Consider the following 127178-nt stretch of genomic DNA (forward strand, 5'->3'; position numbering starts at 1 on the left):
TCTGACACTATAGAAACGGGAACCCCATGCAGTCTGACAATCTCGTTTACATACACCTGCGCTAACTTGTCCACAGAATAGCCACTCCTGACAGGGATGAAGTGAGCAGATTTGGTGAGTCTGTCCACAATCACCCATATGGAGTCCAATCTGTTGGACGCTGCCGGTAACCCCACTACGAAGTCCATAGCTATATTTTCCCATTTCCATTCTGGAATAGGTAGCGGGTTAAGCATTCCAGCCGGCTTCTGATGTTCCAGCTTCACCCTCTGACATACTTCGCAGGCGGACACAAACTGTGCCACTTCTTTCTTCATCGCTGGCCACCAATAAACCTTCTTTAAATCTTGATACATCTTGGTGGCTCTGGGGTGAACGTTGTATCTTGCATTATGAGCTTCTCTCATAATGTCTCCCTTAAGCCCTATGTCATCTGGTACACATAATCTGCTCCCATAGCGGAGGATCCCCTTACTGTCAAATCTGAACTCACTGTCCTTACCTGACTGAACAGTCCTGGCAATCTTCACTAACTCTGGGTCCTCATGCTGTTTCTGAGCCACCTGCTCCAGAAACACGGGTGTCACTTTCATCTGAGCGACCAAGGCACCTGTACCAGACAACTCCAACTGTAGACCTTCCTCAATGAGCTTGTAAAACTCCTTCACCACCGGTCTCCTCTCTGCCGTGATGTGGGATAGACTGCCTAGTGACTTCCGGCTTAGGGCGTCTGCCACGACATTCGCCTTACCCGGATGGTACTGAATCTTGCAATCATAGTCACTCAGCAACTCTACCCATCTCCTCTGTCTCAAATTCAAATCTCTTTGACTCAGGATGTACTGCAGGCTCTTATGATCTGTAAAGATCTCACATTTTACCCTATAGAGGTAGTGCCTCCACATCTTGAGTGCAAAGATTACTGCTGCCATCTCCAGGTCGTGTGTGGGGTAATTCAACTCATGCTTCTTCAGCTGCCTAGAAGCATAAGCAATCACCCTCTCATTTTGCATCAGTACACAACCCAGTCCCACACGGGACGCATCACAAAAGACTGTAAAGTCCTCATCACTAGATGGCAGAGCTAAAACTGGTGCTGAAGTCAACCTCTTCTTAAGTTCTTCAAAACTCTCTTCGCACTGGTTGGTCCACAGAAACTTCTGATTCTTCCTGGTTAGTCTGGTCAGAGGAGCTGCTATCTTCGAGAAGTCCTGAACGAACCTCCTATAGTAACCTGCCAAACCCAAGAAACTCCTGATCTCCGTCACTGAAGTGGGTCTAGGCCAGTTAGCTACGGTTTCTGTCTTCTTGGGGTCTACCTCTATTCCATTCTCTGACACTACATGCCCCAAGAACGAAATGCTCCTCAGCCAGAACTCACATTTAGAGAACTTGGCATACAAGCCATGTTCCCTCAAAGTCTGCAAGACCAACCGCAGATGATGGGCATGCTCCTCTGCATTCCTGGAATACACTAAGATATCATCTATGAAGACAATAACAAAGTGATCCAGGTACTGGCTAAACACTCTGTTCATGAGATCCATGAATGCTGCAGGGGTGTTGGTTAACCCGAACGGCATTACAAGGAACTCAAAATGCCCATATCTGGTCCTGAAGGCTGTCTTCGGTACATCCTCATCCCTTATCCTTAGCTGATGGTACCCCGATCTTAGATCTATTTTGGAGAAACAACCCGCTCCGGCTAGCTGGTCGAATAGATCATCGATCCTTGGCAGAGGGTACCTATTCTTAGTAGTGACTTTGTTCAACTGTCTGTAGTCGATACAAAGTCTAAGGGATCCATCCTTCTTTCTTACAAACAGCACTGGAGCACCCCAGGGTGAGGTACTCGGTCGGATGAAGCCCTTGTCTACCAATTCTTGCAACTGTTCTTTCAATTCTTTCAACTCAGCTGGTGCCATCCTGTAGGGAGGGATAGAGATCGGTCTCGTTCCAGGCATTAACTCTATCTCGAACTCTATCTCCCTAGCAGGTGGTAAATCTGGAAGCTCGTCTAGGAACACATCTAAAAACTCATTAACCACTGGCACTGCGGCGGGCTCTCTAATCTGACTATCTAGCTCTCTCACATGAGCCAAATACCCCTGACATCCCCTCCTAAGCAACCTACGAGCCTGAAGAGATGAGATCAAACCTCTAGGTGTACCCCTCCTGTCTCCTCTGAAGACTACCTCTGATCCATCCTGACCTCTGAACCTGACTACCTTGTCCCTGCAGTCCAAGGTAGCACCATGGGTAGATAACCAATCCATCCCTAGAATGACGTCAAAATCTGTCAACTCTAGAACCACAAGGTCGGCGGACATGCATCTCCCCTCAACAAACACTGGACTACATTGGCAGACTGACTCTGCCACTGATGGATCACACTTGGGTCCACTGACCCAGAGAGGACACTCTAACCCAGAAGTCATCAATCCCAACCTCTCTACGGCCCTCGGAGCAACAAAAGAATGAGATGCACCAGGGTCCATCAATGCATACACATCAGAACAACCAATGATGAGATTACCTGCCACCACGGTGTTGGATGTGTTAGCCTCTTGCTGTGTCATTGTGAAGATCCTTGCTGGAGCTGACGGACCTTCACCTCTGAAACCCGCTGAAGAAGAGGCTGCTCCTCTCCCTCTACCTCTGCCACTGGCTTGAGTTGGTGCTGGGGCTACTGGCTGAGCTACACTGCCTGAACCTGTCTGCTGGGACTGTGCCATAACAGCTGCTCTAGGACAATCCCGAGCCATATGTCCCTCTTGCCCACATTTGAAGCAGGCTCTGGACCCATAGAGGCACACTCCCCTGTGTGGCTTACCACACTTCACACATGCTACATTGTCTGCTCCTGAGCTCGAGCCACTTCCTAATCCCAGACCTGACTTGATCTTGCTCCAGAACTTGTTCTTCTTCTGCTTCTTGGTGGTACTGCTCCACCTCTTACTACCTGAACTTAAAGAAGAAGGATCCACTTTTCCCCTACCTGGGGTTTTGGAATCGGAAGGCTGTGCTGCTGACTGTTTGACATTTCCCTCGATGATAGCACTAGCCTCCATCCTCCTAGCCATATCCACTATGGCATGAAAGCTCTCTCTATCTGCTGACTGTACCAAGGAGGAATACCTGGGATGGAGCTTCATGATATACCTCCTTGACTTCTTCTGATCTGTATCAAGGTTCTGCCCAGCAAATGGCAGCAACTCCATAAACCTGTCAGTATATTCATCTACATTCATGTCATCAGTTTGCCTCAACTGCTCGAATTCTATCATCTTCAATTCCCTTGAACTATCAGGGAAAGCCCATCCTGCAAACTCATTTGCGAAATCCTCCCATGGAAGACTGTCCACCCTCGGTTTGATGTAGTTCTTGAACCACTCACGGGCCTTCTTGCATTTTAGGGTGAACCCAGCCATCTGAATGGCTCTACTGTCATCCGCCCCTATCTCGTCTGTTATCATTTTGACCCTTTCCAGATACACAAATGGGTCATCACCACTATCATATTGGGGAGCACCCAGCTTCATGTAGTCGGTCATCTTGACCTTGCTCCCTCTGGATGAGCTAGGGTTAGGAGGTTGAGTAACTGGGGCTGCTGGTTCTGTAGGTGGTGGGGGTGGTGCAACATTTTCTGAGGTAGGGTTTGCTGGATTTGGATAGTAGGGTGGAGGTGGATACATTGGGTACTGAGAGTATGGTGGGTAGTATGGTGGGTATGGCATCTATGTGGGATAAGGGGTGAAACTAGGGTAATCCGATGTACCTCCCATCGAATACCCGGGATTCTGTGAGAAAGGAGGGTAATGAGGTGGCTGAACAAATCCCGAGGCCTGAGTGCCCCCTTGGGACTCTCCCACTCCTTCTTCTGACATACTGACTCCCAAACTGCCATCCCTCCTCTGTTCTACGTCCATATCATCCCCCATATCCTCTGACGCTCCTCCCTGAACTGTCCCTCGGACTGATCTGCTCCTACCCAGATCCAGAGACCTTCTAGGGTCTCTCATTGCTCGGTCCCTGTTGGACCTGCTAGACATTGCCCTAGGCAATGCTGGAGGACGGGCGCTCATGCCCTCATCCTCTGGTGGCACTCCAGTCAATCTTGCAGATCGACGAGTTCCTCTCATCCTGTTTTCTGAAAACAGTACATAACACATAGAATCATTAGCATCATATGGTTCATGTGGGCACACATGAACCCTCATCACATACATAGCATACATAACATATCATTTATGCACATGCATATAATCATGGCATATCACATCATCATGTAAGACAGGACTCCACATCCTATCCTAGTGGACATGACCTTTCCTATTGTGCTTGACCTTCTAGAACATCTATGAGCCCGACACTCTAGGTCCGATCATGTAAACCTAGGGCTCTGATACCATTTTGTAACAGCCCGGAAATCCGGACCGCTACCGGCGCTAGGATCCAGATCGGCGTAAGGCCGCCGGGACCCGTAGCAAGCCTGACATATATCCTGTAAACCTGTAAATCCCATACATGATCAACAAAACTCATAAACCTGTAAACATTCTCAAATAACAACCAAGCTCAACCTGTACATAAACATAAACATAACATAAACCTCCACTGGAGCCCTCATCACACATGCTCCAATGGGGTATCTCATCATACATAAGCTTGGCTGAAACATAACCTCATATTTCATATCATAAAGACCATGTACATACAAGTGGGATTAACAATCTGTATTGGTCAAGCACAACTCTATCCTCAATATTCAAAATTTCATAACATAACTTAAAACACTTTTACATTACATCATAATACAATCGTCATGTCCACAATCTAACTATTACATAACATCACTTCGTGCTCTGGCTAACCTCCTGGTCTACCCTGTACCTGCACATCTGGGGTTAGGGGAGAGGGGTGAGCTATAAAGCCCAGTGAGCAGAATAGAGAAAACATATATTAAAATATTTCATGCTTCCATGAAATGCAACACATCACAGACATATCACGTAAGGATGGTATTGTCACCTATAGTCCTCAACATAGTCCAATCGTGCCAGGGGCGTAGAATGGGCCTCACTGGTCTTTCTCTTACATACATAACATAACATAACATTCCAATATGCCAGGGGCGTAGAATGGGCCTCACTGGTCTTTCTCTTAACATAGTCCAGGGGCGTAGAATGGGCCTCACTGGTAATCCGTACCGTATCATCATCATCATCATATCATACCATAGGAGGACTAGAGGATCATTCAATAACCAATCCACATCCACATCAAATTATGCAATGCAACATCTTCGTGATTACTAATGCAAACACCCTATAATATCACATGGCATATATGATGCATGAACATGCTCAAAAAGTTATATTTCATTTATTTAAAACTTAAGGTTTATTCCACTCACCTCTTAGCTGAAGCTCAACAGACTCTAAAGCAGCTATCTCACTGCTGGGGTCCTCGGTTCCTCGGGTCTGAACCTACACAGGTGGACTCCAATGAGGGACCAATCATACATAAACATGACTCTAAAATACTCCCCAAAAACCCCCTAGAACATCATGAAAACATCACATAGAAATATGCATGAAATGGCTGAACAGTGCACTTTCGGCGGCACCTTCGGCGGCCGAAAGTCCTGGACAGATCCGAAAGTCAGGCACTTTCGGCGGCACCTTCGGCGGCCGAAAGTCCCAGACAGAGACGAAAGTCTCTTTTCGGGGGCAACTTCGGCAGCCGAATGCTGCCTCCACAAAAGAGGGTTCGGCGGCCGAAAGTCACTTCGGCGGCCGAACCTGAGCTTCTCCCGAAGGGCAGAAACTCAGCTCCTCTATGCACATTTTGCCTCCCAAGCTCAAATCATGTAAAAACTAGTTCTAAAACATGCATACCTCACATACATTACACCTAGGGGTCTCAAACTATCATATACCCCATCTACAACACTTCCAACAACACATAAACAAGCTACATTGTTCATCAAAGCATCAAAACCCATAAACTCAACATATACCCTAACATGCATTTCTACCCATAGATCATGCATAAAACTTAGTTAAAACACATAAGGAGCTTAAGATCGGCTCTTACCTCTTGGAGATCGAGAGGGAGACGACCTAAACTTGGAGATCCACGAAAATGAGCTCCTGAGTTCCCAAAGCTCCAAAACTTGTTTCAAAAGCTTAGATCTTCAAAACCAAGGGAAAACAAGTGAAAATCTTGAAAGATTTAGAGGAAGAACATCAAAAATGGGTGAGGGGCGGCGGAAAGCTCACCTTGGCCGAAAATGGGGAAAAGCTCGCCCGTTTTCGGCTAAGGGACCCTTTTATAGTGGCTGGCCAGACCACGTTCGGGGGCCGAATGTGCCTCCGCATGCATGCCATGTTCGGCGACCGAACATGAGGTTCGGCGGCCGAACCTGGACTTCCCTCACTCATGCTTTCGGGGGCCTAACGTGCCTCCAAAATGCATGCATGTTCGGCGGCCGAACTTGCCTTTCGGCGGCCGAACCTGAGTTTTCCTCCAATGCTATTTTCATGTAAAAACTCATTTTCTTTTATACTTAAAACATTAAAATACATGAAAACATTTTATAAAACGTGTTCTTACCCTTCTAGAGATTTCCGACGTTCGAGATCCCACCGGACGGTAGGGATTTCGATACCGGAGTCTAGCCGGGTATTACATCCGCCGTCCCTCACCCATCTTTGACGTCTTTCCTCTAGATCTTTCAAGATTTTCATTTGTTTTAACTTTGTTTTGAAGATTTGAAGCTTTTGAGCAAAGTTTTGGAGCTTGGAGGTTCAAGAACCCAATCTCTCCCAACTTTAAGTTTAGGTCGTCTCTCTCTCTCGATCTTCAAGAGGTAAGAGCCGATCTTAAGCTCATTGCATGTTTTAAGTAAGTTTTAAGTAGATCTATGGGTTAGAATGCATGTTTAGGGTATGGTTATGTTTTTAGAGTTTATGGGTAAATGTGTGTTCTTGAACAATGTGTGTTGATGTGAGTTGCTTGATGTGTTGTAGATGGGGTTTATGATTGTTTGAGACCCCTAGGAACATGTATGCTTGTGTTTGTGTGTTGTAGAATAGGTTTGATGCATGTTTGATAAGTTTGGGGGCGAAATGTGTATTGGGAGCCAAGTTTCTGCCCTTTGACAGAAACCAGGTTCGGCAGCCGAAGGACTTTCGGCTGCCGAAGGACTTTCGGCCGCCGAAGGACTTTCGGCCGCCGAACATGGCTGGGAAGGCAGCCTTTCGGCTGCCGAAGCTTGCCCCCGAAAGGGAGACTTTCGTCTCTGTCGGGCAGTTTCGGTTGCCGAAAGTGCCGCCGAACATGCATGAGTTTCATCTCTGTCTGGGAGTTTCGGCCGCCGAAGGTGCCGCCGAACCTGCCTGACTTTCGGCTCTGGAGGGACTTTCGGCCGCCGAACCTGCCGCCGAAAGTGCCCTGTTCAGCCATTTCTTGCTTGTTTTTATGTGATGTTTTCATGATGTTTTAGGGGGTTTTTGGGGAGTAGTTTAGAGTTATGTTCTAGCATGTTTGGTCCCTCATTTGAGTCCACCTGTGTAGGTTCGGACCCGAGGAACCGAGGACCCCAGCAGTGAGTTCAGCTGCTTCGGTGTTGTCAGAGTCAGCCAGAGGTGAGTGGAACTAAACTTAATCTTTTAAATTAAATGTTTTATCATGTTTCATGCATCATGATTATGCAATAGGGTGATTGCATTAGTTTCACGAATATGCCGCATTGCATCATGTGTTGTTGATGTGGGTGAATGTTGGATGACCCAATTAGTCCATGACAGGAAGACCAGGACCCCATTCTACGGCCTGACACGGAAATGAAAGACCAGGACCCCATTCTACGGCCTGGCACGATTGTGGACTCGAAGACCAGGAGCCCAGAGGAGGCCCTGGAATAATGGTAAGTAATGTATGTATGACAGGAAGACCAGGACCCCATGCTACGGCCTGGCACTATGTTAGCTTGGACTAATTGGTGACAAGTTCACCCAACCCTTATGTGAATTGTCTGTGTTATGATGCATTTCATTAAAGCATAGTGTTAATATGTTTTATAGTTCAGCTCACTGGGCTTTTAGCTCACCCCTCTCCCTTTACCCCCAGGCTTGCAGGTACAGTATAGTGCGGGAGTCCGGATAGAGTAAAGAAGTCATGCTTATGTAATAGCTAGCAATGGACATGATCAAATTGTAATGTAAAAGTACAGTATAGTCATGTAATGAAGTTTATGGATGTTAGTGTGTGCTTGACCATAGATTGTGCTATCCCTTTAATACATGATCTTAGAGATTTTGATGATGTTTATGTAAACCAACTCAACAGATGTATGTCACCCATTGAGGGCACAGATGAGATCCCACAGAGGGATCAAAGTTATGTTTATGTTTATGCACAGGTTGAGTTTGGTTGATGTATATGGAAAGAAAAGTTTTAATTTTTATGTATGTTGTTGATCATGTATGGGATTATACAGGTTTACAGGTTATATGTCAGGCTTGCTACGGGTCCCGGCGGCCTTAAGCCGATCTGGATCCTAGCGCCGGTAGCGGTCCGACTTCCGGGTCGTTACAGGAGGCATATTGTGCATGGAGGAGGCTGAGTTCTGCCCTTTGGAAGAACTCAGGTTCGACAGCCGAAGGGACTTTCGGCCGCCGAACCTGCCTATGGAGGCAAGCCTTTGGCTGCCGAACCCTGCCCCCAAAAGTGGATTTTCGGCTCTGGAGGGGAATTTCAGCCGCCAAAGGTGCCGCCGAACATGTATGAGTTTCGTCTCTGGAGAGAACCTTCGGCCGCCGAAGGTGCCGCCGAAGGTGCATGACTTTCGGCTCTGGAGGGACTTTCGGCCGCTGAAAGTGCCCTGTTCAGCCTTCCTTTGCATGATTTTTATGATTGTTTTAAGGTGTTTTAGGGGGTTTTTTGGGGAGTATTTTAGAGTCATGTTCATGTATGATTGGTCCCTCATTTGAGTCCACCTGTGTAGGTTCGGACCCGAGGAACCGAGGACCCTAGCAGTGAGTCAGCTGTTTCAGTGTCTTGTCAGAGCTAGCCTAAGGTGAGTAGAATGACTCTTTATGTTTCAAAGCAAATAATGAAAGTTTTAGCATGATTCACGCATCATGAATGCCATGAGATATATTAGGGTGCTTGCATTAGAAATTCACGAATATGTTGCATTGCATATTATGTTGTTGATGTGGATGAATGTTGAATGATCCATTAGCCCTCATATATTATGATATGACGATATGATATGGAAGTCCAGGCGTGCCTGCTCTACGCCCCTGACACTATGTAAGAGAAAGTCCAGGCGTGCCTGCACTACGCCCCCGGCACAATTGGATATGTATGTTATGATATGGAAGTCCAGGCGTGCCTGCACTACGCCCCTGGCATGATTAGACTGTATGGAGGGCTAAATGGTGACAAGTTATCCTTGATGTGATTTGTCTGTGATGTGATGCATTCCATAAAAGCATGAACTTTAAATATAATGTTTTATTATTATGCTCACTGGGCTCTAGTAGCTCACCCCATTTTCCTAATCCCCCAGGTATGCAGGTACGGGATAGGCTAGGAGGTCAAGAAGAGTAAAGTCATGTTTATGTAATAGTTAGATGTGGACATGATGAATTGTAAAGTATTGATTAGTCATGTAATAATGATATTGAGGATTAAAATTGTGCTTGACCCTATGTGTATGGTTATCCCCTTTGATACATGATCTATATAATGTTTTTATGATGTTTATGGAAACCAAACTTTTATCTTGTTGTGTCACCCCATTGGAGCATGAGGACTCCAATGGGGGGATTAATGGTTATGCCTATGAGTTGTGCATGCGCAGGTTGAGTTTGGTAAATGAATGAGAAAAGTTCAAAATTTTTATGTATATGTTGATCATGTATGAGATTAAACCGGTATACAGGTTGTTGTGAGGCTTGCAACGGGTCCCGGCGGTCTTATGCCGATCTGGATCCTAGCGCCGGTAGCGGTCTGGATTCCGGGTCGTTACAAGGCAGAATCCGATTCTACCCTAAACATGCAGCCCCAAAAATGGTTTCCAAGCATACATGTAGAAGCTTAAAACAACCATACACACTTAACACGCGATAGGAACACCTAAAATTGACCTAAACTCAACATGCATCAATCAAGAACCCAAGAGAAAACATCTATTATCAACCCTAAGCTCAAACCTTTCAACTTAAAATAACTAATTTGTATGCATCAACAATCCCCTTAAATACCTTTAAAGCTTGCTAAAACTTTCAAAAAAGCAAGGATCAAATTTATCTCTTGAAGAACACAAAGGTGATAGCAAGCAAGGGAAGGGTTTAGGAGATGGAGAGATGAGCTCCGAGGGTCCCAAGAGCTAGAACTTTGAAACACTACTCAATCTTCAAAACAAAAGTAGAAATTCGTGAATTCTTTGAGGAATTTGAAGAAATTTCAGCAAAAACGTCAATGAGGGTGCTGGACTCACCTTTGCCCAAAAATGGAGAAAGAATTTTCACATTTTCGGACTAAAGGCCTTTTATAGGTGGCTGGAGAATCCACCTTCGCGGCCGAACCTTAAGATTCCTCTAAAACCCTTTTTTTTTAACACGATTCTAAAAACTTCAAATTCATTTTATGAAAATCCTATTTTACCCTTCTAAAGATTCCAGTTTCGAGATTCCGGATTCCGATGGAGATTCTGTTGGAAGTTGGAATTTCGACGCTGGAGTTTAGCTGGGTATTACATTTGGGTTGTCGCATGTGGTTTTCATGGAGTTTTGGTAGCTATGATTTAAGGCAGAATCGAGTTCTGTCTTGCTGGAGAACCTAGATTTGGTCATTGATAGAGCATAATTTAGTCCATTTTATATTAATATTATTGATGAATATTTACATGATTTCTGCTTAATTTATTGCTTTTAATATTATTTTACAGAAAATGGTGTAAAAGGACAATTTGGAGAAAATTCCCCTAAAACCGCCTTATTTAGAGCAAAAGAGAGAAAATCTGCCAAATTGGATTCAAAACAAGCTGAGTAAGAAAAATATTATGGAATTTAAATATTCAAGCGACTTGGCACTTGGGCCCGCACATGGCAGCCCATGGATGCACGCATGACCAAGCCCACGCACAATCACAAGCCATATAGACCCGCCAAGCACTTCATGCGGATCAATTCCCGCACATGCACAGTGGACACGCTCCCACATGGATTCCAGCACGAGGGATTGGCACTTGACACATGGGCCCGTTGAACTTCAACGTCCACTCCACCAAGCTCCCGCACATGGGCTGATGGGCACCTTTCACGGACATGGCCCAATCCGCACAAGCCACTCACGCACATGGGCCATGCATTGCAAAGCTTCCGCACCCGTGCATTCCTTCACCTTGGGCCAAGCGCGACATGGACCCACCACACGCAGCCCACTCACGCAGCCCCAGCGCACTCCTTCACCTTGGGCCAAGCACGCGCATGGACCAGTACGCCCCAATTCCCACACATGGGCAGAGACCAAGCACTCCACCAATTCACAGAACATGGCCCGCGCTTCATCACTCTCTTCACGTGGACCAAGGCGTTCCAGCAGCTCTCTTCACGACGGCCCATTCCCAGCACACGGACGGCAAATCACGCGCACGCGGGACCACAATTTCCCAATTAGGGCGTCTCCTCTGCAGCTCTATATAAAGAGCCTTAAGACAATTCAGAATCGAGCGATCAATTCAGCAATTCCGCAAGGCAGAAGTTCTTCGGTTGTTTCCTTCCTTTCCCTTTTTATTTTTATTTTTCTATTTTTAATTCAGCCAATGGCTGAATTTCTTTAATCTAGTTGAATATTAGTTGAAACTTTAGTTGATTAATGGGTTGTGAGACTTGATCAAATATTGTTTAATTTTTGGGAATTCAATATTCATGCAATTTCATATTTAATTTTCATATTATTTTGTTATTGAGATCTATGTTGATTTTTTATTGCAAAATAATTATTTGTTAGTTTGAATAATTTAAGTCCGTAATTGCTTAGATTATTCTTACATGAGAACACTTGAGATAAAACCAAAGGAAATTGTATGATCTAGCGTTATCTCCATACGTTTGGGTAGCTAGGATTGGATCTCTCTATTTCTTAATGCAATTGACAATTGTTTTGATGCCTAAGGTCCAAGGACGTTCCTTGACAATTTGTTAATTAGTAATTAATTAGAGGACGTTTCATAATTAATTTAATCATAAGGAGAGATAATGGTGGTGAGAAGCGTCTTCCATCTCCATAACTAATCTATTGAATCAACCCAAAAGAACAAAGTGTCTGTGATCAATCCCAACAACTAAAGTGGATCCAATACTTCAACTAGAACTTTCTCATTATTGATTACTTTTTATTTAATTATTTGCTTTCCATTATTTTTCTCATTATTAGTTTACTACAATCAATCTCAAACCCCCCTATTATTTTGTTGACAGTTTTGATCCCAATTTTCAGTTTATCTCATTTGATCCCACTTTCAGTCTTTTATTTCATTTTTAATTTATTATCGTTCCAGTTTATTTTATTGGTCATAAAAAGAGAAATAGGTAAGTTCTCAATTCTCTGTGGATTCGATCCTTTCACCACTATCTGCAGTTGTAAATTGTTGATAACCAGAAAGTTATTTTTGACCGGCTTCGACAACCGCGAGTCAGCCACTGAACCTACTTGTGGAAGCAACCATTTGGCCGCCTAACCTGCCTTCGAAGGTTTTGACCTTCGGATATGTAAGGGACTTTAGGCCGCCGAACCTACAGCCGAAAGTCTCATGTTTAGCCTTTTTCTGCATGTTTCCTACGAGTGTTTTTGTTTGTTCTTAAAGGTTTCTTGGGGGGTTGTTTTAAGTGTTGTAAAAGTTATGTTTGGTCCCTCATTTAAGTCCATATGTATAGGATTGGACTTGGGAGACCGTAGAGGCTTGCAGTGAGGTAACTGATTTAGTATTAGGCGTGCATCAGCCAGAGGTGAGTAAAACTAAACTGAATCATTATTTAAAAAAATCAAACTTTTTAAGCATACTCATGCATCACGAATGTTATGTATATATAATTAGGTTGTTTTGCATTAAAGTATATGAATATGATGCATTGCATAATTTATTGTTATTGTGGATGGATGTTGGATGATCCATTAGCCCTCGAGTATGTTATGATACGTTATGATAGATACGGAAGTTCAGGTCGAGGCCTATTCTATGCCCCTGGTAGTAAGTAAGAGAAAGTCCAGGTCGAGACCCATTTTACGCCTTTAACACTATGGATATATTATGTTATGTTATGTTTAAGAAAAATCCAGGTCGAGGCCTATTCTATGCTTTTAGCACTATAGATATGTCATGTTTAAGAGGAAGTCCTGAGGAGCACCCGTTGTCGGCCGGACACTATTGGAATCTGTAAAGGGTTACTGGTGGCAAGTCCATCTTGATGTGAATTGTTTATGTTGTGATGCATTCATACGATTATATGTTTTATTGAACTATTTTTTTTTTTATATTCTGCTCACTAGGCTCTTATAGTTTATCTCCTTTCCCATAATCTCAGGTTTGTAGGATCAAAGTTAGCTTGGAAAGTCGGCTGAGTTACTGGTATAGCCTGTTGTAATAATATAGCTGTGGATATGTATTAATTTGTAGATTAGAATTGTGCTTTGCCCGGGTTCTTCCTTGTAATCCCTGCTTCATGATCCTTTTATATAAAAGTTTTTAAGTATCAGTTATGTTGAACCGAGCTTGAGGCATGTAATGTTGACCATACTGGAGCATTTGATGAGGGCTCTAGTATGAGTTTTATGTTTTCATTTATGGTGCATACATGTCGAGTCTTAGTTCATGTAATGGTTATGTTTTGCTGTTAATGTGATCATGTATGGGATTATATCAAGTGTAACAGGATGTATAATAGCCATGCTACGGGCTCCAGCGATCTTAAGTCAATCTAAATCCTAGCGCCGGTAGCGGTCTGGTTTCCGGATCATTACAACCTTAGATTGGAACCATCAGCTAATGAAGCTCTTCTTTCCTCATCATCAGGCAACAACTATACTCTCTGTCCTAACGGCTTCTCTTGGTACACCATATTCTTTTGTATGGCATTATGTGCGTAATGGCCAATATAGTGTACGTTCTGATCATAGGTTTTTAATGCGTTGTTCAACTAATCAGCTTATTGGGCTTCAACCTTCTTTTTCTACTACTATCAATGTGGACATTTGGAAGGGTATATGGTCTCTCCAAATCTCTCCTAAATTAAAAATTTTCTTATGGCAACTTCTTTATAATGCTTTGCCAGTATCTGTCAATTCGGTAAGACGTGGTGTCTAGCATAATCCTTTATGCCCCATTTATCAATCTCAGCCTGAAACCTTAGAACATGTTTTCTTTTGGTGTCCACATGCTCGAGCAGTTTGGTTTGTTAGTTTTCCTAATTTTATGTTATGGTGGGCAACTATGTGGGAGAGTTTTCGATTGGAGATGGATGGTCTTTTGCTTTTGAACCTGATCACACTCACCTTATGGCATATATGGGGGGATAGAAATAAAGGTCTCTTCGATTCTATACAACCGAATCCTATTGCTACATCACAACGTGTCTTTGTTGATTTTAGACAGCTATAGCAAAGTAGTGTTTTTGCTGGTTCTTCTCACTTTCAACATTATAGATCCTCTTATGTTGTTTTGAGTCCTCCCTTCAAGGACGTATCAGGCTCAACTGCGATATTATATAGGAAGATCAGTTTTCATCTGCTATTGTCGCTGTGGTTGCTTTTAATAGTGCAAGGATCATTATGCATGGTATTATTATGAGAGTTCGCTGTTCATCTGCTATAGCAGAAGAGGCTCAAGTTGTGTTGGCAGCGATCAAATTGTCATCTGAAGTTGACTTTACGTCAATTGAGTGTACAACAGATTCTACAGTTGTATATGATGTTTTGTATTGTACAAAACCTGATTTATCATGGAATATTAAGGCCATAATAGTAGTGGTTGTAGAAATATCCTCTCGCCTCTATCAGATCTCTTTTTATCATATTCCACGTCAGTTTAATATCTTTGCGGATATATTTATTAAATTTTATCTTCGAGACTTCCTTCCTTCATATTGACAGTTATATTAATTACAAGATTCAATAGTTTTATTGTAGTTATGTTTTGCTGTCAGTAGCAGTCATATAATACAATCTTATTTTATAGATAAAAAAAATTAATAATAATATGCAAAACGATTAAGATATTTTTATTTCTAATTAGCCTTATGTAATACCCGGCTAGACTCCAGTATCGGAATCCCTACCGTCCGGTGGGATCTCGAACGTCGGAAATCTCTAGAAGGGTAAGAACACGTTTTATAAAATGTTTTCATGTATTTTAATGTTTTAAGTATAAAAGAAAATGAGTTTTTACATGAAAATAGCATTGGAGGAAAATCCAGGTTCGGCCGCCGAAAGGCAAGTTCGGCCGCCGAACATGCATGTGTTTTGGAGGCACGTTAGGCCCCCGAAAGCATGAGTGAGGGAAGTCCAGGTTCGGCCGCCGAACCTCATGTTCGGCCGCCGAACATGGCATGCATGCGGAGGCACATTCGGCCCCCGAACGTGGTCTGGCCAGCCACTATAAAAGGGTCCCTTAGCCGAAAACGGGCGAGCTTTTCCCCATTTTCGGCCAAGGTGAGCTTTCCGCCGCCCCTCACCCATTTTTGATGTTCTTCCTCTAAATCTTTCAAGATTTTCACTTGTTTTCTCTTGGTTTTGAAGATTCAAGCTTTTGAAACAAGTTTAGGAGCTTTGGGAACTCAGGAGCTCACTTTCGTGGATCTCCAAGTTTAGGTCGTCTCTCTCTCTATCTTCAAGAGGTAAGAGCCGATCTTAAGCTCCTTATGTGTTTTAACTAAGTTTTATTCAAGATCTATGGGTAGAAATGCATGTTAGGGTATATGTTGAGTTTATGGGTTTTGATGCTTTGATGAACAATGTAGCTTGTTTATGTGTTGTTGGAAGTGTTGTAGATGGGGTATATGATAGCTTGAGACCCCTAGGTGTAATGTATATGAGGTATGCATGTTTTCGAACTAGTTTTTACATGATTTGAGCTTGGGAGGCAAAATGTGCATAGAGGAGCTGAGTTTCTGCCCTTCGGGAGAAGCTCAGGTTCGGCCGCCGAAGTGACTTTCGGCCGCCGAACCCTCTTTTGTGGAGGCAGCATTCGGCTGCCGAAGTTGCCCCCGAAAAGAGACTTTCGTCTCTGTCTGGGACTTTCGGCCACCGAAGGTGCCGCCGAAAGTGCCTGACTTTCGGATCTGTCCAGGACTTTCGGCCGCCGAAGGTGCCGCCGAAAGTGCACTGTTCAGCCATTTCATGCATATTTCTATGTGATGTTTTCATGATGTTCTAGGGGGTTTTTGGGGAGTATTTATGAGTCATGTTTATGTATGTTCGGTCCCTCATTTGAGTCCACCTGTGTAGGTTCGGACCCGAGAAATCAGGGACCCCAGCAGTGAGATAGCTGCTTCAGAGTCTGTTGAGCTTCAGCTAAGAGGTGAGTGGAATGAACCTTAAGTTTTTAAATAAATGAGATATAACTTTTTGAGCATGTTCATGCATCATATATGCCATGTGATATTATAGGGTGTTTGCATTAGTAATCACGAAGATGTTGCATTGCATAATTTGATGTGGATGTGGATTGGTTATTGAATGATCCTCTAGTCCTCCTATGGTATGATATGATGATGATACGGTATGGATTGCCAGTGAGGCCCATTCTACGCCCCTGGACTATGTTAAGAGAAAGACCAGTGAGGCCCATTCTACGCCCCTGGCATATTGGAATGTTATGTTATGTTATGTATGTAAGAGAAAGACCAGTGAGGCCCATTCTACGCCCCTGGCACGATTGGACTATGTTGAGGACTATAGGTGACAATACCATCCTTATGTGATATGTTTGTGATGTGTTGCATTTCATGGAAGCATGAAATATTTTAATATATGTTTTCTCTATTCTGCTCACTGGGCTTTATAGCTCACCCCTCTCCCCTAACCCCAGATGTGCAGGTACAGGGTAGACCAGGAGGTTAGCCAGAGTATGAAGTGATGTCATGTAATAGATAGATTGTGGACATGAAAATTGTATTATGATGTAATGTAAAAGAGTTTTAATGTTATGTTATGTATTTTGAATATTGAGGATAGAGTTGTGCTTGACCAATACAGATTGTTAATCCCACTTGTATGTACATGGTCCTTATGATATGAGATATGAGTTTATGTTTCAACCAAGCTTATGTATGATGAGTTACCCCATTGGAGCATTTGATGAGGGCTCCAGTGGAGGTTTATGATATGTTTATGTTTATGTACAGGTTGAGCTTGGTTGTTATATGAGAATGTTTACAGGTTTATGAGTTTTGTTGATCATGTATGGGATTTACAGGTTTACAGGTTTTATGTTAGGCTTGCTACGGGTCCCGGCGGCCTTACGCCGATCTGGATCCTAGCGCCGGTAGCGGTCCGGATTTTCGGGGCGTTACAGAATGGTATCAGAGCCCTAGGTTCATATGATCAGACCTAGAGTGTCGGGCTCATAGATGTTATAGAAGGTCAAGCACAATAGGAAAGATCATGTCCACTAGGATAGGATGTGGAGTCCTGTCTTGCATGATGATGTGAAATGCCATGATAATATGCATGTGCATTAATGATATGCTATGATATGTGATGTATGTGATGCGGGTTCATGTGTGCCCACATGAACCATATGATGCTGATGTTTGTGCTATGTGTGGTTTTTCAGAAGACAGGATGAGAGGAACTCGTCGATCCGCGAGATTGACTGGAGTGCCACCTGAGGATGAGGGCATGAGCGCCCGTCCTCCAGCATTGCCTAGGGCAATGTCTAGCAGGTCCAACAGGGACCGAGCAATGAGAGACCCTAGAAGGTCTCTGGATCTGGGTAGGAGCAGATCAGTCCGAGGGACAGTTCAGGGAGGAGCGTCAGAGGATATGGGAGATGATATGGACGTAGAACAGAGGAGGGATGGCAGTTTGGGAGTCATTATGCCGGAAGAAGGAATGGGAGAGTCCCAAGGAGGCACTCAGGCCTCGGGTTTTGCTCAGCCACCTCATTACCCACCTTTCTCACAGAATCCCGGGTATTCGATGGGAGGTACATCGGATTACCCTAGTTTCACCCCTTATCCCACACAGATGCCATACCCACCATACTACCCACCATACTCTCAGTACCCAATGTATCCACCTCCACCCTACTATCCAAATCCAGAAAACCCTACCACAGAAAATGTTGCACCACCTCCACCACCTACAGAACCAGCAGCCCCAGTTACTCAACCTCCTAACCCTAGCTCATCCAGAGGGAGCAAGGTCAAGATGACCGACTACATGAAGCTGGGTGCTCCCCAATATGATAGTGGTGATGACCCATTTGTGTATCTGGAAAGGGTCAAAATGATAACAGACGAGATAGGGGCGGATGACAGTAGAGCCATTCAGATGGCTGGGTTCACCCTAAAATGCAAGAAGGCCCGTGAGTGGTTCAAGAACTACATCAAACCGAGGGTGGACAGTCTTCCATGGGAGGATTTCGCAAATGAGTTTGCAGGGTGGGCTTTCCCTGATAGTTCAAGGGAATTGAAGATAATAGAATTCGAGCAGTTGAGGCAGACTGATGACATGAGTGTAGACGAATATACTGACAGGTTTATGGAGTTGCTGCCATTTGCTGGGCAGGACCTTAGCACAGACCAGAAGAAGTCGAGGAGGTATATCATGAAGCTCCATCCCAGGTATTCCTCCTTGGTACAGTCAGCAGATAGAGAGAGTTTTCACACCATAGTCGATATGGCTAGGAGAATGGAGGCTAGTGCTATCATCGAGGGAAAAGTCAGGCAGTCAGTGGCACAGCCTTCCGGTTCCAAAACCCCAGGAAGGGGAAAAGTGGATCCTTCTTCCCTAAGCTCAGGTAGTAAGAGGTGGAGCAGTACCACCAAGAAGCAGAAGAAGAACAAGTTCTGGAGCAAGATCAAGTCAGGTCTGGGATTAGGAAGTGGCTCGAGCTCAGGAGCAGACAATGTAGCATGTGTGAAGTGTGGTAAGCCACACAGGGGAGTGTGCCTCTATGGGTCCAGAGCCTGCTTCAGATGTGGGCAAGAGGGACATATGGCTCGGGATTGTCCTAGAGCAGCTGTTATGGCACAGTCCCAGCAGACAGGTTCAGGCAGTGTAGCTCAGCCAGTAGCTCCAGCACCAACTCAAGCCAGTGGCAGAGGTAGAGGGAGAGGAGCAGCCTCCTCTTCAGCGGGTTTCAGAGGTGAAGGTCCGTCAGCTCCAGCGAGGATCTTCACAATGACACAGCAAGAGGCGAACACATCCAACACCGTGGTGGCAGGTAATTTAGTCATTGGGTGTTCTGATGTGTATGCATTGATGGACCCTGGTGCATCTCATTCTTTTGTTGCTCCGAGGGCCGTAGAGAGGTTGGGATTGATGACTTCGGGGTTAGAGTGTCCTCTCTGGGTCAGTGGACCCAAGTGTGATCCATCAGTGGCAGAGTCAGTCTGCCAATGTAGTCCAGTGTTTGTTGAGGGGAGATGCATGTCCGCCGACCTTGTGGTTCTAGAGTTGACAGATTTTGACGTCATTCTAGGGATGGACTGGTTATCTACCCATGGTGCTACCTTGGACTGCAGGGACAAGGTAGTCAGGTTCAGAGGTCAGGATGGATCAGAGGTAGTCTTCAGAGGAGACAGGAGGGGTACACCTAGAGGTTTGATCTCATCTCTTCAGGCTCGTAGGTTGCTTAGGAGGGGATGTCAGGGGTATTTGGCTCATGTGAGAGAGCTAGATAGTCAGATTAGAGAGCCCGCCGCAGTGCCAGTGGTTAATGAGTTTTTAGATGTGTTCCCAGACGAGCTTCCAGGTTTACCACCTGCTAGGGAGATAGAGTTCGAAATAGAGCTAATGCCTGGAACGAGACCGATCTCTATCCCTCCCTACAGGATGGCACCAGCTGAGTTGAAAGAGTTGAAAGAACAGTTGCAAGAACTGGTAGACAAGGGCTTCATCCGACCGAGTACCTCACCTTGGGGTGCTCCAGTACTCTTTGTAAAGAAGAAGGATGGATCCCTCAGACTTTGTATCGACTACAGACAGTTGAACAAAGTCACTACCAAGAACAAGTACCCATTGCCAAGGATCGACGATCTATTCGACCAGCTAGCAGGAGCGGGTTGTTTCTCCAAGATAGATCTGAGATCAGGGTACCATCAGCTGAGAATAAGGGAAGAAGACATACCGAAGACAGCATTCAGGACCAGATATGGGCACTATGAGTTCCTTGTGATGCCGTTCGGGTTGACCAACGTCCCTGCAGCATTCATGGACCTCATGAACAGAGTGTTTAGACAGTACCTGGACCACTTTGTTATTGTCTTCATAGATGATATCTTAGTGTATTCCAGGAATGCAGAGGAGCATGCCCATCATCTGAGGATAGTTCTACAGACCTTGAGGGAACATGGCTTGTATGCCAAGTTCTCCAAGTGTGAGTTCTGGCTGAGGAGCATTTCATTCTTGGGGCATGTAGTGTCAGAGAACGGAATTGAAGTAGACCCCAAGAAGATAGAAGCTGTGACTAACTGGCCTAGACCCACCACAGTGACTGAGATTAGAAGTTTCTTGGGTTTGGCTGGTTATTACAGGAGGTTCGTTCAGGACTTCTCAAAGATTGCAGCTCCTCTAACCAGATTGACCAGAAAGAACCAGAGGTTCGTATGGACCGACCAGTGTGAAGAGAGTTTCGAAGAGCTTAAGAAGAGGTTGACTTCAGCACCAGTGTTAGCTCTGCCAACTAGCAATGAGGACTTCACAGTGTTCTGTGATGCATCCAGAGTAGGTTTGGGTTGTGTGTTGATGCAGAATGGTAAGGTGATCGCTTATGCTTCTAGACAGCTGAAGAGGCATGAGCTGAATTACCCCACACACGATCTTGAGATGGCAGCAGTCATCTTTGCACTCAAGATGTGGAGGCATTACCTCTATGGGGTAAAATGTGAGATCTTCACAGATCATAAGAGCCTGCAGCACATCTTGAGTCAGAGAGATTTGAATTTGAGACAGAGGAGATGGGTAGAACTGCTGAGTGACTATGATTGCAAGATTCAGTACCATCCGGGTAAGGCGAATGTTGTGGCAGACGCCCTAAGCCGGAAGTCACTAGGCAGTTTATCCCACATCACGGCAGAGAGGAGACCGGTGGTGAAGGAGTTTTACAAGCTCATGAATGAAGGTCTACAGTTAGAGTTGTCTGGTACAGGTGCTTTGATTGCACAGATGAGAGTGACACCCGTGTTTCTGGAGCAGGTGGCTCAGAAACAGCATGAGGACCCAGAGTTAGTGAAGATTGCCAGGACTGTTCAGTCGGGCAAAGACAATGAGTTCAGATTTGACAATAAGGGGATCCTCCGCTATGGGAGCAGATTATGTGTACCAGATGACATAGGGCTTAAGGGAGACATTATGAGAGAAGCTCATAATGCAAGATACAGCGTTCACCCCGGAGCCATCAAGATGTATCGAGATTTAAAGAAGGTTTATTGGTGGCCAGCGATGAAGAAAGAAGTGGCACAGTTTGTGTCCGCCTGCGAAGTATGTCAGAGGGTGAAGCTGGAACATCAGAAGCCGGCTGGAATGCTTAACCCGCTACCTATTCCAGAATGGAAATGGGAAAATATAGCTATGGACTTCGTAGTGGGGTTACCGGCAGCGTCCAACAGATTGGACTCCATATGGGTGATTGTGGACAGACTCACCAAATCTGCTCACTTCATCCCTGTCAGGAGTGGCTATTCTGTGGACAAGTTAGCGCAGGTGTATGTAGACGAGATTGTCAGACTGCATGGGGTTCCCGTTTCTATAGTGTCAGATAGAGGGCCCCAGTTCACCTCCAGGTTTTGGCGGAGTCTGCAGGATGCCATGGGTACCAGGTTGGATTTTAGCACTGCCTTCCATCCACAGACAGACGGACAGTCAGAGAGGACCATCCAGACCATAGAAGATATGCTAAGAATGTGTGTGCTGGACTTTGGCGGTTCTTGGAGGCAGCATCTACCTTTGGTAGAGTTTGCCTACAATAACAGTCATCATGCTAGCATCGGGATGGCTCCATATGAAGCTTTATATGGAAGGAAGTGCAGGTCACCTGTTTGCTGGGAGGAAGTTGGAGAGAAGGCTTTAGCAGGGCCTGAGTTAGTTGAGATCACCAGCAGGGTGGTACCCATCATCAGAGAGAGAATCAAGACTGCTGCAAACAGACAGAAGAGTTATGCAGACGTCCGCAGGAGGCAGTTAGAGTTTCAGGAGGGGGATCTAGTATTGCTCAAGGTGTCTCCAATGAAAGGGGTGGTTCGGTTTGGTAAAAAGGGTAAGCTAGCTCCACGATACATCGAACCCTTTGAAATCTTGCAAAAGATTGGGAATGTGTCGTACAAGCTGGACTTGCCTACATCTATGGAAAGAATCCATCCGGTTTTCCATGTTTCCATGTTAAGAAAGTACGTGTCAGATCCGAGCAAGGTTCTTAGTGAGCCTGATGTAGGGATCCAAGAGGATCTCACCTATGTAGAGCAGCCAGTGCGGATTCTGGACACTCAGATCAGAAAGTTGAGAAACAAGGAAATCCCAATGGTGAAAGTCCTGTGGAACCACCACAACTTGGAAGAATGTACCTGGGAGACACAGGAGTCCATGCTCCAGCAATATCCCCATCTCTTTTAGAGGTTAGTATCTATATGTTTCATGTGTATGTTATGTTGTTTGTTATGCTATGTACGAGTCGAGGAACATTCGGGGACGAATGTTCTTAAGGGGGGGAGAATGTAATACCCGGCTAGACTCCAGTATCGGAATCCCTACCGTCCGGTGGGATCTCGAACGTCGGAAATCTCTAGAAGGGTAAGAACACGTTTTATAAAATGTTTTCATGTATTTTAATGTTTTAAGTATAAAAGAAAATGAGTTTTTACATGAAAATAGCATTGGAGGAAAACCCAGGTTCGGCCGCCGAAAGGCAAGTTCGGCCGCCGAACATGCATGTGTTTTGGAGGCACGTTAGGCCCCCGAAAGCATGAGTGAGGGAAGTCCAGGTTCGGCCGCCGAACCTCATGTTCGGCCGCCGAACATGGCATGCATGCGGAGGCACATTCGGCCCCCGAACGTGGTCTGGCCAGCCACTATAAAAGGGTCCCTTAGCCGAAAACGGGCGAGCTTTTCCCCATTTTCGGCCAAGGTGAGCTTTCCGCTGCCCCTCACCCATTTTTGATGTTCTTCCTCTAAATCTTTCAAGATTTTCACTTGTTTTCTCTTGGTTTTGAAGATTCAAGCTTTTGAAACAAGTTTAGGAGCTTTGGGAACTCAGGAGCTCACTTTCGTGGATCTCCAAGTTTAGGTCGTCTCTCTCTCTATCTTCAAGAGGTAAGAGCCGATCTTAAGCTCCTTATGTGTTTTAACTAAGTTTTATGCAAGATCTATGGGTAGAAATGCATGTTAGGGTATATGTTGAGTTTATGGGTTTTGATGCTTTGATGAACAATGTAGCTTGTTTATGTGTTGTTGGAAGTGTTGTAGATGGGGTATATGATAGCTTGAGACCCCTAGGTGTAATGTATATGAGGTATGCATGTTTTCGAACTAGTTTTTACATGATTTGAGCTTGGGAGGCAAAATGTGCATAGAGGAGCTGAGTTTCTGCCCTTCGGGAGAAGCTCAGGTTCGGCCGCCGAAGTGACTTTCGGCCGCCGAACCCTCTTTTGTGGAGGCAGCATTCGGCTGCCGAAGTTGCCCCCGAAAAGAGACTTTCGTCTCTGTCTGGGACTTTCGGCCGCCGAAGGTGCCGCCGAAAGTGCCTGACTTTCGGATCTGTCCAGGACTTTCGGCCGCCGAAGGTGCCGCCGAAAGTGCACTGTTCAGCCATTTCATGCATATTTCTATGTGATGTTTTCATGATGTTCTAGGGGGTTTTTGGGGAGTATTTATGAGTCATGTTTATGTATGTTCGGTCCCTCATTTGAGTCCACCTGTGTAGGTTCGGACCCGAGAAATCAGGGACCCCAGCAGTGAGATAGCTGCTTCAGAGTCTGTTGAGCTTCAGCTAAGAGGTGAGTGGAATGAACCTTAAGTTTTTAAATAAATGAGATATAACTTTTTGAGCATGTTCATGCATCATATATGCCATGTGATATTATAGGGTGTTTGCATTAGTAATCACGAAGATGTTGCATTGCATAATTTGATGTGGATGTGGATTGGTTATTGAATGATCCTCTAGTCCTCCTATGGTATGATATGATGATGATACGGTATGGATTGCCAGTGAGGCCCATTCTACGCCCCTGGACTATGTTAAGAGAAAGACCAGTGAGGCCCATTCTACGCCCCTGGCATATTGGAATGTTATGTTATGTTATGTATGTAAGAGAAAGACCAGTGAGGCCCATTCTACGCCCCTGGCACGATTGGACTATGTTGAGGACTATAGGTGACAATACCATCCTTATGTGATATGTTTGTGATGTGTTGCATTTCATGGAAGCATGAAATATTTTAATATATGTTTTCTCTATTCTGCTCACTGGGCTTTATAGCTCACCCCTCTCCCCTAACCCCAGATGTGCAGGTACAGGGTAGACCAGGAGGTTAGCCAGAGTATGAAGTGATGTCATGTAATAGATAGATTGTGGACATGAAAATTGTATTATGATGTAATGTAAAAGAGTTTTAATGTTATGTTATGTATTTTGAATATTGAGGATAGAGTTGTGCTTGACCAATACAGATTGTTAATCCCACTTGTATGTACATGGTCCTTATGATATGAGATATGAGCTTATGTTTCAACCAAGCTTATGTATGATGAGTTACCCCATTGGAGCATTTGATGAGGGCTCCAGTGGAGGTTTATGATATGTTTATGTTTATGTACAGGTTGAGCTTGGTTGTTATATGAGAATGTTTACAGGTTTATGAGTTTTGTTGATCATGTATGGGATTTACAGGTTTACAGGTTTTATGTTAGGCTTGCTACGGGTCCCGGCGGCCTTACGCCGATCTGGATCCTAGCGCCGGTAGCGGTCCGGATTTTCGGGGCGTTACACCTTATAACTTTAAAATTATAATATTATTTAATTTAAAAATTAAATAGCCGTCTATAATTACAAAAACTCTCCTTTCTCAAGAACTTATTAGTTTAAGTAATTAATGAGTTTCTGAAAATAAAGATTAGTAGTGGTAAATTTTACTTTGAATTAGATGGATTAAAAATTAATTTCCCAAGTTCTACAGTACAATCCACGCGTCAATCCGGTAGCCTAAGTGGCGATCAACGTGGCGCCACTTGGCTTAACTTTGGTCGTACAATCCTCGTTTGACGGATTCAACAGATGAGATGGAATGGATACTCATGTCCTGAGCGGTACCAAGCGTGGCAAACAGAAGCCTCCAAGTGACGCCTCCGGAACAGACTGCCATGTCAGATTGTTCCAATAGTAGATGGCCACGTATTCATAAACAGTTACGAAGTCATTTATTTTATGTTCCTTCCCTCAACCATCCTTTCTTCTCCTTCTACTTCTCCTCGCGTGGATTAAAACGAAAGCGCAAGATATCGTGTAGTGCTACTAAAGTCTTTTTCCGGAGAATCCAATCCGTGTCGTTTACTCATAACCAGAGAGATTCCAGGCACCCATGGATGTCTCTGGCTTTGCTTTCCACCAGCTCCCCTTCTTTCCCCCCGGTGCCGGCGTTGGAACCTGTAATTCCCAATCATCTTCTTCTTCTTCAAGGCTATCTATTTGCGGAGTTTCTTTGAAACCCAGAAAGGCATGTACGATGTTGGATTCGTCAGAGTTTAGAGATAGGGGGCATCTACAGTATTACCATGGAGGAGGGAACAAGAAGGAGAAACAGTCTGTTAAGAAAAAGTTGAAATTAGTAAAGGGCTTATCCAAGGATTTGTCCACATTTTCTCAGCTAGTTGTTGATGATGGTTTGGTGGATCAAGATCGGGCCAAGTTGGTTTTGGTAGGTTTTTCTTCTATTCGTCATTGAATTCCATTAAACACTTCGTTACTGTATCATTGGTTTTTTTTTTTTTTTTTTTTTTTTGTGATAATTGGTTCCCACTGATTTCGAAGTCGAGAACTCTCAGACTACTCAATATGAGCTAGCACCCATTGGTCTTTTTTGTTTTTTGGTTCCAAAAATGAAGTTACTGTCTCGGGGGTTGGTTTATAATGAAGTATTCGTCTTCCTCCTTTGCGGGGACAAGCATAAACTGTGTTGAATCTCACCTCAGGTTTCGGATAGGGTAGGGGAGAGCTAGCTTTTGGGCGAGTTAGGCCCCTGACTCAAATTTAATTGATATCAGAGCCTCCCACAACATCGGTGGATGTTGTGGACTCCCTGGGCGTACTTCTCCCTTGAGTTAGCTGGATGCTTTTGGGGCGAGTTAGCATGATCCAAATTTAACAAACTGAGTTTAGCAGAATATGAAATTATGATTGCTAGTAGAGTTTTTGGCAGTTGGAAGTAGATGTGGAAATTTTCTTCGACGACTTGCATTAGCACTGGGATAATTTCTTCAGCATCTTTAAATTTGTAAAAAAAGAGATCTTTATTCCTTTTATTTGAAGTCATGCGTCTGAAATTCTCTATCTTTTATTTGTCAATTTGATTATTTATGTAATACGTAAATGAGTGTTGATGGAGTTATTGTTCTTACACTCCATGCAGGAAGCAACACAAGGATTAATGGAACAGCTGAGACAGTTGAGAGCAAATGAGAAAGAATTTAAGAGGAAGAAGAAAGAAGAGAAGGCCAAGCTAAGATCCACAAGGATTGATTGTGAATCATCCACATTTGAATCCAGTGAAAGCGAATGTGGGGAGTTGATTGACATGAGCCGCGTGAGATATGAAGCTGTTCCGGTTGCACAACCAATGCTAGCTGATTTCCAGCAAGAAGCATCTTCAACCCTCCCGAACTTGCCAACCCAAAAGCCGAACATAATTAGCACTTCACCATATCTTGAAAAAGAATGCTGCAGTGGGCCAACTGTTTGCTGTGATGACAGGAGTAGCTCAGCAAAGAGAATTGAGGTATGCATGGGTAACAAGTGCAAGAAGTCTGGGGGCGCAGCATTGTTGGAGGAATTAGCGAGGCTTGTGGGGGTAGAGGGTGCAGTCGTCGGCTGCAAGTGTATGGGCAAGTGCAGGGACGGACCTAACGTCAGGGTCCTGAATTCCATTGAATCTGTTAGAACTCCGGCCAACCCGCTTTGCGTTGGTGTTGGTTTGGAGGATGTAGGTGTTATTCTGTCCAATTTCTTTGGGGAGGATCAGCTTCAGGGTCTGGCCCAAGCATCTTAGACCTAGAGCGTACATCGTATACCTGTGCTTTCTTGTGTTCTTGGTTTGCTTTGCAGGGTTAATTCTCCCTTTGCTAGCGTGAAATGTGGATGTACATTCACGGATTGAAATTACAAGCATTTTGTCATATTTTGCCTATTTCCTAATGTTCCCACAACTAATTCTTTTGAGAATTTATCTCCTTAATTCATCAAACAGAACCAAAATGAAAAAAAAAACTGATAGATTTGTCGTTAAGGTTTTTTTTTTTTTTTTTTTTCGTTGGTAAGTTAGTTGTGGTTCATAGTGAAATGGTCTTTGAGGATGAGCATCATCATTATTCATAAAAAAAAAAAAAAAATACAACGAACAAGAGGATAAAGTCTCCAAATTTAAGCCTGCGTTTTATTCAAGTCACCAAGAGAGAGAGAGGGCGGTTTGAAGAGGAAGCTGCTATTTTTTGTCTCATTAAAACAATTCTCCTCTTTTCCAAAACAAAGAAAAAGCCAAAAAACAAACAAACAAAGAAAATAAAGAAAGAAGGAAAAAAAAGAAATAACTGTATTGTTAAATTTTCAAACCTCAAACTAACTCGTTTGTTTTTCGTTAAAATGTTATTTTCATCTAATTTTATTGTCAGGACAGAGCAAATTCAAAAGCATAATAATAATAATAATAATAATAATAATAATAATAATAATAATAATAATAATAAATGGATGAGAAAATAAACAGGCATCAGTCAAACAAGCTTCTCAGCAATAATTTGAATTTCTGCCAACTGCATTAATTTAACATGCTTGTATACCATGCATTTTTCTCGAACAGCTACTTGGTGTTTCAGATGCCCCTTGCAGGGTACAAACTCTTCACTCCTAACTACTAGAACCAATGCAACAAATGGTACAAAATCCTCCTTAAATGCCCCGTGAACTTCCAAGCAGGCCGAAAAAAAAAAAGGCCCATATTTCCAGCAGCAGCACCTCTAGGAAGAGTATCCCTATACAAAACCATATTCAGAACAAAACTGATTCACATTTGTGATTGTGCTTCCACCATTTCAGAACAAGAAAATTTCCAAATGCCGACACCTGCACAGAAATATTTTTCTGAGCCAATCCAGTTATAGCATTTATGTGAATGAAAACACAGCGGACCAAATTGGGATTGGAGGCTCAAAAAAAAAAAAAAACCCCATTATGAATAGGTCGTCTAGAAGCCAATCAAATTATAGAAAGGTGAATTTCACATGTTCAATTTGTAAGAACTCCAAATCAATTAAACAGAAGCTGTAAATAGATTGATTAGACAAAACATTCACTTTCAACCTCAATACCAAATACCAGTAACTCTTAAGAGAGCAGGTCCCTCATTGCCTGGGGCATTTGACCTTGGACTGATGCTCCTCACCATTACAGCGCTTCAGAAAAGAGTCGAGTGTTTTCTGCTTTCCTGGGCTGCTTCTCTGCTGGCTGACTGAAACTTCTAGGGAATCCTCATGGCCATCAAGCACCTAATTTGGCAACAAGTAGAGCTCATGATCCTTCTAATTTGGCAATAACCCCTAAATGCAAAGTACCTCAAAAGTAAAATATGCCAAAAGTGGCTGTATTGGCTGGACGTGAAATTGGACTGTAATCAAATGAAATTCAGAAAATAAAGACTAGAAGCCGAAATTTCTTATTGAAATCTCAAAAATTGAAAAGAGTCTCAACAGCCAAGAAAATAGCTATCTATAATAACAAAAACCATAATGCGGAAATTTACGAAAAAATCTAAAAACATAATTAAAATACAAAATTGATCTTCTAAACGATAGAAGTTGAGCCTCGAACTTTGTAACCAAACCTATGGCCCACGTCACAGTTTTAAAAGTTGTCTGTCTCGAAATTCCCTTTTCAAAAAGTTATTGTGCTCTTCTAATGAACGTCGACAACAGAAGTTAAACCCAGTCCAAGTCTTCCATAAAATCCAAAATTAATTGCTCCGCATCATTCCCTTACACTTGTAAAGAACTCGACCTCAAGTTGTCTATCAGCATGGTAGTACTGAAATAGATCCGCCATATTAAACGTCTTGAAAATTTTTATATAATCTGGAAAGTCAAGAACATAGGTATTGTCATTGGTCTTCTGAATAATCCGAAATGGACCAATCTTCTTTGACTCAAACTTTTTCTGTCCTCCACCACGTTCTTTGCGCAAATACACTATAACTTGATCGCCGACATTGAAGGACTTGAAATGCTTATATTTATCAGCTGCAGTTTTATATTTGTGATTGGGTTCCGTAAGACATTGTTGGACCTATTTGAAAACGTCCACATGCTGATTTGCCAAGTTGTTTCTTGCAATACTGTTATAAAAACCTGTAGGAAGGGCAATAGGATCAACTTTATATGCTGGAATTTTCCTGCACACAACAGCAGAGGGTGACATCTTTGTAGAGCTATGGACAGAACTGTTGTAACATCTTTGTAGAGCTGTAGGCGAAACTGTTGTAAGTAAATTCTGTTTAGGTAAGAGTAAGATCTCAAGCAGTTTTCTCATCACTGCAGATGCAACGCAGAAAATTTCCAAGAGTGCAATTCACCACTTCACTTTAGCCATTAGTTTGAGGATGAGCAACACTACTGTATTGAAATTCAGTCCCAAAACACTTCCATAAAGTCACCCAAAAGTGAGTTAGAAACTTCACATCTCTGTCAGAAGTAATGGTTTTAGAAATGCTATGTAAACGAACAACCTTATGAAAAAACAGTTTTGCAGTATGAGAAGTATCATTAGTTTTATGCAAGAAATGAAATGTGCCATTTTGGAGAACCTGTCTACGACTACAAAAATGAAATCAGATCCACGTTAAGTATGTGGAAGACCAAGAACAAAATCCATAGACAAGTCTTCCCAAGAATATTCTGGAATAGGTAATTGAGTGTATAAGCCCATATTCTGCGAAGGATCCCTCTGAATTTGACAAATTGCACATTTTCGAACTATCCGACCTGTATCCTTTTTCAATTATGACTAATAAAAACGCTCCTCTAAACTAACAATAGTTTTATCATGCCCAAAATGATCACTCAAACCTCCTTCATGGACCTCTCGAATCAATTTTTTCCGCAAAAAAGAATGAGAAATGCATAATATGTTCTCCTTAAAAAGAAATCCATTATGTATCAAAACCCATCAGCAGGCTAGTGAGCCTGGACCTTCGCCCATATATCAGCAAAATCATCATCTGCAGTATACAAATTCTTTAGAAATTTAAAACTCACGATCTCCTGACTAACTGTAATCAATAAAGCAACCCTCCTACTCAAAACGTATACTACTTTGTTAATATGGCCAACCTTATATTTTATAATAGAATGAAAAGCTCCAAAATATGCTACTAATCGAACATGCATCTTATTCACATGTTTTTTAGTCTTAAAAAGAATAAAAAATTAATGATCTATGTGAATAATGAACCCCTATCCCATTAGATGTTCCCAAGTCTTAAAGGCCCGAAACACTATACAATTCCTGCTCATAAGTAGACCAATTTTTATTAACATCATTGAATTTCTCATTAAAAAAGACAACAGGTCTACTAAACTGCGATAACACACCACCAATCCCAACTCCACAAGCATCAGATTCAATTTCAAACAATTTATCAAAATCAGGTAAAGCAAGAATAGGGGCAGAAGTAAGCTTATTTTTAATCTCCTCAAAACTTTTGTTGGCAGTTTCAATCCAGGTAAATTTTTGCACTCTCTTTCTTCAAATAATTTGTGACAAGGGTAATGATACTATTGAAATTTCTGATAAACTGCTAATAGAAAATAGCAAGTCTATGAAAGCTGCGAACTTCTGAAATATTTTTGGGAATGGGCCAGTTCCGTATTATTTCTACATTCTTCTCATTAACATGTATTCTTTCTGCACTAACAACAAATCCAAGAAACAGAACGCCCTCCGTCATATAAATGTATCTTTTTAAATTAATAACTAGCTCGTTTTCTTGCAAGACTGTCATGACTTCACAGAGGTGCTGTAAATGTTCTTTTTCACTGCGATTAAAAATCAAAATATTATCAAAATAAACAACCACGAATTTGCATAAGAAACATGCTAGGTACATTCGTCAAACCAAATGGTATAACCACCCACTCGTACAAACCTTCTTTAGTTTTAAAGGCTGTCTTCTATTCATCTCCCTCCTTAATTCAAATTTAATGGTAGCCACTTTTAATGTTGATCTTAGAGAAGACTTTAGACCTTGATAACTGATCCAGCATGTCATCCAGGCGAGGAATAAGAAATCGATACCGAACTGTAATTTTATTGATGGCTTTGCTATCCACGCACATTCTCAAAGTTCCATTTTTCTTTGGAATCAATAAGGCAGGGACTCCACAGGGACTAATGCTTTCTTGAATATGTCCCTTCTTCAATAACTCTTCAACCTATTCCCAAAGAATTTCGCTCTGCTTTGGACTCATCGTATAATTTGGCAGATTCAGTAATTTGGATTTAGAAATGAGATCAATCCGATGTTGAATATCTCGCAAAGGTGGAAGCTTTAAAGGCTCCTCCAACCATGGTTTTAAATCGCGGTCGCGAGTAACGAAAACAGGCCTATAACAGTTGTAACGTAACGGTAATAGCTTGGTGCTACGCAAATTTTTCAAAAACATTTGCAAAATTCATAAATGAAATGATATTAATTAGATTTAATTCAAAACAATGTATACAAATGCATAATAAACATAAATATATAAAATATATATTATTCAACTTAAGTTAAACATTATATAGTTTAAAATAAGAAAAACAAACATAATCCTTATAGATCGAGTCAACTAATAGCTCAAAATATAATTTTAACTCAAAACTAACACTTTAATCGATAAAAATGGGAAAAAACAACAACTAAAAATTAAAATCCAACTAACTTTTTAGAAGAAATATACTTGAAAATACAGTAGTTTATGATGGATCTAAACTTATGAGAAATATGTAAGGAAGATTGAAATTTGAAAGAGAGAGAAGAGAAAACTTAAAAAGTATAGCTTTTGGAACTGCTAAAAAGTGTAGAAACTAATGAAAATGAGAATAGGGAGCATAAAAGGAAGGATATAAAAGAATTTCAATTACTGGTAACAACCATTACTATTACATAACGGTCGGTAATGGCTGTTACGCCTGCAAATAAAAAAGGGCCATTATATAATGGGGTAACGGATAATGGTCCCTCCAAAAACTGTTACATTGTCCATTACCTAATGTAACGACCGTTATTTAAAACCATGTCTCCAACAGCTCTTTGACGAGTGGTGGTAAAGATGGATCATCCTCTAGTTCATTTTTTGCTCTCACCAATAAATCCAGTGTGCCTCTAGATTTATTAACTGCGCCTGATAACTTTTGCACTCCCATAGAAATAGCAGCAACAGTTTTCCCTTCTACTTAAGAATATTTCGCAGAACCAGAAGGCAAAATAGTAATCTTTTTCCTATTTCATCCATGTAAACATGTATGAATTCTCTTTCCCATTATGCAAAATATCAACATCAAACTGTCAAGGAAGACCTAACAAAATTCCACAACAATCCATATCTACAACATCACAATTAACAAATTTAATATAAGATTTACCAATAGAAATACATGCTGCAGATTCTATTAACTTCAATTGTCAGAAATTCCTTAATCCACCCAACTTTGTATGGCGAAGGGTGAGGCTATGTCAGCAACTGCAATTTTTCCACCAATTGCTTAGCTATCAAATTTTCACAACTGCAACTATCTATAATTAGTCTGCAAATCGCTTTTCTCACTCGACACTTTGCTTGGAAAATCTTCCTCCTTTGCATCTCGTCCTCCTATTTCGTCAAATGTAAAATTTTCTTTACCATGTAGGTAACCTCCCCATCTTCAGAACCAGCAATCGACCCATCATCTTCATTCACTTCCCCCTCAGATTCAACCACCTCCTCAACCACATTAACCTATCGACAATCATGATTAACTCTGCATTCTGGACAATTATTCGATTGATATCCAGATTGTCTGCAACGATAACATATGTCCCTAGTTGGTTTCTGACAATGATTGATTTTGCCTCCTTTGTCTGCTATATTAATGACTGTCTTTCCCTTATTGTCTCTCCTTTCTTCTACAGTATTCTGATGATTATCAGAATTTACAACCCTACAAGATTTTTTGCTGTAATTACCTCTATACTGCTGAGTTCCTGTTGAACCAGAATTTCTGTAATTAAAATTTCGATTAAACTGATGTTGAGGCTGTCATTCAATACGTTCTTCTGCTCTTTTCGCCATCTCAATGGTATCTACCAAAGTGAAAATCACAGCTACTCCTATTATACAACGAATTTCGTGATTTAGTTCACTCTGATAATGAGCAACCTGCCGAACCTCATTCTCACAGTTATCACACCTTCAAAAATTCTTCTCTATATTCATTCACCCTTCGACTCCCTTGAATACAATCATGATACCGGTTATGCAAAACCTAGACCTGATCACTAGGCAAGAACCAGTTATGCAACCATGATACCGGTTATGCAAAATCTGGGCCTAATTTCAATGGTATCTGCCAAAGTGAAAATCACAACTACTCCCGTCATACAACGAATTTCGTGATTTAATTCTCTGATAATGAGCAACCTGCTGAACCTCATACTCACAGTTATCACACCTTGCCTGTAACCTCAAAAATTCTTCTTTATATTCATTCACCCTTCGACTCCCTTGAATACAACCATGATACCGGTTATGCAAAACTTGGGCCTGATCACTAGACAAGAACCGCTATTCAATCATCTATTTCATCAACAATCAGTTTCGTATAGGTTCAAATCTCCTGCGATAGCGTTCGTTTTGAACAGAATTCTACCATGTTGCTACACCACCCTTTAATTTATAAGTCACAATCAGAATCTTTCGATCCTTTTTCACATTCATAGCTTCGAAAACCGATCAACCTCCACTAACAAATCTAGTAACCTTTTGAAAGTCTATCTTTATCTTGTAACCTTCATGATAATCCTATTGGAGATTTGCGACCACGGAATTTAGAGCTAGTTGTGGGCGTTTCAACTGCGGCGGGTTGGTTACCCCGTTGTAGGGCTAGCTGCCCAATCATCTCTCTTAATTCTGCTAAGGATGCTTCAATTGCAACGAGTCACGCCTCTTGATTGTCAGCTATGGATAAACTTCGCTCTGATACCAACTGAAATAGGACTGTTTAGACTCCGTCATGAGTTTTAACCAATAACTTTTGATTAAGACGAAATTCAGAAAATAAATGTTAGAAGCTAAAATTTCCAACAGCCAAAAAAAGGGTTATTTATAATAACAAAAACTCTAATACGGAAATTTATAAAAAAAATCCAAAAAAATAATTTAAATGCAAAATTGACCCTCTAAATGATAGAATTTGGAGCTTGAACTTTATGACAAGTCTACGGCCCTCGTCACACTTTTAAAAGTCATCCATCTTGAATTCCCTTTCCGAAAAGTTATTGTGGACTTCTAATAAACGTCGGCAACATAAGTTAAGCCCGATCCAAATCTTCTATAAAATTCAAGGCTAATTGCTCCGCATAGGCCTGTTCACTTATAGAAAACATGGGTAGTTTTCTGGAAAAGTTTTCTAACAAAAATAAAAGAGAAAAGTTTTGTATTCATATGTGCCAATTGTAAATAAAGAACGGTAAAACCATTTTTTCAGTTTTCCAATATTTAACTAAGATTTGGAAAATAATCTTAACATTCTTTCAATTGTTTTCCTTTATAATAAAAATTATGTTTTCCAATTGTTTTAAATAAGAAAATAATAACTCTTTTTTAACAAAGAATATATTGTAATATTTTTGTAACTAAAATTAAATAATTATTTTAAAAATATTTAAAATTAATTACTAGTACATGGCAAAAAATTTTAAAAGTTAAATTTTTAAATAATTTTTTTAATAATTATTTAAAACACTACGCACTACACGTGCACTCACCATGCAAGTGCCCCGCATTAAAGGTATTTCAGCAGTACTTATTTTAAGTCCTTTTTTTTCATGAGTTATGTATGTTTTAATAGAGTAGAGCTGCATTTGCCAGAAGTACAGCAATGTAAAGGTATTTCTGCAATCTATCGGTTTTAGGTTTATTTTCTTTAAATCAAAGTTATTTTATCAATTTATCATATCTTATTAGGACATGAATTGGATTACAAATCCCTCAGCTAATTTTCTTGTAGTCCCAAATCACACCACAATAACTACACTTCTCAACATGGTACATATTTCATTTGAGAGAGACAATCCTTTGTTTTCCACCATTAAATGGCCTCCAAAACAAGCCTAGCGACCTAATACCGACAGAAATTTTTAGCAGAAATATGACAATGTTGTTACTTGCAGACCTTAAATTACCTATTAAACGAAACATCCATACCCTGAGACCCTACACCACCTCTAAATATTGTCAACCATTACATCTCTAATTCTCAGAAGAAAAAGGACTTACCTGTCCCAAATTTTCCAACTTGCTCTGAACAACATCCCTGTAGGAAATAACAGGTCCAAGTTACTAATTGCTTGAGGTCATTGTCATCATCAAACATCATAAACATAGCTCACAGGCTTCTCCAAAGAACTCATTTCAGGACTCAGGTCCCATGCAGCCAAAGATATTAAAAGCCAAAGTGACGTACCATATAATGTCATCAACAGTGTCATTTGCTAGCAGGTAATAAATATTTACCGAAGAAACCTAAAAGGAAAGAACATCCATGTTAATATGTTGGGTAAAGCTATTTGCTCATAAAAGAACCCAAACAAATGAGGATTTAATTCTACAGGAAAGTTAAAACAAGAATCTTTCTAAATCAGTTATCCCTTAAATTGGGATCATATAGGAACACTCAAATAAATAAGTAGTGACATGCATTATTTGGTTATAACTGAATAACCGAACTAAACTGAGGAAATTAAATTATTTTGATAAGAGGATATCTATGTTATTTATAACAGGAGAATGAATAAGAAGGAAGCTGTTGATTGTAGGGGATATGCGGATTGATGAGGTGGCATTGGTCTGGAAGGAAAAGATTCAGTTAGTAGTTGAGCCAGTTTGTTGTAAAGCTACTAAACTAGTAGCTGATTCTGTTGGATGACAGTTACTGAGTCTGCTGTACAACTAAGAGATGATTCCTTGTGTTGTATTTAAGATCTGTCAAGAAATAACATCTTCTCTCTAATATACTCTCCTAATCTCTTCTATCCTTGTTCTATCTATTTCTATCTCTATTCTACCCGATATTATCTCTAAATCCTTCTCTTTCTTCTATATTTTCTCTTTTAGTTACCTTTGATGGTAAAGAACCTAGGGCTTGGCTTAGAAAGTGTGTATAATAACTTGAGTTCTACAAGGTGCCTTTTGATCAAACGAGTAAGATACTTTGAGTTCTGCAAGGTTCCCTGATCAAAGAGTAGGAACTGCAAGTTTATTCTTAATGGATAAGGCTGATGTGTTATGATAAGAAACAGTCTTGGGGGTTGACATTGCAATAAAAATAGTATGGAAGTTAGTAGAGTTAGAAAGGAATTAGTGGAGTGGGGGAAGAGTTATTGAATGATCTAAAGCTGTATAAGCAACAGCTATTGTAACTAGAGAGGGAATTGATCGAACTTAATTTCGACACATTTTTTATACTATTTTTAGCACTTAATTAATTATTTTTCTAGTTAATTTTGTAATTTTGATCATGTTTTGCAGAAAAGCATAAAGAAGATTTGATGAAAAGCAGCTTAAAAGTGCGAAAATTAACTTGACCAGTTGATTTGGGCAAACCTTCCATTGTACTGCACAGAAGTCGGGAATTGCACACAAACCTTGAACTGTCCTATATAACATTTTTTTAGATAGTGATTTGCCCAAGCGATTTGACCAAACCAACTGGGCAAAGCGACAGATTGCACAGAACCTGATAATAGCGGAAAAAATTTTAAATTTGAAAATAAGAAGTCCAAGTCTTCTCATTAAAAATTGTGGGACCCACACGATTTCTCCTCTTTTAGTATGGCAAATCCTCCTCAAATCAAGGAGTTCTATTCTTGCAAGAAATATATTAAAGAAAATATTCCTAATTCAAAGCAAAGAAGAATTTCTATTTCAAAAAGAACTCTACTAGGTTTAAACGCTTATATAAACAGAACATTGAAGACAGTCGCAAAACACCATCTCTTCTCCAGCACCGAATCTGCTTCTTCTCTTCTTTTCTCTTTTATATTTTCTTTCAAAAGTCATGAGTGGCTAAATACTTTATCAGTTGAAGTTAGAGTAAAATTTCATTTTCTACATGAATTGAGAATTCTAAACTCAATTGTTCATATTTTATTCTTCAATATTTATGCAAATTCTATTCTTCAAATTATTATTGCATTGTTATTTAGGGCTTGTTAAATTTGGGTCAGGCCTAACTCACCCCAAAAGCTAGCTCAAGGAGGAGGATTGCCTATGGCCCATATAAGGGGCACATTACCCCTTTTCACAACGATGTGGGATTCAACACACCCCCTCACGCCCAGAATTCCTACTGGTCGTGGCATATTTATGAGGCACCCAACATCGAATGGGGAGGCTCTGATACCATGTTAAATTTAGGCCAGGCCTAACTCACCCCAAAAGCTAGCTCAAGGGGGAGGAGTGCCTATGGCTCATATAAGGGGCACATTACCCCTTTCCACAACCGATGTGAGATTCAACACACCCCCTCACGCCCATAATTTTTTACTGGTGCGTGGCACATTTATGAGGCGCCCAACATCGGATGGGGAGGCTCTGATACCATATTAAATTTGGGCCAGGCCTAACTCACCCTAAAAGCTAGCTCAAGAGGGAGGAGTGCCTATGGCCCATTACCCCTTTCCACAACCGATGTGGGATTCAACACACCCCCTCACGCCCAGAATTTTTACTGGTGCGTGGCACATTTATGGGGCGCCCAATATCGGATAGGGAGGCTCTGATACCATGTTAAATTTGGGCCAGGCCTAACTCACCCCAAAAGCTAGCTCAAGTGGGAGGAGTGCCTATGGCTCATATAAGGGGCACATTACCCCTTTCCACAACCGATGTGGGATTCAACACACCCCCTCACGCCCAGAATTTTTTACTGGTGCGTGGCACATTTATGGGGCGCCCAACATCGGATGGGGAAGCTCTGATACCATGTTAAATTTGGGCCAGGCCTAACTATGTTGAATCCCATATCGGTTGTGGAAAGGGGTAATGTGCCCCTTATATGAGCCATAGGCACTCCTCCCCCTTGAGCTAGCTTTTGGGGTGAGTTAGGCCTGGCCCAAATTTAACATGGTATTAGAGCCTCCCCATCCGATGTTGGGCGCCCCATAAATGTGCCACGCACTAGTAAAAATTCTAAGCGTGAGGGGGTGTGTTGAATCCCACATCGGTTGTGGAAAGGGGTAATGTGCCCCTTATATGGGCCATAGGCACTCCCCCCTTGAGCTAGCTTTTGGAGTGAATTAGGCCTTGCCCAAATTTAACAGTGTTACAAATATACTCCCCCTCAGGCTGGAGCGTACATATCATATGCTCCAAGCTTGTTACAAATATACTCTATTCGTGATCCTCGAAGTGATTTTGTGAACACATCAGCTAGTTGATCATTTGAGTTGACAAAGCTAGTAGAAATGCATCTGGACTCAATCTTTTGCCTAATAAAGTGGCAATCCACCTCTATATGCTTCGTCCTCTCATGAAAAACTGGATTTGATGCAATATGGAGGGCAGCTTGATTATCACATATCAACTTCATTTGACCAGTATCGCTATATTTCAATTCCTGAAGGAGTTGCTTCAACCAAATAAGTTCACATGTCGCTAAAGCCATAGCTCGATATTCTGCTTCTACACTTGATCTTGCTACCACACTCTGTTTTTTACTTTTCCAGGATATAAGATTCCCTCCAATCATAATACAATATCCTGAAGTAGATCGTCCATCTGAAGGAGAACCTGCCCAGTCTGCATCAGAATAGCCAACAATTTGTGAGTGACCCTTGTCGTCATAGAGTAGTCCTTGTCCTGGAGCTCCTTTGACATATCTAAGAATGCGAGTGACTGCATCCTAGTGACTATTGTATGGATTTAGAAAAAATTGACTAACTACACTTATAGCAAAGGAAATATCTGGTCGAGTGATAGTGAGATAATTGAACTTGCCGACCAATCTTCTGTATCTAGCAGGGTCTTTAAGTGGTTCCCCCTGTTTAGGAACCAATTTGACATTTGGATCCATGGGAGTATCCACATGTCTACAGTCTAACATGCCTGTTTCTTCCAATATGTCCAAAGCATAGTGTCGTTGAGAAATTGCGATACCTGTTTTAGACTGTGCCACTTCAATCCCTAAGAAATACTTCAATTTTTCAAGGTCTTTAGTTTGGAAATGACTGAATAAATGTTGCTTAAGCTGAGAGATTCCATCATGATCATTTCCTATAATGACAATATCATCAACATAGACCACCAAGTAGATGCATCTATTGCCATTATGTCGAAAAAACACGGAATGATCAGAATCACTTCGAGACATTCCAAACTGTTGAACTACATTGCTGAATCGCCCGAACCATGCTCTTGGAGACTGTTTTAGACCATACAATAAGCGTTGAAGACGACATACTAAGCCTGACTCTCCCTAAGCAACAAACCCCGGAGGTTGCTCCATATAGACTTCTTCGGCGAGTTCTCCATGAAGAAAGGCATTTTTAATGTCCAGTTGATGAAAGACCCAATGATTAATTGCAGCCGGGGAGATAAGGAGACGAACAAAAACTATTTTGGCTACTAGAGAGAAAGTATCACTGTAATCAAGCCCATAAATCTGAGTGTAACCTTTAGCTACAAGGCGAGCTTTAAGGCGATCAATTTTGCCATCAGGTCCCACCTTAAATGTGTAAACCCATCGACAACCAACAGTAGACTTGCCAGGTGGTGAAGGGACCAGTTCCCAAGTTCCATTATTATGAAGAGCAGTCATCTCCTCAACCATTGCATTACACCAACTAGGATGATCCAATGCTTCTCTAACTGTCTTGGGTATAGAAACAGCAGACATGGTGAAAACAAAAGTATAATAGGAAGGAGACAAACGATGATAACTCACAAAATTATAAATGGGATGAGGATTGCGAGAAGAGCGAATACCTTTTCAGAGAGCAAGAGGAAGAGTAGCTGTTGCTACTGAAGGCATGACTGAAGGAGGTGAAGATGGAACTGGAGGTGAGTCACTAGAAGTACCTGCATCAGGGAGAGAAGTATCAGTGTTAGTAGCAGATAGGTGGGGCCGACGGGTGTAGACCTGAAGGGGTGGACTGACATGAGGCCAAGGAGATATAAGAGGTGTAGGTACAGGCAAAACGCTAGGAACAAAGGTTTTATGCGTTGGACTAGAAGAAAAGTAAGGGGAGGTTTCAAAAAAAGTGACATCTGCAGAGACAATATATCTGTTAATAGTGGGATCATAGCATTTGTAACCTTTTTGAAGCCGAGAATAGCCAAGAAAGACGCATTTAACTGATTTGGGCTGGAGTTTGTCTTTATCCGGGGTATGATCATGAACAAAACATATACATCCAAAAACTCGTAGTGACAACTGGTTGGAAGTCTAGTTAGGAAAGAGAACTGAATGAGGACTCTGATGTTGCAAAACAGAGGAAGGCATACGGTTGATCAAATAGCAGGCAGTAAGGACCGCCTCTCTCCAAAAACGCAGCGGAACATTATGATGTATAAGGTGCGGGCGGTTTCAATCAAATGCCGATTTTTGCGCTCGGCAACACCATTTTGTTGAGGAGTATGGGCACAAAAAGTCTGGTGAGTAATACCCTGAGTAGACAAGAAATGAGAAAAAGAGGAGGAAAGACATTCTCGTGCATTATCACTACGCAAAACCTTAATGCGAACACCAAATTGATTATGTATCTTAGCACAAAATTTTTGAAAAATGAAGAATAATTAAGATCGATTCTTCATTAAAAACAACCAAGTGCAACGAGAATAATCATCAATAAAAGTAACAAAATACTGAAATTCCAAAGTTGTACTGACACGACTTGGACCCCAAATATCTGAATGAACAATATCAAACATCGAAGTGGCCCTGTTATTGACTCGCTTGGGAAATGCAGCCCGAGTTTGTTTCCCAAGTTGACATGACTCACATGATAAAGAAGACAAAGAAGAAAGACTGGGGACGATTTTCTGCAATTTGAGAAGACTAGGATGTTAGAGTGTTTCAGCTATCAAAAATACCACAATTTTCTCTGTTATACCTATATCTGCAAGTTAGTTCCTTAAAGGCTCTATCAATTGGTCCGACTTGCCGGATGCCAAACACGAGGATGGATTCACGGGTAGAAGCGATAGAGAGGAACGTTGCAGCATTGGAAGAAAATTTGCGCAAGTTTAATCTAGAAAGGGAACAGCAGGATAAGCAGGTAGCCTTAGAGCTTTTACGGCATAGGCAACAACAGGAAAAGTTAGATGGGATTGAAATAATGTTGGCAAACTTGACTAATCTCATAAAGGGAAAGGAAGCTGACAGTGGGACTCCGGGCCCTCTAAGTACTCACGAGGGTATTGCCAATAGAGGTTCAGCATCGTCATCCATAATGACCACTCCTTTGCACACGATGATGTCCGATGAATCGCAGTTAATAGTAAAAAAAATAGAACTCTCAAACTTTGATGGTAGCGACCCGGTGGGATGGCTTTCACGGGCTGACCAATATTTCTCGGTACATCGTACAACCGATGAGCAGAAAGTGGCTTTGGCCTTGGTATGCATGGAAAGGCCGGCGCTGCATTGGATGAGATGGGTTAAACAACGAACGCCGACCATGTCATGGGAGAGGTTATCACTGGAGCTACTACAGAGATATGGGGGAGATGATTATGCAAGCCCTTATGAAAGATTGGCAGTAGTCAAACAGGATGGAACCGTGGAAAGTTTCTCCAATGAATTCCTAACTTGCGTGTCACAAGTACCGAGAATCACAGACCAACACTATTTGGGATATTTCCTAAATGGCTTGAAATCGGAAATAAGGGTCCGAATTCGATCCTATGAAACCACAGATTTGTTCAAAATTATGAAGTTAGCAAGAGAGATTGAGAGGGAACTCTTGCAAACATCGGAGAAGAGAGAATGGAAGGGAATTGCCGGAGAAAATAGGGTCACGCGCAGTAAAACGCATGGGTTGGGGATAATTACACCTATGGGGTTTTCACGAGCTGCTGAGTTAAACCCCTATAAGGCCCAGTCAAAACCAAGTCCATCTAAAGAGCCCAAGCCACCCGATCGAGCCCTAACAGTCCATAAAACCCAACGTTTGACTTTGTCCCAATCACAGGAAAAGGGATCGACGGGGGGATTTATGAAGAATCGGGGTACCAGGCAATATTCACATCAACAATTCGTTGAATTGAGAGCAAAGGGATTGTGCTATCATTGTCGTCAACCATATCACCCCATGCATGAATGCCCAAACAAGACGCTGCGAGCTCTCATTGTAGGGGAAGACGAAGCTGAACCAGAAGGGGATGTTGAAGAACAAATGAGAGATGCGATAGAAGTGGAGGGGCATCTGGCCCAACTAGAGCTACCATTGTATTCTGTAGGAGGCATTTTTGGGGCTCGTACCATGAAGATTCACGGCAGTTAAAGGGCAACCTCTAGTTATCATGATCGACAGTGGGGCGAGCCACAATTTTGTAGCTGATAGAGTGGCAACCCTATTACAACTACCTATCACTCCCACCACTACTTTTGGAGTCCGATTCGGAGATGGCAGAACAGAAACTTAAGGTTTGTGTTCGAAATTGCAGATTTCGATGGGTAGTTTTGAAATCCAGGAAGATTGCTGTGTTTCCACTGGGTGGAGTTGATATGATATTGGGAGTTGCATGGTTGGAGAAGTTGGGGAATGTGGAAGTAAATTGGCGTCGAATGACTATGGAATTTTTGCACCAGGGCACTTGGGTAAAGCTTCAAGGAGATTCGTCATTAACAAGGGCCATAATTTGAATATCAGTATTACAGAAGTTAACAGAAGTAGAGTTTTATGTGGTGATCTGGGCTTCTGAGAAAGGGGAGCTATTCCACAGGATAGAATCAGAACTAAGTACAGAGCAAAAGGAACAATTACAATCCCTAATTGAGCACTTTCACCGAAGCAACAGGGCTCCCTCCTAGAAGAGCCATTGACCACGCAATTCCGCTCCACCCGGGTTCAGCCCCCATTAGTGTGAAACCGTACCGGTACAGTCACTGGCAGAAAGATGAAATCGAAAAGATGGTGGCAGAAATGTTGAGTGCAGGAATTATCAGGCCAAGCTGCAGTCCCTTTTTGAGTCCTGTCCTACTGGTGAAAAAGAAAGATGGTAGTTGGAGATTTTGCATGGACTACAGAGCACTTAACAAAGCCACAGTGCCTGATAAGTACCCGATTCCAGTGATTCAAGAGATGTTAGATGAATTACATAGAGCAAAGTATTTTTCGAAGATAGATCTGCGCTCGGGCTACTATCAGATTAGAGTGAAGGAAAGTGATGTGCCAAAGACTGCTTTTCGAACTCACACCAGGCATTACGAATTCTTGGTAATGCCATTCGGTTTAACAAACGCCCCAGCCAAGTTTCAAGCCACCATGAATGAAGTATTTAGGCCCTTGCTCCGACGTTGTATTCTGGTTTTTTTTGACGACATATTAATTTACAACAGAAGTTGGGAAGAACATGTACAACACTTGACAAAGGTTTTACAGATCCTATGGGAGAACCAATTCGTGGCAAATAAGAAATCTTTCTTGGGAAGGTTGCAAGTTGAATATCTGGGCCATATAATTTCCTCCAAGAGAATAGCAATGGATCCAGTCAAGAGCTCCAGTGTTTTGAATTGGCCGACACTAAGAAATATTAAAGGAGTGAGGGGGTTTCTAGGATTGACCGGATACTATAGACGATTTATTAAGAATTATGGAGAAATAGCAAGACCTTTGACTCAACTGCTTAAGAAGCAAACAGCGGAGAAATTCTCCTGGAATCAGCAAACTCATGGCGCTTCTGAACAGTTGAAAGCAGCTATAACCACTGCTCCAGTGTTATCAATGCCAAATTTTCAAAAAACATTTGTGTTGGAGTGTGATGCATCCGGCAAGGGGCTCGGGGCTGTGTTGATGCAAAACCACAAGCCAATTGCATTCTACAGCAAAGCCTTGTCAGAGCAAAATTTGATTAAGTCAACTTATGAGAAAGAATTAATGGCTCTAGTATTGGCAATAAGACACTGGAGACCGTACTTGATTGGGAGAAAGTTCACTGTTCATACGGATCAATGCAGCTTGAGGCACCTCTTGGATCAACCCATTACCACCCCAGCTCAACAGCAGTGGTTAGCTAAGTTATTGAGATATGAATTCATCATTGTTTATAAACCAGGAGCAATCAACAAGACAGCAGATGCATTATCCCGAAGAGAAGAAGAAATGGAGTGTCAGATTCTTACAATGCCAGTCTGGCTGGATTTGGATAGATTAAATTCAGAGGTGTGGATGGATAAAGAGTTGCAGAAAATATTGATGGACTTGGCATAAGACCCAAATTCTCACCCTCACTACCAGCTGATTCAGAACAAGTTGTTCTTTCATGGAAAGTTGGTAATTCCTACTATATCGTCCCTTATTCCAATTCTGCTGAAGGAATTTCATTCTACTGTGGTTGGAGGACACTCTGGGGCTTATAGAACTTATAGGAGGCTGGCGGGAAATGTTTACTGGAAGGGTATGATGAAGACGGTGCAGAATTTTGTTAAAGGGTGCGAGGTGTGTCAACGAAATAAATATCAAGCTACTAATCTAGCCGGATTACTCCAACCGCTACCCATTCCTACGACAATTTGGGAAGACATCTCCATAGATTTTGTAGAAAGATAATATTTGTTGTATATCACAATAGAGATTACAACCTATTTATACATGAGAGATGGTATCTAAACAGGAAGGAAAATCAAGCCTATGATTATGCAATCTCTAAGATTAAGTAACTAACCCATCTACCAATATTTACTTCCTATATTAACATATTTACTTCCTATAACCTATAACACTCCCCCTCAAGTTGGAACATAAATGTTAATCATGCCCAACTTGTTACATATATAATCAACTCGAGTTCCATTTAGAGCTTTAGTAAAAATATCTCCTAATTGTTCTCCAGATCGGATATGTCCTGTTGATATTATCTTTTGTTGGACCTTTTCACGAACAAAATGACAATCAATCTCGATGTGTTTAGTCCTCTCGTGAAATACTGGATTGGAGGCAATGTGGATAGCTACTTGATTATCACACCACAACTTAGCAAACACCGAATTTGTGAACCCAACTTCTTCTAATAGTTGACGTACCCACAAGACTTCACAAACGGCTTGTGCCATGGCTCGATATTCAAATTCAGCACTAGAACGGGAGACCATATTTTGCTTTTTACTTTTCCATGAGACCAAGTTAGCTCCCACAAAAACACAATACCCAGTAGTTGACCTCCTGTCAACCTTCGAGCCTGCCCAATCAGCATCAGAAAAGCATTCAATATTTGAGTGCCCATAGTTGCCATAGAATAGCCCTCGCCCTGGGGCCCCTTTAAGGTAACAAAGAATCTGTCCCAAAGCATCCCATTGGGCAACAGTAGGAGATGACATAAATTGACTTACCACACTCACTGAATATGCAATATCAGGACGAGTCACCGTCCAATAATTCAACTTGCCAACTAATTTTCTATTCCTTTCAAGATCTGCAAATGGCTCACTGTCTGTGGTAAGTTGAAGGTTAGGGGTCATTGGGGCACTACAAAGCTTAACACCCAATTTTCCTATTTCTGCTAACAAATCAAGAATATATTTTCTTTGAGACAAGAAGATGCCTTTCTTACACCACATAACTTCGATTCCCAAGAAATATTTCAATGAACCCAAATCCTTTATATGAAACTGTGTTTTAAGAAATTCTTTTAGGGATGTGATGCCAGCAATATCACTTTCTGTGATAACGATATCATCCACATATACTACAAGCAGAATTACTCCACTATCAAAATTTCTATAAAACACCGAGTGATCACACTTACTCATTTTCATTCTAAACTGTTGGATCACCTCACTAAACCTGTCAAACCATGCCCAAGGACTCTGTTTCAAGCCATAAAGAAATTTTCGAAGTCTACAAACCTTGCTTGACTCCCCCTGAGCAACAAAACTAGGTGGTTGCTCAATATAAACCTCCTCCTGAAGATCACCATGAAGAAAAACATTTTTAACATCTAGTTGATGCAAAGGCCAATCATGTGTAGCTGCCAAGGAAATAAACAATTGAACAGATGCGAGCTTAGCAACTGGGGAAAATGTATCAGAATAGTCAACTCCATAAGTTTGTGCATAACCTTTGGCCACTAAACGGGTCTTGAGGCGAGCAACAGATCCATCAGAATTTACTTTTACTGCAAACACCCATTTGCACCCAATAGCCTGCTTTCCTGGGGGCAAGGACATCAACTCCCAAGTACCATTAGTGTTAAGGGCCATCATTTCCTCTTTTATTGCAGCACGCCAACCAGGATGGGACAAAGCCTCAATAATAATTTTGGGAACTGAAATAGAATCTAAAGCAGTGGCAAAACAACGAGAAAAAGAGGATAATTGATCATAAGAGACACAAGCTGAAATAGGATAAGTGCAAGTACGTTTACCTTTGCGAAGAACAATGGGTAAATCCAAATCAGACAGTGAAGGATCAGTGGGAGCAGGATCTATCGATGAAGAAGCGGGTAGCGGAGCGCAGTCAGAGTCCTCTAAGCGTCTGGAATACACATGAAAGATGGGAGGGTGACCTGGCACATGAGCGAAAGGTGTAGGAGTAGTCTGAGGAGATAGAGAGCGAACAGTGTATAACAAAAGGTCATCTTCTTCACCTGGGGTGTTATAAACAGAGGATGGCGGAAAAAACGGAGTGGACTCAAAGAATGTTACATCTGCAGACACAAGGTACCGATTCAGATCAGGAGAAAAACAACGATATCCTTTTTGACATCGAGAGTAGCCAAGGAAGACACATTTGAGTGATTTGGGATCCAATTTAGTAACCTGTGGACGAACATCACAAACAAAACAAGTACACCCAAAGATACGTGGCTCAATAGGAAACAAAGATTTAGTGGGAAACAAAATATTATAAGGGATATCACCATGAAGGATGGAGGAAGGCATGCGATTAATCAAAAAACAAGCAGTGGATACAGCCTCAGTCCAAAAACATTTAGGTACTTTCATTTGTAATAAGAGGGCTCTGGCTACTTCAAGAAGATGTCAATTTTTTCTTTCGGCAACTCCATTTTGTGAAGGAGTGTCAACACAAGAGGACTGATGAAGAATCCCTTTTTGTAACAAATAAGATTGAAATTCCCCAGAGAGATACTCTTTAGCATTATCACTTTGCAATATACGAATGGGAACATTGAATTGGGTTTGGATTTCAGCATAAAACGCACAAAAGATAGAAAATAATTCTGAACGACTCTTCATTAAAAATAACCAAGTAGTACGAGAGAAGTCATCAACAAAAGTAACAAACTACTTAAAGCCAGACTTAGACACAGTAGGACAAGGACTCCAAACATCTGAATGTACTAACTCAAAGGGGGATGAAGCCCGTTTATTGACTCGAGATACTGAAGACAATCGATGATGTTTGGCAAATTGACAAGACTCACAATCTAAAACAGACAAAGAATGAAACTGTGGATATAACTTCTTCATAGCTGAGAGAGAAGGATGCCCCAAACGACAATGAACATCAAAAAGTGTTAAACGCGTGGAACATGCAAGTGATCTAGGTAGTTGCTGATCCAAGACGTAGAGACCCTCTGACTCGCACCCTCTACCAATAATCTGCTTCGTCGAAAGATCCTGAAAAATACAGTGATCAGGAAAGAATGAGACACAACAATTCAATGCACGAGTGAGTTTACTAACAGAAAGCAAATTAAATGCGAATTTAGAGAGACATAACACAGAGGATACAGAAAGGGAAGGGGTTAAGTTGACACGACCAGAACCCATGACAAAAGATTTAGTACCATCAGCAAGAGTAACATAAGAAGTCGATGCATGAGACTCAAGATTGGACAAAAGGGTAGAATTACTTGACATATGATCAGTAGCACCAGAATCAATAACCCATTTGGAAGATGAAGACACAAGACATGCAGTAGAGTTACCTGACTCGGCAATTGCAGTGATAGAGGAGGAATTAGAGGATTTCAGAGATGCCTGGTATTGGGTGAATTGTGCATACTCATCTTCAGATATCAAAATCCCCTGATCTGAAGGGGCCTCAACTGCCATATGCGCAATTTGTATGTGCTGATTCTTATTCTGTAGTTTTTGACATGTCTTCTTAGTATGTCCTGGTTCGCGGCAGTAATAACAAATGATTCCTCCTGAGTCAGAAGTAGAACCTGTTTCCCCAGAACGCTGAGATCTTTTACCAGCATTAAAACCTCCCCTTTGCTCACCACTATTATTCTGTCTGCCACTGTCATTGCGGCTAACAAGGGTACTAGTGGGGTGTGAAGCATGGTTTTAAATCGCGGTCGTGGCCACGTTCGCAGTCGTGGTCACGGATAACGGAAACAGACCTGTAACGGCCATAACGTAACGGTAACGGCCTGGCGCTATGCAAATTTTTTTAAAAAATTTGCAAAGTTCATAAATAAAATGATATTGATTAGATTTAATTCAGAACAATGTATACAAATGCATAATAAACATAAATATATAAAATATAGATTATTTAACTTCAGTTAAACATCATATAGTTTAAAATATGAAAAATCAATATAATCTTTATAGATCGAGTAAACTAATAGCTCAAAGTAAAATTTTAACTCAAAACTAACACTTTAATCCACAAAAATTTACAAAAAAAAGGAAAAAAAACAACAATTAAAAACTAAAATAGATAAAATTTAACCAACTCTTTAGAAGAAATAAGATTGGAAATAGAGTAGTTTATAATTATCTAAGTTTATACGAGAAATATGCAGGAAAGATTGAAATTTGAAAGAGAAAGGGTAGAGAAAACTTAAAAAATAGTTTTTGAAGCTGCCGAAAAGTGTAGAAACTAAAAAAAATGAGAATAGGGAGCAGAATATAAAGGATATAAAAAAATTTTAATTATTGATAACGGCCCTTACCATTATATAACGGTCGGTAACAATCGTTACCGTTACGCAATGGCCGTAACGGCCATTACGCCTGCAAATCAACAGGGGCCGTTGTATAACGGGATAACGGGTAACGGCCCCTCCAAAACCCGTTACATAACGGTCGTTACGTAACGTAACGACCGTTATTTAAAACCATGGTGTGAAGGAATTGGAGATTCTGTACGCAATACCCTAGTGAACACAACATGTAACGATGATATTTCAGAGTCAGAAAGAATATGAGATTTAGCTATCTCAAACTCTGGAGGGAGACCTGCAAGAAAGCTCATAACAACCATTTGCTCTCGTTGAGCTTGTTGAGTTTTTACATCTGTACTAAAGGGCATCAATACATTAAGTTCTTCATAAACTCTTTTAAAATCCATAAAATAGGATGTCAAAGTTCTATCATGTTTCTGGACTCGGTAAAACGCCTTACACACATCATAAATACGAGAAATATTCCCTTTGCCAGGATACAGAAATTCTAAATATTCCATTAATTCTTTAACAAATTCACAGTGATTAATAAGACTAATCACCTCACTATGAATAGAATTGCGAATCTGCAAAAATAAACGAGCATCATCCCTCATCCAATCTCTACGAGTTTCATTAGTTGGAGGATCCTTGGTAAGATGATCATCCATTGCAATACTTCATAAATAAATACGGATAGTCTTACTCCAATCTAAAAAATTAGATCCATTTAATTTGTGTTCCGTGATTTTAGTCATCACAAGAATCACATCAGTTACAGTGGTTTTAACTTCAGCCATCAGAACAACCAACCCAAAACAATCAAAATAGCAAAGGATCAGAAGAACAGTACCGGTGAACAGTACCGTGAACGGTACATGTGAACAGTGCCGATGAACAGTACCAAATAAAACACCTCCACCCAACACCCGAACGGCAAACAAACCTCAGATCTGACAAGGGGTCGGTGTGGCGACTCCAGTGATGATGAGATCCAAATGTTACCCTTTATGGATAATCCAAATGAACGGAGCCATCCCTTTTCAGCTAAAGTGGTTGCTGAGGTGTTTACCAAGGAGGTTGTAAAGCTGCATGGTATACCCCAATCCATAGTAAATGATCGTGATCCCATATTTTTTAGTAATTTCTGGCAGGAGCTGTTCAGTATGCAGGGAACTCAATTGAAAATGAGCACATCTTACCATCCAGAAACGGATGGGTAGACAGAGGTCTTAAACTGATGCCTAGAGACCTATTTGCGTTGCTTTTCTTCAGAGCAACCACGCCAGTGGAGCAAGTACCTACATTGGGCTGAATACTGGTTCAATACCAACTTCCATGCTTCTACGGGTTCAACCCCTTTCGAGGTGGTGTATGGGAGACCACCACCTTCCATTGTTAAATTTCTGTCAGGTGAAATAAAGGTGGGGCAGTAGCCCAAGAGTTGAAAGACAGAGATGAGATTTTACGCCAGCTGCAGTACAATCTAAAAAGGGCTCAACAGAAGATGGTTAAGGCAGCTAACAATCGTAGGAGAGATGTGAACTTTGAAGTTGGAGAGTGGGTTTATTTGAAATACAGACCCCACAGGCAGGTTTCTATGCAATCCGGGGTGTTTCCTAAACTCCCAGCACGTTACTATGGGCCATTCAAGATAATTGCAAAAATCGAGAAGGTGGCTTATAAACTACAACTACCAGAAGGAGCTAGGGTGCATCCTGTTTTTCATGTCTCTCTACTCAAGAAAGCAATAGGAGACAGCTTGGCATCAGTCCAAATTCCACAGGATTTCAAATATGAAAATCTACCTTTCGAGCCTGTCGCAATACTCCAATTTTGGGAATTGAAGGAAGGGGCTGGGGCAAAACAGCAAGTCCTTGTGCAATGGAAGGGATTTTCTGAAGAAGAAGCTACTTGGGTTGAACTTGAAGAATTCCAGAATCAATTTCCAAATTATGACCTTGAGGACAAGGCCAAAGTCAATGAAGGAAGTATTGATAGAGATTGTCTGCAATTGGGTCGTCCTGTAGCCACAGATGGGCTGGGACAAATGAATGTATATTCTAGAAGAAAATTAAAAGGGATCATAAGCACCGCAGAGATATTCCAGTAGTATAGGAGGTCGTTACAGCAGCGGAAATAAAGGGAAAGGACAGGACATATGGCAGGGAGAGAAAAGGAGCAATCATTAGTGTAATGAGTATATATCATAGGAGAGGAGAGAGAATGGGTGTGCGGTATTTTCATTTTCTTCAGCATATGCTGGGCAGGGAATTTCAGAGAGAGGGAATTCTTTGAGTGATCTGTCAAGAAGGGGGAAGTTAGAGTATTTCAGCTATCAGAAATACCACAATTTTCTCTGTTATACCTATTTCTGCAAGTTAGTTCCTTAAAGGCTCCATCAGATTCCATTTCCATGACTTGTAAATTTTCAAGAATGATGAATGGGAAATAGCAAAAAGGCAAAGAAAGAAATCCATATCCTATGATGCAGAAAAGAACAAAAAAATATATTCAACTCGACATTTTCATTATTTCTAGTCGTTTTCTACAGCATTTGATGGTCATTTTCTAGACATGGAGCACCAATTTTACTGCCGTTTCCTAGTTTCCATTATTCATTCTTGAGGACAAGAATGATTTCAAGAAGTGGAGAACGTTGTGATAAGGACAATAAGAGGTGGTCTTGTGGGTTGACATTGTAATAAAAAGCATAGTATGGAAGTTACTAGAGTTAGCTAGAAATTAATTAGTGAAGTGGCAAGAGCAGTTATGATTGGTTATTTCTCTTCTTATTTTATTATTTTATTCGTTTCCTTCTCTCTGTCTTTTCACTGCTTATTTCTCTTCTTATTTTATTCTTTCTTCTATATTCTCACTATAGTGAACAGTAGATTTCTGCTACACAACATGATGATTGGTTCGGTATTGGAATAGAGGGAGGAAAAATTCTTGGAAAGGACATGAGAAAGGAATCCGTGAAAGATTTGGAGATCCTGGAATGGAAGTCATTGCAGAGGAATTTATGAAATTAAGACAAGAAGATCCCTTGGAGGAATACCAAGATTCATTTGAAGCCTTGAGAATTAGAATGGAAAGTGTGATGCCTGCATTAATGGAAGCTTTTTCCTCATCTGGGTTTATTGAAGGGTTAAAAGATGAAATACAGTTGGTAGTGAGGATGTTTATACCTACCACATTGACTCAAGCAATTGAGATTGCTAGGCTACAGAATCAATTGCTGGTTACCAAGAAGTTTAAACCCTTGAATAGAACCTTTTCTATGCCCAGTAGATCTACTATGCCTCCTAATTCTTCTTTTTCCTCATCCAAAATCCTATTAAGCCTGCCCTCTAGACCCCAAAATCCTGACCAAAACCTTAAGTCAATTCCATTACTGTTGAAGAATTTGAGAATCTGAGAATATTATTTCTCTAATATGAATTACAAGCCATTTGCATCTCTATTTATACAAGAGCAATTATGTCTAACTAGGAAGATTTAGAAGAAAGGAAACAAATAAAACCTTTACGATTAGGAACTAAATTTCTGCCTAATCAATATCAACAAATCTGCCTAATTAATTTCACCAAAACTCTTCAAGTTGGTGTATAGAAATCACACAGGCTCAACTTACAAACCAAGGTATGATAGGTTTTATTGCTAAGACCTTTAGTAAATACGCAACTAGCTGCTCATTTGAAGTCACATGTACTAAGCTCAAAACACCACCTGTTAGCTTTTCTATAGTAAAGTGTCAAACAATCTTTATGTACTTGTTTCAGTCATGCTATACAGGGATTTAACCATATTGATGACAGCTTTATTGTCACAAACCAAGGATAATTTGTCCTTTCTTAAGGATTTCAATTCCTCTAATGATCTATGCAACCACAAAAGCTCACAAACACCTAAAGTCATAGCTCCATATTCAGTTTCAAAACTTAATCTAGCAACTCCACTTTGCTTCTTGTTCCTCCATGTTAAATTTGGAGATCAATTAGGAGATATTTTCACAAAAGGTCTAACTGGAGCAAGGATTAACTACATTTATAACAATTTGAGCATGATTAATATTTATACTCCAATATGAGGAAGAGTGTTAAGGAAAGTTAATCATATTAACGTATATAATTAGCTCAAGCTTAGGAATTTTTATAAATATATTACAATTATAACATCCATTAATTTTTTTTATTAATTAATAATGCAATTTATGTATTATAACTTTTTTTATCAATTTGGTATAACAAACCAAATATTTTAGCTTTTGTTATGTTTGTTTCCGTTTTTTTCTATTCGATTCCGTTATTATAGATGTTAAAAACAGTTAGTTGGCATTCAATTCGATTAAACCGAATGCATTTACACCCCAGGGATAAGATGTTACATAATAGTCGTAGGAAAATTTTCAGCCAAAGTCAGGTCATCAAGTACTTGAAATTCAGTTTTATATATGAAGCTATTTGAGAAAATTACTCAAATAGGATACCCTAGCAAACAGCAAGTCAAAATGATATAAGCTTGCCTGTATACTTGGTGCAGAGGTTTCTTTCCAACATCTAAAGATGAGAATTCTTTTAAAGATCAGACATTCTAATGAATCTTCAATAGGTTGATGCACCACCAAGTAATGACGAGGGGTGAAGTGCCTCTTGCTTAAGTAGCGTCTTGGTGTTGCAAACAGTGTCAAGTTTTGGGGTTCTATTTGAGTAGAATACAAGTAATAATGGCAGTGATTGTTGAAACCTTGGATTCTTAATCACTGGAGTAAATACATGCAACACCAAAATTCCCAAGTAAATTTAAAAAAAAAATCCAATATTAATAACAAGCATATACTGGAAATTTAGATATAATCCAACTTAGGAGTGAGCATTTTTTTATTATAACCGAAAAATTGAATCGAACCAATTCGGTTTGGTGATTGGTCATTGGTCAAAGCGGTTTTCATTTGATATTTAAGGAAATTCAGTTTGATTCAATTTGGTTAATTAACCGAAATTAATTGGAAAATTAAATTGACCTATTTACAATATTTATATTTCCTATGCAGTTATTAAGTTTGTCCCAATATCCTCTATGGAGTTTATTTCTGTCATGCATCTTCATTCTCAAGTAGTAGTTGTTCTCTCTCAAGGCCAGGGTCCTGACTCGAAGGCCGATAATGGCGAGAAAGCTACTCTCTCGACTTTATAGTGACACTATTCCACCCTCCCTCATGACTGTGCCATGTCAATCTTTTCTCTCTCCTCTTACCCTAATTTGATGTTTGCTTCGGTGCTCCCCATCATCACCTCAATCTCGCAAGAACAGTGACTCAACTACCCTCATCAGTTAGACAAATAACACATTAATCTCATCCATTGGATATCACAAATCACCAAAGCCATCCCCAATAGATCGTACACAAATCTCCTCCATCGCAACTTACAATTTGCACATGAACCTCCCTTCAACTCATTTTGGTGTTTACTTTAGTGCTTGATTCTTCAATTCTCTTATTCTTTTTTAAGTCTTTGAATATGATTGTGAAAATTTCAGAGTTTTGAAAATGGGTAATAATACCATGCTGTGAGATTATATTGAATCTTGGTAGTGAGGTTATGTTGAATATGGATTGTGAAATTTTTTTTAGTTTTGAATATGGGTACTGAGATTTTGTTGACTTTTGAATCTGGATTGTGAGGCTGTTGAATCTTGATTTTAAGATCATGTTTAATATGGATTATGAGATCATTTTTTAATCTGAATTGTGAAATCTTCATGTAATACCCGGCTCGAGTCCGGCGTCGGCATTCCTGTAGTCCGGTGGAATCTTGGGTGTCGGAACCCTCGAGAAGGGTAATACATATGTTTTCTAAGGTATTTTCACTTGTTTTCATGTTTTGAAGTATTAAAAGAATTGAGTTTTGAAAGAAAAGCAACAAGGGAGAAATGCAAAGGTTCGGCCGCCGAAGGTCACTTTCGGCCGCCGAACATTGCATGGTTTCGGCTTCACGTTCGGCTGCCGAAGGTGGTCTAGCCAGCCACCTATAAAAGGGCCAAGGGTCGGTGGAAGGAGGTTATTTCTCCTCCACTTGCAGCCAGAGGTGAGTTCCAGCCTCTCCCACGTTGACTTTCATGTTTTCCATGATTTTCATCAAATCTTTCACGAGTTTTGGTGACTTTTGAAGGTTTTGAGCAAAAGAACCAAGTTTTGAAGCTTGGAGCTTTGGAAGAGCTTTTCTTCATATCTCCACGTTAGGATCCTTCATCCTCAAGTTGTTTAAGAGGTAAGTGAAGATCCTGAGCTTCTTTGAGGATTTTGAAAGGTTTTATGAAGTTTGTATGGGTAGTATGCATGTTTAGGTTTAGGTGAGGTTTTTGGTGATTTGTGGTGTTCAAGCATGTTTAAGTGTTATGTGCTATGTTTGTTAAGTGAAGATCCTGAGCTTCTTTGAGGATTTTGAAAGGTTTTATGAAGTTTGTATGGGTAGTATGCATGTTTAGGTTTAGGTGAGGTTTTTGGTGATTTGTGGTGTTCAAGCATGTTTAAGTGTTATGTGCTATGTTTGTTTGGGGTTTTAGGGTAGTTTTAGACCCCTTTGTGCATATATATGTGTATGTGCTAGTTGGGAGTAGTTGCTATGCATGTTTGTAGGTTTTTGGGCAAAGTTTGCATGAAACAGAGCAGGGTTCTGCCCTTCGGGCAAAACCAGGTTCGGCCGCCGAAGGAAGGTTCGGCCGCCGAACCCCTTGTGGAGGCAGTTTCGGCTGCCAAAACTTGCCCCCGAAAGCTAGGCTTACGGTTTAGAAAGAGACTTTCGGCCGCCGAAAGAGGGAGTTCGGCCGCCGAAAGAGGGAGTTCGGCCGCCGAAAGTGTGTGAGTTTCGTCTCTGGACGAGACCTTCGGCCGCCGAAGGTGCCGCCGAACATGCATGAGTTTCGTCTCTAGAGTAGGGTTTCGGCCGCCGAACCTGCCGCCGAAAGTGCCCTGTCCAGCTTTCTTTTGCATGTTTTATGTGATGGTTTTAGGATCGTTTAGAGGGGTTTTGGGGAGTTTCTTAGAGATGTTCTTGAGTGAGTTTGGTCCCTCATTTGAGTCCACCTGTGTAGGTACGGACCAGAGGAATCAGGGAAGTCAACAGTGAGTCCAGTGTCAGAACCTGCAGAGTCCGTTCAGCGATAGCCAGAGGTGAGTGGAACTTAACTTAATGTTTTAATATGAGAACTGAATCTTTTATCATGCTTCATGCATCATGAATATGCTATAGGGTGAGTGCATTAGTGTACACGAATATGACGCATTGCATTTATCCTTGTACTTGGCATGGCTCCTTGTACATTGCTTATGTGAGACGGCACGGACTTCGTGAGGATTCATTAGCCCTCAGAGGAAAGACCTGGAACAGCCCTACGGGGACCAGGCACAAAGACCTGGAACAGCCCTACGGGGACCAGGCACATGGTACTCCGGTACCCCAGATGAGATAGAGGGAGTTTTGATCCGTCCGGCCGAGGTGATGTGATTACTTGTGATGTGATGCATTCCATGAGAGCATGTTTTATCACCTGTTATTTGATTACTATTCTACTCACTGGGCTATAGTAGCTCATCCCTCTCCCCTAACTCCAGTTGTGCAGGGTCAGAGGTCAGAGAGAACTCAACAGGGTACAGGAAGAGTACAGAGTATTGTAATAGCTAGTGTGGACATGTAAATGTAAAGAGATAAGGTTTATGTATAGTGTATAGAATGGTGCTTGACTATAAGAGTTGTAATCCCTTGTTCTTTTCACATGATCAGTTTATGTTTACATATATGTGTTGTATATATGGAAGAACCAGGCTTAACATAGATGAGTTGAGCCGCCTTGAGCATAAAGGAGAGCTCTGGCTGGCGTTTTGTAGTACAGTGACAGTATGTGCACAGGTTAAGCCTTGGTATGAGAAAAGTGTTCCTTTTTACAGAAAATGTTTGATCATGTATGGGATTTCACAGGTACACAGAGTTCATAGCAGGCTTACTACGGGTCCCGGCGACCTTAAGTCGATCTGGATCCTAGTGCCGGTAGCAGTTCGGTTTCCGGGCTGTTACACTTCAGATAATCACATGCCTTTATTCTTGTGTTTGAGATTATGCTCTTTTTTTTATTGTTTTTAATGAATTTATGTGATAATGATTAAAAGACTGGTTAAATTTGGTTTGGTTCAGTAAATCATTTTGTTCACTTTGCTTAAAATTACAATTTGGTTTTTCGATTTTGGTTTAGTTCGATATGGAACCAACCGTTTATTAAAACCTAATCCAAATCCTTAGCATGGGAGCAAATCAAATCCCCTTTCCAATGAGATTGATTTAGTTTTGGATAAAATATAGTGCTTTCACATCATTCAAATATGTATCTTATTATTTATCTATTCAATGATGCCAAGGCCTCACCTACACCTACTGTCCCAAAACCTCACATCCATGCGTTAACAAGTTACAAACACATAACATGCCTTCACACCCATTTTTTTGGGGTCCACAAGCAAGTGCTCCACATGGATGCCAATTCATGAGCAAGCTACCACCCATTTCATACCACCATTTGGCACAAAGCTCACAAACACCATCTTTAGAGAGCTGCTCAATGTGTTCAAGAATATTCCAAACATTTCTGATAGCTCAGTGAAACAATCATGGTGACAACCAACATAAATGAAAATCCTAGTCTAAAATTGTTATTGGCAATAAAATACTAAGCTAAAGAAAACCAGTCATGCTAAATTCAGGGCTTTTCATCCTTGTAGGAAGTATCCCAATGGACCCAATCACACCCTTTAAAGAAATTAATCATCAATATGATAACTGCTATTCAATATATTTTCCTGATTCTAGAATGTCGTACTTCTAGTTGCTAGTACTTTACCTGGCCAATCCTGTGAGCCCTATCTTCAGCTTGGATCAGGTCACCAGGTGTCCAAGACAATTCAGCGAAGATAACAGTGCTAGCAGCCGTTAAAGTTAACCCAACACCTCCAGCTCTAATAGAGAGCTTCAAAGGTACATTTTAACAAACAAAACTTACTTGTTAAAAAACGCATTGAACAATAGTAACTTTTAAATAGGGAGAATTACTATGTAGTTCTAGTGGCTTAGTAAAACTAACTATTTAGTTTCTCTATAATTAGAAGGCACATTAATTAGACCTTTTTTTTTTCTTCAAACTGTTATCTATTTAGTCCCTTTCATGAATTGTAGAGACTGAACAGTTGTGATTTTCAAATAGTAGAGATAGAATAGTTTTTTTTTTTTTTTGGTTTGGAATTGTAGATACTAAATAGTTTATTTTGAAATGGTTGAGAATAATTATAGACAAGAATATCTTAGCCATTTCACAAATTACTATCAGTTTAAATAAATAGAGGAACTAAATTGTTAAAATTTCAAAGATAATGTGTTTCTGAAAATAGAGGGACTAAGTAGTTGTCTCACTAAACCACATAGACTAAATAGTAATTTTCCCACATAAATATGACATCTACGGTTTGAACAATGACAGTTGGCATACCACTGCTGCCTTTATAGCATCCTTCTCCTGGAAATCAGTAACTAATGCTTGCCTTGATGCCGGCGGAGTGCTGCCATCAATGCGAATGGAACCCACCTTCTTTTTCTGGAGATTTTGAAGGTTTTATAGTGATAAGGAAATCATAAGGAATTATTCATTAAAAAAAAGGTGGCCTTACAAGAAGAAAGTCATGTATTGAATCAATCATGGGTAGATGATGAGCAAATATTAGAAATTTACAGCCTGCCTGCAAGGAGCCATTCAACAACAATGATTCATCCATTATGAAACAACAATATGCATAATCAAGCGACAAAATTAAATAGAACCACAAGGTATATTTAACACAAAAAAGGAAACTTGTTATTGTGATGACTACTGTGCCAGTGTATATAGAGCAAAGATGAGCTTGACCTATAAGAATAAAACCCAGTTCATTTTTCAGCACATACTGTAACAGGTTTCAGAAATCTATAACCTGTTATTCATACTTTATTTGAATAATAGATGACAGAAAATACATCAATATAAACAATTTTAATCATGAAACCTTAAATGGCTTTCAAAATGAAATCTGTGTGTCTAAGCTATAAATCTCTTAAACTTTCATGATCAAATAATAAATAGAGGCTCCATGACTGGCGATAAAATTCAAAGTAGAAATGTTCATAATCTCCATTTTTGCATGTCAGTCAGGACACGAAGTACACATATGACCACAAACAATGGGATTACTAAGGAGATGTCCTCAAAGGAGACTGCCTATGTAATATTTTTGCAATTATGCACTTCAAAGTTGAGAAACAGGAAAGAAGGTAAAGTTCTGAAGAGGAAAGAAAAAAATTTAAAAAAAGTAACTAGAGACCATGAAAGTACCTCAATGACAGTTCCCAGGTAATCTATGACCCCAGGGATCTTGGCTTCAGCTGAATCAGTATATATCTGAAATTGAAAAGAGTCCGTGACAAAATGAGGTGGGAAGTGTTGAATTGGTGAGTTAACATGATCCCAAAATTTCAGTAAAATCCCACTTAACAATCCAATGGTGAAGTTAAAAGAAGAAGCCAATATACCATTATTTATTCCACAATTTGTATACACAAAGGGGAAACATGCATTTATTGCTCCTAACTTTAATAAAAGAATATATATACACAGAGGGTGCAATTGGTTGGTTCAGTTCCAAACTGAAACAGTTACCTTTCACAGACTGAACCCAACTGAAATAACTAATGAAACAAACCAAACCAATCGGTTCCAGCTACTCCCAACAGCCAATTCCTGCTCAAAAAATTCACACTGTTGATCATGTGCTGGGCCTATTGGAAATCAGTCTCAATCGAGAGAAGAAGAAGGGCCATCCTTGGTGGAAGTTGGTGATGGATTCTGTTGCTAGATTCGCTTGTAATGGCCGCAAATCTTGTGTTGGGTCTGTTGAGAGTCAGTCTCAATCGAGAAGAGAATAAGGAGATGACTGGCTCTGGAATGAGGAATTTGACTGTTAAGACTTTGGAAATGTGGATGGCACTGGGTAGTGGGTAGAGAATGGGATTCAGGTAATATATTGTTAAGTGGGCCTAACCTAACTGAGGAAGCTTGTAAGGTCCGGTGTTCTCAGTTTCTTTAGTTTAAACCTTGAAAAACTGAACCAAAAGCTGAAAATGTTAAAAATAAAAAACTGAACTGAACAGAACCGATTGAACCAAATTTATTTGGTTTGGATCAGTTTTTCAGTTTAAACCGAAAACTTCTCACCCCTATATGTATATGTCTGTGTGTGTACCAGCAAGAGTAATGACATTTTAAGCATATTATGGCCATTAAGATCTAAGTAAATACCTTATTAATAAGATTCTTCTCGGAAAACTTTAGTGATTCAACCTCCTCAGCCGATGAGCATGCCTTAATTTTTCCTTTTACCACCTCTAACTACAAAGCAAATCAATAGTAATAGCTTACATTTTTTTCTTTCTATAATACCCAATTGAGTTTATAGAGCTAGTTGAATAAAAAGATAACCATCAATTACCTCACGGAATAAAGCATTAATTTTTTTCATGTCCTTCTCTGCCAAATCTATGAAAACCTAAGAATCAAGCGATTGTAAAATGTCCATAAAATCATATTCTAAAGTTTTATCTTGTATATGTGCACATAACAGAGCCATGAGTGCATATAGTTCACATGCATATACACAGACACGAGAACTGCATGCAAATAAAGCAAGTATTATGGAGATACATGCATAAAAAGCATTTTTCGGTGTTAATTTAGGGATGATAGTAAGTGTTCATGCAGTTGGATTGCCTGCCACAATCTGACAAAAATCCAAAGTAACTACTGGGAAATTTTACTTCCAGCCACGATAAGATTTTTTTTTCAGCAGATAGCTATTTAAGGCCAAAGGAACTGTATAAAGCAGCCATCATACACCTCAAGGAGCTGGACAGAAAAACACTTCCCCAAAGAAAACTACAAAAACAATATCTTTCATTCCAAAATTATTTTGATAGTGCTGATAATTAGTGGCCATGCTATTCAGTTATTCCACAGATATATGTTATGTTCATTAGGAAATCCAACCAGCAACACATTGGAACCAAACAGCGAATGAATTATTTTTTACTTGCTGTCGACGCTTTACAGGAAGCTCAGAAAGAACATCCTTTTTAAGTCTTCTAATCATAACTGTTGCCTTCATCAGGTTGTGCAATTCTTCATGGTTACTTGCACCTTGATAAACTCCAAAAATTCCCTAGCCAAATTATATTAGATAAATAATTTTGCTTACTTCCAAAAGAATTCTTAATATTGTAGGTTTTTTAAAATGAAAAGAATCAACTTACCCCCTTGCAATATCGGTTACCATATTCATGAACATTCTTGTACACACCAGGATACAAAGCTTCCAGCTGCAATGGATAAACACTTTATATAGAATCCCTCAACAAAAACTACAAAATAGTTTAAATGTCACCAGGCATTCTGGACTCTACAGTGGCATTTATAAGTACCTGTTTGAAAAGCTCTATTGGCCTGGATAAAGCAGGTGTTCCACTGAGCAATATTGCATATTGAGCTTTCTGAAATATGAAACCAAACCAGTCCAGTGTTAGTTTCAATCACCAAGAAGAGTGTCCATGATGCAGTCTTCCTATGAAATTGGAACTGAACTTAAACAACCATAGTAAGTAAATTCATTCTCTTTAGATTATTTTGTAGCATCTTTCTCTCTCTCATAGGTTCACTACGCATAAATCCATGCTCAACTGAGGCATGAAAAACGTCATCAATACTGATTCTTAATTAAGAACTTGCTTCAGCCTTCAAATATGCATTATTTCTTCTGTGTTACTCAAATAGAAATTAATAGTAACAAAGAAACTAATGCAAGGGATTACAATGAATCATCTATTGTGCATGCAAGTACATATTTTTTTTTACTAATACATGGACAAGACAAAGAACAAAGTTAAGATAAGCAAGCATGTAGATGTTTTTCGAGAGGAAAGACCTTTATAACTGGAAGGGAGGCAGTTGTCCTCTTTGCTTGAGCATTTTTCATGAAGTGTGATTCATCTGCAATCACAACCTAAATAAAAATATAACATAAGCATAGATTCACAGAGTAGGAACCTTTCGAGCACCATGCAAGTCTGTGACAAGCATAAACATGTACTTGCACAGAAGTGGACATCAAAATTCAATGTTTAATTCAATAAGCAGTTCAGCAGTTTTGAACTTCTTGCAATATGTTAAACACTTCTAAGACCTATTATCTAGTGTTGATCTAAATTACAAGCCGAATATTGGATATCTCTTCCCTCTAATTTGGATATTTCAATAGAGCCTACGACAACATAAATGTGTAATAGTGCTTATCATCCTCAAATGAGTACATTAGCAAATTACCTAATAATTCTTTTTTGCTTCAAAAATTATCCATTAAGAAACAAAAAGATGTTTCACCCTTTCCTGGAATTGCAGCATGCTGCACACAGTATATCCCTGTCTTTCATGGAGTGAGCTTCTTTCACATGATTTTGAACAACCTAACATTTTGCACACTAATGACAGTCTTCTGCATGACCTTCATAAGAAAGGTCTCTTTATCTAATGGGCACATGATAATTGCACAAACTATAGTGTCACTTCCTCATGTCATTGTCCATCATGCATTACTTCAGCCAAACACTCTGTAATGGATGGGTTATCTAAGAAAATGGAATGCAAATATCACAATGACAAGAAAAATATTAAAAGAATAGAAAGCTCAAATTTTTCTATTGTTTACCTTAAATTCTGATGCCATTAGAACATTCTGCAACTTAGGAACTACATCATAAGAGATTATGTTGAATAGGCCATCGATGCGAGTATTGTCCTTGGTATTTGATGATACTATTGTGAATCCACCTCTGTTTGATCCACTCCATTGTGATAAAACAACCTATTGTTGTTATTTTGTTAAGGAAAGGGGAAAAAACACACGCAAGAAGAATGCATTAAAAAATAAACAAAAGCAGAATAGAGAAAGGCATGGAACGAGACAATATTCTACATCTGACCATGGAAAGAAAACATGCACATACTTGTTTAAAACAGCCAACACTAAACTTACAAGTATATCTGATGAGGGAATATTCAGCCATTGTTGAATCATCTGCAAAGAAACAGGCATACAGCATATTTCAGAAAATGCCTTCTTAAACACTGAAATAAGTGTGTAGTAAGCAACTTACTGAAGCCCAATGCAAACGCAGGGAAGATGGTGCAAGTATGAGAACAGGCCAGGAATCACGAAGGCATGCAGCTACAGCAATAGCCTAAAAAACATGAAAAATTCCATTGCCATTTAAAAGTGCAAGTATGTGAAACAATATTGTATTAAACAGGGTAAAAGGATGGAATTGCCATTTAAAACGCTATTGCTGGCAGGTCGTTTAGCATTAAGTTTAAATGAATTGCTCCAAAAATTAATTTAGCTAAACATGATCTTTCCAGTCCTTTATGGGATCCAGAACATAAATGCCTAAGAGCAGAAATTGCTGCGAGAAAACCAAAGTATCAAACGCCAAGGTAGTACCTACCTCTTAACTTATTATTCAAATGCAAGCACAAAAGGACGATGTCTAGAATGGAGAAAAACAAAATCATCATAAAATCTAACCATAGATTCACTGGAATAACAATCTCGCAGCATAGTCAGAACATGTTACGCAACACAGCTAGTTGTGTGCTACTGCTATTAGATGTGCATCCTTATGTGCAGACAAAAGAAGGTAAAGCTGATTACTTATTATTCTATGTCAAGACAGGACAGCAAACAAGGATTACTTATTGGAGCTCTAGGTGTCAATCATATAAAAACCACCAAGCAACTTAGAGAATACATGAATCCTAGTGAGCAGTTATCCTGGATAAAGCTACTAGTGAGATAATTACTACAATATTATATTCTGGAAACACCATATATTTTCCACATAAAATAGTAAAAGAAAAGAAAACAAATAAATAACAAATTGCCTGTAAAGTCTTCCCTAGTCCCATCTCATCTGCTAAGAGTGCACGCCCTCCATGCTGCAATACAAACCTGAAGAAGAAGAATAAAAAATGAACGACTGAATAGCGCACAACTGTGTATCAATGTTCGGAGAAATAGTTTACGTCTCAAGTAAGAGGATAACTCCCAAAACAACACATACCTAACACCATCCCGCTGAAAAGGAAGAAGCTTTGACTCGATATAACTAGGTATCTTGTCATACCAATCTTGGAGGTCAAAGAAAATACATTAAGGCAGCATTCAGAAAAAATGAATAAAAGGTACAGTTACGCTAGAAGAAATTAGATTGCATTAATTAATGACACATGAAGCCTCAAAAGTTCTGGGTTTTCATCAATTTTATTATGCTCTTCAAAGAATTTGAAGAAATAGTTGCACCAAAAAATCAACTCAATTATTAAAAGAGTTCCAATAAACTCAATATCAGAGTAATAAACATCTAGTCTTAGAACAAAGTATATTATGAAAACTTAAAAAACATGAAGGACATAGGCTATTTGCAACTGCATCTATCACAGGCTCAACCTTGTAATTGCCTAATTTCCATATTCTATGTTTAGCATTTACCCCGAAGATCTGGAGAAGCAGAAGCAGCAGAAATAGCACGTTGCACCAAGGGATCTAAGTTTTCTACCTGGAAACATTATTAAAAAAAAGAAGAAGAAGAAAACAGAGCAAGCTTTAAAATATATGGCCAATAAGTAACAGAAATGGCTATTTCCAGGATAAGCAGGAACTCTTTTAAAAAAACAAGTACCCATCAAACAGTCAAAAAGGCTAAACATGACAAAAAGCTGGAGAGATTATCCCGATGTGCTATAAATGCAAAAACCCAACTATAGTAATAAAGAAAGGAAGGAAAAGACAGGAACAAGGAAAAAAAGAAGAAGAAGAAGCAGAAGAAGCTCAAGTTACCACCTCAACATTGAAACCAGATATTTCACTGAAAACTTTTGCAGCTGACAACAAAGAGGAGACTGGGAAAATCCACAATCTGCATGTTCAATAGTAATGAACCAAGATAAGGCACAATTCCATATTGGTTCCGACATGAAACATGCACTGATGCAAACACCACTTCAAAGTATTTAAAGCAGTTAACACATAGACACAGAACAGGACCTCTCTTTTGCATTCCAAGAGGCTCTAGGGATCTTGCGGATTGCAGCTACTAATACCTAGTGTAAATATAAAGCATAACAAATGAGGAAAAACTTGTTACACAAATAACTCAAACAAGCCAAGACATGCAAGCAATGGAAGTTATTACCGGGTCATATGAAAATTTAGCAGCAATATTTCCACTTGCATGAAGTAGAAATTTGACAGAGAGCTTTGGTACACCCTTTGAGCTTTCATCTTCTCAGTCACATGGTCATAAAAGCAGAAAGAGTCACTATTTAGCTAGATAACGTTGAAACCAGCCAAACATAGCAAAAGACTAAACAATCTATCTTAGAACCTAAATTTGAGACAAAGCTAGAGAAAGGGGCATATATGTTTTGTTAAAAGAATAAATCTCCGTATAAACGCACTAGGCCATGTAGAACAGATAATATAAACGTACAAGGCCATGTAGAGCAGATAATACATAACAGAAAGGAACCTACCAGATTTTGAATTGAGTATGATGGAAGTGGAAAGTACTTTGGTTGCAATTGGCGAAGATTCCACCTACAAGAGGATGAAGGAAGATTAAGGCAGTAATCCTGTGAATTCAATTACAAAACGCTAAAACGAGCGTTGTTTGTAAGAATAACGCGAATGCAACATCAAAAAAGGTCTATACATTAGGGAATAGATTCAAATGGCAAAAAAAGAAATGGAATAACGGCAAGTCGAGTAATGAGATTCAAATAAAATAAAAGGGGAACTTTACCTTGTTAGAAGGAGAACTAAAGATGGGTTTGGTGTTGTTAGAATGTAACTGTTGGGTTATATCGGAAGAAGAAGAAGAAGAATATAGTTGTTGCTGTTGTTGAGCGATCTTCCGGTAAGCGTCTTTCTCAAGGGAGTCGAGTTGTTCTGCGCTTAAACCCCAGTCATCGTCGTCAAAGTCCATTCTTTTTGTTTCTTTGGCGCGCTATTTCGTCTCAATCTTGTTTCAAATTTTCAGGTTGCAACTAATCATTTGGGTAAGCGAAATTCAATTGATGAGCAGAACTTTAAGGGCTTTCAAAAAGCTTAATCAATTCGAAGTTAAGCGAGTTCACCCTTCTGTTTCCCATTTCCTGCCAACTCCATCACCATTCACCAGTGTTTGTAAAACTCGCACCACTCCGGATTCCGTTGGAAATAATTTTGAAATTAATTTTATGGATTTTTTTCAAATTTACCATTTTGTTCATGGATTTATCACTAATAATAAAAGGTCCCTTAGATTTAGCATTTAGCGATAGTTTTCATACACTTAAATCCTACCTACTGTTCTCATAAATTATAATTTAAATATTTTAATTTTTTATTTTTATTTAAAATTCATTAATTATAATTTAAATATTTTAATTTTTTACTTTTATTTAAAAAAAAATTTAAATTTTTATTAATTTTTATTTATAATATTTCATTTAATTAATTTTTAATACATTGTTTTGAAGCTCTCAAAGCAAAGATCCCACCATAACTGTTTAAGATAATCATAATCACATACCTTCAATTCCTAATATTGACCCATCTTCTGCATTTTTTTCCCTCTGCACAATTTATATACACTAAAATGTGGAAATTTAAAAAAATAATAATAAAAGTAAAGTTGAAATAAAGAACAAAAGAAGAGTAGGAAAAACAAATTGAAAATGAATAGCAGTGATGGAGTTCTTGACCCCTAAAAAAAAAAATCATATACAGCTTATTACAAACTCATCAATAATCTTCTTTTTAGCCTTAATTTGGGTCTCAAATATGCAGACTAAATGTGGTCTCCACACCGCAACGCGGGCTCTCCTATGTATCTGGGTTAATTGCTTTTTTGAAATCATCTAACTCAAATATGCTTTCTTTTTTTTCTTATGTTAGTGCTTGAATTTCTTGATGAAGGAAGCTTCTTAGTCTATGGGGTTGATGGAAATGGCATGAGAAATTGGATCTTTCCACACTAAAGCTTTGCATTAGGAGGATTTGGAACCACCCCATCATCGCAGGGAGACAAAGGCTTTTCCAAGATGTGTTTTGAGTGTGCTTCATGATCTTGCTTGTCGGATTGTGCCACCGATCTCTTCTACTCAGCCATTAGAGTGTACAGTTTTACATCTAGAGCTCCAATAGTAGACTGCAAGAGATATCCTGACGATGCTTCTTCGTTAAGAGTTTTATCTTGTGATTCCGATGGGCTGGAAAACAACGAAGACGTGTGCCGATCTCTTGAGAATAGTATCAGCTTGGATAGCAATGTACCTTCGACCTTCTTTAAGGCCAATAGAATTTAAAAAAAAAAAAAAAAAAAAGACCAAATCCAAGCCCATAGTTATAATTTCTGAGTTTTATCTTAAGTTGGACTCAATAGGTAAAAGAAAGAATCGTAAAGCTCAAAATAGCATTCCCAAGGCCTCAAAAAAAGGTGCTAGTCGTTCAAACATCACCCTTAGGGACCCCCATGGATTGAAAGCTTCCAAGCAACTTTTTTTCTCCTACCTCTAAAGCTGCAAAAACCGTAAATTTGGGGAAGAATTTGGGCATAACTTTCAAGGGAGAATAGAATCTTCTTATTGCTAATCTGGCTGAACAAATCGCAAAGGGCATGGCTTTGTGTCAAAGTTCTACCTGAATAAATTTGGCAAGCTCAATCACCCAGGTGCTTTTGTTCTTTTTCTCATCTGGATTTTTTTGCTTTCTTAGTGTGCTAGGGTTTTCTCTCTTAATCTTCATTTGCTTTCTTTTTTAATGTCTTCCAATATATCTTGGAATATTAGAGGCTTACGAAACCTTAGGAAGAAATCTCATCTGCGTAATTTGATTGGAAAACATAAAGTTGATTTGGTGATTATCGTTAAAACAAAATGTTCAGTATCCTCTTTCACCTTCCCCTCATTGCGGCGTATTTGGGGTTTGTCAAACCTGGCATGGGATGGTATCGATTCTGTTGGTCTATCAGGAGGCATTGTGTTTATAGAATACTGATTTTGTTTCAGTTATTTCCAAACAACACCCTGGGAATTGGTTTCTTCTTCAATGCAATTTTGGTACCTCTATTTTCTTAGCTTATATTGGTGCTATTTATACACCATGTAATGAAGTTGATCAGTAGCTCAAAAAGAGTTGGTTATGTCACTTAGGAATTATTCCTCCTACACAGAGCATTTGTCCAAGATGTGGCATTGACGAAGAAATGATCTGTCATATTTTTCTACATTGGAGCATGTCTTGGCAAGTCTATTCATGGTTTCTTAAATGGTTAGATTTTCGGTTTTGTCTTCCAAATTCAATTTCTTCTTTGCTTCTCGAATGGAGATTTATAGTTCATGGAAAGGTGCAAAGAAATTTATGGACCACTTTAGCTTATGCTATTCTTTAGTCGATATGGCTATCAAGAAATGAAAAGGTCTTTCATAACAAGGAAGTAACTATTGATTTCTTATGCTCTTTAATTTTTCACCAAGTAGCAGGATATACGATTCTTAATCTTTTGATCACAGTGGACACCATTAAATGTTGGGCTATTTCTAGTATAGTGCTTTAACTTATTGTTGTTTGGGAAAAACCATTTTATAATTGGTCAAAATAGAATGTGATGGTTCTTGTATTGGTAAACCTGGTTCATCGGCTGTAGGGGGGAGTTATTAGGGAGTGTAGTGGTTCTTTTATGTGTGTTTTCTCTTGTCTTACAGGTATTTTAGATTCAAATGCTGCAGATTTTCTCGCTATTGAAAAGGCTCTCAGCAATCTTGCAACCAAGCCCGATATCTGGAGCTCTAAACAACGTAATGCTTCTTGAATCAGATTCTCAAGGAAACTAATTAGACAGCAGACGCTTTCCCAAAGCAAGGTGTTCATAGATATGAAGATTTTATAGATTGGTTGTAGCCTGTCATTCTCTTTACTGGATGGTCTTTTGGTTATGTTTTTCTGTTTTTGCTTCATTTGCTCTCTGCTTTCCTTATGTTATTACTGCTAGTTGTGCTTTATAATGTAAGAATCCAATTTCACCCTATCTGCTGCATCTTGAAGGCCCTGGTTTCTTCTGATTATAGTATTTTGTTGTCTCTTTCTATTTGGTTTCATCCTACTGTTTTGAGAATCTTTTTGGTGTTGTCTTCTAGCTGTTTTTGGAGGGTTTACTGTTTTTGGTGCTGATTTTCTGGTTTTTAGGCTTGTTTATTTTGTTGGTCTCTTTTGTTTCGTCTGTCTTTTGTATTGAGATTTTCTAGATTTTTTAACTTAACATACATACACCTGAGTTGGATTTTTCCTAGTTTGGTTTTGGATTCCAATAGTGTTTGTCATACCAAGTTTTTTCTGTTTTTTAATAATAATTTTTCTTTATTAAAAAAAGAAATGAAAAGTGAGTGTTAGGGACCAAAGCTAGACTAAAAAGATTATCAGGGTAAAGAATATTTTTGGAATTATAATAAATTCTCTCTACCCTAACTAACTTTTTAAACTTTTGACTCACCATTATTTTAATAGAAGAATGAAATTGTTATAATTACTTAATGAATTTCCTTAAAACCTAAGAACTTTATAGTAAATTTCCATAAAATGAATATTCCTCTGACATAAATTGTTAACGTTTTATAGAAATTTTTTGTATATATTTTCCATAATATAAATTTACAAATTGAACTTATGAAGCTGTTGAAATAATTGGTATCATAAGATATGACTGCAAAGGTGGTGTGATTCATCAAAATAAAAGATACATTTATAAGTATTAGATAAAAAAAAAAAAAAAGTTTTAAAACAAATTATAAATTTGATGTTACATTCAGTAAAGATTTATAATTATCGTTATTATATTAAAATCAATGACATATGTCCACTCAAAATCTAATTAAATTTAGAATAAATCATTCCATGTAATTATTGAATGTTTAAGGGTTATATGTCAACTATTATAGTGGATGATTATAATATATTCGTTGTATATTACAAGTGATTGTCGTATTATAAAATTTTTACAAATGGCAGAAGGAACAGACGCCTTGAAGACGAAGGAACTAAAAGATCTCTTGATACCCTTTTTTGTAAAATTGCAATAACAAAATTTAAAGATTAAATAATAAATTGTTTAATCTCAGAATTTTTTTCCCCACTTGAAAATAGACCAAACCATAAAAGTACTTTAAAAAAAAAAAAACTATGATAAATTTTCATGGACTGCTATCCTCGGGTCGGGGAGTTAAATGATTCAATCTCTTGAGAAATTTCGTATGCCCGTGGACAATAATGAATGAAAGGGCAAGCATGAAATTCCAGCGTTCGTCGTGGATGATAGAAAAAGACAAACTACATTTTGGAAATCGGAACTTCAAAATATCTATCAATTCCGCACTGCAAGGAAGTAGTAGTAATATCATCCGATTCCCTGTACAAAAGAATGAGTCTGTCCTGCTGTATATAACCGTTAACATCGTTAAAACTCGTCCCTTTGTTGAAAACCAAGACAAACAGAAAGTCGCAGTACTACAACTTGGTATTTGTATCCTAATCCCATCCCATGGCCATAACACGATCATGAATACCCTTTTGCAGATGCAGAAATACAGGCTGTAGCTGGGGAAATAACGCGGTGGCTTCGTTTACGGATGAACCCTCCAAAGGGTGAGACACCCATGGTAGTACGGCCGTCCCGAGAGTTGTGGACAAAGTCTTGTGTTCTATACCAGCAATAACTTCATTCTCCCAACCTATTCTTTCTTCCTGAAGTCTGAAACTTCTTATGCAGGTTTGCTTTTCCACTATTTTCCGTGGAATCGTAACCGCCTTTTCTCTAAGATCTTCAATTAACCATATACTAATGCAATCGAAAGTTTTAGTAAGAGAGTGGTGGTATCTGTGAAATTGTCCCCTAATATTTCTTTTCACTTGTACGCCCTCGTTGTTCTCCTGCCATTTGCATATTAGCGCCATATTTTATATAATTGCCATAAACTTTCAGCAGAAAGTTCCTTCATCATGTCAAACCAACTTACTATTACCGTTCTGAGAATTTGGTTCAGATTTCTTTTACTTACGATCTGTTTAGGGGCATGGTTGGGTTGTTCCTCGGCTTTTACAGCTTCTTCTAATGGATTAGTGAAAATTGGTCTAAAGAAGCGGCGTTTAGACCTTTACAGCATTAATGCTGCAAAGATCACTAGAGCTGATACTTCCTATGATACGGGTATCGGATATACGGCCAGCTTCGAAAAGCCAAAAGCTGATCTAGTATACCTAAAGAATTATCTTGATACCCAATATTATGGAGAGGTTGGCATTGGATCACCACCACAGAGTTTCACTGTCGTCTTTGATACTGGCAGCTCCAATCTCTGGGTTCCATCTTCAAAATGCGTTTTGTCTGTGAGTCCCTACATTGGTCGACAAATATTGATTATCAAATTTTCTAATGTTTCTGATTGCAGCTTATTATTATGTAAACATCATTCTATTGTAGATTACTTGCTATTTCCATTCCAAGTTCAGAGCAAGGATGTCCCGAACTTATACCAAGATTGGTAATTTGCCCCTGAACTACTTTTGAACGTATCTTGATTGTTGTACTAGATCATAGAGATGACATACTTGGAATCCACTTGTGAATTACATTTATAGGAATACCTTGCAAAATTCACTATGGTTCTGGATCCATATCTGGTTTCTTCGGCCAAGATCATGTCAAACTTGGGGATGGTACCATTATAGATCAGGTGCATGAGTTTTTCACTCAAAAATGTATGCTTTAGACTTGTTTGTATTTTTTCTGCAATGGTGTTATGTACTTTACCAATTTTCAGGAGTTTGTCGAGGTTACAAGAGAAGGATTTTTAGCGTTCTTAGGTACACAGTTTGATGGGATACTTGGACTTGGGTTTCAGGATATTGCGGTTGGGCAAGCCACACCAGTGTGGTACAGTTCTAGCAGAACCATATATTGGTGTGATTATTTGAATGTATAATCTTCCATCAAGGGTGGAAGAACAAGAGATAGTTTTAAAGGATGTTTCTCTTAGTAGTATCTCTCTTGATTCTTAGTGCTCCATGTTCAGGTTTAATATGGTACAACAGGGTCATGTGAGCCAGAAAATTTTCTCTCTTTGGCTAAATCGTGATCCAATATCTGAATTAGGCGGTGAGATCGTATTTGGAGGTCTTGACTGGAGGCATTTCAGGGGAGACCATACATATGTCCCAGTGACTGAAAGGGGTTACTGGCAGGTAGCTGGAGTAGAAATTTGTTGATTTCTTCCAGATTTTTCTATAATCCCAAGTTAACAATGTTCATTTTCCCAGATTGACGTGGGCGACATATTCATTGATAATAAGTCAACAGGTGATGTTATAGAAAATTGTGAAAGTGCGTTGGATATAGCTTGTGTTTATCTTTAAATTTCATGTTCTTTATTGATGAAATTGTATTCGAAAACTTAATTTCTATAGAATAATTAATGCACAAAGGTCTATAAAATCTATGATTCTTTTTTGCCTGCCAATGGTCCGCATGCCTTTTGTCATCAAGAATAGTTAATTTTTAGTGCTCAAGGCAAACTTAATATTGGCAGAAATTTATTCTAATTCTCGTCTTAGGTGTTCTCCATGCAACTTCTCTTTTTAAAATATTGAACTGAATGTTTAAACTAGTTGAGTAGAATATTTCTAGAATTATTAATCCCATATTAGATATGGATAGGCTAACCATCTCTAAACCAATGCGTGAAATTCCCAGGAATGTGCGAATACGGATGTGCTGCCATCGTGGACTCAGGAACCTCCTTTCTTGCCGGTCCAACAGTAATTGTTTTCTACCTTAAGATTCGCTTGTTCTTAACTACTGTAGTTTTTTTTTTTATCCTCTAGATTTATCGTTGAGCTATTCTTACCAGTTCCTACTTTCAGACTGTTGTGACTCAAATTAACCATGCCATTGGGGCACAAGGAATTGTGAGCTTAGAATGTAAAAGTGTCGTCTCCAACTATGGCAATTTGATATGGGAAACATTAATTTCGGGGGTTTGTTCTTTCTTTTTTATTTTTTTTTTCCAAAATTTTTATTTGAACTCTCCTAATTTAACTATTAATCTTGCTTCTTACATTTAGTGTCGCATCTTTGCAGTTACGACCTGAAATCATATGCATAGATTTTGGACTTTGTGTATATAATAATGGTTCTAGGTATGTAGAGGCAAGTTGAGATTTTAAAAAAAAAAGTGTAAGAACTTTCTCTTGTTTCTTTTCAACTACATATTGCAACCTAATCTGCAGGACCATTCTTGAGACTTTGGTAGACGATAAAGTTGGGAATGAATCAACTGTTGATGAGAGTGCCCTGTGTACTTTCTGTGAGATGATTGTTTTCTGGATTCAAGTACAGCTTAAACAACAGAAAGCAAAAGAAAAAATATTCAAATATGTAGATGAGGTGAATTCTTTTTATACAGTGATATTCCATCTCTTTTTTCCTGAAATATCACCAACAGTGATAAATTTGGCAAAGTGAGATTAATATTCTACTATTTCTTGATTTTTTTTATTATTTTAAATTTGAATCTATGTTTTTGTTAAAGCTGTGCGAGAGGCTTCCAGATCCAACGGGAAAATCATTCCTTGACTGCAATGCCGTCACAAGCATGCCACATGTTTCATTCACCATTGCAAATAAATCCTTCCCACTTTCTCCAGAACAGGTTCTGCCATTGTTCTAATTTATTTTTTTCACCACTGATAATTCAAAAGCAACATGATAGTGAGCTTGCTTGCACAGGTTGCAGCAATGCTCATGTAAGAAAAAGAAAACAAATTAGCAATGGAAGTTTGCCTTTTGACATTGATCATCACAGTAGAGATACCTTAAGCAATGAAATTAACTTGTTCGATAAACTTTGATGCTCATATCCTGAAAATTCTTGCTTTCTATTTATGTCAGCTTTCCTTACAGATTTTTTTTTTCTCCCTGATGAAAGTAAAACTCTGTTTGTTCAGTATGTTGTTAGAGTGGAGCAGAAGTATGCTACAATCTGCCTGAGTGGATTTACTGCATTGGATGTGCCTCCCCCACAAGGTCCCCTTTGGTATGTCTTGGCTTAATTATGTATGACTTTGATTGTGATTTACGCAGTGTGCATTTGGAAGAAGTTCTATATCCATATTGGTTGCAGGATCCTTGGAGATGTCTTCTTGGGAGCATATCACACTGTGTTCGACTTTGGTAATCTTCGGGTAGGCTTTGCAAAAGCTGCCTAGTTGACTACTTGATTTTTTTCCTTGGCTCCTATTCTCTATGTTTCTAAAGATTATGATGCATATATGGATTTATGGATGCGTTTTGCCTTTTTCTAAGGCAAAAGGTTGTAGATGTTTGAACCAGAAAATAAGTTGCTTCCGGTTTTGATTCGTCTCTTTATCCAGAAGGAAAAAGAGAAGGGGTCGTGGTGGGACGGGGTTTAAGGGCTTATGTCTCTCCTTCTTCTTCATCGACCATTCCCGTAGAGATGCAATATCGATAATATAAATCAAAGAGATATAGAAGGATCATCGTTTTTAGTTTATCAACCTAACCTTCCTTATTGCAATAACCTCTGCATGGGCAGTAGGATCTGTATTCCTCAAAACCAAGTTGTGAGGATTGACAATCACCTCATCGTTAAGTACCACAACAGCACCAAAAGGACCACCATCCCCATATTCTATGATAAGCTGCGAAAATCTCAACGTGTGCTTAAAAAAAAAATTCAGCAAAGACCTCAAATTTTAATTTTTTATTATTTTAAATTTTTTTTATTAAATTAGTAACAGATTTAATTTTTAATATTTTTATGAAATTTTTTTTATCCAGTAACCCATTACTAAATTTCGTTGTTAACCCACTATAAATTAATAATGAATTACTAAATCCGTTGGTAACTGACTCAAATCCGATACTAACACTTTCTTGGACCAGTAACGGAAAACTCTTGTAGTGAAAGTTGGAGGAAAAATCTCCGACTAAGCTTGCTATTAGCAGGGACATTATATGTTTTTATCACTGTCTCTGCACTTGCAAATAGTGATTTTGTTAGACCAGTTAGAAAAATTTTACTTTTCATCACTGTCCAATCTTCGGCTGTTTGATGAGCTTACAAGAGCCAGGTGTTATTTAACAGTGTCAAAACTCTAAAGTTTACCGTGTTGCAGAAGATTCGTAATCATATCAACATGACAATGTATATACTCTATCTGAAAGTTATAATTTAAATTTATCCAAGCGTCGGAAGACAAACACCAGGTATGTAATGATTCACTTGCAAGACAAGGGTGAGATTTTTTTGTGTGGACCGTGGGCATAAATAGGGAATGTATCATCTGCACAATATTGTTTAGTTTGATTAATTACATTGGCGAAGAGTAGTAGTACAGTAGAAGAGTTTCATAGTTTTGCATACTTCTTGAGGTTGTCTGCAGCCCCTTTTGCATTCTCGGGAACAGGCATATTGCATAGAAGAGTGACTCTGGATGATGAAACTAAAGATTTGCTCTCAGTGTTTGAAGGATCAACCTTCCAGAGTTGCACCTCCCATACCTGTTTACAATATAAAACAAGTTAAAACCTTGTCGGTCACATGAGCTTAAGAAAGTCAAAAATAAGAATCGGTAAGCAAAGTTCCAGCAGATGATACAATGCCTCCCTGGTGGAGGATGATAAATAATACATTAAACATCTAGTCATGGAATTTAATGGAATCATGGTTCGTCAGTTGCTATGATTGATAAGGGATAAATTGCAATTTAAAGCGTAAGGTACTTAGGCAGATGAGGATTGATGATTGGGCATGCTACGATCTGTGGATTTAGATGATTAATGGCATATAATTATAAATTAAATAGTTAAACAAGCCAGCATATTTAACCAGTTCTGATTTGTTATACAACGCAAGTGAAAATAACGGTAATTTGCCAAGGGCTTTGAATGGAAAATAAGTATGGTAAAAGAAATAATAATAATGTCAATTTAATGAGAATAAAATTTGCAAGTTACCTGAATGGTTTTGCCAAGATTGAGAGGAGCAGCTTCGGCGAGGATAAGGTCGCCAAGCTCAGCGCGCTTCAGGTGACTGATGCTAAGGTGAATCCCAGCTACCCTTCGAAATCCGGATGCCATGTGGGCCCCCATGCTGGCCAAAGCCTCCGATATCAGAGCCGATACTCCGCCGTGCAACACCTTGAATGGCTGACCTTTCATTCATTAGTTCATAATTAGCTACAAAATTTGCTAAATACCAGAGAGTGAGATGAGGGAAGAGAAGAGAGAGAGAGAGAGAGAGACCTGAACGCACTTGTGGGTGACAAGGAGGCGACCAGTGACCTTATGGGGGGACAATTCTTCAATTTCGAAGCCAATCGCATGCAGCGGAGCGTCTAACCTTTCAGTCTTGGACTCCATAAAGAGATGAGATAACACCAAAAAGACTTTCGACTTTGTATATCAGACAATTGATTTCAGGAACATTTCTGGGCGTCTTCAAATTCGTTATGAATTTTGGATCCTGGCAATAAATATCCGGATCAAAAGATAAAGTTGTGAACAGAAATGGAAATGCAGGTTATGTCATCTACCGCAGTGTGGTTGTTGGTGTGGCATTAAAAAATTGAACCTTTTTTTCCTTTCTCCAAGATAGAGATTGAAAATCGTTTACTAAAGGTAGGTGGTAGGTAGCTGCCAGAGGGAAGGTCAAGGTGAGGTTCATGCGTAAGCCCATTTCATCCTACCTAATTTTCAACTTCTGAGGGCTATGGGCGTTGGGCCGGCCTTCCCTTCTCAAGTCCATCCCTTAAGAATCTTATGGATTTGATTCTTTTGCCAATAGCTTATGTTATATTATCTAATAGATTGTTTGATTGGATAATTTTAGTTAAAAATTTATATAAATTAAATTAATAAAAAAATAATTTTATTAAAAATAAATAATTTAATTATTTAAATTTTATTAATTAAATTAATTGTAGAATTTATGTAAATGTAACAAACTAAATTTATACAAAATAAATTATTTAATATGTTTACATACAGATTATAAAATCTTATTAAGACAACGAATCATTTTCTTAAAAATCTTCTATTTATCAATTAGTATCAATTGACTTTATAATTTTGCAATCTATTCTAATTATATATAGATTATATTCACACCATAACACTCTCTTGAAACTGGAGTATAAATATTTATCATTCTCAACTTATTATAAAAATATTTTATTCTATATTCATTTAATGTATTGGTAAATAAATTACCCAGTTACTCTCTTGTCTTCATATGACTGATAAAATTTAAATTTTTTGAATCCTCTCATATATAAAATGATAATCAACTTCAATATTTTAAATTTGTTCATCGTATACTGGATTGGAGGCAATATAAAAAGCAATCTGATTATCACATCAAAGTATTGTGAGTGCCGCAACATTCACACCAACTTCTTTTAGCAGAAGATTTATCCGCATAATCTCACAAGTGGATTAGTCATGGCCTTGTATTCTGATTCAGTCCTTGATCTATATACCATATTCTGCTTTTTACTTTTTTAAAGCATTAAGTTTCCTCCAATAAACACACAATAGCTTGTACTGAATTTTCTATCACTTTTGAATCATGTCCAATCAATATCCGAAAAGCACTCAACTGCAGTATGCCCATAATTATTGTAAAGTATACTGAGTTTAAGGGTCTCTTTAAATAATATAGAATTTGTTTTAGAGCTGTCCAATATTTCACTGTAGGTACATGACTCGCGGTTGTCGAAACCGGTCAAAAATAACCTTTTCAGTTATCAACAATACTACTACTGCAGATAGTGGTGAAAGAATCGAATCCACAGGGAATTGAGAACTTACCTATCTTCCTTATCAAGACCAAGAAAACACACTGAAAGTAAACTGAAAGCAAAGTAACTGAAAGCAAAATAAAAATAAAGTGCAAGTAAAGTAAAAAGGGGGGTTTTGAGATTGATTGAATTGATCTAATGCTGAAAGCAATAAAAGAAAGCGAATAATAAAAATAAAGAGAAATCAATAATAAAAAAGATCTAATTGAAGAATTGGATCCACTTCAATTGTTGGGATTGATCATTGACACTTAGGTTCCTTTGTTTGATTCAATAAATTAGTTATGGAGATGGAAAACGTTTCTCACCACCATGTCTCTCCTTAAGCATAAATTAATTAGGGAACGTCCTCTAACCAATCACTAATCAACAAGTTGTCAAGGAACGTCCTTGGGCCTTAGGCATCAAAACAACTGTCAATTGCATTAAGAAATAGAGAGATCTAATTCTAGCTACCCAAACACATGGTGATATTGCTAGATTATGCAACTTTCTTAGTTTTTACACCAAGTGTTCTTGTGTTTGAACAATCCAAGCAATTACTGACTCAAAATTATTCAAACTAACAATATATTACCTTGCAATCAAGAATCAAGTGGCCACATTGATCATAATAACAAAGCAATAATGGAATCAAGCATGAAATTGCACAAATATTGAATAACCAAAAGATAACAATGTATGCTCAGATCTCACAATCCATAAAACAACTAAAGTATCACCTAATCTTCAACTAGAATAAAAGGTTTCAGCCACTCATGGCTGAACCAAAACAGAAAATAAAAGAAAAGAAGAAGAGAAGAAGAGAAGAAGAGAATGGCGATGGAGAGCCTTGGAGCTTGGGCGGTCAAATGGGAGATTGTGTAGAAGCCTGACTCGCGGTTGTCGAAGCCGGTCAAAAATAACCTCTACGGTTATCAAACAATTTTAAAACTGCAGATAGTGGTAAAGGATCGAATCCACAGAGAATTGAATACTTATCTATTTTTCCCAAACAAGATCAAGAGAATCAACTGAAGGCACAACTGAAAGCAAGTAACTGAAAGCATAACAAAAATAAAGTGCAATAAAGTAAAAAAAGGGGGTTTTGAGATTGATTTGATAGATGCACCAGGGTCCATTAAGGCATAAACATCTAAACAACCAATTATGAGATTACCTGACACCACGGTGTTTGATGCATTTGCCTCCTGCTGTGTCATGGTGAAGATCCGTACTGGAGCTGATGGACCTTTACCCCTGAAACCCGCTGAAGAAGAGGCTGCCCCTCTCCCTCTGCCTCTGCCACTGGCCTGCGTCGCGGCTGGAGCTACTGGCTGAGCCACACTACCAGAAGTTGTCTACTGGGACTGTGCCACAAAAGCTGCTCTAGGACACTCCCATGCCATGTGTCCCTCCTGCCCACATCTGAAGCAGGCTGTCGTCCCAAACCGACATACTCCCTTGTGCGGCTTCCCACACTTCATACAAACTGCATTGTCTGCACCTGAGCTCGAGCCACTTCCTAATCCCAGACCTGACTTGATCTTATTCTAGAATTTATTCTTCTTTGACTTTTTACTAGTGTTGCCCCACCTCTTAGTGCCTGAAGCTGCTGAACTCAAAGAAGAAGGGTCTAACTTTCCCCCACCTGGGGTCTTGGAACCAGAAGGCTGTGCCACTAACTGTTTAACTTTTCCTTCGATTATTGCACTAGCCTCCATTCTTCGGGCCATATCCACTATGGCATGGAAGCTCTCCCTTTCGGCTGACTGGATCAAGGAGGAATACCTGGAATGAAGCCTCATGATACACCTCCTAGCCTTCTTCTGATCTGTGTCAAGATTTTGTCCGGCAAACGGCAACAGCTCCAAGAACCTATTTGTGTACTCATCTACACTCATCTCCTCCGTCTGCCTTAGCTGTTCGAACTCAATCATCTTCAATTCCCTTGAACTATCAGGGAAAGCCCATCCTGCAAACTCATTTGCAAACTCCTCCCATGATAGGCTATCCAACCTCGGGTTCACATAGTTTTTAAACCACTCTCGGGCCTTTTTACATTTTAGTGTGAACCCAGCCATCTGAATGGCTCTACTGTCATCTGCTCCTAACTCATCTATAATCATCTTGACCGTCCTGAGGTACTCAAACGGGTCATCACCTGTTTCATACTTAGGAGCATCCAATTTCAAGTAGTCGGTCATCTTGACCTTGCTCCCTCCAGATGAGCTAGGTTTAGGTGCTTGGGTTTCTGGGACCATAGGTTCTGTTGGTGGTGGAGGAGGTGCAACATCCCCTGGATTAGGGTTTGTTGTACCTGGATAAAAGGATGGGGGTGGATACATAGGGTACTGTAGGTATGGTGGGTAGAAAGGTGGGTATGGCATGTGAGAAGGATAAGGGTGAAAACTGGGGTAATCTGATGTACCTCCCATCGAATACTCGGGATTTTGTGAAAAGGGTGGGTACTGGGGTGGTTGAACAAACCCCGAGGCATGAGTGCCTCCCTGAGACTCACCCATGCCCTCTTCCGACATGCTCACACCAAGACTGCCATCCCTCCTCTGATCCATATCCATATCATCCCCCACATCTTCTGACACTCCACCTTGCACTGTTCCTCTTCTGCTCACGTCAAAAGACCTTCTAGGGTCCCTTGATGCTCTCTCCCTGCTAGACCTGCAGGACATTGCCCTAGGCAATGCAGGAGGATGGGCATCCGTGCCCTCACTTTCCGGTGGGACTCTAGTCAATCGTGCAGATCGACGAGTTCCTCTCATCCTGTTTACTGAAAAACAGCACACATCACATAAAACATTAGCATCAAATGGTTCATGTGGAAACACATGAACCCGTATCATATACATCACATACATAGCATATCATCAATGCACATGCATAAAATCATGGCATTTCACATCATTATTCAAGACAGGACTCTACATCCTATCCTAGTGGACATGATTTTCCTATTGTGCTTGCCCTTCTATAACCTCTATAAGCCCAACACACTATAGGTCCGACCATATGAACCTAGGGCTCTGATACCAATCTGTAACAATCCGGAAACCGGACCGCTACCGGCGCTAGGATCCAGATCGGCTTAAGGCCGCCGGGACCCGTAACAAGCCTAACATACATCCTGTATACCTGTTAAATCCCATACATGATCAAACATAAACATAAAAAACTGTAAACTTTTTCTCCTTTCATTCACCAAGCTTAACCTGTGCATGCACAACTTATAATCATAAAACCCCGCACTGGAGCCCTCATCAAATGCTCCAATGGGATAACATAACATACATTAAGCTTGGTTTACATAAACATCATTAAAATCTTTCATTAAAAAGATCATGTATCAAAAAGGGATTAACATACACTAGGGCCAAGCATAATTCTATCCTCAATACAATTCATTACATTACATAACAGCTCAAAGCTTTACATTACATTATTTTCATGTCCACATCTAGCTATTATATAAAAACATGACTTTACTCTGGTTGACCTTCTAGTCTATCCCGTACCTGCAAACCTGGGGTTAAGGGAATGGGGTGAGCTACAAGAGCCCAGTGAGCAGAATAGTAAAAACATGTAAAACATATGCTATCATGGAATGCATCACATCACAGAAAAATCACATCAAGGATGAACTTGTCACCAATAGCCCTCTACACATTCCAATCGTGGCAGGGGCGTAGCATGGGCCTCACTGGTCTTTCTCTTAACATAGCATAACATAACATAACATTCCAACTGTAATACCCGGCTAGACTCCGGTATCGGAATTCCTACCGTCCGGTAGAATCTCGGGTGTCGGAGACCTCTAGAAGGGTAAAACCATGTTTTCATAAAACGCTTTAATGTGTTTTATGTTTTAAGCATGAAAGAAAATGAGTTTTTGCATGAAAATAGCCTTGGAGGAAAACTCAGGTTCAGCCGCCGAACATACATGCACTTCGGGAGTGCTTTAGGCCCCCGAAGGCATAAGTGAGGAAAGTCCAGGTTCGGCCGCCGAACATGGCATGCATGCGGAGGCACGTTCGACTCCCGAATGTGGCCTAGCCAGCCACTATAAAGGGGTCCCTTAGCCGAAATGGGCGAGCTTTCTCCCCATTTTCGGCCAAGGTGAGCCCTCTGCCATCCCTCACCAATCTTGAGTTTCTTCCTTCAGATCTTCCAAGATTTTCATGAGTTTTCACTTTGTTTTGAAGTTTTTGAGCATTTGAGCAAGTTTTGGAGCTTTGAGGTTCAAAGAAACTCAACCCCTCCCATCTCCGAGTTTAGGTCGTCTCTCTCTCGATCTTCAAGAGGTAAGAGCCGATCTTAAGCTCATTGCATGTTTTAAGTAAGTTTTAAGTAGATCTATGGGGTAGAAATGCATGTTAGGTTATTGTTATGTTTATGAGTATATGTTGTGTTTATGAACAATGTGGATGTTTGATGTGTTGTAGATTGGGGTTTAAGTTAGTTGAAGCCCCTAGGAACTTGTATGCTTGAGTATGCATGTTGTAGAATAGGAAAAATGCAAGTTTGGAAGGTTTGGGAGGCATTTGTGCATGAGGAGCTGAAGTTTCTGCCCTTTGGCAGAAACCAAGTTCGGCAGCCGAAGGACTTTCGGCCGCCGAACATGGCTGGGAGGCAAGCCTTTCGGCTGCCGAAGCCTGCCCCCGAAAAGAGACTTTCGTCTCTGGAGGGCACTTTCGGCCGCCGAAGGTGCCGCCGAAAGTGCCCTGTGCAGCCCTCATTTGCATGTTTTTCCATGATGTTTTGAGGTGTTTTAAGGGGGTTTTTGGGGAGTATTTTAGAGTCATGTTCTAGTATGTTTGGTCCCTCATTGGAGTCCACCTGTGTAGGTTCAGACCCAAGGAACCGAGGACCACAGCAGTGAGTTCAGCTGCTTCGGTGTTGTCAGAGTCAGCCAGAGGTGAGTGGAACTAAATTTAATCTTTTAAATTGAGAAATTAAATGTTTATCATGTTTCATGCATCATGAGTATGCAATAGGATGATTGCATTAGATTTCACGAATATGTTGTATTGCATTCTTTATTATTGATGTGGGTGAATGTTGGATGACCCAATTAGTCCCTAAGGTAAGACCAGGACCCCATTCTACGGCCTGGCACAGAAATGAAAGACCAGGACCCCATTCTACAGCCTGGCACGGATATGGAACTCGAAGACCAGGAGCCCAGAGGAGGCCCTGGGGCAATGGTAAGTAATGTATGATATGACAGGAAGACCAGGACCCCATGCTATGGCCTGGCACAAATGATGCTGGGACTATTTGGTGACAAGTTCACCCAACCCTTATGTGAATTGTCTGTGTTATGATGCATTTCATTGGAGCATGTTTGTTAATATGTTTTTATGGTTCTACTCACTGGGCTCTTTAGCTCACCCCTCTCCCTTTAACCCCCAGGCTTGCAGGTACATGATAGAGCAAGAGGTCGGATAGAGTAAAGTCATGGTTATGTAATAGCTAGCAGTGGACATGATTAAATTGTAATGTAATGTCTTATACAGTTATGATGATGTATTGAGGTTTAGAAATTGTGCTTGACCGAGTTTGTATAGTAATCCCTTTTGATACATGATCTATAGAATGTTTTATGATGTTTATGTTCAACCAAGCTTAATTCATGTATGTTATGATACCCCATTGGAGCATTTGATGAGGGCTCCAGTGTGTGGTTTATGTTATGTTATGAGTATGCACAAGTTGAGCTTGGTTTATGGAAAGGAAAAGTTTACAGGTTTATGAGTATGTATGATCATGTATGAGATTTGACAGGTTCACAGGTTATATGTCAGGCTTGCTACGGGTCCCGGCGATCTTAAGCCGATCTGGATCTTAGCGCCGGTAGCGGTCCGATTTTCGGATCGTTACAGAGTGGTATCAGAGCCCTAGGTTCATATGGTTGGACCTAGAGTGTCGGGCTCATAGATGTTATAAAAGGTCAAGCACAATAGGAAAGATCATGTCCACTAGGATAGGATGTGGAGTCCTGTTGATGTGAAATGCCATGATAATATGCATGTGCATTAATGATATGCTATGATATGTGATGTATGTGATGCGGGTTCATGTGTTCCCACATGAACCATATGGTGCTAATGTTTGTTTGTTATGTGCTGTTTTTCAGAAAATAGGATGAGAGGAACTCGTCGATCTGCACGATTGACTGGAGTGCCACCTGAGGATGAGGGCACGAGCGCCCGTCCTCCTGCATTGCCTAGGGCAATGTCTAGTAGGTCTAGCAGAGAAAGAGCAGCAAGAGACCCTAGAAGGTCTCTAGATCTGGGTAGAAGCAGATCAGTGAGGGGAATAGTTTAGGGAGGAATGTCAGAGGACATGGGGGATGATATGGATGTAGAGCAGAGGAGGGATGGCAGTCTGGGAGTTAGCATGTCAGAAGAAGGTATGGGAGAGTCCCAAGGAGGTACTCAGGCCTCGGGATTTGTTCAGCCACCCCACTACCCACACTTCTCACAATATCCCGGGTATTCGATGGGAGGTACATCGGATTACCCTAGCTTTACCCCTTATCCCACACACATGCCCTACCCACCTTACTACCCACCATACTCACAGTACCCGATGTATCCACCCCCACCCTACTATCCAAATCCAGCAAACCCTACCACAGAAAATGTTGCACCTCCTCCACCATCAGCAGAAACCCCAGTTCCAGAAACTCAATTACCTAGGCCTAGCTCATCTGGTGGGAGCAAGGTCAAGATGACTGAATATATGAAGCTGGGTGCTCCCCAGTTTGAATCAAGTGATGACCCGTTTGTGTATCTTGAGAGGGTCAAGACAATTACAGAAGAGTTAGGGGCGGATGACAGTAGAGCCATCCAGATGGCTGGGTTCACATTAAAATGCAAGAAAGCCCGAGAGTGGTTTAAGAATTATGTGAGCTCGAGGGTGGAAAGCTTATCATGGGAGGAGTTTGCAAACGAGTTTGCAGGATGGGCTTTCCCTGACAGTTCAAGAGAATTGAAGATGGTAGAGTTTGAGCAGTTGAGGCAGACAGATGAAATGAGTGTAAAGGAGTACACCGACAGATTCTTGGAGCTGTTGCCTTTTGCTGGGCAGAGTCTGGATACAGATTCAAAGAAGTCAAGGAGGTATGTCATGAAACTTCATTCCAGGTATTCCTCCTTGATTCAGTCAGTGGACAGGGAGAGCTTCCATGCCATAGTAGATATGGCCAGGAAAATGGAGGCCAGTGCCATCATTCAGGGGACAGTTAAGCAGTCAGTGGCACAGTCTTCTGGTCCTAAAACCCCGGATGGGGGAAGGTTAGATCCCTCTACCCTGAGTGCAGCAGCTTCAGGCAGCAAGAGATGGGGCAAAGCCAAGACTAAGAAGAATAAGTTCTGGAGCAAAGTCAAGTCCAGTATGGGATTTGGGAGTGGCTCAAGCTCTGGTGCGGATAATGCAGTTTGTGCAAGGTGTGGTAAGCCACACAAGGGAGTATGTCGGTTTGGGACGACAGCTTGTTTCAGATGTGGTTAGGAGGGGCATATGGCTCGAAAATGTCCAAAAGCAGTCTCGATGGCACAGTCCCAGCAGACAGCTTCAGGTAGTGTAGCGCAGCCAGCAGCTCCAGCCACGACTTAGGCCAGTGGCAGAGGCAGAGGGAGAGGGGCAGCCTCTTCTTCAGCGGGTTTCAGAGGAGAAGGTCCATCAGCTCCAGCACGGATCTTCACAATGACACAGCAGGAGGCAGATGCATCTAACACCGTGGTGGTAGGTAACTTAGTCATTGGTTGTTAAGATGTGTATGCCTTGATGGACCCTGGTGCATCTCATTCTTTTATTGCTCCGAGAGCCGTGGAGAGGTTGGGTCTAATGATCTCTGGGTTAGAGTGTCCTCTCTGGGTCAGTGGACCCAAGTGTGATCCATCAGTGGCAGAGTCAGTCTGCCAGTGTAGTCCTGTGTTTGTTGAGGGAAGATGCTTATCCGCCGACCTAGTGGTTCTAGATTTGACAGATTTTGACGTCATTCTAGGGATGGACTGGTTATCTACCCATGGTGCTACCTTGGACTGCAGGGACAAGGTAGTCAGGTTCAGAAGTCAGGATGGGTTAGAGGTCGTCTTCAGAGGAGACAGGAGGGGTACACCTAGAGGTCTGATATCAGCTTTTCAGGCTCGCAAGTTGCTTAGGAGGGGATGTCAGGGGTATTTGGCTCATGTGAGAGAGCTTAGCAGTCAGGTTAGAGAGCCCGCCTCGGTGCCGGTGGTCAGAGAGTTTTTGGATGTGTTCCCAGACGAGCTACTAGGTTTACCACCTGCTAGGGAGATAGAGTTCGAGATAGAACTGATGCCTGGAACCCGACCGATCTCTATCCCTCCTTATAGGATGGCGCCAGCAGAATTGAAAGAGTTGAAGGAGCAGTTGCAGGAGCTGGTAGACAAGGGCTTCATCCGACCGAGTACCTCACCCTGGGGTGCTCCAGTTTTGTTTGTGAGAAAGAAGGATGAATCCCTCATACTTTGTATCGATTACAGGCAGTTGAACAAAGTCACTACCAAGAACAGGTACCCTTTGCCAAGGATCGATGATCTATTCGACCAGCTAGCAGGAGCGGGTTGTTTCTCTAAAATAGATCTGAGGTCCGGGTATCATCAGCTGAGGATCAGAGAGGAGGATGTGCCAAAGACAGCTTTCAGGACCAGATATGGGCATTTTGAGTTCCTTGTGATGCCGTTCGGATTAACCAACGCCCCTGCAGCATTCATGGATTTCATGAATAGAGTGTTTAGCCAATACTTAGATCACTTTGTTATTGTCTTCATAGATAATATCTTAGTGTATTCCAGGAATGCAGAGGAGCATGCCCATCATCTGAGGTTGGTTCTGCAGACCTTGAGGGAACATGGCTTGTATGCCAAGTTCTCCAAGTATGAGTTCTGGCTGAGGAGCATTTCATTCTTGGGGCATGTGGTGTCGAAAAATGGAATAGAGGTGGACCCCAAGAAGGTAGAAGCTGTGGCTAACCGGCCTAGACCCACTTCAGTGACAGAGATCAGGAGTTTCTTGGGTTTGGCAGGTTACTACAGGAGGTTCGTTCAGGACTTCTCAAAAATTGCAGCTCCTCTGACGAGACTAACCAGGAAGAATCAGAAGTTTGTGTGGATCGACCAGTGCGAAGAGAGTTTTGAAGAGCTTAAGAAGAGGTTAACGTCAGCACCAGTGTTAGCTCTGCCAGCTAGCAATGAGGACTTCACAGTGTTCTGTGATGCATCCCGAGTGGGTCTGGGTTGTGTGCTAATGCAGAATGAAAGGGTGATTGCTTATGCTTCTAGGCAGCTAAAGAAGCATGAGTTGAATTACCCCACACATGACCTGGAAATGGCAGCCGTTATCTTTGCACTCAAGATGTGGAGGCATTACCTTTACGGTGTTAAATGTGAGATCTTCACAGATCATAAAAGCCTACAGTACATCCTGAGTCAAAGAGATTTAAACTTGAGACAGAGAAGATGGGTAGAACTGCTGAGTGATTATGATTGCAAGATTCAATACCATCCGGGTAAGGCGAATGTTGTGGCAGACGCCCTAAGCCAGAAGTCACTAGGTAGTTTATCCCACATCACGGCGGAGAGGAGACCAGTGGTGAAGGAGTTTTACAAGCTCATTGATGAAGGTCTACAGTTGGAGTTGTCTGGTACAGGTGCTTTAGTTGCTCAAATGAGAGTGGCACCCGTGTTTCTGGAGCAGGTGGCTCAGAAACAGCATGAGGACCCAGAGTTAGTGAAGATTGCCAAGACTGTTCAGTCAGGCAAAGACAGTGAGTTCAGATTCGACAATAAGGGGATCCTCCGCTATGGGAGTCGATTGTGTGTACCATATGACGTAGGGCTAAAAGGAGACATTATGAGAGAGGCTCATAATGCAAGATACAACATTCACCCCGGAGCCACCAAGATGTATCAAGATCTGAAGAAGGTTTATTGGTGGCCAGCTATGAAGAGAGAAGTGGCACAGTTTGTGTCAGCCTGCGAAGTGTGTCAGAGGGTGAAGCTGGAACATCAGAAGCCGGCTGGAATGCTTAACCTGCTACCTATTCCAGAGTGGAAATGGGAGAATATAGCTATGGACTTCGTAGTGGGGTTACCGGCGACGTCCAACAGATTGGACTCCATATGGGTGATTGTGGACAGACTCACCAAATCTGCTCACTTCATCCCTGTCAGGAGTGACTATTATGTGAACAAATTGGCACAGGTGTATGTTGATGAGATTGTCAGGCTGCATGGGGTTCCTGTTTCTATAGTGTCCGATAGAGGACCCCAGTTCACCTCCAGGTTTTGGCGGAGTCTGCAGGATGCCATGGGTACCAGGTTGGATTTTAGCACTGCTTTCCATCCACAGACGGACGGACAGTCGGAGAGGACCATCCAGACAATAGAGGACATGCTTAGAATGTGTGTGCTGGACTTTGGAGATTCTTGGAGGCAGCATCTGCCTTTGGTGGAGTTTGCCTACAATAACAGCCATCATGCTAGCATCGGGATGGCTCCATATGAAGCTTTGTATGGGAGGAAGTGCAGATCACCTGTTTGCTGGGAAGAAGTTGGAGAAAAGGCCTTGGCAGGGCCTGAGCTAGTAGAAATCACCAGCAGGGTGGTACCCTTAATCAGAGAAAGAATCAAGACTGCTGCAAGTAGACAGAAGAGTTATGCAGACATCCGCAGAAGGCAAGTAGAGTTTCAGGAGGGGGATCTGGTATTGCTCAAGGTGTCTCCTATGAAAGGAGTGGTTCGGTTCGGGAAGAAAGGTAAGCTGGCTCCACGGTACATCGGACCCTTTGAAGTCTTGCAAAAGATTGGGAATGTATTGTACAAGCTGGATTTACCTGCTTCAATGGAAAGAATCCATCCGGTTTTCCATGTTTCTATGTTGAGGAAGTTCGTGTCAGATCCGGGCAAGGTTCTTAGTGAGCCTGATGTGGAGATCCAAGAGGATCTCACCTATGTTGAATAGCCAGTACGTATTCTGGACACTCAAATCAGGAAGTTGAGGAACAAGGAAATCCCGATGGTGAAAGTCCTTTGGAACCACCACAATTTGGAAGAATGCACCTAGGAGACACGGGAGTCCATGCTCCAGCAATACCCTTATCTTTTCTAAAGTTAGTTTCTTATATGTTTCATGTGTTTTATGTGTATGATATGTTATATGCCTTGCATGTGCTAGTTGAGGAACATTCGGGGACGAATGTTCTTAAGGGGGGGAGAATGTAATACCCGGCTAGACTCCGGTATCGAAATTCCTACCGTCCAATGGAATCTCGGGTGTCGGAGACCTCTAGAAGGGTAAAACCATGTTTTCATAAAATGTTTTAATGTGTTTTATGTTTTAAGCATGAAAGAAAATGAGTTTTTGCATGAAAATAGCCTTGGAGGAAAACTCAGGTTCGGCCGCCGAACCCCAAGTTCGGTCGCCGAACATAAATGTACTTCGGGAGTGCTTTAGGCCCCCGAAGGCATAAGTGAGGAAAGTCCAGGTTCGGCCGCCGAACCTTATGTTCGGCCGCCGAACATGGCATGCATGCGGAGGCACGTTCAACTCCCGAATGTGGCCTGGCCAGCCACTATAAAGGGGTCCCTTAGCCGAAATGGGCGAGCTTTCTCCCCATTTTCGGCCAAGGTGAGCCCTCCGCCATCCCTCACCAATCTTGAGTTTCTTCCTTCAGATCTTCCAAGATTTTCATGAGTTTTCACTTTGTTTTGAAGTTTTTGAGCATTTGAGCAAGTTTTGGAGCTTTGAGGTTCAAAGAAATTCAACCCCTCCCATCTCCGAGTTTAGGTCGTCTCCCTCTCGATCTTCAAGAGGTAAGAGCCGATCTTAAGCTCATTGCATGTTTTAAGTAAGTTTTAAGTAGATCTATGGGGTAGAAATGCATGTTAGGTTATTGTTATGTTTATGGGTATATGTTGTGTTTGTGAACATTGTGGATGTTTGATGTGTTGTAGATTGGGGTTTAAGTTAGTTGAAGCCCCTAGGAACTTGTATGCTTGAGTATGCATGTTGTAGAATAGGAAAAATGCAAGTTTGGAAGGTTTGGGAGGCATTTGTGCATGAGGAGCTGAAGTTTCTGCCCTTTGGCAGAAACCAGGTTCGGCAGCCGAAGGACTTTCGGCCGCTGAACATGGCTGGGAGGCAAGCCTTTCGGCTGCCGAAGCCTGCCCCCGAAAAGAGACTTTCGTCTCTGGAGGGCACTTTCGGCCGCCGAAGGTGCCGCCGAACCTGCCTGACTTTCGGCTCTAGAGGGACTTTCGACCCCCGAAGGTGCCGCCGAAAGTGCCCTGTGCAGCCCTCCGTTGCATGTTTTTCCATGATGTTTTGAGGTGTTTTAAGGGGGTTTTTGGGGAGTATTTTAGAGTCATGTTCTAGTATGTTTGGTCCCTCATTGGAGTCCACCTGTGTAGGTTCGGACCCAAGGAACCGAGGACCCCAGCAGTGAGTTCAGCTGCTTCGGTGTTGTCAGAGTCAGCCAGAGGTGAGTGGAACTAAACTTAATCTTTTAAATTGAGAAATTAAATGTTTATCATGTTTCATGCATCATGAGTATGCAATAGGATGATTGCATTAGATTTCACGAATATGTTGCATTGCATTCTTTATTGTTGATGTGGGTGAATGTTGGATGACCCAATTAGTCCCTGAGGGAAGACCAGGACCCCATTCTACGGCCTGGCACGGAAATGAAAGACCAGGACCCCATTCTACGGCCTGGTACGGATATGGGACTCGAAGACCAGGAGCCCAGAGGAGGCCCTGGGGCAATGGTAAGTAATGTATGATATGACAGGAAGACCAAGACCCCATGCTACGGCCTGGCACAAATGATGCTGGGACTATTTGGTGACAAGTTCACCCAACCCTTATGTGAATTGTCTGTGTTATGATGCATTTCATTGGAGCATGTTTGTTAATATGTTTTTATGGTTCTACTCACTGGGCTTTTTAGCTCACCCCTCTCCCTTTAACCCCCAGGCTTGCAGGTACAGGATAGAGCAGGAGGTCGGATAGAGTAAAGTCATGGTTATGTAATAGCTAGCAGTGGACATGATTAAATTGTAATGTAATGTCTTATACAGTTATGATGATGTATTGAGGTTTAGAAATTGTGCTTGACCAAGTTTGTATAGTAATCCCTTTTGATACATGATCTATAGAATGTTTTATGATGTTTATGTTCAACCAAGCTTAATTCATGTATGTTATGATACCCCATTGGTGTAACGACCCCAAAATGGACCGTCACCGGCGCTAGGATTCAGGTCGGCTTAAGGCCGCCAGAACCCGTAGCAAGCCTGCTATACTCTCTGTGTACCTGTAAACCTCATACATGATCATACATTTTCTGTGAAAATAAAAACTCTTTTCTGAACCAAGGCTTAACCTATGCATGCACTATCGCTGTACTCTGTACTCATGTACTCTGTACTCTGTATCCCTGACTAGAGCTTGCTCTAGATGGGTTAACTCATACCTGTTAAGCCTGATTTTCACATACAGGAAAACATATATACATATACAGATCATGTACAAAACATACATTACTAGGGCAAGCACATGTATAACTGTATACACAACTATTACATCTCTTGAATATGACATGTCCACTCTAAGCTATTACAAATCTCTTTACTCTTCCTGTACTCTGCTGAACTGTCCCTGTACACTGTACACTGAACCTGTAAAACTGGGGTTAAGGGAGTGGGATGAGCTCTATAGCCCAGTGAGTAGAACAGTAAACATCTCAGTCAAATATGATCTCATGGAATGCACCATAGCACAGACAAGCCACATCAAGAGTAAACCTGTCACCACATAGTCCCAGTAACTCTGTGCCAGGGCGTAGAATCGAGCACTTGGTCTTCCTGTCATATATGTATATGTGTATATAACACCTCTGTACTTACCATTGCCAAGGCGTAGTCATAGGCTCCTAGACTTTGCTATACCTGCCAGGGCGTAGTCAAAGGCTCCTGGACTTTGCTATACCTGCCAGGGCGTAGTCAAAGGCTCCTGGACTTCCTGTCTGAGACTATTGGATCATTCAGCATTCACTCACATCATCAAATAACAATGCAATGTAACATATTCGTGGATACTAATGCAATCAACCTATGGCATAATCATGATGCATGAGATATGCTAAAACATTCCATTGTGCAAGTAAAAAGTTCAGTTTAGTTCCACTCACCTCTGGCTATCTGGACTGACTGACTCTGCAGGCTCTGAAACTCTGGAGCAGTACTCACTGCTGCTCTCTCTGGTTCCTCTGGTCTGTACCTATACAGATGGACTCAAATGAGGGACCAAACAAACTTATGAATAACTCTCTTAACCTCCCCAAGAATCCCCTTAAACTCACTCAACTATCCATGCAAAGCATGCAAAAGAAAGCTGGACAGGACACTTTCGGCGGCAGGTTCGGCGGCCGAAAGTCCCCTCCAGAGACGAACCTCAAGCACCTTCGGCGGCCGAATCTCAAGCTTCGGCGGCCGAACCCTTTCGGGGGCAAGTTTCGGGGGCCAAAAGGCACTCCAGAGACGAAAGTCTCTAACCTTCGGCGGCACCTTCGACGGCCGAATCCCCTAAACAGAGCCGAACATGCAAAACTCGCGGGAGCAAGCTGTGGCAGCCTAAGCTACCATGCAAGAGGTTCGGCGGTCGAATGAACCTTCGGCTGCCGAACCTGAGTTCATCCAGAACTCAGCCCCGACGGCAAACAAGCTCCTCCATCCCTTCAATCTCGCAAAACATGCAAACTTCCACTCCTCAACACACATATACTCATGTATATGTACAAAGGGGTCCAAAACTACCTAAAAACCCCAACAAACACATCAAACAGAACACATAATCATGCTTACAAGCTAAACCATCAAAAACACCCTTTGTCACCTAAGCATGCATCTCTACCCAAACCTTCAGAAAACCTCTGTCAAACTTCACTTACCTCCTGTAAACAAGAAGATGACCGATCTGAACAAAGCAAATGGATCAACTTCTCTTCAAACTCAAAAACACTCGAAACTAAGCTTTTTCACTTCAAAGTCAAAAACCAACAAACACTCTGCATGAGCTGGGCTTGCAAATAAATCATGGGAGATGTGGCCAATCTTCTGGACAGGGTTTGGAGCCAACACCTGTAATACCCGGCTAGACCCCGATATCGGAATTCCTACGTTCCGGCGGATTTTCCGTTGGAAGTCGGGATTCGAGGATGTCGGAGCTTGCCCTAAGGGTATAAGAAAGGTTTTTAAGATGGTTTTGAAGTGTTTTTATCATGTTTGCATGTTTTGAGTTAAGAAAATTGAGTTTTGAAATGAAAAGGCCAAGGGGACAAAAGCCAGGTTCGGCCGCCGAAGGTGAAGTTCGGCCGCCGAAAGTTGCATGGTTTTGCATGCACGTTAGGCCGCCGAAGGAAGAGTCGGTTGGCCATTACAAAAGCCCCTTTGTCCGAGACTTGAGTGTCAAACACTCTGTTTTTGGGTCAAAGGTGGGTTCAAGCTCTCCTTGGTATGATTTCTCATGTTTTCCTCAAATCTTGCATGTTTTAACATGTTTTTAGCTTTGTTTTAGAGATTTGAGCAAAAGGAAGCAAAGTTGAGCACTTGGAGATTTTGTTTGAGTTTTCCCCCATCTCCAAGCTTGGATCATCCATCCTCTAGTTCTTCAAGAGGTAAGCATGGATCCTCACCTCCCCTTATGTTTACAGCAAGTTTTAAGAGTTGTAGTGAGTTTATGGCATGTTTTGGGGGTATAAGCATGAGTTTGAGCATATGTTGATCATATGCGTTTCTATGAGTTTTGATGTTGTTTTTGGGGTTTGAGCTAGTTTTAGGCCCCTATATGCATGAGATATGTTATGTGCTAGTTGAGAAGTGTTGGTATGCATGTTATGGGTGTTTGATAGGATTTTGGAGGCTGAGAGCATAAGTTGTGCTCGGATTCTGCCTTTCTGGAGAATCCAGGTTCGGCCGCCGAAGCAAGGTTCGGCCGCCGAACCCCTTGTGGAGGCAGTTTCGGCTGCCAAACCTTGCCCCCGAAAGCTAGGCTTTTGGGTGAGAAAGAGACTTTCGGCCGCCGAAAGAGGGAGTTCGGCCGCCGAAAGTGCATGAGTTTCGTCTCTGGACGAGACTTTCGGCCGCCGAAGGTGCCGCCGAACATGCATGAGTTTCGTCTCTGGAGGGAGGTTTCGGCCGCCGAACCAGCCGCCGAAAGTGCCCAGTCCAGCCTTCTTTTGCCCATTTTTCCATGCATGCCTATGATGTTTTAGAGGGGTTTTGGGGAGATATTAAGAGTTATGTTTAAGTAAGTTTGGTCCTCATTTGAGTCCACCTGTGTAGGTGCGGACCCGAGAGACCAAGGAGGCCCACAGAGTTAGAGTTACAGAGACTGCCCAGCAGTTGACAGAGGTGAGTGGAACAGAACTTTATTTTCAAAGTTAAGAATTGTTTTAGCATGATTCATGCATCATTAATGCCATGTTTATGTAGGATGCTTTGCATTAGTATTCATCAAATTGATGCATTGCATTATTACTTGTATATGTGGATTGGACCGAGGCGATCTCAATAGCCCATAAGTCTGTCATTATCGTATGTCCTGTGTGAGCTCCTTTGGGGCCGGGCATTTACCTTGGATGAGTCCTGTGAGAGCCCTTATAGGGTCGGGCACCATGAGTAGTTAGTGAAAGACCTGTGTGAGCTCCTTTGGGGGCCGGGCACTGACAGAGGGAGTTTTGGGATCATGTCCAATCCGAGATGTGAAATGTTTGTGCAGTGATGCATCATATGATAGCATGTTTTAACTGTGATTTTTTATAGATTCCGCTCACTGGGCTTTAGCAGCTCATCCCTCTCCCTAACCCCATTTTTCAGGGCCTCAGAGAAGAGAAAGAGAAAGAGAAAGCAAGGGTAAAGGCATATGTAATAGTATAGAATAGTGGACATGATAATGATGTACAGTACAGAGTTTATGTAATGTATAGAAATGATGTAAAAGCAAGTTATATAGAGTATTAGAGTATTGTGCTTGGCCCTAGTGTATGTTTATCCCTTTGAACATGATCCTTTTATGATTGAGATAATGTATGATGAGCTAGGCTTGGTGCATGGTAGTATTTCTATCTCTGTAGTTACTGTATGGTACCATAGCAGGTATCACTCTTCGAGTGCATACAGACAGAGCATGCATAGTCCAGGCTTAGTTGATGAGAAAAGTTTCAAGAAAAGAAAAGATAGTCAAGCAAAGAAAGAAAAAAGAAAACAATAATAGAGAAGAGTAAGTAACAGTTTTAAGTTTAAGTGTGATCATGTATGGGATTTATCAGGTACACAGAGTTTACAGGTGGCTTACTACGGGTCCCGGCGGCCTTAAGCCGATCTGGATCCTAGTGCCGGTGATGGTCCGGTAAGCGGGCTGTTACAGATTGGTATCAGAGCATAGGGCCTCTAGAGTACGGTGTGCTGAGCTAAGATGCTCAGGGCTTAGAGATATCTCACATCGGAAAGAGGTTGTTTTAGAGGGCAAGCACAATAGGAAGATCATGTCCACTAGGATAGGATGTTGAGTCCTGTCTTGATGTGTAATGCCATGATTTTATGCATGTGCATTTCATGGTATGCTATGATATGCTATGCTATGCTATGATATGCTATGCTATGCTATGATATGCTATGCTATGAGTTGAGGGTCATGTTGTTACATGGATCCTATGATGCTAAAGTTCATGTTATGTTTTCAGAAGCTAAGATGAGAGGAACCCGTCGATCAGCTAGATTGACTGGAGCTCCGCCCGAGAATGAGGGTATGGAAGGGCGTCCCCCTGCTTTGCCAAGAGCTATGTCCCAAAGGGCAGGCAGAGAAAGATCATCAAGGGACCCTAGAAGGTCTTTTGATGAAGGCAGGAGGGAGACAGAACAGAGAAGAAGATCTAGTGATACAAGGGAAGAGATGGATGTGGATCCAAGAAGGGATGGAGGGTTAGGTGTTGGCACTACAGAGGAGGATGTGGGATCATCACAGGGAGGCGGTCAGGCCTCGGGGTATGGTTATCCACCCCACTATCAGCCCTACCCACAGGGCCCAGGATATTCGATGGGAGGTACATCGGATCATCCGAGTTTTCACCCATATCCCACATATATGCCTTATCCACCGTATTACCCCCCATATCCACCATATCCCATGTATCCACCCTCGCCTTTTTACCCCAGTCCAGCCTACTCTACACCAGAAAGTTCTGCACCTCCACCACCACCACCAGTGGTACAACCAGAAGCCCCAGTTATCCAAACACCTCAACCTGGCCCATCTGCGAGGAGCAAGGTAAAGATGACTGATTACCTAAAGTTAGATGCTCCTAAGTATCAATCCGGCGATGATCCGTTTGAGTACATTAAAGCAGTCAAGATGATAGCAGATGAGCTAGGGGCAGATGATACCAGAGCCATTCAGATGGCAGGGTTCACTTTAAAATCCGGCATTCCCAGATAGTTCGAAAGAGCTAAAGATGATAGAGTTTGAGCAGCTCAAGCAGACAGAGGATATGAGTATTGATGAGTTTACTGACAGGTTTCTGGAGTTGCTGCGGTATGCAGGACAGGCCTATGATACTGAACAGAAAAAGGCTAGGAGGTATGCGATGAAACTGCATTCCAGGTATTCCTCCTTGATCCATGCAGCCGAGAGGGAGAGTTTCCACACCGTGGTGGATTTAGCACGGAGGATGGAGGCTAGTGCCATTATACAGGGGACAGTGAAACAGCAGCCGGCACAGTCTTCAGGTTCTAAGACCCCAGGTAGGGGTAAGTCAGATCCCTCTTCACAGGGTGCAGCAACTTCCAGTGGGAAGAAGTGGAGTGGTTCCACTCAGAAGTCGAGGAAGAATAAGTTCTGGAACAAGATTAAAGCAGGTCTGGGATTAGGCAGTGGCATGAGTTCAGGTTCAGAGGTTCCAGTGTGTAGTAGGTGCGGTAAAGCGCACAGAGGAGTTTGTCGCTTTGGGATTACAGGATGTTACAGGTGCGGCCAGGAGGGACACATGGCTCGTGAGTGCCCTCAGGCAGCTTTCACGGCACCATCCCAGCAGACAGCTCCAGCTAGCATGCCACAGCCACCCGTTTCATTTATGACGCAGGGCAGAGGCAGAGGGAGAGGGTCAGCCTCTTCATCTGCAGGTCCCAGAGGTGGAGGTCCGTCAGCTCCGGCGCGGATTTTCACGATGACACAGCAGGAGGCAAACACTTCTAACACCGTGGTGTCAGGTAACCTTCTCATTGGGTGTTCTGAGGTGTATGCTTTGTTAGACCCTGGTGCTTCACATTCCTTTGTTGCTCCCAGAGCCATAGAGAGAGTGGGTTTGATGACGTCTGGGTTAGAGTGTCCCCTATGGGTCAGTGGCCCTAAGTGTGATCCATCGTTGGCAGAGACAGTCTGTCGACATAGTCCAGTGTTTATAGATGGTAGATGCCTTCCAGCTGACCTTGTGGTTCTAGAGTTGACAGATTTTGACGTCATTCTAGGGATGGATTGGCTATCTGCCTATAGAGCTACCTTGGACTGTAGAGACAAGGTAGTTAAGTTCAGAGATGAGGATGGATCTGAGTTTGTCTTCAGAGGAGACAGGAGGGGCACGCCTAGAGGTCTGATATCAGCCCTACAGGCTCGTAGGTTGCTCCGGAGGGGATGTCAGGGGTATCTAGCTCATGTGAGAGAGCTAGACAGTCAGGTTAGGGACCCCAGTTCAGTGCCCGTAGTCAGAGAGTTCCCAGATGTGTTTCCAGATGAGCTTCCAGGACTACCACCTGATAGGGAAATAGAGTTCGAGATTGAGTTAGTGCCTGGTACCAGACCGATCTCTATTCCTCCCTACAGGATGGCACCAGCAGAGCTTAAGGAGTTGAAAGAGCAGCTACAGGAGTTGGTAGACAAGGGTTTCATCCGTCCGAGTACCTCACCCTGGGGTGCTCCAGTGTTGTTTGTCAAGAAGAAGGATGGATCCCTTAGACTTTGTATCGACTACAGGCAGTTGAACAAAGTCACTACCAAGAATAAGTATCCTCTACCCAGGATCGATGATCTATTCGACCAGCTAGCAGGAGCAGGTTGTTTTTCTAAGATAGATCTGAGATCGGGCTATCATCAGCTGAGAATCAGGGAAGAGGATGTACCTAAGACAGCTTTCAGAACCAGATATGGGCATTATGAGTTCTTAGTGATGCCGTTCGGGTTGACTAACGCCCCTGCAGCATTTATGGATCTCATGAACCGAGTTTTCAGAGAGTACCTGGATCACTTTGTTATTGTCTTCATAGATGATATCTTGGTGTATTCCAGGAATGCAGAGGAGCATGCCCATCATCTGAGGATAGTCCTACAGACCTTGAGAGAGCATGGTTTATATGCCAAGTTCTCCAAGTGTGAGTTCTGGCTAAGGAGCATTTCATTCTTGGGGCATGTAGTGTCAGATCAAGGTATAGCAGTGGACCCCAAGAAGATAGAAGCTGTAGCCAATTGGCCTAGACCCACCACAGTGACAGAGGTCAAGAGTTTCTTGGGTTTGGCAGGCTACTACAGGAGGTTCGTTCAGGACTTCTCCAAGATAGCGGCTCCTATGACCAGATTAACCAGAAAGAACCAGAGATTCACATGGTCTGACCAATGTGAAGAGAGTTTCGAAGAGTTAAAGAACAGATTAACTTCAGCACCGGTTTTAACTCTGCCTACGAGTGATGAGGACTTCACAGTATTCTGTGATGCGTCCCGAGTGGGATTAGGTTGTGTGTTAATGCAGAATAACAGAGTAATAGCTTATGCTTCTAGACAGCTGAAGAAGCACGAGCTGAACTATCCAACACACGATCTTGAGATGGCAGCTGTTATCTTTGCACTCAAGATGTGGAGGCATTACCTCTATGGGGTGAAATGTGAGATCTTTACCGATCATAAGAGCCTACAGCACATCCTGAGTCAGAGAGAGTTAAACTTGAGGCAGAGACGGTGGGTGGAATTGCTTAGTGATTATGATTGCAGGATCCAGTATCATCCGGGAAAGGCAAATGTTGTAGCCGATGCCTTAAGCCGGAAATCACTAGGCAGTTTATCTCACATTACAGCAGAGAGGAGGCCGGTGGTGAAGGACTTCTACAGGTTAGTTGAGGAAGGGCTACGGTTAGAGGTAACTGGTACAGGTGCTTTAATTGCACAGATGAGAGTTACACCCGTGTTTCTGGAGCAGGTGGCTCAGAAACAACATGAGGATCCAGTGTTGGTCAAGATTGCCAGGACTGTTCAGTCAGGCAAGAGCGAAGAGTTCAGATTCGACGACCAAGGGATGCTCCGCTACGGGCATAGACTATGTGTACCAGATGATATTAGTTTGAAAGGAGACATTATGAGAGAAGCTCATAATGCGAGATATAGCATTCACCCTGGAGCCACCAAGATGTATCAAGATCTGAAGAAAGTTTATTGGTGGCCAGCAATGAAGAGAGAAGTGGCACAGTTTGTGTCAGCCTGCGAGATATGTCAAAGGGTGAAGCTAGAGCACCAGAAGCCGGCTGGAATGCTTAACCCACTGCCGATTCCAGAATGGAAATGGGAGAACATAGCGATGGATTTTGTAGTGGGGTTACCGGCGACGTCCAACAGACTAGACTCCATATGGGTGATTGTGGATAGACTGACTAAATCTGCTCACTTCATTCCTGTCAGGAGTGGCTACTCTGTGGACAAGCTAGCGCAGGTGTATCTTGAGGAAGTTGTGAGGTTGCATGGGGCTCCTGTTTCTATAGTGTCTGACAGAGGACCCCAGTTTACCTCCAGGTTTTGGCGAAGTCTGCAAGAGGCTATGGGCACAAGATTAGACTTCAGCACTGCTTTCCATCCACAGACTGACGGACAGTCAGAGAGGACCATCCAGACCATAGAAGATATGCTTCGAATGTGTGTGCTAGATTTTGGCGGATCTTGGAGGCAGCATCTACCCTTAGTGGAGTTTGCCTACAACAATAGTCATCATGCTAGCATAGGGATGGCCCCATATGAAGCTCTGTATGGGAGGAAGTGCAGGTCACCAGTTTGTTGGGAAGAGGTTGGAGAAAGGTCCCTAGCAGGACCTGAGTTAGTAGAGATCACGAACAGGGTGGTGCCCATTATCAGAGAGAGGCTCAAGACTGCTGTTAGTCGGCAGAAGAGCTATGCAGACGTTCGCAGAAAGCACATAGAGTTTGAGGAGGGGGATCTGGTCTTATTAAAGGTGTCTCCAATAAAAGGGGTGGTTCGTTTTGGGAGGAAAGGTAAGTTGGCTCCGCGGTACATTGGACCTTTTGAGATTGTGCAGAAGGTCGGAAATGTGTCGTATAAGCTTGATTTGCCTATGTCTATGGAAAGAATCCATCCAGTCTTCCATGTTTCGATGCTAAGGAAGTTTGTGTCAGATCCGAGTAAGGTTCTTAGCGAACCAGATGTGGAGATCCTAGGTGATCTCACGTATGTAGAACAACCCGTGCGGATCATTGACACCCAGATCAGAAAGCTAAGGAACAAGGAGATCCCGATGGTGAAAGTCCTCTGGAACCACCATAACATCGAAGAGTGCACCTGGGAGACAAGGGAGTCTATGCTCCAACAGTACCCCCATCTCTTTTGAGGTTAGTTCTAGTTTCTTTTGTTCTTTATGTGCCTTATGTTCTGTTATGAGTATGTTTGAGTTAGAGAGGAACATTCGGGGACGAATGTTCTTAAGGGGGGGAGAATGTAATACCCGGCTAGACCCCGATATCGGAATTCCTACGTTCCGGCGGATTTTCCGTTGGAAGTCGGGATTCGAGGATGTCGGAGCTTGCCCTAAGGGTATAAGAAAGGTTTTTAAGATGGTTTTGAAGTGTTTTTATCATGTTTGCATGTTTTGAGTTAAGAAAATTGAGTTTTGAAATGAAAAGGCCAAGGGGACAAAAGCCAGGTTCGGCCGCCGAAGGTGAAGTTCGGCCGCCGAAAGTTGCATGGTTTTGCATGCACGTTAGGCCGCCGAAGGAAGAGTCGGTTGGCCATTACAAAAGCCCCTTTGTCCGAGACTTGAGTGTCAAACACTCTGTTTTTGGGTCAAAGGTGGGTTCAAGCTCTCCTTGGTATGATTTCTCATGTTTTCCTCAAATCTTGCATGTTTTAACATGTTTTTAGCTTTGTTTTAGAGATTTGAGCAAAAGGAAGCAAAGTTGAGCACTTGGAGATTTTGTTTGAGTTTTCCCCCATCTCCAAGCTTGGATCATCCATCCTCTAGTTCTTCAAGAGGTAAGCATGGATCCTCACCTCCCCTTATGTTTACAGCAAGTTTTAAGAGTTGTAGTGAGTTTATGGCATGTTTTGGGGGTATAAGCATGAGTTTGAGCATATGTTGATCATATGCGTTTCTATGAGTTTTGATGTTGTTTTTGGGGTTTGAGCTAGTTTTAGGCCCCTATATGCATGAGATATGTTATGTGCTAGTTGAGAAGTGTTGGTATGCATGTTATGGGTGTTTGATAGGATTTTGGAGGCTGAGAGCATAAGTTGTGCTCGGATTCTGCCTTTCTGGAGAATCCAGGTTCGGCCGCCGAAGCAAGGTTCGGCCGCCGAACCCCTTGTGGAGGCAGTTTCGGCTGCCAAACCTTGCCCCCGAAAGCTAGGCTTTTGGGTGAGAAAGAGACTTTCGGCCGCCGAAAGAGGGAGTTCGGCCGCCGAAAGTGCATGAGTTTCGTCTCTGGACGAGACTTTCGGCCGCCGAAGGTGCCGCCGAACATGCATGAGTTTCGTCTCTGGAGGGAGGTTTCGGCCGCCGAACCAGCCGCCGAAAGTGCCCAGTCCAGCCTTCTTTTGCCCATTTTTCCATGCATGCCTATGATGTTTTAGAGGGGTTTTGGGGAGATATTAAGAGTTATGTTTAAGTAAGTTTGGTCCTCATTTGAGTCCACCTGTGTAGGTGCGGACCCGAGAGACCAAGGAGGCCCACAGAGTTAGAGTTACAGAGACTGCCCAGCAGTTGACAGAGGTGAGTGGAACAGAACTTTATTTTCAAAGTTAAGAATTGTTTTAGCATGATTCATGCATCATTAATGCCATGTTTATGTAGGATGCTTTGCATTAGTATTCATCAAATTGATGCATTGCATTATTACTTGTATATGTGGATTGGACCGAGGCGATCTCAATAGCCCATAAGTCTGTCATTATCGTATGTCCTGTGTGAGCTCCTTTGGGGCCGGGCATTTACCTTGGATGAGTCCTGTGAGAGCCCTTATAGGGTCGGGCACCATGAGTAGTTAGTGAAAGACCTGTGTGAGCTCCTTTGGGGGCCGGGCACTGACAGAGGGAGTTTTGGGATCATGTCCAATCCGAGATGTGAAATGTTTGTGCAGTGATGCATCATATGATAGCATGTTTTAACTGTGATTTTTTATAGATTCCGCTCACTGGGCTTTAGCAGCTCATCCCTCTCCCTAACCCCATTTTTCAGGGCCTCAGAGAAGAGAAAGAGAAAGAGAAAGCAAGGGTAAAGGCATATGTAATAGTATAGAATAGTGGACATGATAATGATGTACAGTACAGAGTTTATGTAATGTATAGAAATGATGTAAAAGCAAGTTATATAGAGTATTAGAGTATTGTGCTTGGCCCTAGTGTATGTTTATCCCTTTGAACATGATCCTTTTATGATTGAGATAATGTATGATGAGCTAGGCTTGGTGCATGGTAGTATTTCTATCTCTGTAGTTACTGTATGGTACCATAGCAGGTATCACTCTTCGAGTGCATACAGACAGAGCATGCATAGTCCAGGCTTAGTTGATGAGAAAAGTTTCAAGAAAAGAAAAGATAGTCAAGCAAAGAAAGAAAAAAGAAAACAATAATAGAGAAGAGTAAGTAACAGTTTTAAGTTTAAGTGTGATCATGTATGGGATTTATCAGGTACACAGAGTTTATAGGTGGCTTACTACGGGTCCCGGCGGCCTTAAGCCGATCTGGATCCTAGTGCCGGTGATGGTCCGGTAAGCGGGCTGTTACACTTTCGGCGGCAGGTTCGGCGGCCGAAAGTCCCCTCCAGAGACGAACCTCAAGCACCTTCGGCGGCCGAATCTCAAGCTTCGGCGGCCGAACCCTTTCGGGGGCAAGTTTCGGGGGCCAAAAGGCACTCCAGAGACGAAAGTCTCTAACCTTCGGCGGCACCTTCGACGGCCGAATCCCCTAAACAGAGCCGAACATGCAAAACTCGCGGGAGCAAGCTGTGGCAGCCTAAGCTACCATGCAAGAGGTTCGGCGGCCGAATGAACCTTCGGCTGCCGAACCTGAGTTCATCCAGAACTCAGCCCCGACGGCAAACAAGCTCCTCCATCCCTTCAATCTCGCAAAACATGCAAACTTCCACTCCTCAACACACATATACTCATGTATATGTACAAAGGGGTCCAAAACTACCTAAAAACCCCAACAAACACATCAAACAGAACACATAATCATGCTTACAAGCTAAACCATCAAAAACACCCTTTGTCACCTAAGCATGCATCTCTACCCAAACCTTCAGAAAACCTCTGTCAAACTTCACTTACCTCCTGTAAACAAGAAGATGACCGATCTGAACAAAGCAAATGGATCAACTTCTCTTCAAACTCAAAAACACTCGAAACTAAGCTTTTTCACTTCAAAGTCAAAAACCAACAAACACTCTGCATGAGCTGGGCTTGCAAATAAATCATGGGAGATGTGGCCAATCTTCTGGACAGGGTTTGGAGCCAACACCTGTCCAAAATGCTGACTAAGGAATGCTCACTAGTTGGCTAGCCACCTCAGCTTCGGCTGCCGAATCGCATGCAAAACCATGCAACATTCGGGGGCCGAACCTGAACTGCGGAAGCCGAACATTGGGCACTTTCGGCGACTGAACTTACCTTCGGCGGCCGAACTGGCCAAAAGTCTCCATAGACTTTTCTCTTCACAACTCAAACCAACTCAAACCAATGCAACGAAAAACCTTACAATACATCATAACACTGTAGGAAAACATATATTCTACCCTTCTATAGAATTCTGACACCCCGGATTCCACCGGACGACAAGAATTCCAGTGCTGGATTCTAGCCGGGTATTACAATTGGAGCATTTGATGAGGGCTCCAGTGTGTGGTTTATGTTATGTTATGAGTATGCACAAGTTGAGCTTGGTTTATGGAAAGGAAAAGTTTACAGGTTTATGAGTATGTATGATCATGTATGGGATTTGACAGGTTCACAGGTTATATGTCAGGCTTGCTATGGGTCCCGGCGGCCTTAAGCCGATCTGGATCCTAGCGCCGGTAGCGGTCCGATTTTCGGGTCGTTACACCAACGTGCCAGGGGCATACCATGGGCCTCACTGGTCTTTCTCTTACATAGTACCAGGGGCGTAGAATGGGCCTCACTGGTCATACATACCATACTGTAACGACCCCAAAATGGACCGTCACCGGCGCTAGGATTCAGGTCGGCTTAAGGCTGCCAAAACCCGTAGCAAGCCTGCTATATTCTCTGTGTACCTGTAAATCCCATACATGATCATACATTTTCTGTGAAAATAAAAACTCTTTTCTGAACCAAGGCTTAACCTGTGCATGCACTATCTCTGTACTCTGTACCCCTGACTAGAGCTAGCTCTAGATGGGTTAACTCATACCTGTTAAGCCTGGTTTTTCACATACTTTGTAAAATAGTATATCAACCGACCATGTCTACTAAAGATTTACAATACAAACAACTAAGTCAAGCACCAATCTAACTTATACATAACTGTTACATCTTTGTAATATTACATGTCCACAATAGTCTATTACAAAACTCTTCTCTCTTCCTGTACTCTGCTGAACTTTCCCTGTACACTGTACACTGAACCTGCAAAACTGGGGTTAAGGGAGTGGGATGAGCTCTATAGCCCAGTGAGTAGAACAGTAAAACAAGTCATGAAAACATGATCTCATGGAATGCATCATATCACAGACAAGTCACATCAAGGGTAAACCCGTCACCACATAGTCCCAGTATCTGTTCCGTGCCAGGCCGTAGACTGGGGTCCTGGTCTTCCTGGTCTGTATATGTATATGTGTATATAACACCTGTACTTACCATTTGCCAGGGCGTAGACTGGGCACCTGGTCTTTACTATACCTGCCAGGGCGTAGACTGGGCACCCAGACTTTCCTATACCTTGCCAGGCCGTAGAATGGGGTCCTGGACTTTCTGTCTGGAACTATTGGATCATTCAGCATTCACCCACATCAACAAATAAGTATGCAATGCAACATCTTTATGGATTCTAATGCAATCAACCTATTGCATATCATGGTGCATGAAATATGCTAAAAGCATTCAATGTTTCAATTAAAACGAGTATTAAGTTTAGTTCCACTCACCTCTGGCTATCTGGACTGACTCTGCAGGCTCTGAAAACTCTGGAGCAGTACTCACTGCTGCTCTCTCTGGTTCCTCTGGTCTGTGTAGGCACAGATAAACTCAAATGAGGGACCAAACTAGCTTATGAACAACTCTACTAAACGCCCCAAGAATCCCCTTAAACTCACTCAAACATTCATGCAAAGCATACAAAGGAAGGCTAGACAGGACACTTTCGGCGGCAGGTTCGACGGCCGAAAGTCCTCTCCAGAGCCGAAACTCATGCACCTTCGGCGGCCGAATCTTTACTTTCGGCAGCCGAACCCTTTCGGGGGCAAGTTTCGGGGGTTGAAAGGCACTCCAGAGACGAAAGTCCCTAACCTTCGGCGGCACCTTCGGCGGCCGAACCTCCCCTCTAGAGCCGAAAGTCCAAAGGCTCGGGGGCAAGCTTGGGCAACTGAAGCCACCTCCTCAACACATTCGGCGGCCGAACCATTCTTCGGCGGCCGAAGCTGGGTTCATTAGCAAGGCAGAACCTTGCTCTGCCTCACGCCAAAATGCCTCAATCTTCCTTCAACTCAAACACCTTAACTCCTCAACAGGCATACACCCAAGTATATGCTCAAAGGGGTCAGAAACTACCTAAACACCCGAACAAACAGCATAACACAGAAACAAGCTTTTCTCACAAAATCAACAAAACCTCTCTTTTTACCCTATTCATGCAACTCTCTCCCAAAACCACATAAAACCTTTTGAAATCATGAAAACCTTACCGCTTGAAACCAAGAAGATGAACGATCCTAACGTGGAGTTTTGGAGCAACTCTCCTTCAAACTCTCCAAACTTCACAACTTTGTATCTTTAGCTCAAAACCTTCAAAATAACATAAAAATCAATCAAACCTTTGCATGATTTGATGAAAACAGGAAGAAACCTTACGAAGGACAGGGTCTCACATCAAAAAGTGAAAGAAAACGGCAGTACTTATTCGTTCAACCGACTGAGGGCCTTTTATAGGTGGCTGGCCAGACCACCTTCGGCGGTCTATCGTGAAACCGAAAGCCATGCAAGTTCGACGGCCGAATGTCACCTTTGGCGGCCGAACCTGGCTTTTTTGCCTTGGTTCTTTTCTTTCAAAAACTCTTTTCATTTCAACTTGAAAACATGAAAACATACTATAGTACGTTATTCTTACCCTTCTAGAGGATTCCGACATCCTGGATTCCGCCGGATGACAGGAATTTCGATGCCGGACTCTAGCCGGGTATTACATTCTCCCCCCTAAGACCATTCGTCCTCGAATGTTCCTAAACAAATAATCACATAAAAAGGAGGAAACTCACCTCAAAACAGATATGGATACTGCTGGAGCATCGACTCCCGCGTCTCCCAGGTGCACTCTTCTAAATTGTGGTGGTTCCACAGAACTTTCACCATCGGAATTTCCTTGTTCCTTAGCTGCCTGATCTGCGTGTCTAGAATCCGTACTGGCTGCTCTACATAGGTGAGATCTCTAAGAATCTCCACATCAGGCTCGCTCAGAACCTGACTCGGATCTGACACAAACTGCCGTAGCATAGAAACATGAAATACCGGGTGAATTCTCTCCATAGAAACAGGTAAATCCAGTTTATACGACACATTCCCGATCCTCTGCAAGATCTCAAAGGGTCCAATGTATCGTGGAGCTAACTTACCCTTTCTGCCAAAACGAACCACTCCTTTCATTGGAGACACTTTCAGCAATACCATACTACCCTCCTGAAACTCTATCTGCTTTCTGCGTACGTCTGCACAGCTTTTCTGTCTACTCTGAGCTGTTCTGATCGTCTCTCTGATCATAGGCACTGTTCTACTAGTAATCTCTACTAACTCTGGCCCTGCAAGAGCCTTCTCTCCTACCTCTTCCCAGCAAACAGGTGATTTGCACTTCCTCCCATACAACGCTTCATAAGGAGCCATCCCGATGCTAGCATGATGACTGTTATTGTAGGCAAACTCCACCAGAGGTAGATGCTGCCTCCAAGAACCGCCAAAGTCTAACACACACATTCTGAGCATATCCTCAATGGTCTGGATGGTCCTCTCTGACTGTCCATCAGTCTGCGGATGGAAAGCAGTGCTAAAATCCAACCTCGTGCCCATCGCACTCTGCAGACTTCGCAAAAATATGGAGGTGAACTGAGGTCCTCTGTCTGAAACTATAGACACTGGAACTCCATGTAATCTCACTATCTCATCCAGATATTCCTGTGCCAACCTATCCATAGAATAGTTACTCCTAACTGGAATGAAATGAGCAGATTTCGTGAGTCTGTCCACAATCACCCATATGGAGTCTATCCTGTTGGACGCTGCCGGTAAACCCACGACAAAATCCATCGCTATATTCTCCCATTTCCATTCTGGAATCGGCAGTGGGTTAAGCATTCCAGCCGGCTTCTGATGTTCTAGTTTCACCCGCTGACAAACCTCACAGGCTGACACGAACTGCGCCACTTCTTTCTTCATGGCTGGCCACCAATATACCCTCTTCAGATCCTGATACATCTTGGTGGCTCCTGGGTGAACACTATACCTCACATTATGAGCTTCCCTCATAATGTCTTCCTTCATACTGCTACTAGCTGGTACACAAAGTCGACTCCCATAGCGAAGGATCCCTTTGCTATCAAATCTGAACTCTGCACTATTGCCTGATTGAACAGTCCTGACCATTTTCATTAACTTAGGGTCTTCATGCTGTTTCTGAGTTATCTGCTCCAGAAACATAGGTGTCACTCTCATCTGTGCTATCAACGCACCCGGACCAGACAATTCTAGCTGTAACCCTTCCTCCATGAGCTTATAAAGCTCCATCACTACTGGTCTCCGCTCTGCTGCTAGATGGGATAAACTGCCTAGTGACTTCCGGCTTAGGGCGTCTGCCACAACATTCGCCTTACCCGGATGATACTGGATCTTACAATCATAATCACTGAGCAATTCTACCCATCTTCTTTGCCTCAAATTCAGCTCTCTTTGGCTCAAGATGTACTGTAAACTCTTGTGATCAGTGAAGATCTCGCATTTAACCCCGTAGAGGTAATGCCGCCACATCTTGAGTGCAAAGATAACTGCTGCCATCTCTAGGTCATGGGTGGGGTAATTCAACTCGTGCTTCTTCAACTGTCTAGAAGCATAAGCAATCACCCTATCCTGCTGCATCAAACACAACCCAATCCCACTCGAGACGTGTAATACCCGGCTAGAGTCCGGCATCGGAAGTCTACTTTCCGATGGAGTTTCGGTTGCCGAAAGTCTTTAGACGGGGTAGATTTATGTTTTTCTCAAATGTTTTGGTATGTTTCATAGTTTTAAAGCATAAGGAAATGAGTTTTTGAGTGAAATGAACCAAGGCAGAAAAGCCAGGTTCGGCCGCCGAAGTTGAGGTTCGACCGCCGAAGTTGAGGTTCGGCCGCCGAACATGCATGGCTTTCGGTTTCACGTGTGGCTGCCGAAGGTGGTCTGGCCAGCCACCTATAAAAGGCCCTCAGTCGGTTGAAAGGATAAGGCATGCCGCTTCCTTTCGATTTCTAAGGTGAGACTCTGTCCTTCTTGAGTATTTTACATGTTTTCATCAAATCTTGCAAAGGTTTGATTAGTTTTTATGTTATTTTGAAGGTTTTTAAGCTAAAAACTCAAAGTTGTGAAGTTTGGAGAGTTTGAAGGAGAGGTGCTCCAAAACGCCACGTTAGGATCGTTCAACTTCTTGGTTTCAATAGGTAAGTGAAGATCCTGAGCTTGTTTTTATGTTTTCTGAAGGTTTTAGGAGGTTATGGGAGAGAGTTGCATGAATAGGGTTATTTTTGAGGTTTTGGTGATTTTATGAGAAAAGCTTGTAGATGTGTTGTATGTTATGTGTTGTTGGGGTTTTTAGGTAGTTTCTGACCCCTTTGAGCATATACTTGGGTGTATGCAAGTTGAGGAATTGAGGTGTTTGAGGTTGAGAGAGTTTTGTGCTTTTGGTGAGAGGCAGAGCAAGTTTCTGCCTTGCAGATGAACTCAGGTTCGGCCGCCGAAGGTACATTCGGCCGCTGAACCCATGAGGAGGTGGCTTCGGCTGCCCAAGCTTGCCCCCGAGCTTTTGGACTTTCGACTCTGGAGGGGAGTTCGACCGCCGAAGGTGCCGCCGAAGGTTAGAGACTTTTGTCTCTGGATTGCTTTTCAGCCTCCGAAACTTGCCCCCGAAAGGGTTCAGCTGCCGAAAGTAGAGCTTCGGCCGCCGAAGGTGCATGAGTTTCGTCTCTGGAGAGGACTTTCGGCCGCCGAACCTGCCGCCAAAAGTGTCCTGTCCAGCTTTCCTTTGCATGCTTTGCATGGATGTTAGAGTGAGTTTAAGGGGATTCTTGGGGAGTTTCTTAGAGTTGTTCATAAGCTAGTTTGGTCCCTCATTTGAGTCTATCTATATAGGTACAGACCAGAGGAACCAGAAAGAGCAACAGTGAGTACTGCTCCAGAGTTTTCAGAGCCTGCAGAGTCAGTCCAGATAGCCAGAGGTGAGTGGAACTAAACTTAATGCTTTTAATTGCGAAATGAAATGCTTTAAGCATAGTTCATGCATCATGAGTATACAGTAGGTTGTTTGCATTAGTATCCACGAATATGTTGCATTGCATAGTTATTTGTTGGTGTGGGTGAATGCTGAATGATCCAATAGTCTCTAAGAGAAGTCCAGGAGCCTTTGACTACGCCCTGGCAGGTATAGAGAAGTCCAGGAGCCTTTGACTATGCCCTGGCAGGTATAGTAAAGTCCAGGAGCCTTTGACTACGCCCTGGCAATGGTAAGTACACAGGTGTTATATACACATATACATATATGACAGGAAGACCAGGTGCTCGATTCTACGCCCTGGCACAGAGTTACCAGGACTATGTGGTGACAGGTTTACCCTTGATGTGGACTGTCTGTGGTTTGATGCATTCCATCAGAGCATGTGTTAATGACTATTTTCCTGTTCTACTCACTGGGCTATAGAGCTCATCCCACTCCCTTAACCCCAGTTTTGCAGGTTCAGTGTACATTGTACAGAGGAGATCCACAGAGTACAGAAAGAGTAAAGAGATTTGTAATAGCTTAGAGTGGACATATAATATTAAAGAGATGTAATAGCTGTGTATAAAGTTAGAAATGTGCTTGACTTAGTAATGTTTGTGTTGTAAATCTTTTGTTATGTACATGATCTGTATATATATATGTTTTCCAGAGTATGTGAAAAACCAGGCTTAACAGGTATGAGTTAACCCAGCTAGAGCAAGCTCTAGTCAGGGGTACAGAGTACAGAGTACAGAGATAGTGCATGCACAGGTTAAGCCTTGATCCAGAGAAAAGAGTTTTTATTTTCACAGAAAATGTATGATCATGTATGAGATTTACAGGTACACAGAGAGTATAGCAGGCTTGCTACGGGTTCTAGCGGCCTTAAGCCAACCTGAACCCTAGCACCGGTGACGGTCCATTTTGGGGTCGTTACAGATTGGTATCAGAGCCCTAGGTTCACATGATCGGACCTTTAGCGAGAATGTTGGGCTCATAGAGGTTAGAGGTGGTCAAGCACAATAAGAAATCATGTCCACTAGGATAGGGTATTGAGTCCTATCTGTGTAAATGCCATGAGTTATGCATGTGCATTATTGATATGTGATGTTTATGTGCTAAAGTGCTTATTATGTGTTGTTTTCCAGAGAGAGTAAAGATGAGAGGAACTCGTCGATCAGCTCGATTGACTGGAGTCCCACCAGATAGTGAGAGACCAGCTGCTCGTCCTCCTGCATTGCCGAGGGCAAGGTCTCAGAGATCTAGCAGGGAAGGTACGTCAATAGACCCTAGAAGGTCTGTTGACGAGAGCAGAAGGGGAACAGCTAGGGGAGGAAGATCAGAGGAAATGAGGGAGGCTATGGAGATTGACCAGTCTAGAGATGACAGCATGGGTGTAGGCAGATTTGAAGAAGGTATGGGAGAGTCGCAGGGAGGCGCTCAGGCCTCAGATTTTGGCTATCCAGCCTTTCCGCAGAACCCAGAGTATCTGATGGGAGGTATGTCGGAGTACTCTAGTTTTGTCCCATATCCTACTTACATGCCCTATATGCCTTATCCTCAGTACTACCCACCATATCCTATGTATCCCCCTTCCCCTACTCATCCAAGTACAGCACACCCAGAGCTACATGACCCAGTACCACCACCAGAACCAGTAGCTCCTGTTGTTAACAAACATCAACCTAGCTCATCTGGAGGTAAAGTGCAAATGACAGAGTACCTGAAATTGGATGCTTCGAAATACAACACGGGAGATGATCCATTTGAATACCTCAGATCAGTTAGGATGATAACCAGTGAATTGGGAGCTGATGATAGTAGAGCCATTGAGATGGCAGGGTTCACACTCAAATGCAAGAAGGCTAGAGAATGGTTCAAGAATTATATGGAACCCAGGATCGACAACATGTCATGGGGAGAGTTCGCCAATGAGTTTGCAGGGTGGGCTTTTCCTGACAGTTCCAGGGAGATGAAAGTAATAGAGTTCGAACAGTTGCGACAAACAGATGAGATGAGTGTTGATGAATTCACATATAAGTTCCTGGATTTGCTTCAGTATGTGGGTCAAGCCTATGATACTGATCAGAAGAAGGCAAGGAGATATACTATGAGACTGCATCCCAGGTATTCTTCCTTGATTCTTCCAGCAGAGAAGGAGAGTTTCCACACTATAGTGGACGCGGCCAGGAAAATGGAAGCTAGTGCCAATATTCAGAAACAGTCAAAGGCACAGGCTTCGGGTTCTAAGGCCCCCAGTTTAGGAACTTCAGGCAGCAAGAGATGGGATAGAGCAAAAGAAACAAAGAGTAAGTTCTGGAATAAAGTCAAGTCAGGTCTGGGAATAAGTAGTGGCGCAAGCTCTGGCACAGCTTATCCAGTATGCAGAAGATGCGGAAGACCACATGGAGGAGCTTGTCGGTTGGGATCTACAGCTTGTTTTAGATGTGGACAGGAAGGGCATATTGATCGAGATTGTCCTCAGGTGACTGTTGCACCATCCCAGCAGATGAGTTCAGGCAGTGTGGTACAGCCAGTTGTACAGCCAGCAGCTCCAGTCATGCCTCAGAGTAGTGGCAGAGGTAGAGGGAGAGGGGCAGCCTCTACGTCAGCAGCAGGTTCCCGAGGTGGAAATCGGGTAGCCCCAGCACGGATTTTCACTATGACACAGGAGGAGGCTAACACGTCGAACACAGTGATGTCAGGTAATCTCATCATTGGGTGTTCGGATGTGTATGCTTTGATGGACCCTGGTGCTTCTCATTCCTTTATTGCTTCGAGAGCCATAGAGAGATTGGGTTTGATCAATTCTGAGTTAGAGTATCCTCTCTGGGTTAGTGGACCTAAGTTTGACCCATCAGTGGCAGTGTCAGTCTGTCGTTTCAGTCCAGTGTTCATAGAGGGTAGATGCCTTCCAGCTGACCTTGTGGTTCTAGACTTGACAGATTTTGATGTCATTCTAGGGATGAATTGGCTATCTGCATATAGTGCTACTTTGGACTGTAGAGAGAAGATAGTTAGTCTCAGAGACCAGGATGGGTCAGCGTGTGTCTTCAGAGGAGACAGGAAAGGTACACCCAGAGGTATGATTTCAGCCCTTCAGGCTTGTCGTTTGCTTAGGAGGGGTTGTCAGGGGTTTCTAGCTCATGTGAGAGAGCTAGACAGACAGGTTAGGGAACCAGCTTCGCTACCAGTAGTCTGAGAGTTTCCAGATGTGTTCCCAGACGATTTACCAGGACTACCACCTGGTAGGGAGATAGAGTTTGAAATAGAATTGCTGCCTGATACCAGACCTATCTCTATTCCTCCCTACAGGATGGCGCCAGCAGAGTTAAAGGAGTTGAAAGAACAGTTGCAGGACTTGGTAGACAAGGGTTTCATCCGCCCTAGTACCTCACCTTGGGGTGCTCCCGTGCTCTTTGTCAGAAAGAAGGATGGATCCCTCAGACTTTGTATCGACTACAGACAATTGAACAAGGTCACTACCAAGAATAGGTATCCTTTACCTAGGATTGATGATCTATTCGACCAGCTAGCTGGAGCAGGTTGTTTCTCTAAAATAGATCTGAGATCCGGGTATCATCAGTTGAGAGTCAGAGAGGCAGATGTGCCAAAGACAGCTTTCAGGACCAGATATGGGCATTATGAGTTTGTAGTAATGCCGTTCGGGTTGACTAATGCCCCTGCAACGTTCATGGATCTCATGAACAGAGTTTTCAGTGAGTATCTGGATCACTTTGTTATTGTTTTTATTGATGATATCTTAGTGTATTCCAGAGATGCAGAGGAGCATGCCCAGCATCTGAGGATAGTTCTGCAGATACTGAGAGAGCATGGTTTGTATGCCAAGTTCTCGAAGTGTGAGTTTTGGTTGAGGAGCATTTCCTTCTTGGGACATGTGGTATCAGTAGAGGGTATTGAGGTAGACCCCAAGAAGATAGAGGCTGTAGCTAACTGGCCCAGACCCACTACAGTGACTGAGATTAAAAGCTTTCTGGGACTGGCAGGTTACTACAGGAGGTTCGTTCAGGACTTCTCCAAGATAGCGGCTCCTATGACCAAACTGACTCAGAAGAACCAGAAGTTTATCTGGTCAGACCAGTGTGAAGAGAGCTTTGAGGAGCTCAAGAGGAGACTGACAACAGCACCAGTGCTAGCTCTGCCTGTCAGTAATGAGGATTTCACAGTGTTCTGTGATGCGTCTCGAGTGGGATTGGGTTGTGTTTTGATGCAGCAGGATAGGGTGATTGCTTATGCTTCTAGACAGTTGAAGAAGCACGAGTTGAATTACCCCACCCATGACCTAGAGATGGTAGCAGTTATTTTTGCACTCAAAATGTGGCGGCATTACCTCTACGGGGTTAAATGCAAGATCTTCACTGATCACAAGAGTTTACAGTACATCTTGAGTCAGAGGAGCTGAATTTGAGGCAGAGAAGATGGGTAGAATTGCTCAGTGATTATGATTGTAAGATCCAGTATCATCTGGGTAAGGCGAATGTTGTGGCAGACGCCCTAAGCCGGAAGTCACTAGGCAGTTTATCCCATATAGCAGCAGAGCGGAGACCAGCAGTGATGGAGCTTTATAAGCTCATAGAGGAAGGGTTACAGTTAGAGTTGTCTGGTACGGGTGCATTGATCGCACAGATGAGAGTGACACCTGTGTTTCAGGGGCAGATAGCTCAGAAACAGCATGAGGACCCTGAGTTGATAAAAATTGCCAAGACTGTTCAGTCAGGCAACAGTGTAGAGTTCAGATTCGACAGCAAAGGGATCCTTCGTTATGGGAGTCGACTTTGTGTACCAGATAGTAGCAGTCTGAAGGACGACATTATGAGGGAAGCTCATAATGCAAGATATAGTGTTCACCCAGGAGCCACCAAGATGTATCAGGATCTGAAAAGGGTTTATTGGTGGCCAGCCATGAAGAAAGAAGTGGCACAGTTCGTGACAGCCTGTGAGGTTTGTCAAAGGGTGAAATTAGAACATCAGAAACCTGCTGGAATGCTTAACCCACTGCCGATTCCAGAGTGGAAATGGGAGAACATAGCCATGGATTTTGTAGTGGGCTTACCAGCAGCGTCCAACAGTATAGACTCCATATGGGTGATTGTGGACAGACTCACGAAATCTGCTCATTTTCTGCCAGTTCGGAGTAACTATGCTGTGGATAAGTTGGCACGGGTATATCTGGATGAGATAGTGAGATTACATGGAGTTCCAGTATCTATAGTCTCAGATAGAGGACCTCAGTTTACCTCCAGATTTTGGCGAAGTCTGCAGAGTGCGATGGGCACGAGATTGGATTTTAGCACTGCTTTCCACCCACAGACTGATGGACAATCAAAGAGGACCATCCAGACCATAGAAGATATGCTTCGACTGTGTGTGTTAGACTTTGGCGGTTCTTGGAGGCAGCATCTACCTCTGGTGGAGTTTGCCTACAATAACAGCCATCATGCTAGCATAGGGATGGCTCCTTATGAAACTTTGTATGGGAGGAAGTGCAGATCCCCTGTTTGCTGGGAAGAAGTAGGAGAGAAGGCTCTTGCAGGGCCAGAGTTGGTAGAGATTACCAGTAGAACAGTGCCCATGATCAGAGAGAGAATCAGAACAGCTCAGAGCAGACAGAAAAGTTATGCAGACGTTCGCAGAAAGCAGTTAGAGTTTCAGGAGGGTAATATGGTATTGCTGAAGGTGTCTCCAATGAAAGGAGTGGTTCGTTTTGGAAGAAAAGGTAAGTTAGCCCCACGATACATTGGACCCTTTGAGATCTTGCAGAGGATCGGGAATGTGTCGTATAAGCTGGATTTATCTGCTTCTATGGAGAGAATTCACCCGGTATTTCATGTTTCTATGCTACGGCAGTTTGTGTCAGATCTGAATCAGGTTCTGAGTGAGCCTGAGGTGGAGATTCTTACAGATCTCACCTATATAGAGCAGCCAGTGCGGATTCTGGACACACAGATCCGGCAGCTAAGGAACAAGGAAATTCCGATGGTGAAAGTTCTGTGGAACCACCATAAGCTAGAAGAATGTACCTGGGAGACGCGAGAATCTATGCTTCAGCAGTATCCATATTTGTTTTGAGGTTAGTTTCCTCCTTTTTATGTGTTAGTTGTTTGTTTTAGGAACATTCGAGGACGAATGTTCTTAAGGGGGGGGAGAATGTAATACCCGGCTAGAGTCCGGCATCGGAAGTCTACTTTCCGATGGAGTTTCGGTTGCCGAAAGTCTTTAGACGGGGTAGATTTATGTTTTTGTCAAATGTTTTGGTATGTTTCATAGTTTTAAAGCATAAGGAAATGAGTTTTTGAGTGAAATGAACCAAGGCAGAAAAGCCAGGTTCGGCCGCCGAAGTTGAGGTTCGGCCGCCGAACATGCATGGCTTTCGGTTTCACGTGTAGCCGCCGAAGGTGGTCTGGCCAGCCACCTATAAAAGGCCCTCAGTCGGTTGAAAGGATAAGGCACGCCGCTTCCTTTCGATTTCTGAGGTGAGACTCTGTCCTTCTTGACTATTTTACATGTTTTCATCAAATCTCGCAAAGGTTTGATTAGTTTTTATGTTATTTTGAAGGTTTTTAAGCTAAAAACTCAAAGTTGTGAAGTTTGGAGAGTTTGAAGGAGAGGTGCTCCAAAACACCACGTTAGGATCGTTCATCTTCTTGGTTTCAAGAGGTAAGTGAAGATCATGAGCTTGTTTTTATGTTTTCTGAAGGTTTTAGGAGGTTATGGGAGAGAGTTGCATGAATATGGTTATTTTTGAGGTTTTGGTGATTTTATGAGAAAAGCTTGTAGATGTGTTGTATGTTATGTGTTGTTGGGGTTTTTAGGTAGTTTCTGACCCCTTTGAGCATATACTTGGTGTAACGACCCGAAAACCGGTACCCCTCAATAACGGTCCGAACCATCACTGGCACTAGGATCCCGATCGGCTTAAGGCCGCCGGGACCCGTAGTTAGCCAACTATACTTGCTGTGTACCTGATAAATCCCATACATGATACAGAACGACTCAACAATCCTGGAAAACTCTGTAGGCTTAACTACTGCTACTCAGATATGTCAATCTGAAATGGCCCTTAGGGCCTATACCAGGGACTACCATCTGCTGTGGCTCAAGGGATTGAAACCCTTTTTAATCTGTAACACATCCCACTGGTATCTCATCCAAGCCATGCATTAAGCCTAACTCACACATTTCTCATCAAGAAACGTAAAACAGGATTCATGTACAAGGGATTAATCATACATCACATTGTAGCAATGACACTAGGGAAAGCATAAGTCTATCCAGTATATGACAGTACATATCTATACATTACATTACAACTAATCTTTTAATTACATCATGTCCACTATGCTATTACAAACATACATTCATGCATAACTTTCCTCTGTACTCTTGCTGACTTTGACTTCCCATAGCTATCTCAGAACCTGCAAAACTGGGGTTAAGAGAGTGGGATGAGCTCTAGAGCCCAGTGAGGAGGAACAATAAAAACAGTTCATTCATTACATGCTCTCATGAAATGCATCACATCACAAACATATCATCTCAAGGATGAATTTGTCACCAATAACCCTCAACTACATGTTATAATAATGCCAACTGTGCCAAGGAGACTATGTCATCACCTGGTCTACACTTATCTCTCTGATATCATAACATGACCAACTGTGCCAAGGAGACGAGGTCTCACCTGGTCTACACTTAACTCTGATTTGACAGCCCAGCTGTCTCACTCATAGTACCAGGAGCGACCTGGACTAACCAGGGACGACCTGGTATGGCTATCTCATGCCATAACTCTGTATCTGCTCTCTGTCAAGGGCTAAGGATCATCCAACATTCATCCACAGGAACAACAACATATGCAATGCATCATATTCGTGAATTCTAATGCAACACAACCTAATACATAACATGGCAGTTTATGATGCATGGATCATGCTAGAATCGTGTCATTTCTCAAAATAAAATATTCAGTTTAGTTCCACTCACCTGTAGCCTCTGCTTGGCTACCTCTGGGCTACCTCAGAGTACTACTGCTAAACTCTTCGGTTCCTCGAGTCCAATCCTACAATGGAGGACGCAAATGAGGCACCAAACAAACTCTATACAACTGATAAAACAACGTCCCAAAACCCCTCTAGAACACCTCGAAACATGCATGCAAAACAAGCAAAGGAAGGCTGGACAGAACACTTTCGGCGGTAGGTTCGGCGGCCGAATGTCCTCTCCAGAGCCGAAACTCAAGTACCTTCGGCGGCACCTTCGGCGGCCGAACCCTCCAAACAGAGCTGAACCTCCAAAACACTCGGGGCAAGCTGTGGCAGTCAAAGCCACCATGCAAGGGGTTCGGCGGCCGAATGCACCTTCGGCTGCCGAACCTGAGTTCATCAAGAACTCAGCTTCAAGCTTCAACCAGCCTCCCAACTCTTTCCATACTCCCCAAATCTTGCATTCAACCTCTCAAACGATGCATATACTCATGGACATGCTTCAAGGGGTCCATAACTAACTTAAAACCCCAACAAAACAAGACACATAACACATAATCATGCATAAACCATGAAAACACTAAAACTAACCTATATAAGCAACTCTACCCTTATCCTCTGTAAAAGCTGTTATAAACCATTAAAACAAGTTCAAAGCTTCCCTTACCTTTGGACAACAGAAGCTAAACAATCTGAACTCAAAGCTATGCACCAACACCTCTTCTTCTTCACTAACCCACCAAAGCTCTCCCTTTTTTCTCAAAAACGTTCAAAACACTTTACCACCCTCAAACCTGTGCATGGGTGATTAAAACTTTGCAGATGAGTCATAGGAGACGTGGCCTAACCTCTGGGAATTATGTGGAGGCAACACCTGTCCAAAACAGTGCCTGAGGAGTGCCCTTTCGTTAGCTGGCCAACTCAGCTTCGGCTGCCGAATCGCAGGCAAAACCATGCAATCTTCGGGGGCCGAACTTGAGTTTCGGGGGTCGAACATTGGGCACTTTCGGCGGCCGAACTTACCTTCGGCGGCCGAACCTGGCCTTTGTCCCCTAAGCCTTTTCTTTTCAAAACTCAATCCTATTCTATTCAAAACCTTAAAACACGTGAAAATATTTTAGAAAACATTCTCTTACCCTTCCAGACACCTCTGACATCCTCGAATTCCATCGGACGGTAGGAATTCCGATGTCTGAATCTAGCCGGGTATTACATTCTTCCCCCCTTTAAGAACATTCGTCCTCGAATGTTCACACACCAAACACACATGCAAAGAAGCAATGACGAAAAGCCTAACACCTTCCTCTGGGAAGAGACACAGATATTACTGGAGTAAAAACTCCCGAGTTATCTATACTTCCTGACTCTTAACTGCTTACTCTGTGTTCGCACGTTACACTGCTTGCTAACTTTTCTTTCTCTTTGGCTCTTCTTAGCTTTATTCACACTACTCTGGTTATACTATCTCTTTACTCAACCCGGTCAGAGGAGCAATAACTCTAAGGAAATGCTAGATGACTTGGTTATAGCTTTCTCTCTCTCCACTTACTTTAGAACGCGGATGGTGACACATCACGAGTTACACAAACATACCTCGAAACCGAACTCAGATTACAGAACTTGGCCTCTATGCCGTGTTCTCTTAAAATCTACACCGCTTAGTAGATAATGGGCATGCTTCTCTGTTTCTCAGACCTATTCGACGCTTTTGCTGCGCACTCTGATCCTTACCTGCCTTTCTTCTTCTGTACTATCCTGGCTTTTTCTTTCACTCTCTCTCTAATGCTCAACATCTAGTTCCCATCTCTTAGCTTTATCGTGGAGGATAATCAGCTCCAACTAGCTGTCTCCACTGATCAGTACTCCTACGTGGGAATATCCGTCCTTGGTAGTGACTTTGTGCAACTGTTCACAGTTGTGACAAAGTCTCTAGGTTTCCTCCTTCCGTTCTCACACCGACACTGGTACTGTAACGACCCGAAAACCGGTACCCCACAGTAACGGTCCGAACCGTCACTGGCACTAAGATCCAGATCGGCTTAAGGCCGCCGGGACCCGTAGTTAGCCAACTATACTTGCTGTGTACCTGATAAATCCCATACATGATACAGAACGACTCAACAATCCTGGACAACTCTGTAGGCTTAACTACTGCTACTCAGATATGTCAATCTGAAATGGCCCTCAGGGCTTATACCAGGGACTACCATCTGCTGTGGCTCAAGGGAGTGAAACCCTTTTTAATCTGTAACACATCCCACTGGTATCTCATCCAAGCCATGCATTAAGCCTACCTCACACATTTCTCATCAAGAAACGTAAAACAGGATTCATGTGCAAGGGATTAATCATACATCACACTGTCGCAATGACACTAGGGAAAGCATAAGTCTATCCAGTATATGACAGTACATATCTATACATGACATTACAACTAATCTTTTAATTACATCATGTCCACTATGCTATTACAAACATACATTCATGCATAACTTTCCTCTGTACTCTTGCTGACTTTGACTTCCCATAGCTATCTCAGAACCTGCAAAATTGGGGTTAAGGGAGTGGGATGAGCTCTAGAGCCCAGTGAGGAGGAACAATAAAAACAGTTCATTCATTACATGCGCTCATGAAATGCATCACATCACAAACATATCATCAAAGGATGAACTTGTCACCAATAACCCTCAACTACATGTTATACTAATGCCAACTGTGCCAAGGAGACTATGTCATCACCTGGTCTACACTTATCTCTCTGATATCACAACATGACTAACTGTGCCAAGGAGACGAGGTCTCACCTGGTCTACACTTAACTCTGATTTTGACAGCCCAGCTGTCTCACTCATAGTACCAGGAGCGACCTGGACTATCCAGGAGCGACCTGGTATGGCTATCTCATGCCATAAATCTGTATCTGCTCTCTGTCAAGGGCTAAGGATCATCCAACATTCATCCACATAAACATCTTATGCAATGCACATCTTCGTGAATTCTAATGCAATACAACCTAATACATAACATGGCAGTTTATGATGCATGGATCATGCTAGAATCGTGTCATTTCTCAAAATAAAATATTCAGTTTAGTTCCACTCACCTCTGCTCTTCTGGCAGATACTGTACTGACTCTGATATCTCTAACTCTGATGACCTCCTCGAACTCTCGGGTCCAATCCTACACAAATGGACTCGAATGAGGTGTCACACATACTTTGAATAACTCTTAAACAAATCCCCATAATCCCCTCTAAACCTCTGAAAATAATCACATAACTCATGCAAAAGAAGGCTGGACAGAACACATTCGGCAGCAGGTTCGGCGGCCGAATGTCCCCTCCAGAGCCGAAACTCATGCATGTTCGGCGGCACCTTCGGCGGCCGAATGTGCATGACAGATCCGAAAGTCCATTCTTTCGGAGGCAACCTTAGGCAGCCGAAACTACCTCCACAAGGGGTTCGGCGGCCGAATCGTCACTTCGGCGGCCGAAGCTGGGTTCTCCAGAAGGCAGAACCTTGCTTCCTCTCATGCACAACGTCTCCAACACACTCTAACATGCATAACTCAGCGTCTTCTCTCACATATACTCTGGTATATGCACAAAGGGGTCCCAAACTACCTATTAACCCCAACAAAACAACTAACACAACACATAATCATGCTTTCACCATGAACACATCAAAACTAAACTCTAAACCCTAAACATACAACTCTACCCGTAACCGCTTTAAAAGCTGTTAAAACCATAAAACAAGTATCAAGACCTCTCTTACCTCCTGAAACTAGAAGAGGAACAACTTGAACTCACCAAATCCCCTTCACAAGCTTCAAACCACCAAAACCTCTCTTTTCTCTTGCAAACGAGCAACCCTCTGCATGAGCTGCTTAAAAGCTTGCAGATGAGTCAAGGGAGACGTGGCCTAACCTCTGGTCATGATCTGGAGGTGAACACCTGGCCAAACCACGGACTGAGGAGCATGCACAACTAACCGACCACCTCAGCTTCGGCTACCGAAACTGCATGCAAAACCATGCAACGTTCGGGGGCCGAACATAACCTTCGGGGGCCGAACATTGGGCACTTTCGGCGGCCGAACTTAACCTTCGGGGGCCGAACATGACAGAAACTCCTTTGGCCAATTCTCCACAAAACTCAACTCGTTTTCTACCCTAAACCTTTAAAACACTTGAAAACATTTGAGAAAACTTTCTCGTACCCTTCCAGAGACCTCTGACATCCTCAAATTCCACCGGACGGTAGGAATTTCGATGTCTGAATCTAGCCGGGTATTACATTCTTCCCCCCTTTAAGAACATTCGTCCTCGAATGTGCACACAACAAACACATATGCACAAAAGTAATGACGAAAAGCCTAACACCTTCCTCTGGGAAGAGGTACAGATACTACTGGAGTAAAACTCCCGGGTTCTCTCACTTCCTGATTCTTAACTGCTTAATCCGTGTTCGCACGTTACACTGCTTGCTAACTTTTTCTTTCTCTTTGGCTCTTCTTAGCTTTATTCACACTACGATCTCTTTACTCACCCCGGTCAGAGGAGCAATAACTCTAAGGAAATGCTAGATGACTTGGTTATAGCTTTCTCTCTCTCCACTTACTTTAGAACGCGGATGGTGACACATCACGAGTTACACAAACATACCTCGAAACCGAACTCAGATTACAGAACTTGGCCTCTATGCCGTGTTCTCTTAAAATCTACACCGCTTAGTAGATAATGGGCATGCTTCTCTGTTTCTCTGACCTATTCGACGCTTTTGCTGCGCACTCTGATCCTTGCCCGCCTTTCTTCTTCTGTACTATCCTGGCTTTTTCTTTCACTCTCTCTCTAAAGCTACCATCTAGTTCCCATCTCTTAGCTTTATCGTGGAGGATAATCAGCTCCAACTAGCTGTCTCCACTGATCAGTACGCCTATGTGGGAATATCCGTCCTTGGTAGTGACTTTGTGCAACTGTTCACAGTTGTGACAAAGTCTCTAGGTTTCCTCCTTCCGTTCTCACACCGACACTGGTACATTCCAGGGTGTGTAGTACTAAGTCGGATAGAATCCTTCGCTACCAAGTTCACACTGCTCTACTATCTTCTCACTTATGCAACTGCTTTTCTCGTTCTTACAACTTTTTCAACTTTTCGTAGGAAGAGGTGAAGATGAGTCTAGTCTCCATCCTCACTTAACGTCCAGACTCTATTGGTAATCCTGCTAGCTTATCTGGGATAACACATATAACTCTCTTTCTCTCTTTCTGATTATGGGTACTGAGACTGGTTCCCTGACCTGGCTCCTATGTTCTCACCCAAGAGCAAGAAAACCCCTGACTACCTTTCCTAAAGCGTTCACGAGCCTGTAGGGCTGCTAGCAAACTTCTGGGTATGCTATACATACTGTTCCCTCAAAGGACTAACTCTGACCCATCCGAACCTCTAAACTCTGAACTCTCCTACCTTGTCTTTGCAGACTTAGGTAGTACCTCGAGTAGCTAGCCAATCCGCCCTAGATTGACATCACTAGTCAACTCTAGAACCATAAGGTCAGCTGGATTGCATCCACTACTCTCACCATACGCAACAGACTCTGAACTGAACCGACAGACTGACTCTGCCACAGATGGATCACACTCGGGTCTACCACCCAAAGAAAACTCTCTAAGCCCAGAAGTTATCAAACCCTCCTCTATCTATGGCTCTCAAAACAACAAGGAAAGAAACATCAGGGTCCACTATATCTTACACATCTGAACACCCTCAAGTGAACGTATCTGACGTCACCGTGTTCGATGTGTTAGCCGCCTACTGAGTTAGGATGAAGATCCAAGCTAAAGCTACTGAATCTTCCCTCGGGAACCGACCAAAGAAAAGGAGAACTCTCTTCTCCTGCCTCACCCACTGTCTTGAAATATGGCTAGAGCTCTAGGCTGAGTGACACTACTAGAAGTTATCTGCTGGGACTGTGCCAATAAGGGCCGCAGTAGGACACTCACATAATATGAGTCCTTTCTGCTCGCATCTATACATGCCGTAGTCCCATACCATCAGACTACTTTTGTGTAAACTCCACGCCTCACGGATCCAGAACTATCTGAACGAGAGCTCAATCGCCATCTAATCCCAGACTAAACTGCAATCTCTTTCTAACCTTTCTTACTTTACATTTCTTCTATTCTGTTCTTTTTCTGCTCTCTTCTATGTCATACTCTTCTCTTATTCTTTTTCTTACTTTTCACTTTCTTACGCTATTCTCTGCCTTATTTCTTTCCTTGAGGTCTATACGCAGAGATGAGAGATCACTCTCTCTCTACCTGGATTTCAAATCCACGGCTATAGCTCTGGAGCTTTTTCCCGGCGCACTAACCTTTAGCGACTCACTCGTCCTTTATCTCTGACTCTCTACCTCTATTACACTTTCCTATTCTCACATCAACTGCTCTTCTAGTAAGATCCAGAAAACCATACACATCAGAACACGCAAAAATGAGCTTACCTGGCGCCACTGTGTTCGGTGTGTCTGTCTCTGGCTGATCCTGGGTGAAAATCCGAGCCGAAACTAACAGACTTCCACTTAAGGAACCTCCTGAAGAAGGGACTACCTCTCTTTCTCTATCTCTGGTTGGAGCTTCTGGTGGAATGATATGGTCTGAGGATGTCTGTGGGCACTGTGCTGACACGCTGATAGTGGGACACTCTCGTGCCATGTGCCCCTCCTGTCCGCACCTGAAACATGCTGTTGTCCCAGCCCGACAGACTCCTTTGTGCCTCCTACCGCACCTCGTACAGCTAGAACTACCCCAACCAGAACTCGAACCCTCGCGACAACCTTTGCCAAACTGTACCCTATTCCAGAACTCTCTTTTCTTTGACCCTTTCAGGCCTCTCACTTTCTTTTTCTTCGTTGCAGCAGCCTTACCCAAAGGGAAACGATCACTATTCTCTGGGTCATTTTCTATACTCATGTTTTCTGTCTGCCCTGGCTGCTCACAGTCACTCTCTTTATGCTCTCTTGAGCTATCTGAACAAACCCATCCTGCAAACTCTATAGCAAACTGTTCCCAGGATAAGCTTTCTACCCTCGGGTTCACATACTGGGTGAACCATGCCCTTGTCTTCTCACATTTCACTGTGACCCCTGCCATCTGAATGGCTCTACTCTCACTGGCTCCCAACTCGTCAGTTATCATCTTGACCATTCTAAGATACTCCAAAGGGTCATCACCTGTCTCAAAGTTGGGAACATCCAACCTCAAATAATCTGTCATCTTTCCCTCACTTCCTCCAGGTGCACTAGGCTTAGGTGTTTGAACAATTGGGGCTACTGGTTCTCCTCGTGGTGGAGGAGATGCAACATGCCCTAGGTTAGGGTTTACTGACCCTGGGTAACAAAAGAAGGGTGGAAACATGGTATACTGTGGATATGACGGTGGATTTGGCGGGTAAAAGGAAGGATAGGGCATAAAGGTGGGATATGGGTTATACCTAGGAAACTCTGATGTACCTCTCATCGGGTACTCTGCCCCCTACTGGTAGGGTGGATACTGAGGTGGAACAAATCTCGAGGCCTGAGTGCCTCCTTGGGACTCACCCAAATCTCCTCCTGACCTGCTCATGCCAAAGCTACCCTCTCTACTCTGCTCATTCTCCTCTATTTCTCTCATAAACCCTGACATACCACTCTGGACAACTCCCCTTCGACTCTCATCAACAGACCTTCTAGGGTCCCTTGATGTACCTTCTCTGCTTATACTATCTGATGTTGCCCTTTGCAGAACGGGGAGATGAGCATCCATGTCCTCATCCTCCGGCGGAGCTCCATTCAATCTCATAGATCGACGAGTTCCTCTCATCCTGCCTCTGAAAAGCACAACATCACACAAAAATATCATCAAATGATCCATGTGAAAACACATGAATTCTCAGCACATATCAAACATATCAATAATGCACATGCAACTCATCATGGCATTTCACATCAACATGCAAGACAGGACTCCACATCCTATCCTAGTGGACATGATTTTAACTTATTGTGCTTTCCTTCCTATACAAGACAACACCTCTTTCCGATGTGGGATATCTCAACACACCGTACTCTTGAGGCCCTATGCTCTGATACCAATCTGTAACGACCCGAAAACCGGTACCCCACAGTAACGGTCCGAACCGTCACTGGCACTAAGATCCAGATCGGCTTAAGGCCGCCGGGACCCGTAGTTAGCCAACTATACTTGCTGTGTACCTGATAAATC

General features: G+C 42.0%; 4 protein-coding genes across 9 annotated transcripts; 2 read left to right on the plus strand and 2 right to left on the minus strand.

Moving 5' to 3' along the window:
• Nucleotides 1-25681: 25681 nt before the first annotated feature.
• On the plus strand, nt 25682-27636 carry LOC110612058 (diacylglycerol O-acyltransferase 3). The gene is made up of 2 exons (XM_021752705.2): nt 25682-26151; nt 26863-27636. The coding sequence occupies exons 1-2, from the start codon at nt 25816-25818 to the stop codon at nt 27496-27498; spliced, it is 972 nt and encodes a 323-aa protein (XP_021608397.1). The 5' UTR covers nt 25682-25815; the 3' UTR covers nt 27499-27636.
• Nucleotides 27637-28217: 581 nt separating this feature from the next.
• Nucleotides 28218-67273, minus strand: LOC110611365 (SWI/SNF-related matrix-associated actin-dependent regulator of chromatin subfamily A-like protein 1). 5 transcript variants are annotated; one of them, XR_006350270.1, is made up of 26 exons: nt 66796-67273; nt 66527-66590; nt 66187-66275; nt 66039-66094; nt 65835-65910; nt 65484-65550; nt 65056-65122; nt 64877-64943; nt 64093-64176; nt 63972-64013; nt 63645-63800; nt 62865-62942; nt 62365-62433; nt 62197-62262; nt 61977-62105; nt 61380-61436; nt 61190-61279; nt 60227-60292; nt 59529-59597; nt 59351-59455; nt 58709-58834; nt 40718-40810; nt 36198-36256; nt 36011-36047; nt 28806-28990; nt 28218-28568 (listed from the first exon to the last, which is right to left on the minus strand). XR_006350270.1 is itself a non-coding variant. In XM_021751645.2 (24 exons), exons 1-24 carry the CDS (start codon nt 66976-66978, stop codon nt 28847-28849), a joined length of 2046 nt encoding a protein of 681 aa, XP_021607337.1. In that variant the 5' UTR covers nt 66979-67271; the 3' UTR covers nt 28218-28846. The 5 variants fall into 5 exon arrangements, 4 of the variants coding, with proteins under 4 accessions (XP_021607337.1, XP_021607342.1, XP_021607344.1 ...); XM_021751645.2 differs by lacking the exon at nt 40718-40810 and having other exon boundaries at nt 28218-28990; nt 66796-67271; XM_021751650.2 differs by lacking the exons at nt 40718-40810; nt 59529-59597 and having other exon boundaries at nt 28218-28990.
• Nucleotides 67274-70884: 3611 nt separating this feature from the next.
• Nucleotides 70885-75601, plus strand: LOC110611986 (cyprosin). The gene is made up of 13 exons (XM_021752582.2): nt 70885-72413; nt 72508-72568; nt 72666-72760; nt 72848-72960; nt 73100-73268; nt 73344-73383; nt 73777-73841; nt 73947-74060; nt 74164-74222; nt 74313-74469; nt 74615-74734; nt 75030-75118; nt 75206-75601. The coding sequence occupies exons 1-13, from the start codon at nt 72027-72029 to the stop codon at nt 75288-75290; spliced, it is 1554 nt and encodes a 517-aa protein (XP_021608274.1). The 5' UTR covers nt 70885-72026; the 3' UTR covers nt 75291-75601.
• Nucleotides 75602-76254: 653 nt separating this feature from the next.
• Nucleotides 76255-77731, minus strand: LOC110611987 (1,4-dihydroxy-2-naphthoyl-CoA thioesterase 1). Of its 2 annotated transcripts, XM_021752585.2 has the most exons (4): nt 77350-77731; nt 77062-77253; nt 76469-76605; nt 76255-76388 (listed from the first exon to the last, which is right to left on the minus strand). In XM_021752585.2, the coding sequence occupies exons 1-4, from the start codon at nt 77464-77466 to the stop codon at nt 76385-76387; spliced, it is 450 nt and encodes a 149-aa protein (XP_021608277.1). In that variant the 5' UTR covers nt 77467-77731; the 3' UTR covers nt 76255-76384. The 2 variants fall into 2 exon arrangements, with proteins under 2 accessions (XP_021608277.1, XP_021608275.1); XM_021752583.1 differs by having other exon boundaries at nt 76255-76605.
• Between the last annotated feature and the right edge of the window lie 49447 nt (nt 77732-127178).

This window comes from Manihot esculenta, chromosome 3, assembly GCF_001659605.2.
Source record: "Manihot esculenta cultivar AM560-2 chromosome 3, M.esculenta_v8, whole genome shotgun sequence".
Lineage (NCBI taxonomy): Eukaryota > Viridiplantae > Streptophyta > Magnoliopsida > Malpighiales > Euphorbiaceae > Manihot > Manihot esculenta.

Coding starts and splice junctions, on each gene's coding strand:
- LOC110612058 (XM_021752705.2), top strand. CDS start 25,816: ATGGATGTCTCTGGCTTTGCTTTCCACCAGCTCCCCTTCTTTCCCCCC. Junction 26,152..26,862: donor ATCGGGCCAAGTTGGTTTTG/GTAGGTTTTTCT, acceptor CACTCCATGCAG/GAAGCAACACAAGGATTAAT.
- LOC110611365 (XM_021751645.2), bottom strand. CDS start 66,978: ATGGACTTTGACGACGATGACTGGGGTTTAAGCGCAGAACAACTCGAC. Junction 62,434..62,864: donor CCTCCCTTCCAGTTATAAAG/GTCTTTCCTCTC, acceptor TTCATATTTCAG/AAAGCTCAATATGCAATATT. Junction 62,106..62,196: donor GTAACCGATATTGCAAGGGG/GTAAGTTGATTC, acceptor TAATTTGGCTAG/GGAATTTTTGGAGTTTATCA.
- LOC110611986 (XM_021752582.2), top strand. CDS start 72,027: ATGTCAAACCAACTTACTATTACCGTTCTGAGAATTTGGTTCAGATTT. Junction 73,384..73,776: donor CATTGATAATAAGTCAACAG/GTGATGTTATAG, acceptor TGAAATTCCCAG/GAATGTGCGAATACGGATGT. Junction 74,061..74,163: donor GGGAAACATTAATTTCGGGG/GTTTGTTCTTTC, acceptor GCATCTTTGCAG/TTACGACCTGAAATCATATG.
- LOC110611987 (XM_021752583.1), bottom strand. CDS start 77,466: ATGGAGTCCAAGACTGAAAGGTTAGACGCTCCGCTGCATGCGATTGGC. Junction 77,254..77,349: donor TCACCCACAAGTGCGTTCAG/GTCTCTCTCTCT, acceptor ATGAAAGGTCAG/CCATTCAAGGTGTTGCACGG. Junction 76,606..77,061: donor ATCTTGGCAAAACCATTCAG/GTAACTTGCAAA, acceptor TATTGTAAACAG/GTATGGGAGGTGCAACTCTG.